Source organism: Dromaius novaehollandiae, chromosome 2 (assembly GCF_036370855.1).
Source record: "Dromaius novaehollandiae isolate bDroNov1 chromosome 2, bDroNov1.hap1, whole genome shotgun sequence".
Taxonomy (NCBI): domain Eukaryota; kingdom Metazoa; phylum Chordata; class Aves; order Casuariiformes; family Dromaiidae; genus Dromaius; species Dromaius novaehollandiae.
In genome coordinates, this window is record NC_088099.1 from 155347565 (window position 1) to 155491743 (window position 144179).

Genomic DNA, 144179 nt, shown 5'->3' on the forward strand with positions numbered 1-144179 from the left:
AACAGGCATAATCCCTGCCACAATAAAGGATATCAAAGCACTGAAAACAAATCTTGTTAATGGCATTAATGGCAGTGTCGCAATGAAGCACAATGAGAAAGGGTGATGCAAGAGGCAAGTTTAGGATCGCTGTTTTCCAAAGGGTTTTGTAAGCTGGAGCTTGCTGGGAAGAGGCTGGTACTCGTTCTGCTCTGAATACCTGAAACTGAGGGACCTCACATCTTCCTGGGGAGGAGACTCTGTCCTCTGTTGCCCAGGTAGATCCTTGGTAGATGTCATGTACCCAGCGTACCCAACATTTCCAACATTTGCAGAGTCCTGGGCAGCTAGAGAACTAACCATGAGATCAGAGCTGCTGTTGGCCTTCCATGCCCTCCATCTGCACTTTCTACCCGATTGATAATTTGACCTTTATTGTCTCCACACGCAGTGGAAATTTCACAATGCAAAACACAACATCAAAGGAGAAGACCCCATGTGGTGATCTCCCTGGTAAAGGATTCCTGCAGCCTATTCAAAGAAGCCCTCTATTTTTTGGTAAGAACTGGGTATAATACAGTATAACCTCAGACCATGAGCTCAGTCATGTCCCACACACTGCAAAGTCCTTCATGTGCAAAACCATGAAAGAAACCACATCAAGATGTGTAGACCATTGAAATCTTCAAGTAAACGCTACCCACATTTATCTATCACTTCCTTACTAGGAATAACCAAATTCTGTCTTGACTAACTGCTAAACTATGTTGAATTGGAGGAAAAAAAATGTATAAAATAGCTAGTTATATTTAAACGATTCATAGGCCAGAATAGAACATTAGATCACAAAGCCTTGTCTCCTGCATAACACAGTAGAGAGAATTTCACTTAATTACTGCTAACAAATTATGTTTGACTATAACATAATCCCCCAGGAAAGTATTGGTGTGAAAATTTCGTTTGATATTTTGTTTGTGAAGGTTAAATCTCCTTCTCTTAAGTGTTTAAGTGTTCTTCCCTCATTTCTGACTGGAATGTATCTATCTTTGTCTTTCAGTCATCATTTTTATGGCCTCATTCTCAAAATATTTCTCTTAATTTAACAAATATATGATCTTCCCAACAGGTGTTATTCAGAAGATTTTTCTTTTTAATGGAGGATTTCTAAAATATCATGACTTTGTCTCCACACAGTGGCATTTCTTAGTAGTTATGGGTCTAGCCATGTCAGCATACTGTAAAATAAGCATCTGTTCTGATGTGGGGTGGCAAACTCATGAAATAATTGCACTGAAAGAGGAACTTCACCCTCAACACATTGTTACTGGTATGACTAACTCATGTTCTCAAAATAGGTCTGAGAAGTTTTGTTCTGGCTAGACTTGTATTGGATAGGAGGCTAAAAAATGTCTTGGATACCAAATATGAACATTTGACAAATTTCCAAGTACCTTACTTTAGGGCAGGTCGTAACCCTGTAAGGAGGTGAAACACAGCAAAGTAATTCTGGTTTCCAGTTTGTCTCAGGGAGGAAAACCTTTTGTCAGTCTTCTCAGTCAACAAGATACTTCCCTCTGAGCACAGACTGGATTTTACTATTCTTGAGTGTCCGATAGAAACTCAGAGTCCAGGCTCTCATAGGAACTTGACTCTGTCTCTCTCCCTGGCACCAATGTTGTACATTTTGCTGAACAATTTTAATATGTCAAAATAAAGGCTGAACAAAAATATATTATAAATAACTTTTCCATTTATCTGTGACAGTTTTCTGGGCTTCAAGAGTCAACCCACAGATAACAATATATTCAAAAGAGCACTGGAAAAAATCCCAGTGTCCCTTCCCAAAGTTATGGCATCAAAAAAAAAAAAAAAGAAAAAAGAAAACAGAATAAGAAAAGCTTATGACTCTTAATATTGCTGTATAGACCAAAACAATGTGTATATTTACTTGGCGCGTGTCTACCCAAGAAGAAAGTTCAGGCTAGTTCAGCACGCTTACCTCTTTAATCCCTCTCAAAACAATGAAGTGGAATAGGTAGGTGTCTGGCAAAGCTCTCAAACCCCACTTTGGGGAGAGATCAGAGACCTCTCCCATGTTCCCTTCCAGGAAGAGATCTGATGTTGGCAAACAGAAAAAGAGATGAGCCTGTAGATATTGCACAAAGCCAAAGGAAAATCTTCACAGTTGTGCACCTTCTCTGATCCATATACTGGTATAACAGGGTTGTGACTCATTCAGACCCACAGTAACATCACTATCTTGTTACACATGTACTCTGGGTAGAAATTATAAATGTTTCCCTAATAGAGGGTTTCACTGAAATATGACCAGTTTCCATTTCTCCTACTACATTGAAAATGCATATTAGCAATGGTGCTGGTTAAATAATGCTTGTCAAAAACTACCCTAACATTTTGATTCACCCAATCTGCTGGTAAATGTTCTTTCATTCTCTCCACAGATTTGCTAAATACAGCATGGTACATTTTATAAATTTAGGCTTGGAAAGCACCTAATTCTTTACATCATGCATATTCAGTCTTAACCAGGAATATACCTTTCCAACTATCTATATTTATGCCCGTGGCTAAATCTAATGCTACAGGGAACAACTTCAGAAGACCTGGCTATACCAGCAAATGGTATGCAAGCTCTGTAGCCAGAGCTTTAGAGGAGTGGCTTACAGGTAATATTACAGACTCACCAACTTCCAGGGGATGCTGCTGCCACTAAAATCCAAGTTGACAGGGAAAATAAATGATGTTGCTCCAGAACATCCGTTTGGTCAGTTTTGTCATGGGTCGATAAAGTTTGGGACCTATTGCTCTAGAGGACACAGAACTACTCCTGGAGGAGCTGAAAGAGGAATGGCCATAGAGCTATCCACCACCATGCATGGATATAAGCCCTAGAGTAAAAGGGATGAACAATGAGAAATGTGGCCTACTCTTGGTTATCTTTGGGTGCGAGTCCCACTTTTCCCTCATTCCTGACTTTAGCACAGTGCCAGAGAGTACATGATGGAGATTATGTGCCAGTTGCACTAGACTCAGGTAGTCCCACCATATTTTAGAGCTGCTGCTCCTCTCTGCTTACTAGACTTTCAGAGATGAAAATAGCTGCACGGCTAAAACAGCTTTAGAGCTGTAAGTCTCTACAAAATAGAGACTTAAAACCTCCTTTACATATGTTTTGTATTATCTGTGTCTTGGGTTGTTTTTTACCCATACCTCATTCTCCCGTTTAAGTGTGGATAAAGGAGATGATGATCACATAGATTATACGATTTTTATTCAGAATCTCTCAAGGGCTTTTTGAGAATTTTTGTAGCTATTTGTCAACTAAAACCAGCAACTGAACGGACAAATGACAGGGAGAGGGATGAAGCATTATGCAAAGAAAGGACTGAAAGAACTGGGATTCCTTCAGTCTGGAGAAGAGATGAAGTGGATAAATCTTCAAAAATGTAAAAAGTAACATCAAAATTAGCTGTTTGCTATTCATACTGAGCATAGAGGAAGAAGAAATGAAGTTAAATGGCAACAAGAGAGAGGTAGGCTGAACATCTGCCTGAAGGATACTTAAATACTGGAAGAGACTGTGCGGAGAAGCTATGGCTTCTGCATCATTTGGTCTGTATAAGAAGAAGTTGGATAAAATTTTGTCAGATATACTGATTTATCTGGAGACAGCAGGAAGTATTGATTGCCCTTCGAGGATCCTTTCTAGCTCTGGAGTCCTCCACTCCTGTTCTCACCCCTGGATCCCCCATGGGAATCCAAGAGATGTCCTGGCCTTCACCCAGGAGGCAGCAGAGAGAGGCTCCGCCAGGGCTGCCAGTGTAAAGGGGCTTTGCTGGAGCCACGGGGAACAGCCCCAGTCCTGAACAAACTCTGGTAACTTCTCCCCCTCGTCAAACAAAGCTGAAATCACAAGAGCTGCGGTAGGTATAAAAGCCTTAGGAAAGAACCAGGCAAGCTTTCCAAGAGGTTTAGGGCGAGGCTCCCCAAGTACACCTGAAGACTTTAAGCCTATTATACCCACTGACACCACACTGTGAGAGAGGGTTAGCAGACACGGAAGGATGAAGTCATGTGGTTAAAGGACATTTGCTATTGGATGTTTACACCAGGAGACAGGAAACCAAATTAACAAATTCCTGGCGAAGTTACCAGGGGAGAACACTTTATTTATCGTTCATATAGATGTATTGCTGTTTTCTCCCACTGAGGCTGTGTTCCTTCTCCTCCTAACACAGTTCCATCAGTTTCCTATAAATTCTTGTACTTGGAGGCAATGATGTTTTGTGTATTAGGGGCACATCAGGAGGGCACAAGGTCTCAAGGCGAACTTGAGCTGGGGACATCGGTTTCAAAAGAAGATCCACCCAGGAGCTATTTAAACCTGTCCCTTGTTTTTGCCAGTAACACCAGGAAGAAGGCTTACACACAGAAAATCACTTTCTCCTAATAGTGGCCAGAGGCCATTTTTCAGGAAACAGAGAAGAAAAATCTCTCCCTGCAGAGATGCTTTTACTATTTCCCCTAATAGTGCTCACCTAGCAGATCTAAGAAGCAGTAAGTAGTCACAAAACACAGGTTTGAAATTCTTGATTAGATATGGAGGAAGTAGCAAAGCTCAGATTTTCAAGTAGCTCAAAGTGCAGGGTCATGCAGACCGAGTTTAGAGTCTGTCTTCTCCAAAAAAAGAGGGAGAGGGCAACATTCATGTCAGCCAGTTCAGGAAGCTTAGGCAAATGCACATGTGGAGTCCTATGTCTATATATGAGTTTATATTAACTCACATCCTATGAGTAGTTTGGCAATGGCAGGGGAGCATCTTCCTATAGACCCCTTATTCTGCAGATTCCTTTGAGTCAGCTGAAAGAAACCCAGATGCACATCTAGAACAATAATTTTTCTCCTGGCTACACCAATCCTTTTTTGTGGAATCAAGAAGCAAGTTCACAGATGGCTGTGGCTCTTAAATATACACACAGTGCTTTTATCTAAGCAAAGCAAATCCTCTGCTTGTCCCAGGGACAGTACCAGGTACTAAATTTCCCAGCAGTAATATAGCATCTATCATTCTCAGCATCCAGTCAATTTTTCCAGTGGGCCTTTTCATCTTTTCTGAGTACTTTAAAGCAAGACTCAACCATTTGCTGCAGTCAGAGGTCCTTTCCAACCATTTCTAGGATTTATCACATGTGCACTGCAAATACACACTGCAAACCGTAGGCTCTGCTCCAAATCATGTTTCAAGGACCGTTTGTTTCTGTCATTTCTGGGTTAATCTGGACCTCCCAGCATGGCCTAGGCCAGGCACTTGCTCTCTGAACACAAAAGAAAGTCACTGTGCCAAGACATTGTCTTCTCCACCCCTTCTCTCCTGGGTGAACTCATTGTCCCCAAATCATTTAAATTTCCCACTTGGCTGAAGGATAGCAGCTGCCTCTTCCAATGAAACTAAAGTCACTGGCAACCAAAGCTTCATTCCTGGGACTAACACCAAGAACAGTCCATCTGTCTGTGTCTTGATCATTTGGGGCTGCTACCAAACAGTTGGAAACGGGAGATGGAAGGAGATGTGTTCTTCAGGCACAGGAAATTTAGAGGGCAGGCTTGAGGGGAAGGGAAGTAACTTGGGGGAAAAGTGATGAAAAAAAAAAGAAAGAAAATAAAAATCAAATCAAATCAAATCAAATGAAGTTAAGTAAATAAAATAAAATAAAATAAAATAAAATAAAATAAAATAAAATAAAAGATGATGTTTGATGCCAGAATCTGAGTGGCATTTATGAGTGTATAGGAAAATACTAGTGTGTGTGGTCTCCATGCTCTGTGAGTATAACAAAGTTAATATGGATTCAGTCCCATCTCTAACATCATGCCACAGCATGTTATTGCTAATTCTTGAAGATTACACCAGCCTCTGGCTCTCCTTCAGTGGCCCAGTATATTTTCCAGGCTGCCAGAAAATAAGCAAACAGGATTAATTGCCCTCTGTGGTGCTGTTTTCTCCAAGAATGGCTGGCAGTCAATCAAAAATGGCAATCACTTTAGCCATTGCAAGTTCTCAGCCAAGGGCCACAACTAATTGTGGCCCCGTTTTTCTGGTTTCCTACAGTCACTCCTGGTGTATCACTCCATAATGAATTTGGTATTAAAGATACTAAAATTGGACCAGATCTAATGAATATCTTCAAGCAATGGCCTTCAAGCAAGGCAAGAGCCTCATCTACAGGAAAAGTATTGATCAAGATATCCCAAGGTTAAACTTCACCAGCAACTGGCAGGGATTTAAATCCACTAAGCAGTGGAATTCACACTGGAATTCACAACAGCCTTCTTCCTGTCCTGGGCAAGTTGTTGACTGGTGACAGCATTTTCTGGTTAAAGAAACTCAATGGACCTTCAGTCTTTTCTTGTTGAATACTCTTTTAATTGTTTGTAAACTTATAGCTACATTCCATGGAACTGGAGAGCCAAATAAACAAAAATGTTGCATTAACAGCTGGGATTTTTTTTTTCCTTTTTGTTTGTTTTCTAAAACCAACTCAGATACAAGTTCCCCACTTTCCCAGTTTTCTCCATAATATATTCCTTACAGGAAAATCCTAAGTGTGGTCTTGGATTCAGACTTATTTTTGTTTGTGCTCTTTCCAGTGCGTGAGGGAAACTCATTTCCAAAATTCCTTCAACATTTGTATCCTAGAGGTAATAACTTGTGTGTGAGATCATTGCACACACCCAGCCTTTTCACTCCGAGGCTATTCATGTAAGTTATAATAAAGACAACATGTTTTGCAAACTGCACTGTTTCCAGGCCCCAAAGGTTGTAATTGTTCACGCTTTGGTTAGTATTTGACATCTGTTTTCTATGAACTTTAGATGGAGCGGTAAGAGGATGCATCAGGTTGTGTGGAATATTGACATGATTCTTTGATGACAGAAGAAGGGAAGTTTCCAAATGAAATCTGACAGCTGTGAGAACTAATGCGGGTAGAAGTGAGAATATGGATCAGAGTATTGAATTTCCATTGTGTTTTCTTAAAAATAAAAGGAAGAAAAAAGAAAGTGCTGAGATGCATAAGCTGTTAATTATTGTGGCCTAAGGCACGTGGAAAAATACATCAATCCTGCTTTGCATTACTTTAAAAAAAGGTGCAACATTTCACTAATGTAACCAATAAAGTTGAGTAAACAATTCATATTGTGTAATTTACTCAACAAATGAGCACTGAGTAGGTTCTATGAGAATGAAAAGCATAATGTTACATTCCATTTATGAGATACCTGTATATTCTGGAAAAAGGTTAATCAGGACCTCTCCTTGGGAATTTAAGCTCAATGATATTTAGTAGCTGCCTGAGAGAGATAGCAGGGGACAACAAATAATGCAGATCTTATCATTTAGTTTCCTGGCGCTTAGGCTTTTTTTTTTTTTTTTTTTCCTCTTTGGTCTCAGTGCTATGGCAGTGTCTTGTCACTACCGCTGGAGCTAGGATCTACACCAAGGGAATTCATGACTAAATGTTCAAGAATTAAGTACAAGCCCACTTTGGTTTTCAGTAGTGACCTTTTCTTGATTCATGGCTTGAGACCAGTGGTCTCCGTAGAGAGAGGAAGAAAGTGAAGAGTGTCAATCCAACCACGTGAATGCGGCAAGGTAGTGGCTTCCAGAACCTTGGGTGCTCTCCATGCAGCAGAGCATGCCTTGGATTCGGTGAAGGCGGATGGGAGCGATCCACCCACAGGCAGGCACTACAGCGAGCAGGTTTCTTCCCCTTTCTTTCCTGGTGATTCAGTGGTTATATTATGGGACCAGGACTTGAAGGTTTCCTTCTATCACACCTTCTCTATTTGACCTTCGGCAAGGCCGGGAGTCATCGAGTCACAAAATAACCCTTTTCTTGCTACTGGCAAAAAAGCCCCCAAATCCAAACCTCCCTCTCCTCAGATTTAATAAACTAGGCAGAGGAGAAACTTATCCAGGTTCTTATCAGACTTGTGGTTGGTCTGAATGGAATGGAATTTAAGTAGTACACTATTGTGGTAAATTTTAAAAGGTTAATATTGTAACCCATTAATTTAAAAAATCATATAGGTATACACAGGCTCACACAAAGGGCCTAGCAAGAAATTATTACTGTTTAAAAAATAAAGCCTTTGAAATAAACCCAAATCTTTTGCAGCAAAAGTGAGAGGAATTTTTGTGTTCAGCAAAGGAAATACTTTGCGCATTTTTTCTTAATGGAAGCAGCACAAAGAACAATTCGTACTGAACTGAAGTTTTGTGGTGTCTCAGCTTCGCTTAAAACACTTTGGAGAGTCCAACTTTACACTGTCTGGTAGATAATCTGTTTTTTCAACCATTTTGCTGACACACAGTGTGGTCTCATTTTAAGCACACAGAGCAGTCAGAGCAGTCAAAGGGCCACTGCCTTTAAAACTAGAACAGACATAATACTCTCCTGAAAATGCCTTGTCTCTTGTTTATCAAAATACAGAAAATTTCTTACTCACTTAGATAAACTCTGGGCCTCAGAAGCCATCTAAATAACTGTATTCTTTTTTAATATCTAAACAAGAAGAGTGAGTACAGCTGTTCACACATGGGGTGACAGAACTCTTTTGCAATGAAGGAGAGCTCTTTTGACTCCTAAAATGCAACTAAAAGTACGGTGTTTGACCCCTGCATTCCATGCAGTGATCCAGAAAAGCTGCACTTAATCCATATGTGCACCTGCAGCTGGTTGGCCACCTCTAGTTATTACTTATGCTCACAAGAACCACTGCCTTGGCTGAGACCAGCATTTGGAAGTCCATCTCCTGCCTAAGGTGGTTTGGGATTCACACATAAGGAAACCGCAGCCATAAATTGCTTGATTTATTAGGTGTGCTTAGAGTGCACTCAATGCAAGGAGAGCGCATGGAGATTAGCCGTCATAGCTACCTTCACTGAAAGATAGCAGGAGGAAGGAAACTGCACCGTAATCCAGAGTTTACATTGGTTGCCCAAGCAGGACAGTTGGCTTGTGGACCTTATGTGGTCTAAGAGTGCCTCTCAACCCACAGCTCTTGCTTCACACGAGAGAGTCTGACTATTCAGCCATAGGACACTGAGTGAGAAACACACTTTACCTACAGGAACACTCTGCAACCCAAATTTGAGCTCCATGAGGCCAGAGAGACAGCAACGAGGGGAGCTAGAGTCAGTAACACAGCAGCTAGGGCACTCTGCCAAACGGAGATTCAAGTCCTTTTCCTAAAAGATTATGTCTGGCAGTTTTTTTCTTCACACAATGACTGGACTACAAGAAAAGTGAGAACCCCAAGGCTCCTACATGAATGCCCTCACCACCATGCTGCAGTTGCACAGCCACTGCTCTCCTGGACTGAAGAGTCTTTTCAGGTCTGAATCTCTCTTCCATTTTCTGCATGCTACTGTGGACATGCCATAGAGCCACATGCCGGGCTCTGCGGATCCCTTCCTAGCTACCAAGCTGCTGATGACCCAAAGCATCTGATCCAACATTACTGCTTCTCCTTTTGAAGCAGGCCTGCCTTCCACATGTTCAGTATCGAAACACTCAAATCTTTTCTGTCTTGTGACCCTTCTGCCTCATGAAAGAGTAAATCTTCCAGCAGTGCCACTGCTTTGTAATATAGGCCAAAGTCTGCTTAGGGTGGAGCTGGATTGCAGTGAAGAGCCATTGCAAAGCTTTAAATGAAACACAATTATGCTAATAAAATTATCCATAACCTGAAAAAGTTTTCTTCCCACCTCATCCATAAAAAAAGATTTACATTTCCTTTTACTGTTGTTGGGGGTTCTTACTAAAGGCTTAGTGGGAGGCTGCAGACCACCTATGTGATTTTCCTGCACAGGGTAATTTAAAACTAACTGCAGAACTAAATCATCATGAAACGTCTAAGAACATAAACATATAAAATTCATGGATGTGTCGTTCATTTACCAAACAACACAGCCAAGCATTCTTCCTTGTTATTGCTGTCTTATTAGTGGGAAAATGCCCAATTCCACTCATTCTTACAACTCAGCAGGTTCTTTTAAGCCAGAACAGTATTTTAATGAGAGATGAGCTGGCAAATTTTCCTTTAAATTTTCGTTAACTTATTTCATGTGACCTTGGCAACAAAATACCTGTTAAATAATTTCATGTGACTATGACGATCAATGCAGAACCAAGATTTGCAGACAGTGAGTTGGTAGAAATTGCTGGACTTAATGTTGAAACAAAGAAGCTCATTCTTCTAGAGGAAAAAGGGATACTAATTTGCCATCTCTCTGGTTTTGCAATAAACTTTTCCATTTATGCTGTGCTGTTTGCTTCTGCACTGGTGATGAGTTAAATTCAACAGACAACAACAACAACATCCTGAATATTTCAAACAATGTTTTATTTTGCTTTAAGTCTATTGAAGTAGGTAGTATTAAAGGTGAACGAATGGGAACTGGTGTAGCATGCTGAAGAATAAAATCCTTTGAAAGCAAAGACAGCGAAGAAATAGAATTTGCCATTAGAAACACTTTAGCAGCAGGCTGAAAGGAGCATTACAGAGACACATGGAACTAATAGAGTATTTTTTGGAGTCTGACTGCAGTGAGTCAAATCAGATAGGCTTGGTGGGTATTTCCATCTCCATCTTCTATACTTTAGTCACTCAGGGTACTGGAAGAGTGACTTTTCTGACATTGCATCTATTTTGCTAGAGGATCAGCAGGCTGAGTCAGATCAGCAGATCTTAGGAGGCAGAAAGCTAGCAAGCACATTCCTATTATATCCTTTCAGCCAACGAACCATTTATACAAATTGCCTTCATAAAGGAGTAAAACCATTTCTACCATAGAACTTCAATAACAACCATGATAACTATATGACTACTTAATTTGATTTTGCATTATTAGTTTCTCATTGTGCCTATGTTTGTAGCTACCCACACATTGCTACTTTTGACATGAGAATAACAATAGAGAAATTCTTCCTAGTCTTGCGACTGTTTCAAAGCTTGGAGCGCACTGCCTAGACACAGTCTGGCTTGGGATTTGGCAATAAGAAATACTATAAACCCACAGTATAGTTTTGGTGATCTATAAGTAAAAATTTTGCAGTTTGGCATCTAGATTATTCGCTTGACTGCTCATTCAGGAATGAGTAAAGACTAGAATAACTCATTGCACAGTTAGCTCCGCCTAACATAAACTGTTGTTCCTCAGCTTATGTATAAAGTAAGCTTTCAGGGTATAACTGATATGCCTTGTTTCACTTCCACCCTGTTACATTTTGCAAAGCTAAGCTAGGGACTGTAGAGAGCCCAGCAATAGCTCTCCTTCAGCAGTCAAAGTAAGAGAAGACTTGGCAGTGAAGCATCCATCAAAACAATTCAGTGATGACAAACAGAAAGGGATCCTTCATCTGCACTCCTGTATATATTACAGACCTTGGACCTCTCTGGTTTTGAAGATCAGAGAGACTAAAATGTGTGGCAGGATGTGAGGCCATATGTACTACTCAAATCCTCCATGTAGGACTGAAGCAGGATTGAGGTAGTACTGAGTTTTATGCCAGCTTCCTGGGCAGGTGTGCTCTTCACCCTGGTTAAAGGACATAATATTTGCTTAACTCCTGACAATTGTGGAATGCATTGCTAACCTCACCACAGCCTGCCACAAATGTGAATGGCAAACTACTACAGCATGACAAACCCCCCCTCCGTGTCTAGCTTAGAGCCTTCCTTCTCCTTCCAGCCACATGCAGTTTGGCAATCATTCAGTCCCTTACTGTCCCTCACCTGCTTTTTGTGAAAACAATATAATTTCCATTACTGGCATCCAAAAACCAAGGTTATAAATATAAAAATCGGACGGCTATTCCCTCTTTCTTTATGGGATTTTCCAAGATTGTCTTGGATATATTTAGTACTCATATGTAATGAGTCAGAGTGTCCACCTGTGGTCTCCATAAACCGATTTTGTAAATAGCATTGACTGATGTGACTCAAAAAAAAAAAAAAAAGGCCAGTTTCTGTTTTCCTGTTTTAGTCTGAATTCAAACACTGTTTGCAGTTCCAAGAACTCTGTGGGTTTCATGCTCTGGGTCAGTGGGTGGGGAATACTGGAAAAGGCACACTCCATCCTGTCCCCTCGTTCCGCTGGGGTGGAGGGCTGCAAAAAGATTACTTTATTTTATAGCACAGTAAACCACCTTTTCATTTAGAAACTGTTTAATATGCAACTTGTAGATGAGGTCCTGGCATACATAATTTCCTGTGTTCATTCCTCACTTGGGGATTGCTATTGAAAAAAAACCTGGATTTTCCTTCAGCACAAATGAATGTGCAAAAAAGAGCTGCAGTCTGGTTTTCACAGGTGCCAAAAAGCACTGAAGGACCTAAGTCTCGCTGACTTTTCAGTAACATTTTGAAGAATATGGGAGAACAACTTTAATTCAGTGTTACTTTAGGTTACCTCAGCTCAAGTTAGTCGCATGTGAATGGAGGTGGCCACACTGTGAAGTGACACCTGAACAGCGTTTTCTGAACTGGAGCTGTGCGTGTGGTGCTAAACCCTTTGGGGTCATTCTTCATGCAGCTGGACTGTGGGTCCGGGATGCTTCTGAGCAAATTGAAAGGGAACTTCTGGGCCTTTCTGGTGCAAGGCAAAGGTTTTGGGAAGGTAGCAATCAGCTCTGCGGCAAAAGTAACCCCGAACTCCAGAAAAAAATGCCTGAAATGGGACCCTAGGTACCATCTTAAAATTTGGCATTTATTAAGACATTAGCTCTTACGTTAAGATATGGTTTCACCTCCATCCCTTGCAATCTTGGCACAAAATCAGCAAATAGGCAGCTGTCACATAGTTGTCAATGGACAGTATAAACCCAACTCAGATAAAGGTGTTAAAACAACACATATAAGTGCACAGGTACATGTTAGAAGACTGTAAATATCCTATTTTAGCCAAAAATAACCGAGGAATTCAAGTAAGAAGCTATGCTTGCTGAGTGCTTAAATGTTCTGTTGACTTTAGCGGAAGTTTTGGCAAAAGCTGAAGGCAGGTTGTCCCCTTACTAAACAGAACTGAGTGAAATAATTTCTGATTATGGCAATATCGACTGTGTTTTAGGGTTTATATGAAGTGTGCTTTGTTTGGAGCTTAAAAAGAGACTCCTACTCACATCACATGTATCAAAAGGCCCGCTAAAACTCACAGAGCTTTTGAACCTGTTCTGAGTTGCAAAGTCAGTAACATCACTTAATTTTCTTTCATCGAAATTTTGTGAAATTTAGTTTGCATGTTTTCATTATGAATGTCAAAGGAAATGTGATACCTTGAAGGATTTTTACATTAATGCTTCAGAAACACTTGAATCTGGAACTCAAAGCTAATGTCAAGGCTTGCAAAACCACCTAGATTGGAATTCAAAAAAGAAAAAAAAGAAAGAAAGGCAATAGTTTGCAGGAGTCTTTGCCAACTGAAACCACTCAGCACCACATAGATCGATTAGGACATGATTCAGCCAGGTGCCAACGTGTTTTGTGAGTCACTCTGTACTCTCAACTCTGAAATCAAGAGAACCAAGTGAAAAGGCACTTAGTACTTACCAAGATCAGGTTCCTAATAAATCCATAAATGGGTGTTTTCTGCTATATGCTTAGAACAGAAGAAGAAACTGAATACACCCACTCTCAGGCATCAAAATTAATAAAATTACCAAGGAGCCAGCATTTCTCTATATTATAATGAATGCCAAGCAAGCAGCTGAGTTAGCAGATAACATAAGGTGTGTTAATTTGGAATTAGAGCAGCATTTGATAGCAAAGCAATAGCTGAAATTCTATCAGCTTTTCCATTATATGCCACCATAAAAATCTACAGAAAGCAGATATTTTGTACACAGTTTCTGAACCTTGGAGACATTCTAAAATTTGCATTTGATTAAGTAGGTTTCACTGGAAATAAATCTTTATAGTATTCGAGATAATAATTCAACTTAAGTTTAGGAGAATGAAGGGCTTTTTTTCCTTTTTTTTCTGTTTTTTTGATCTAGTGAACTTTGGTCCTTAGCATTAATTGCAATGCTTATTATTCCATAATTGTAACATAGAGATTCCTTATTTTAAAAATAGCCTGCAAAGGAGTGGAGCAACTGCTCATTCATTGCAGGAGTCCATGCTGAGTGCTCCTGATGTAGATACATGTGGCTGACTTTGCTGGTAGTGTTAAATAATGCATAAGAAATAAAATACAATAATTGGCCCAAGCTAAGTATGTCTTCTAAGTGGGAGTGGAAGCTTCTATCTATTGCACTTTTTGCTTTTCAGTGGCTGCGATGCTATGTAAAGATTATTTTTAGTTATTGGCATAGCACAAATCTCCAGTGCTCCTCAGGCCAGTAGTATTCTTATTTTGATACGAACCCCAGGAAGCTGGGCATTTTCCAAACACAAAAGCCAGTTCAGTTTTTGTTTCAAAAATGTTACAGGCTAAAAAAGTATGACCGCTAAGCAGCAACTCATCAGTCACTGAAATCTAGCCAAGTCCCTTTGGGCATCAAGAAAAGCCAGTCACCCCTAGAAACACAGCAGGTATTATAAGAGTGCCAGCAACATGACACAAACCAAGGGGAAGAAAGTACAGAAGAAAGTACCGTCATCAGTTAAAGCAACCAGAACATTAATGTAAGCACCCAGTTTGTAACAGAGCCAAGAACCAGGACAGATGCTGCTGTTCTTCTGACAAGCATTATCCAGTATTTTATGTCATGGAAACGTTAGAACTGGGAACCTCAGTGCTGGGATATACCTTCAAGAGAGCGCCCCGGCAGGGAAGTAGGGTGTTGCTTCATGACTGACTCAGTGCGAAGAATGTCATCTTCTGAATCACAGGTACCACTTCCTGTGGCATTTTGTTTTTCCCTCCAGGATTCCCATGACTGTCTAATACTAGTTGGATTGCAAGATCTTTGGAAAGCCGAATATATCTAACAGTTTGGATCAAGCTCATGCCTGGTGCAATACAGTCAGCATTGCTGGTTTTGCTTCAGGGATGAAGATGAACCATTTCATTTCCTCTAGTCCATATAAAGGTAGGAATGGTAGATCTAATTTTAAAATATGCCCTTGTTTTTGCTAAAGTGTTGCCTAGCCTTCTGGTTCCCTAGTCATTTAAGGAGTAGTCAGTATTTCCATTACAAACTCATCTTTCAGGGTTTTATCATTGTAATAAAAAAAATATTCTTAGGACAGAAATACTCTCTGCATGAAATCTTCTGGTGAAGGATGGAGAGTTTAATGATCCAAAATTGTTATGCCAGAGCAGGACACAAGAAAAAGGACAAGGACTGGATTCTGAAAAGAATGCCAAATGCTGGGTTTTTAAGCATGTGAGCACTTCCATTGAGTTCCAGAGGTTTGCTTACACTTAAATAAACAAGCCCTGGGACCACAGTAATTAACAGCAGCTAAAAACCATTCAAAAACAAACGGAATAAAGTTATTAACACAGACATCATACATATGCCTAGCATTCAGGCAAATCCAGCCACATCTGCCCATAGGAGAAACAATGAAGACCCTAATCCTAATACAGTGGTACTATGTCTGTTGCGTCATGAATTTCAGGTGTGCTTTGTACCTTCAGGTCCTGTTCAGTTTAATTACAAGAGCTGTATGGAAAGTCAAGCTGCTAAGAAAGAGGATTGTCTTCTACTCTGAAGGAAATAGGCTTGATAATGCAATAGAGCTTATGCTTTTTCTCTCTAACTGCTCATAATGTCTATCTTATATGCATATAATACAATACAACAATATTATATTACAGATACTGGAAAAAGAATAATCTGTGACAGAAAGAAACGGAATGACTTTTTTTGCAGGTAGCCATTTCTTCTGCTGAGGCTAGAACTCTAACCCAGCACCTCGCTAGTAGAAATTGCTCCTTCTCTCATTAACGTGCTCACTGGAATAATGCTTATTTTGTCACAAGCATTTCCCCACACAAATCTGCAGGTAGAGCGATGCAGGTAGAAGCAGACAGAATAAAGCCTGAAACGATCGTCTCTGGACAAATAAGCCAGTTACTAACACAAATTTTACTGTGTGCATAGTTTGTTAAAGGAAGGATAGAAACTCTTAGTTATCAGGATGATAGTTGTAATCCTAATTATATATCGAATGGGTTTATTCTAATATTGATTGTCTAGAGTAGCTAGAAAAATAATGTAAGATATCCTACAAAAATTTAGGCAGAAAAGTCAGACTGATCTTTATAATATGCTCAACATTATGTACCATCTTTGTATCAGAGACTGTAGGGATTTTGATATCTACATGCTTAGACACTGCTGCTTTTTATTTCATTCTTCAGGACAAAATTAAGAGATGAAGTACAAAACAGTCAGTGACTGTGTTTATTGTAGAAAAACAAAATCTTACCTGTTTTTTAACACTGTAACTGTAAACCTTGCAAGAAGTAGAGAGAAAGATAAATTGATGCAAAAGCAAAGGGAAGCCAGTGAAGAAAGATCTGTAGACATCTTGAACCTATTTGTCAGTGTTTGTGCCTCCTAATTAAATTCTCTACTGCAGTTACCACAAACCCACATCAAATATTCGAAGAAACTGCCATACCCAACAGATTTAGTGAGCTGCAGGCCAGCAGTATATGCCAGTGGAAATCAAAGAAAGCAGTTTTTGACAAGTAAGTGTACCAACATTTTATTATCATCTCTCCTATTGAACTGAGTTGTAAGTACTGATAAACAATAGCAGTCATACTTAAAAGAAAAAAGTCTTGCAAAAGCATCCATTAAATCACATTATGGCAATTTTTTTTGTGTGTGTAGTCCATTGTCTCTACAAAAATATCGAGGATAAGAACACCCCTAGCACATTATAATACTACAGCACACTTTCATTACCCATGAAGGTGGTTTTAATATTCCTGAGCGGAATGAAGAGAACCAACTCCAGAAAGGCCTGCTCCTCTCAGCCCTTCTTAGAAGACACCATGTACCAGCCCAAGTATTTTGATCTCATTCCATAAATTATTCTTAGAGATGCCCATTTTTAGTGTAAACTCCTTATATAATGTGGCAAACTGATACATATGGCATGCTGAAACATCTGTTTTTCTGCAAACAAGGGAAGTTCAAGTTCTTCAAATACAGCAATCTACAAGCTCAATTTTAGCAGGCTTTGATGAAGCTTATGGAGATCTTACACAATCTTTTTCATAGCTAGAATTACCATAAAAGACAGCCAGAGAAGCTACTGGCAAATAATTCTGAATAAACTTACAAAAAAACCATGGTATTTTCACACATATGGACAGAAAAAACAAACAAAAATAGAATAAGTTGCTGTGAATTACTGTGGTAGCTCCACAGGTAAAATTGTTGGGGCCATAGTATGCAAAATTAGGCTAGGTGCTGTATTATCTTAGAGCAAGGTGCCGTACCTAGCAATTGAATCTGAGTTGACTCGTATTTTTTTTTAACATATATGCTTGAGAGGCTGGAAGAGTGTCAAACTGAAAAGATAAACCGAAGCCCTTATTGAAAATAATCTAAACAAAATATACCAGAGTCTTTAAAGGAAGATTGCTTTAGAAATTTACCTCTGAGTCAAATTCCCCTTTCTGTATCACAAGCCTCTCTCTGTATTGCCAGTGGAAGAATACGTATGTCTGAAGAAAAGACATCAGAAATACTTTTTCATTTGGTTAACTTAGACCTTCTTGACATTTAATTTATCTAAACCTGCTCTTTTCTCCCATCTGATCCTTAATACACTGGACAGTCTAAAGGAAAGTGTTCAAGGGAGTGAGAGTCACCTGAGAAGTTTTTATAGGAAAACAGGTAAGACTCTCCAAGACAGAAAGAGGCATCTTAATACCTAATCTTTTTTTTTTCAGCTAATCTTCTTATTAGCTCAGGAATGAGCTAAACTGAAATGAGCTAAATGAAAGTGGCCGCAAAACAGGTAATAAAGCTGACCACAAAGGGTCATGGGTTCCAGTCTGCTGCTGAACATATCAACTCATCCTGGAGAGCCTGTGAAGTCAGTCAGCTGTGATACCAGACTGACCATTAAAAGGTTTTATTTCCCTAGATTAAGTAAGATGAAGGTGTCTCAGGCTTTCCACCTGCATTCCTGAGCAGATTTCTCTTCAGAGCTAACTTCGCTTTAAATGCTAACTTAGTAGAGGTCATGCAGAGGCTTATGCATGTGGTACCTACCATAATGCACTGGCAGCAGTGCTACCTTTCTTGCAGCGGCGTATGTCTTTCCAAGTATGGAAGATGTCTACTTTCATTTTGCCCCACACATTCCTGCTGAAGGGACTAAATAGTCGCTTTTTAAGAGTTGCTTTCAAACATATGGAGAGAGTCTGGGCTATGCCTCTACCCCCTTTACACAGGAGAAGCACACCAGTGTGTTCAGTGCTTTCGTGTGCTCTGCAGCCCATCACAGGACTGGGCATATCCCCAGAACAACACAGGGGTGCACTCATTTTGCTGAATCAAATCCAAAACAACAAATCAACTAACTGGGGATACTCTGGTGAACAAAACTCCATTCTTCTGTATGCAGGTATTGGGCTAAGTTTCTTTTATAGTCAAATACAGTAAAATGGTGCTTAGCCACATTTAATCTGAAAATGCTGTCAAGTGCCATGCTGCTTCAGACAAAGAAATATTTTACAAAGAAATAGAAATAGTAACAGAAGTAATATCTTCTCAAAACTCAAGTCACTTTTAAACAGTTTAGAGTTACAAATAACAGGAACTTACACGCCTTTGGGCATTTGCGTCAAAAAGCTTCTACTGAGAATGGGTCAGTACACTTAGATCCAGCAAAGCACTGCTGATGCAGAAAAATTTGTCATATTTAGTCAGTGCGTTACAATGATCAAGAGCCATTTGGGAAGGGCTCTGTCTTAACAATTCAGCTGCACCTCTTCACCTCCACTGGTGCTGCAATACACAGAAGAAGATTCCTTGCAGAAAAGGAAAATAAATTAGGGCTAAAACCTTGTAATGTAATGTAACCATTAGATTTAATATGAGTAGGCACTCACATAAGGACAAATCGATAGTAAAGGGACAATCTGCCTTAAAAGCCTACTCGTTAAATAGGTAAAACTCGGAAGGGCTGGGTCTGCTTGTGTTATGTAGCGGATCAGTGACAAAACCAAGAACAAGGTGTAATTTGCTATGTTTCAGCTCAGCACCCAAGTGTGCAAGACCCAAAATAAAAAGCATCTACAATATTTGGTCTATATTTTGGCTGAAAGTGTTTTAAACTTCTCCATAGCATGCTTTGGGGGCCAGGGAGGGAGTTTCTTCCTGTTAATTTTAAGATATCTGTCAGTTTTCTTGGTATTCTGCTTTACTGTTAAGTATAAAGGCTGAATTTCCTCTTACAGCCCACACATTATTTGCTTTTCTCATTCACAAACCTAGGAGTTTAGGCTAGCATTTGATTTTGTTGCTTGAAAAGTGACAAGTGCATATGAATGGATGAACTGATCCACCAAGTGCAATAATGCAGTACTGGGAGCCCACAACCCGTTCACATTGCTGATCCATTTGGACTGTTGGATCACGTGAGCATTTTTCTACACTGTAGAAAAGACCAAAGAAAGAGCATTATGAGATTGTAACAGTTGCAAAATCAAACTTTTAGAAGTTAGGAAATAGCACATTTGCAATCACCCAGATAGCATCAATTTTGACACTTTTTATGTTCAGGCTAGGCGTGAAATGGAGAAGGGCTGGCATGCAAAGCTGCAGAACTAAGGATACTTGGGAAACCCCAGGTTTGGTATTTCCTAATTTTTAAATTTTCATTTTGCAACCAGACCATGCCTCAAGTGAAGCAGAGCCCTTGGGAAGAAAGGGTCCTTTACAAAGGCAATTGAGGACCATAACAGAACACACAAACATCATAGCAGAACACACAAACACGAGGCTGAATTTGAGTTGGCCAGATGGACAAATATCTGGCACTTTCCAGCTTCAGAGGACTTGATTCCCCACCTAAAAAAAGAAATAAAAGTTTCAAGTCTGCATTCCTAATTTGTTTTCTAAGAGAAAGCCTACTCTGTTCACATGCGATCACCTCATCTATATCAACGGGATTTCAATGCTCACTGTGATTGCTGCACAGAAGCCAATCGCTTGAGAAACTCGATTAAGAAATCTCAGCCACTGGCCCCAGAAGCCCTTTATTGCCAGTGAGAGAACTGGTGGAAGAGGACTCCTAGAGTGGGTCAGAAGAGGGACTCTGCCACGGCCCTCCTTCCTCAGGGAGCTGCTCCTGCAGCCCCTTAACCTTGGGCTTGGTTCGACATTGGCCCCTGCTGTTGTGGTGACAGTGGAGCTACAGGCATGATGGTGTCCAGTTGTGGTGCTGGCAAGCAGCCAGAACTTCCCTGAGCATTGCTAGTGAGAAATGGGAAACATCTCTGGAAAAACTCAATTTTGCAGGACAAAAGAATGCATTTTTCTGCCTTAAGAGCTCCCTCCTCCTTCTCCTGCCGCTTACCTATGTGCACGCCCCACACATAACCATATTTCAAAGCCCTCTTGGAAGCAACAAAGGTGTTAGGACTTCTCAGGATGAAGCAACAAGAACCTTTTATGCTGAAAAGTGTCAGGGCCTATTACAGTGCATCGCATTCAAGAAAAAGCTCTTCACTCATGCCCATGTTTGGAGTTTTTGCCCAATATTCATCCAGATTATCCCCCAAAAGTGCTATTACTGACTTCAGCATGACAGGAACCCTAGGCAGATTTATTATGTGATCTCCCTGAATGAATCAGAATTTTAAATATGCAAAGTGAATGCTGAATCTCTGCCACAACTATTACAGGAAGAAAAAAAACAATAATATCATTGTAATAGCACATTCTCTCTCAAGAAGCTTTGATGTCAGGAAACAAAACACCTAACTACAACTATTTTTCTAACTTGGTTCATCTTTAGGCGTTGCCAGCGGAAGGTCTTTTTTGCCTCACAGGCTACCGCAAAGTTCAGACATGGAGAACAAGTGATCTTCCATATGAATCCTCTGTCAAAATTCTGGATTTTCCAAAAGGCAGTTTACAGTTACATATTTATTCATTTTTCCAGTCAGTGAGTATTACAAAAATAAAGGAGAGAAAGCAGAGGTTACGCTAATAGTTCCCAACTGACTATCAAGAACACGCAGTTCCAGTGTCTGATGTAGATGCTAGTAGATTTCCTTAGAAAGCTAAGGGTGGACACAGTCCTGGTTTATGGAATTACTTCAAAGACAATCATTTGTAAAATGTATATTTATAAGACCATACCAACAATTGAGTTTTCTTTTTTTTTTTTTTTTTGCTAATTCTTTGAATTATTGGTAACGTTCATTACATTCTCTGACAGACACCATCTGTAAGAGCTATTAAGGAATTTTCATCAGAGCTGAAAAGCGCTTAAGTGAGCAAATACATCTATGACTGACTTTTAAGATTTTCTTTAAAAGTAAGAAACAGTACCAAATTTCAGATCTTCTGATATTCAAACATATTCTATAGCTGAGGACTGACACTTACATTATTTTCCTTTTTTATTAGGTTTTCTGCCTGAAGATCATAATCAAATTAATGACATTCTGTGTAACTGATTAAATACTTAGAATGATGGCCTATTTTTACTGCTCTCCAGTGTGATTCACAGAATAATCCAATATGTAGTTTTGCACTAGCAGTGGTGGAATAAATTGTACCTTGGTTCCTTGTTGGGATGTTGATAATAGATAAACTATTCATCAACATTAAATGTAACAACCCTTCTTCGTGATTTCTCTTTTTTCCAGATCTCAGTAATTTCTTAACCAAACTTCGTAAAGATTGATGAGCCATGCAAAAATGAAGGCATTCAGGGACACAAAATTGTATTGCTGGGCAAAAGCAGAGAGTTGTCTTCCATACACACCATTCTGTGTAAGTCTCACAATCTTTATGATATTATTTGTCACTTGAATTCAGCCTGTGTTTTCTCTGCGTTACAAAGTAGGTGAAAAACAATCATTTGGGCTGGAAGGATTTTTGGTATGTCCACTCTGACGTTCTTCTACATGTTGCTGTTTCCAACTGTCTGGATAGTGAGTTTATGTCATTTTGTTGAAGTGACCACGGCGAAGTGGTGGATTGGGCTTTACATATTTATGCACTTGACTTTCCATGCTATAAAATTTACACAGGATTTGGTCGAAAACTCAGAGAAGTTAATGTGAGACTTTCCTATTTCTCCATCACAGATCACTAATTTTTCATTGTCTTTCTGAATGTTCACCTGCAAAACTGCTTCCTTGGAGTCATGGTTTTTCATCCAGAGATCCAACAGAGAAGCTCATTCTAGTTCTGTAGCTGTCTCATATTTTTCCCTCTGCCTGGTTCTCTCCTTTCCACAGAGAGGGAACTTGGGATATTCTCTTTTGCTCCCATCTCTTTCCCAATTGCACCATGCTTCCTTCCCAAAACTCTTGTCACATGTTGCTCAGGTATAACAAAGCGGACTAAGAGAGCAACTGGGCTTTCTTATTTTCATCTATGGTGGAATTTACGTTTCCTCCACAAATAGGCACAGAGTCAAATGCTTTACAGAAAACCTTTAGAATCAACTCTTCATCTTCCAGAGTTATGAGAGAGCATGGGCAAAGGACAAACACAGATAAAATTCTTCCTGGACCTGAACTCTTCTTGCATAAGCTTGGCTACCTTTCTTCTAGACACAAATTAACTTGAGAAGCACCATTGTGGCTCTGTGCCAAAACTGCTTAGCTTTGCTGGATACAAACTGACTCACAGGGAGTTGTCTCACCTCTCTGTACCCGCAGCACCGGCTGATCTGCAAACCAAATCATCTTCCCATGCATAAGGGAGAGATGACTCTCGGCTTTACCAAGCAAACTGGCAGTCTTATCTAAAAGGATATTCAGGCAAAAACATCGAGGTTTCATTACGAATGTATGGTTTTTTGCAACGAAGAAGTAAAGGTGCATCACACAAGAACAATCAAGGTCACTAAGGACAGCCAGACAACATCTCAGACACCTCCCGACACGAGAGACAGTGGTAATACTAAGGCCACCAACATAAATAGCTGTGGAGTTTGTCAAGAACACTACATGCTGCAACAGGTTAAGAGCACTGGACCTCAGGACTGCTATCTAATGGGAAGAAAGAAACAGAACCATCACAGCGAGGCCAGGGCTACTCATTCCCTGTCTCAGCATAATCTGCTTTACTTAGAGAATAAAGATACTGGGGCTTTCCAAGGAAACACTGCTGTGAAAAAATATGAAACTGCTTCAGATTTAAAAGTAAAAATGTTTTACTGATTTGATGCCTGCCTGGCTATTTATGCTATAAGAATCTGCTGTAACCAGCAATCTGTGCACCATGTCCGCACCATTCCTCCATTAACTCTTCATGCTATTAAGTACTGATTAAGTAAAGCAAACCAACAGTGGACTAGCTATTTTGTAATCAAGCAGGAAAAAAAATGTATGTGCCTAAAAGATCCCAAATCAATGACCCAGCCTGAAAAAGACTCTGAAATTTGCATTTGTTCAGGTATGATAATAATCACAGTAACTTTCTACTCTGAATGATTGTATATTACTGTGTGCTGAAAAAAAAAGTTCACTGGTGGGAAGTGTAATACTTCAGGATGAAAGGAGCTCTCTAGCTGTGACACGCTGTGTCATAAGCAGGCTTTTAGGACATAGGACGCAGAACTATTTTGCATGTGGGCCTAAAATTGTTTAAAACTCATAAATAGGTATTTCAAATACTCACTTGAATAAATAATCTTAAATAATACTTAACACTTAGGCACACATGTAAAATATACTCAAATAAGTATGTATTACAAAAGATCTAACAGGCTATAGAAGGAGGGTAACTAGCCACTGCAACAGGTTACCTGGTGCATTTTCACTCCCTTGAAGTAGCTAAATAGAAATTCTACATCTTTATACATGAAACTTCCCTTCAGCACCATAAGCTGTGAGCAGGAATCGCTCAGTGAAATTCCAAGGTTTATATTACGTAGGAGGCTGTCCTGGTTCATCATAATGACCCCTTCTTGTTTTAAAAGCTCTGAATATTTTATGTAATCCCTGTAATTAATCTAGCTCCATAGGTTTCTATTTACAAGTCAGTTATTTTGGCTGTCTGTATCAGGAGAAATAACTGGTTGCAGCCAGTCAGGGTTTATTGAAAATAGGGAATTACTATTTGGAGCTAAGTCTGTTTCTAAAAAGCCTGCTGTACAAGCCTGGGCTCTTTGGAAACACCGGAGCTGATCTCTATGACACATCCTATTTGCCGAAAGTTTACGGTAGATTGACTCATGCAGTTTTATGTTGTGCTCTGTTTAAAATACTTTTTTTTTTTTTTGGTTGAGTGGTAGCTGTTTCAGTGGTTACCTTTTGGTTTGATGGTTTGTTTTTATAGGGCAGAGAAATTTACCCAAATTACGAGCAGTTGCCAGTATTGCCTGAAGAAAAATGTCATCCTGACATTGATTTCTTTGGGCAATGAATCATGCAGCCATATAACTTTTAGTAGTGCTGTCTGTCTAGATTTGTGATCTTTTTTCTTTCTTTTAGTACAAAGTTTGTCACTTGAAACAATGCGTGATGTCTCGTCTTAAGCATATTTATAGTTTACCCTATGTTTACTAACAGCTCTGTTCTGTGTGTCACTCACGTCTGGCATATGCATCATCAGTAGTTCCATTTCAGTATAGAAACCCATAATTTCATTTTATATTTTATCCATATGCATCATTTTTGTGGCTATGTTTTATTCATGATAGGGCATTACAAGGAGGCCTTCTTAATGATAGAAACCATAATGTGTCCCAAATATAGCACAGTATGGATAATTGTAGACAGGAGTTTAGGGGTATTTTTGGTTTTGATAATTAATGACTGCTTGCATGAAAGTTTTAACGCATTGCATCACATAAAAAACCAAAAACAAAAAACCAACAGCACATTCCTTTAGAGAGTTCCCTTGAGCTCAGCTGATCCAAAAAAAATCAAAACAGCCAAATCTTTAAGTCAGCATAAACAGAAACTGTAAGTAGTGAATACGATTTAACAGATTTCTTCAGGCCACACTCCGCTCTCTTGACGTCTTCCACTTAGGAGGAAGGGGCTGCAGAATCCCAGGAGCAGTAAAATCAAACTAACAGATGTTTCTAGTCTGCTTCTAATCCCTTGTAATTAGAATAACAGACTAATCATACCTTCTCATTTTCCCATCCCTGTTTTCTTTTTAAGAACATTTGATTCCTTTGTTTTTGTGCTCTATTACTGTGCGTCCTGGCTAGTTATTATTTACTAAATGCTGGTTGATGCAAAAGTACAGCGGTATAAAGACACCGTGCCCATGCTATGATGTTTAGGGGCTCTAGTCAGTAAATCTCAGCTCTTGCCCTTTGTGACCCTGAAAAAGGGCAGCTCAGAAATGAGTTTGTCCCTCCACTGGCCACCACCGTATGGAGAGACACTCCCTGAACCGGTGCCTGTACGTAGGGCATGGCATGATAGTGGGTATGGTAATGACATCTGAGGGAGTCAGCACGGAGTGGCACTGAGGACACGCTGGCATCCACCCAGATGGAAAGACTCACAGTCACTGTCTCAATCCCCTGCCACAGATCCTCCTTAAAGAAAAACACGTGCTGTCTGTGAATTGCTTCCTCATGCTAACAGACAGCAATTCATTTCCAGATTGGTTAAAAAAAAAAAAAGTCATCACAGAAAAGAGGCCAATTCCAGCTGAGGAGCCGACACAGGCAGCACCAAGCAGGACGCCAGTCTAAATCCATTTCCAGTGCTCATCTGAATCCCTTTCCAGTGCTCGTCTGTACCCAAGTGCACTCGGCTTCCCACCCCTGCGAGCAGGCGCTGCGCACCCGCCGGCGCGGCTGTGAGAGCGGGCAGCCAAGCGAGCGTGCCCAGGCGTCGGCTGTGGGCGAGAAGGGCACGACTCCAAGCCCAGGAATGTGGATGCAACAGCCCGGCCGGAGCCTCTGCACAGGCCGTGTTAACAGCACGGAGCTGGAACCACTTCGGGGATCAGCCAAATAGCCTCCACCACTGCGCGCAGTCATTTTTGTCGCCAGGGATGAGGATGCATGTCGCACAAGGACGGAGGAGGAGGAAGAGGAGAGGAAGAGCAGCTGGAGATTTTCTAATGACAGATTGCTCACTCAGGCTCTGTCTCCCCTTTGGATAGTCCTTATTCTTTTGATTAGGTTGTTGGTCTTTGGGAGGAAACATATCTGATAGGTGATGCAGCAGTATGGATGCTTTGCATGGCAAACCTCCTCTGTACTGTAAAGCAGGGGACCAATTAATATTCGAGGTAGCCTGTTACTGTTAAACCAGCTCCTCACAAGTGCACGTTTGTTCTGACCTGTTTCAGGCTGGTTATGGCCCAAGGGGAAAGACCCCTCTATCACAGCGTAGGCCAAAACCCTTCCGGGATGAACTGTTTCCCCACAGGCACGTGGAGCGCTCTGCTCTGACCAAGGCGCAGAGCACCTAGCACAGAGTGCGGCCATTTCCTGGCCCTTAGACTGAGAGTGACTGTGAATCCCATGATAATACGGCATTGAAAGTGAAATCTCCAGGATACTTGGAGAAATGGCAACATTACACGACACTTTACCGATAGTGTCAGACACAGTCAGATGCTGTCCTTGGAGCTGATTTAATGTTGCTTCTAAACCCATAAATTCCTTTGAACACTGTCATAAAAGCTCACATATTAAACAAAGCCATGTGCCAAATTGTGGTGATGGGAAATACTGTTCTGATTCCTGAGCCTTTCCTGAGCCTTTCTTCTTCATCTGCATCTACATTCATTTAAAAAAAAGCACTCAAGCATGTGTCACTATTAATGTAGGAAGAGACAAACAAAAGCTTGAAGTTTAGGGGAATCCTGCCTCAGGGAAAAAAGCTGAAAACTCCAAGGTTCACAACACTTTCCTTCAATGGTAAAACGATTCATATGCAGAGGTCTGTCTATAAGCTCTGCAGCTCAAATTGATCCTCACAGGGATGGCTGAGCAGTATCTCCAAATAATATGTGAATTATACCAAATGATAGAGATCACTGCAGTCCTTTTATCTAGTCCATATCAGTGCTGTACTGTATACGTTAACTGCTGTTAAATTAAAAACCCAGCCATAATGAAACCACACTTGTACACCTTTAACAAGTACCTATAATTCAGAGACATGCACACAAAGCGGGGACTGGAATCGCGTCTTTCAGTTCCCAAATCACAAGGTAGAAGCTCCAGAGATACTACCTATAATCAGAATTAAGTAGAAAAATGTCTTCCTTCTTTATCTTTCTCCATTACATGAAACTCGGAGTTGTAAAAAATATTCAAATTCATTAGCAGGTTAAGAACACAGACCTTTCAGAGTACGGACTGGGAGAAGGGTTTTTTCCCCTTTGTTTTGTTAGGCTGACAAGTAGAAAAAAAGCCACCAACATCACCTGCCCTCCCCTTCACTAATGAACAGTCTGGCAGTCAAGACAATAACTAGGAAGGCAGGAGAATGAGGTTCAAAACTTTCTTCTTCTTGCCAGAAATACGCCCACGCAGACATGAAACCGGCATTTCTATACATGTTACACAACACCATGTGTCCCCAATGCCCAAGGAAGCAATATAGGAGGTAAGACAGAGTTCACTGAGCAGGGCAGCCCCGTGCCTACCTTCAAGCGTTCTTGGCTCAGGCCGTGTCCAGGGCCAGGGGCTCTCAGAGAGCAGCAAGTCGGCCACTTTCAGAGCGGTAAGCAGCCACAGCGGCCTCAGAGCTGCCACCACTAACGCTGCTCGGCAGCACAGCAAGAAAAGAGTTTGAAACACCTGTCTTAGGCTGCCCACACATACCTCTGGGCTAAGAGGAAGGTCTTCGAGCTTTCTCTAGTTTCCTGTGGAGCCTTTTCCTTTTCCCTGTTTCCCTCTACCAAGCTTCCTTGCCACCATTTTACCAGGATGAGCTCATAAATCCCCCAAGACAGGTAGCTGCCTCCCAAGTCTTTTTGGCAAACTGCTGGAGAAAGTGCTAAGAGTTGTTTGGCTCAGGCTCTGTTTGGAAAGTATGTGGCAGAGTTTGAATTGAAGGAGAAAAAAAAAAAAAAAAAGATATTGCATAGCTATAATCTATAAATATGCGTGTGTTCAATCAGAAGGTCATATGGGTAACGCAAGACACAGCAGCCGAATGCTGGGAGATGGAGACTGAGATCCTGTAGGGCTGATGGTGCTTTGAAGCTTTTTCATTATGTTTCAAGACAAACAGGTTGCATGTAAAATCCACAGGTCAGCATATAGCCTAGGTATCACTTACTCATTTGCATGTTTTATCCTGGGCACAAGCTTAGCATCTGCCCACTCTCGTGAATCCGTCTCCAACCCATCACACAGCTTTCTCTGGAGCACCCCACACAGCTCACCACTTCACACAAGGCCTGAGAATGTGTTGACAGGCAAGGCTCAGTTCTGTGCAAATATGAGGTTTAGTGCGAGGCTCTGGCACTGTGCTTCCATATCTGTCACTCTTCTTTTCTCTTAACACATTAAAGAGAGCAGGATCAACCTTTTTCATTCTGTAGTGGTGGGGAATATGCTTGTTCTCTTGGGGCAACTTGTGCACAAGTTTGCCACTAACCTCCACCATAAACTTAGAAAGCAAACTCAAAAGATTGCACATCAGTCCTATTTCAGTTCAGTCCTGTTTCAGCAGTGTGTTTAAGTCTGTTTCTAAATATAAACATTTTTCATTAGCCATGCAATCCTTTTTTCAATTGCTTACATTACTTTTTTTAGAGAGGAGCCTCAAGCCAGAATGGGAAGAGCATAGGTGGACAAGGCAGAAATGTGATTCCAAGCAGAACATTACATCTGATCCCTATCTCCGCAGCCCAAAATACCAGTGCTCCAAACAGCCTCGAGTATTTTCAAATTCCAGAGCCAGAACTAAGCTCTGTGACTCAAGACATGATGGGATCTCTATGAGGAGAATAAAAGAGAAATTTAAAAGAGAGAAGTGCCTGAGATAAGAATGTAAAAATCCAAGGCAGCGGCTGGGTACATGCCCTAAATCTCTCAGATGTAAACAAACAGTTACATTTTTGTCAGGGAGCAGCATGTTCAGTTTTCTGAAGAAGATATGTTTCCCAGAAGGAATTATATAAATATTTATGAAAATGAAGCAGGAAATATTTTCCCAGGGTAGGACACTGTTCAGCACTACATCAGGTCACCAGAAGCCAGGGTTTATTTTGTCAGTCTTCCCCTGGAACTGAATCATTGCCCTCTTGTTTGCAAAAATCTGTTCTGACACAGGAAGAGGCTGCACTTAGATAAACACAATTACAAACCACACTGAGTATTTCACTTTCTATCGCATCTCTAAATGAATACGTGAATGCCTTACCCATTTGGACAGCCTCTGAGTGTTTGCATGGAAAACAATAGCAATAGGTATCTGTCTCAGCCTCTTCAGGAAGTCTAATGCCATATGAGTAAAGTCAAAGCGATTTTCAGTCTGAGTAAAGGCCTGCAGACCAACTGTCAGAGAGGGCTTACTATGTGGAGTATAATTCCCAGCATATACAGGTAAAGGCCTGGTACTGTGTTCTTTATATACACTGTTGGAAAAGTATTAGGTAGAGTCCATGTGTCACCTTTAGTTTTGTAATGGAGGAGTTAATAATACATTGACTATGAGCTAATAAATCTTGTGAAGTGCAAGAGTTAGAAACATGAAGCTGTAATGCAGTGTTACATGAGTGAGCATAGGTTACAGATTCACAGAATCACAGAATGGTTGAGGTTGGAAGGGACCTCTGGAGATCATCCAGTCCAAGCCCCCTGCTCAAGCAGGGTCACCTAAAGCACATTGCCCAGGACCCTATCCAGACAGCTTTTGAGTATCTCCAAGGATGGAGACTCCACAACCTCTCTGGGCAACCTGTTCCAGTGCTCTGTCACCCTCACAGTAAAGAAGTTTTTCCTCATGTTCAGATGGAACTGCCTGTTTCAGTTTGTGCCTGTTGCCTCCATCCTGTTGCTGGGCAACACTGAGAAGATTCTGGCCCCATCCTCTTTACACCCTCCCTTCCGATACACATTGATAAAATCCCCCCTCAGTCTTTTCTTCTTCAGGCTGAACAGTCCCAGCTCTCTCAGCCTTTCCTCATATGAGAGATGCTCCAACCCCTTAATCATCTTCATAGCCCTCTGCTGGACTCACTCCAGTAGCTCCATGTCTCTCTTGTACTGGGGAGCCCAGAACTGGACTCCAGATGTGTGGACTCCAGACAGCACTCCAGATGTGGCCTCACCACACACAACCAAAGTTTGTTTAGAAAACAGGGCACAGTGTCTGCTCTGCATTGCACCTCAGAAAGTGTCCAGCAGTTCCCTCAATCTATGGTATGCAACCCAAGCTCCTTCTGAGATTTTGGTACTGACCAGCCATACTGTTGCCTGGGCACCAGCTGCCTCCAAAAGCCGCCTGCCTCAGAGCAGGCACTTCCAGGGGGAATCTGGGTCAGCTCTTCTATTTAGAGGCTAAAAGCTGAAGGGAGGAGTGGTAAGAGGGGATAAGGAAGTGGGGTAGGAGTATCTCAAGAAGGGTTGTAAAGCAGACCTAAGGGGTTGTAAAACAGACCTTAGTATCTCCCAGAGCACCATCCCTGATCCAGACCAGAGAACACTAACTAGTACAGACAGACAGCAGGGATAGACTCATGCCACCCCTCAAGGTATCCTACCCAACATAGTTAAATGGACTAGCAGGAGCCAGGGAGATTGTACGTGATAGGAGGCCACATATTTCTACACTGCAGGGACTGACGAATCCCTTTGAATATCCAACAAGAGTTATGAAACATCATTAGACTCCAACAAGCTCTGTTTACTGAACAGAGAAGCAATGAGACTTTGGAGGATTTTGTCCTTAGTTGTGACTCAGTTCTTTTTTTGCAGTTATTTGCAGGCATATTAAAGTCTGGTCATTGCTGGTATCTTAATGATAAGAATAACATTGGTAGAGCCTTTGTTTACAGGCTCAAGCAGACATTGCGCAGTGTCAAAACCAAAAATGACATTTTACAAAACAACCTTAGAATTAGTTTCCTCCCTGCAATTGGCAAAGCACATTGTAATGCTTTTTCTCTTCCCTTCTCTGTAAGCTTTGCTATCATGATTGAGGTATTTAGTGTAACAGACTGTAACACTTCAAATAGTCATGATCTCCAACACCAAGAGAACAGAAACCATGTAGGAACTAAAAGCAGAGAAAAATTGTACTTTTTTCTTTGACTTCAGATGCCCCCAGGTAGTGAATATACTCGGGCACAAAGAAGGAAAGTTATCCTTAATACTAAATTTGTGACAGAAAGGATGCCAGTGGACTCTCAGCACTTCTGGTTAAATCAACCCATGGTAACAGGCAGAATATATTAACCACAGCATCTGGGACTCTATGAATTATTAAAATTGGCTGTAAATCTGGCCACCTTTTGACAAACACTGCTTCAGGATGTGGTCTGTACTCTTTATAGTCTATTGACATTTAAGTACTAACATCCGAAGGATAATCAGGTGAAGGTAATACAAATTACTGAGGAAGTTACTTGGATTCTAAGGAGGCAATGTACTACACAAAGGTGACTTGACTACTGCTCAGATTGAAGCAACAGAACCTTTCAGGATTTTCTTTTGTGCCTTCTTGGGGGTTTCCTGTAAAACATTCATGCTTTAGGAAATGTTTGTTTTATGTCTTTTATGTCTGGACAACTGCTAGTTTGTTTTTCTATCTTGCCTACAGACATTTCCCTAAGCCTGTTTAAATGAGAATTAAGATGCACAATAGGCAATGTGCCTCATTAAATCCCCATCAGCAACAGAACTGCTTGAGGATTTTTCAGTGAAACTGGTTTGATAAATACTGGTTGCCAAAACCCATGTTGTTTGTGCCAGTATACCAGTTTTGATGGATTTCCTGTTGAGGCAGGTTTCCTAGCTCCAGGACAGGATTTTTAGTCCAACATACAGGAAGAGATAATTGATTAGCAAACAGCCCTGTAATAAGGTGATACAACCTTAAGACTCTAGTGCAAACACTGATCTGAATTAAGCAGATAAAGAATTTGAATCTGGATCTCCTAAATTTTAAGTAAGTGCCTTAATTACCAAGCCCTTGGATATATTAAGCTTCATATCTCACTCTGCGTTTAGGGGTTTTGTGCCTTTCATGAAGGAAAAAATGTATAGGGTCTTGATTTCTTTTCTAATATAGAATGAGAAAATTTGAAAATCACCATAGCAATGGCAGTATCAGAAAAATGTTCCCCTCTTAGTCATAGTCAGTAACTGAACTGGTTAGACAAATGGTTTCCTGTCTCACTTACATTTACTCCTCTTTATCATTGATGAATAACAAAGAATGCAGTGTCTCTCAGTACTGTGGAACAGATAGCATCATTCACATCACTTTGGCACCATTTCCCAAAATGCCTCCTCCAAAACTAAGTACACTAGCTTCCCACTCCTACACTATCTATTCTTGCTCTTACATTGACCTTATGCTCACGAAATGGAAAGTGGAGAGAAGGAAAAGATAAATAAAACATTTAAAGCTTACAAGTCACAGCTGACTCAAATCACAGAGGAACAAGTTTATTTCTGGTACAACTCTGTCCATCCGTAATCCCAGCTTTCACTTTTCTCCCCCTCTAGCTATAGCGTATCTGTTATCAAGGCCACATCTGAGGGTGTTAGATGACTTTTGTTAGGACAGAGACCATTGTTTCTGAAAAACACCATATACAGTTGAATAAAAAAGAAAAAAGTGTAAAGAAGTGTTTTGAAAAGTGGGACAGTCTGACTAGGCTAGAGAGAGGGAGAGGAGTCTCTTGACCCCTCTTGGGAGTTTGGCCAACATTTCATCCCACATGAAAGCTTGAGATCAAAGCCCTTCTTCAGCCTATAAAGAAAAGGTATCCACTTTTACATCAGTGCTGCAATTTTTTCTGTCTGTCAAAAGGCTTAAAAGTTGTAGGGACTAAAGAATTAAAGCTCTCTTAAATAATGAAGAAACCATCTGAAAAGCTATCATTATAAGAAATATGTTTTTTGCCTACGATGGAAAGGAAACATGCCTTCACACACTAGGCAGTTAAACAGAGTAGTTCATCTTGGAAAGCAGTTGTGTCCTCCCTTGTGTAACAAAGCAAAAGTTAATGAAGTTACAGAAAAGATTATGAATGCTCATCTCCTTTCCTTTGCTGCCAGACTGCCTAGAATAATCTGCTGTCCCTGGTTACTGTGTTCTCCCTCATCAAAAGCTAGACTCTTTTCTAGGAAGGGATTGCATAGGGATGGATATCCGTCACAGTTCCTTCCAAGAGGATATACAGCAGTGTTGCATGCTACCTGTTCCTTCATCCAGGAGGGCTCCTACACCAGGTTGTAAAGTCCCAGCATCCACCTGAAAAATTGATAGCCTACCTCATGCAGATATGAACCAGGAACAACCTCCTGGACAACCCAGGAAAAAGAGCAGAAACAATGTGGCCTTGGGAGCTCTGCTACACTACTATTCTGATATATGGTCTCTCCCAGTTAGAAATAGCAGGCAGAGGCACAAGGTGGTAATCGAAGAAAGAACTCAAGCTCATCTTGTTCTGTTGCTTCAAACTTGATGTCTGTCCTTCTGTATTGTGTCTACCAACGTAATCTGGGCTTGCAGCAACCATTGTGGAGAAAGCTATACGCATAAAACCCTCATTCCTGGGTTTCTGGCTCAGAGACCCACTTGTAACTTCAGCTTTTCAGCCCCCCCTCTCAGGCCCTGCTACACAGTACACGGCAGCCAGAAGGTGTGAAATAGTCCCTGTGATTTCCACCCACGGCAGATCCACACGTATTCCAGTGTCACTAAAGGTCTCCTTGGAGGAAAGTTTTCATAGAAATGTCTCTTCATACTCTAAAAGGAATCTATGTTACTCCTCTAGCACAGAACCAGCCACAAGTATCCTATAACTAATTAGTACTCACATGGTTACAATATGGAAGTCTTTTGTCTCTTGAGTAAGTGTAAAGCTGTGTATGAAGAGTCTATGCTGAAGGGAAAAAAAATGACAAAAGAGATATCCCCATATATTGAAGAAATTTTCCATGGCAAAAGCAGCTAAACATCTCACAGATAAAAGATAAACTGGAATAAACAGCTGTCACTGTTAAATAAATATCCTGGATAATGTGCAAGACAGAAATAACTAGGGCATTGTCAAACTCTCTTCTTCACTTTATTTAGCTGTTCTAGCATGTAACTCCCAATTCTTTTCACTGCTTCAGTTAGTGGAGCATTTATTTTTGTATCGGCTGCATTTGTTAAGACTGTAACAACGAAAGGCATTTCCTGAGAAGCTGCAAGGATGAGCAGCAAGAAAGAACAACAGCTAAGGAAATACGGGACCCTCGTAGTGCTTTTTATTTTCCAAGTTCAGATTTTTGGTTTTGATGTTGACAATCGACCTACAACAGACGTCTGCTCGACACACACTATATTACCTGGACCAAAAGGTGAGGAATATCAGGTTGTTAATGCTGAGACCAGTACTGATGAAGGCTGATTTTTTAAAATAGAGACATGGAGGGTTTGTGGCATTGGCTGGGGATGAAAAATCTAAATTACCGCAGACTGTACAAACATCTAGAAAAGTGAAAGTGTGATGGGGGAAAAGTGATGCAGCAAGGAGACTTGAATTTGTTTTCTTTAGTTTCAGGAACAGTCTCATATATTCTCACATAAGTTAGAGGTATCCTTCTGCATCTTTCTCCAGCCACATAACTCTTCTCCTACTTCTTGTATTAATCACACAATGAGTACAGTTAGCAGCCATAAATTGAGCGGATTTCTCTAAAAGCAAGCACCTATTGTGAAATGTTAATGGTTCACTTTGGATCTATAGGTAGGGAGATGTATGCAATATTTAAAATGACTGTACTGTCATTATTTCCAAATGCTTTCTTGTAAACGGAGCTCTGCTGCATTAATCAGACCTGATCCAGCAGCTCCCAATGAATTAAACGGGACCTTCGCTACAGACTTCAATAAGAATTAGATCGGCTGCTGCATGTGCAGTTCTTTTATCTTCAAAACACTTTCCAAATATCTGAAACCAAATTTTATGCATTAACTTACTTTTTGTGTGACACAACTAACGTCAGTGGAATTGCCTGGAGGGCACATCAGCCAAGAACTAGGTCCATGACATACAAATCTATCTTGCAGTGACAGATATAAAGTATATATTCCAGACCATGACTACTGCACTTCAAAATATGGCTTTCTTTTTAGTAAGTCATTGTATTTTTCTATAGGCTAAAAATGAGTGAAAAAATGCAACTGATTTAAATTTTAAACAGAAAAGAGATTATCAAGTCAAAGATTGCTACAGACTCATTTGTTTTTATGATGGATTATTCAAATGCACGTTGCTTAAAGGACCATTTTTAATCAGAAAGTTAATTTTTATGATTACAATCCAAGCTTAAACTTTTGCTGCTGCAGCACAAATGCAGAGAGATGTAATGATCCCCAAGGGAGCCAGTGGGAGTTTGCTTAGTTAATATCTGAATAATGGAAGGCTGGAGATGAAAGTTTGACAGAATTGTGTTTAACAAGTCACAGGGCTAATGAGGCGGTCTCATGACAACACAAGACTAGTTAGGACTCCAGTTGCTTTCTGTGGTCTAGCTGGGATAGGGAGCATTTAAAGGTTAGACATTGTTGCTCTTTGCAAGTGTTCCACTGAGAAAGTCTGAATTTAGCCATTATCAGTCCTATTGTCTCCTGGCTGACACCGAAAGATGAGCAAAACCAAACAGTGTATTGGCAGGGTCCTCACTACTACTTTAAAATTAGATTACCATGCCCAAGATCCATGATTGGTAAAAGAGGTATCGAGCAAAATATCTCCAAATTACTGGCTCCAATCCATCTCAGGTCATCAAGTACATTTCGCAATCTAAGTGATATGAATCCATAGCACCATTTCAGTTCCTACCTGATCTGAGCTCATCCAGGAGACTTGTAAGTGGCTGTCAATAGCACTGATCGTTTTGACTGCCAGTCAACTGAGCAACTAAAGACTGAGCAAGCTTGATGTGTGAACTACTCTGTTACTCCTCCGGCACCCCCTGTAGTCAAGGATGTTGACTGATGTGGCGGAAGAAAGTCTCCTGCTGCCAGTCTTCCTCTATCCATCTTGTGTCTAAGTACTCAGGTACTTTAAGTACTCAAGTACACACGATACCCAGCCTAGGACCACACCACAGCCACAGGCAAACTTTGCTGCTCAGACTTTAACCCTGACAAGGAACGATTCTGTGACTTCTACTGCTGTTTTATTTTCCGTGCTTCATCTGTGTTACTCTTTCACCCACCATTCTTCAGAAAACAGTTTTTTACCCACCCTGCACAAGTTTCATCACTCCCATGCACTCAGCATCTTCAGCTATGGCAGGACACAATGGTGATCTCATGAGATGGGAGAGCCAGGCTCTCACAGTAGGTTGGTCAGCTTTTTCTATCAGTGCAGGCCAGATTCCTGTCATGGCAACTTCCTCCTTCCACACAGATGTGGGAGCATCTAATGGGACTAAGCACCTAGGAGTGCAAGGGATTAAAAGGTATTCAGTAGCTGTAAAACTTCCTACATTGTCTATAACTCCTTTCCCCACTCACCTATTATCCCAAGGCTGTGGTGGGAAAAATTGTCCCCTGGGCTAGATGCAGCTTGTGAGCTACAAGTGGGACTGACCTCAGTACAATGCAGCAGCTATACTGCTGTTCCCATCACACAGTGCAATGGAGAAGGGAAAGCTGAGGGAGAAGTGAGGGTGTTCAGAGACTCAGATCTCATAAGCCTCTACTTCTTGCACTATTGGAAGTTACATTACTCCATCATCTAGGCATTCCTGGTTGCTATAAGAAAAAGAACTTGACCTTTCTGGATGCTCCCCGTGAAAATCACCTGTTCAAAAAGGGTCATTAGTGTCCTGAAAACTGGTCATGTCTTACACCAGCCATGTGTAACTTGTCTAAGTTAATTAGCCTAAGTGAAATCTTTCCCCTTCAAAAATATATTCTTTTTTCATACTCATACCTGAGGCTTCACAAGAGAAGTATAATATGAGTGATGGGATGAAAAGAAAGGCTGATTCTAGGACAAATATCAGGAAAGCCTCCATATCTGTCATTACAGACGTAGCAGCTTTCAAATCATGTGAGGCAAAACCAGAGGCCTTTATGTCTAACAAAGAGCATGAAAATACTCCGGGAGGATACATTTTGCAAGGACAGGAGGAATGGAGCAAACATCCTCTAAATCTTTTGCACTTCCAGTGTCTATGATAATAGCCAGTCTGAATTAAAGCTGTTCAGTATTACAAATTAATAGGAGTTAAAGTCTGACCTCTGGTGGTTATGAGTGATACAAACCAAGCACTTTGCAGTTCCCTCCATCTGCTGCTTTCCAGCCACTAGTGCAAATAAATGCAAGTTGAAGTCTATTTTTAAAGAATTATGCAGTGAAATTTTGTAAACATGTGCTCCAGAAAAAGAAAAAATAAAGATTTAGAAAAAAGCAAAAGCTGGCACTCCTCTCCCAGTTTTCTTTTCTAAGTCATGCTCAGCTTGCTTTTCAAAATGAGAGCAATCTTTTTAACGAACATAGGCCTAGCGCAACGGCTGCCTTGTCCGGTCTTCTTGACAAAGCTTTTGAGCTACATAGCAAACATGATTATATAGAAGTTAGACATAGAAATTTGTGAGGCATCTTCTAGAACCCTTACAGAAATTCTCTAGGAAACATGCCTCCACTACAGCCTAAAAGATATTCATAGCTCTATAAAAAGTCTGTTCTTTGGACCAAAACAGCTTTTCAGTATTTGTAACTAGTGATTTTTGGTGTCTGACCTGAGACATTTATGAACAGGTTGAATTTGGCACAGGATGTCTGAAAAGTCATGTTAAGTAATGCTTATCCACCGCTGAGTAACCAGGACAATAAAGGCCAAATTCTGTACTTGGCTGACTCCTTCAGTACAAACAGAACCAGATCAAGCATAAACAAAACAATGAATTTCCTAGGGCAGCCAAGAGCTCGGGCTAGCAAAATCAGTCATGGCCCCACTGCTTACTTTCCACCCGCCCCAGCCTGGAGACAGGCTGGCTGCTGCTGAGCGAGGAATTGGGGAGGCAGCTGAAGCTGCGAGACCAAAAGCACCAGTTGTGGGTCCGTCCTCCGGCAGCAGCGGAAATAGCTGGCCTTGCTCTCCAGGGCTTTCCCTTTGGCTCAGTCCCAGCTCTGCCCTTTGCTTCACTTCCTCCTCCACTGCGGTGGGGAATGGCCTGGCCCCAGCCTTGAGGCAACAAGCTCAGCTTTGCCTAACCTGCTGTGAAGCTGACGTAAATGAGACTGGGATCTGACCTGACCGGAGTAAATCAATACGCCTCAATGTGAGGGCAGAAATAAGCAGAGTGCCCAAAACTTTGACTTCTCAACTCCTATTAGAAGCAGGAGAGAGGCAATAATGGGAAGCGGCGGTGGCTGAGCTTGTGGACGTGCAGAACAAGGCTATGGTTGGTTCCTCGTGGATTTGTGGGAGTTCAGGGTTTCAGAAGACTGGCTCTAGATCTTGTTAGCTGTCCGAGGTCCCAATTAATTTCCTTTGAAATCCAGACACAGGAACTTGAAAGACCTTGAATCAGATCCAGGATGAGAAACTGGAATGAAATAAAATCTGAAGAATACTGGGAGTTTCCCTGTAGCAATTCAGTTGTAAAGCATTTCCTTATTATTATTTCTGACAAATGATGCTTATAAACTCTATAACATTGGCTGGCGCCTCAAAATAGCATTTACTGCGGTCTCCAGTATAGCTGTCCATCTCTCAGCTTTAATTGTGCTTACGCAATTCCACTCCTGGAAAATCTCAAACTCTCTCAGAAACCAGATATGCCGCTATCCGCATTTCCTTCCGAAAATATAAAATGCCTTACCACATCCTATAGGCTGTTCAAACCTATAACTAAGCTACCCTCTTAGCGCCTCATGTTTGATCTGAAGAGCCCTTTAATTTCAACACATAATTCTGTTTTTCATGTATTTTAGATTTTGTATATTTTAGCATATATTTAGTTTTCAAAGTTTACCAGCCTGAGCTATAAAGCATGTATGTGGGCACTTAAAAACATAAATTCAAAATATAAGGGGCCTGTATTTCATATCATTGTTGCTTTGATTCCCTGCTCAAGCCACAATAACCCATGGATCTTTGAGACCCTGTCATAATGGCAGAAAATTAAACTGCGGCAGTTCAAGTGAAAGGAGAATCAGGGGAAATATTTAAATTATTTCTGTGTTATTAAGGAAATAATTTATGTCCCATTCAACCACAAAGGCCCACATTCTCAAATGACACAACTCAACAGAGCTTCCCTGAAAGCACTGCATACTAGGGTCTGGCTAATGGAATGCAACCAAAGACGGGGTATTTCTACCAAAGTCAAAGGACATTTATAAGTGGAAAGTGGAAAAGTGAGCAGAGAGTCCAATTTATTCTTGATGATTCTTTCCCTTTCACCATGGGAGCTGACAGTACGCATTGTCCAACTTGGAGCTGGCTGAAGAAAGACAACGTGTCCCAGAACTTGAAAAGAAAATGCTTCTATTCCTCATGGTGCAATTTGCAGAGCACTGCATGTCCCCTGCAGGGTATCTGGGAAGAGTAGCTATGGGTGAACTACAGCTGAACTGGTTGGTCAGCTTTTTGCCAAAAGTAGAGCTCCAACTTCTCCTTTGTTTTGTCCCTCACTGACCATAAGGTCCTATCTCCACACTTTATGTTACTAGACCTTTCACTGAGCCAATTCGGCTCACCTAAAAATGTATACCTGCCTTATTAGTATTTTTGTTTAGTGAGTTACATTTATTCAACACAGGGTCAGAAGAGTGTTCAAAACTGTGTACAGTGTGAGGGAAGTGTGCAGATCGGTGCTGGGAGCCGGTGGGAGGAAGAAGGATGGGGAAGAGGACATTGTGTCAGGACAGCTCTAGGCAGAAGATGTCATTTAACTCCAAGACAGGACAGGAAATCTGGTCCTCGCTAGCCATACATAGCTTGAAAACAACAATCCCCACTGGAAATTCTGAAAAACACTGAAAGTGAAATTAGATGAACTCTTGAGGCTTTCTTGACGTAGTTGTGACATACTTCTACATTGGAAAGACAAACTAGGCTATATTTGTTTATTTCTTGGAATCAGCAGCTCCCTCTAGTGACTAAATCTCTCAATAGAGATTGTACATGCCTAAGTGCGGCAAAGTTTCACTGTGTGCTCAGGGTTACTTAGTGCCTGCACGTTGCATACTGAAGATGCAAGATATGTATAAAGCCTCTTAGCTGCGAGCTAATCCTGTGGCTATCTGCAAAGCTTCTCCAGGAGCACAAGGCGTTCAGTTGCTCCTGGAGGAGTCTTAAAGCTTCAGAATTATGCACGCACCCTTCTCCCTTTATTTTAACACTCAGGAAAGGCTGCATCACCTGAACTCTTCACATTCTCTCTGTGGAGATGGGGAAGGTCTGTATGCCGCCTAACCAGTACTACAAGCATGAAACACAGCCCTTGCCAATACATTCACTGTGTAGGCAGCTGCCATGGAACAGCTAAAAGCTCAGATTAGAAATTCTGTTTTGAAGGAGCTGTGGCGGTTACCATTTAATCGCAGCTCTCTGAGTCCCAAATAGTAACGCTATCTCAGTTTGAGAAACAGCAGGAAAATACAACGTAGATCAGCTACTTGAGACACACAAAGGCTTTCTAGTAACCTGCATTTGTGTGTCACTTATCTCTCTGTTCTGATTCACATAGCCAAGCACACGGATGTTTTGGCAATGCCTGAGGTATTTTACCAACCTCTGTTACGCACATCTTTCCATGGAGGGCACCTGTGCTTCTGGTCAGTCCTTTTATGCATTATCTTCTGGGTAGGGTAGCTTCATCCAAGAAACTTAGCACTACCTCAACTCTCTGGCTGCTTCACCAGAGAATATTCCTGCAATAGGGACACCACTGCCTTCTAGAAAGCCATGAAACCTGAACACCCACTTTAAACTAAGGCAATGACGGGCCTCCACGTAGCAAGTGGTCAGAATGGGGCACTTCATCAAGTGAATTGCCCTCCTTGGAAGATGTCTTGAGGTGACAGCCACACTGAGAGAAAAACATGAGAGAGAAAGAAGGAAATATCATGATGCAAAACTGAGGAATTTTCCCCTGAAGATCCCAAACCCTACTTGTTTAGAATGCTGTTACCTCCTCTGGGGAAGAAAGAGAAAGCTGCACAAAGCTGAACAGAACAGCCCAATACATGATCATAGGGTAACACTGCATAACACTCAGTACGACTTTGTGGTAGGAGGTGGGCTACATCTGGAATGCTAAATGCATCTACTCCAGGTGTGATCCTTGGCCTCCAAGGCATTTAGTGCAAAATGGCATGTCCATGCTGATCAAGGTTAGTCTCCTCTCCCCCCTTAAAGCATATTGGTCATGCCCACAATGCACTTGGCCTCAGGTCTTCTCAAGGCATTTTTATCATTACCTGGTGGTGGGCTTTTTCATTTCAAGTATCTGATGTAGGAGGAAGACTGTGCTGCAGCCAACAAAAAGTCACATTTTTATCATTAGAAAGAGTGAGGATGCCTTGGAGTGTGAAGGAAGGTGTACAGGGCTATGGTGTGTGCAGAGCCTGCTGGGATAGAGGGGAACACAGACTGCAGGGAGCTAAACTTGAGATAGTCCAACCATGCTGTATGTTGGGAGGGGTCTCTACAGTGAACAGTCTTTGTCTGTCTTTTGTTTCACAGGAAACAATTTAACTGATTTACTGTGAAAGACAGCCTTAGAGAGCAGAATCTTTATATAGTATTTTTGATCAGGAGACAGGATTGGGAGCTAACCTGAGCATATGACTTTGTCAGCTCACCTGGAGAACTGTATCAGTAAAACCATGGGTGGAACCAGGGAGTCTCTCAGCAGAGCTCTGAATGAAAAGACTGGGCATTTTTCATGCTTCCAGAGGAAACTGAATGCATAAATCCAGTTAGGAGTCTCCTCCTGGCTTTAGTCTTTACACAATTTGCAGACTTGCTCTCATCCAGATGCAAGCCTGCTTCTATAGATAAGTGTGGACTCTGTAAACCCCAGGGATTACATGCTGATTCTCCAAGAACTGGGGTTAGCCCTTAATCACAAGACTTGGAGGGTCACTAAACATATGTGAACAATTTAACCTGATAACTTCCTCCATTCATTAATACAAGCCAGATAAATTGCCAACAAAAGATTCACCAGGGAAATACGAGCCACTTGAAGGTTAGTAAATTATTAGTAATTAAATTCTTACTAAATGTAACTTCTCAACATTATGTAGTTTAATGAAACTCCTAAAGCAGCAGAGACCCTCTCAATGGCCTAAAAATCCTATTGATTATTATATCTTCACTATTTTCCTATGCTTTTTCACAGGAGGAAGAAAGACTCAGTTTGTTCCCTCTCACTTACAATTAAAATGTTCAAATGACAGTGCAAGTCATTTACTACTCATGGCTTTTGCTTTCCTTCTGTCTTGCACAGTCCTAAGCTCAAAGAGTCTAGTAATTTATTGTTCTATGTTTTCATTTTAATAGTCTGATATTTTAAATCTGTGACACAGAAGAAGTGAATCAACTTGAGGGAATACTAACAAGAGGGGACATGGCTGTTTTTCAGCTACCAGCTCCAAATGCTTCGTCCATGCTTCAAGTGCCAGTGCAGTGCCTTATCTGACTCCCTTGCAATCACAGTTTTAAAGTGACAATGGGCTAATTAGGATAAAACTGAACCTGTCACTTCCTCAAATGGTCAGCAGCACACAGGAGAGTTTAAACTCTGGGTATAGACTCCAAGCTCATTATGTCAGGGATCTGAGGGTTTTTATTCTGTAAAACAAATCCTGTTGTACAAAGCACAGTGGCACAAAATTCCCAAACCCAATCCAAAGTACTACCAGGATTTAGACTCAGTTTTTTGGCAGATTACAAAGAAGTGGCTAATACAGTGGGATGGCCTGTCCACATGAAGTCCCAAGAGGAAGGAAGAGGTGCTTATTATAAATTAGAAAAAAAGGCAGCTCACCCCCTGCCCAAAAAAACAGTAAACCTCCTATAATCCTTCCTACCTCGTTGCAAATTAATGCGCAACCACAAGGGGGGAGCACAACCCAACAGTTCACATTTTTTGCCAAAATTTGAGATTACTACATACAACAGCTAACGGGGGACACAACAGACATATAATTATAACACCATATTATCAAACACTGGAGTTAATCCAGTCTTAAATTAACAATGGAATGGTACCACTAAATAATGCTGTTTGCCATTATCCTTGCTTTGTAATGGTCTACCCATTCTCAGATGCAAAATGGGAAAAACAGGATCTTCTTTCTCCCTTTACAGATAGGCATATTATTTCCCCCCCCCCCCCTTCCCCAGGTAAGGGAACGAAGGCATCGGGTGGTAGGCTGCTTTACGCCAAGATGGAGTGGGTGATAGAACTTCCTTCTCCTGCAGGCTTTTAGAGGGACTATAAAAATTGGGACTATACATCAGTATAAAATCATATTTTGTCATCAATAAAAGCTGAGACACTCTCTAATCTCTCAAAGGCCTTTCCCACATCTTTTAGCCCATTTATCAGCTCTCAGTCTAATGGCCCATACATAGGAATCTAGCTAAATCTCTGGCAGCCCAGTGTGTGAAAAACTTGCTCTAAAGACTCACAGAAAAAAAAGTATTGCAGCTTTTAATGACTCTACATGTTGTATCTGAGATTGCAAAAAAAAAAACCCACCTCTAGTAACTAATCACAGCTGCATCTAGTGGTATATTGATATTCTTTCCAGGGCACTGTTTCTAAGACTAATTGTCTACGCAATGTCTCTTATAAACAAGGGATCTTTCTTGCCCTCCTTCTGCAGAAAACAACAGTCTCTCTAGAGCTCTTAACCCTACAGAGCAGTCTGAAAGCCACGGAGATGTGTCTAGTCGGCCTGACAGAGGTAATGTGGATTTTGCCAGAGTGACAGGCCCCTCCATGGTTTGGAAGTTTGCAGGAATCTGGTTTTCCCTCCTACATGACACAGGCCAAAGAAACTCCCTCAGCAGTTCCTACACCAAACCCAGAATTATAGCATGTCTTATACACAGGAATTCATCTCACTGGTAAAGGTTGGAAGTGAAGAAGAGCCTCCTACATCTCCCTCTCCTACCAGAGAGCATGTTCTAGTCGTTAAATATCCCAGTACTACTTTTCTAGTCAGAACTCATCCAGCTTCATTTTCTAGCCTTTGAATCACATCATGCTTTCTTTCTATTATCACACATTTCTTCCCCCTGCATGGGCTTGCGGACCATGATCACATCAGCCCTTAACCTTCCTTTAGAGTTCAGTTTTACGAGCTCTTTGTCAGCCTCTGGGAATCTTTTCTGAATTTCCACACTACTGATGAATGATTCTTGCAGTTTTCTCAAAGGTCTCAAAGATGGGGCTGGAAAGGACAATTGCTTCGTTTCTCAGTCGTAAATGTTAGCACTGAGGTCAACAGCAAAATTAACCTGTAAATTCTCTGGCTCCCTGCTATTTGATGACCTCTAGACAATAACCCCAGTACAAGTATGCATCTCTTCATGAGCTTGAAGTTCAGACCCACAGCTCCATCTGGATTTTTAAGGAGCTTGGCTTTTGGAAATATATACTGACTTTATCAAGCATCTTTAAAGAATCAGTGAAAATAAAAAGATGTTTAAATGTTCTATTGCTGGCTGCTTATAGCCTTTTCTCTTCCTACGGTGTCCCGTGGCAGCTGGTGTTAAAAATAAACAAAGTGCCTGAGTGAACGAGCACACACAGCAGATGTCATGTTTCCTCAGAGGTCGTCCTGTTATTCCCTCTAGCAAATGCTTCCTCCCTCTAACTCAGACTGAAGTGCAGTCCGTTATCTTCCTCAGCGAGGACTACTCACCACCACCCCCTGAAAGTATCCTGAGCAATGGGGTGAGCCTGCCCTCCACAGGGGAGTCCTAAGGCTAGCGTCTGTTTTAACGTACAGGGACAGACTCAATCCAGTCTCCATGAGTCCATGAGTACAGAGGAGTGAAAGAGCTACTACTACATTTTATATATTGCAATTAACGTGCACCACTTCTCACCTCTCATCACCCCATAAAACAGCGCACGATACGCTACCTGTTGGCTAAGAAAGTAAATCAGGAATGAGTGGGCAGTATGTTTCACAAAACAAGAGTGAGAGTACACTCAATGAAACCATCAGTCTGAAAGCAACCAAGGAAAGTGATTTTCTCCCCCAGCACACAGTTAAATCACTGAACTCTGCCATAGGATATTATAGGGGGCAAACATATAAATGGGCTTGAAAGGCACAAGACTAATCCATGAAGGGCAGAATCGCTAGTGGCTCTTCCTGAGTGGTCCATGATGCTGCCCTTGGCTCCGGTAACCCTTACACCACTGCTCTTGCGTGGCTGTAAGCGGCTGCTTGGGCAGCAGTCACCCTCAGCACAGTCAGCTCCCTGAACACCCTCAGCCAGGGCTGGAGACCCTCTACCAGGCACTCAGTGAGACAGGTATTGGTCTTGTCACATAATGCTTGTCATGTAGACATTCAGACAGACTTCCCTCCCTTGGGTCCCCATGCCCTGAACTGCAGCCCTTCTCCCTTCTGCACTGCAGGCATTAGATACAACCGGCTGCTACTCACACGTGAGATCCTGGACTGGGAGAGGGATTGTGGCACTGCTTGCCCTCAAGTTGCAAGTCTTTTTGCAGAGAATGGTAGGGAATACAGGGAGTGGCTTTTGACAGCTGCCTGTATTCACAGATGGTTGTTTGGTGCAGCATTCCCCCTCGCCCCCGCGTTTGTCAAGAAAAGAGGAAAGATGTTCCTGAGATTTGCCTTGAGATTAAGAATCAGAAAATAAGAAAATCAGCTCCAGTTGTGCCTCAGATTTCCTGCATAACCTCAAGCTAAATTGCATGCTATCTAAGAAAGGAGATAACATTCCTCTCCAATTACCATTTGCTGTCCTGATCCTTTAGACTGTAAGCTGTTCAGTAAGAGGCTCTCTCTTACTACAGTATATACAATAACCTGTGTAATAGGACCTTGATCTCATTTGTGGGAATCTCTGCACCACTGTAATAAATGCAATGAACCTACCTCTTGCAGATATTCTGTGCATGCAGATTTCAAAATAAAGCACTGGCATAATTTAAAAACATATTTGTTATATTAACACATAATGTCACCTGTCAAAAACTGAAGGCAAGAATTCTGTCATACTAAATGCTAACGTCTATGTTAAGACCTATTACCACATATTTATATGCCTCCCACTGCTGTAGCTTCTGCGTATCTTGAACATAGAGTCACTAGCAGCAATTAATAAATTCCTAGTGCATTCCTTGGTATTTCTCCTTTATGGGTTCAGGTTTCCAACTAGAGAAAGATTTCCTTATTTATCTGCTATACAGCTAATAGGGCTTAAAGGGTAGGAAAAGAACTTGGTGTTGTAATATCCTTATGTTGGAACAGCCTCTCCAAAAGGGAAGGTTTGCAGCTTTTCCTAATGATGGTCAGATTCACCAGCTCTTCTCTGAAATATATGCTATGGTTACTGTGCCTTCAATGCACAATAAAAACAAATCAATGAAAAAAAAATGTGAACTTTCCGAGAATGTATAGTTGCATTTACTGCACTGAGTGAAATGTACCATGATGCTTTTTTTTTTTTTTTTTTTTTTTTTGGAAGGGGATGAAGGTGAAAAAGGAGATAGAGGAGAAGTAGGAAGACAAGGAAAAGTTGGACCGAAAGGACCAAAAGGTATTTATGATGGTTTGTTGACTATTAGTGGTATGTGAATAACACTGTGCACAACAACTGTACCAGTGCATAAAAACAGTGATATTTAATGCTCTTCATTCCTGTTGCACCAATGAATTTCACAATGCTTGTCAAACAATGATCAGAGGACCTGACAATGCTACTGAGAATTTAGTGCAATTCCTTCCGGTATGGAAGACAGCTACAGGTGGCAATAAATTTAAACAGTCATGCAATAAACCAGTACATTTACTGCTGCTCTCCCAAGTGGCTAACACAACTGAGATCCAGAAGACTGATCAGCTTCCCAGATCACATGTATAGCCAGAAAGATTACTGTTCCATATATGAAATGATGCTTTAGGTGAAACTGAATTTTGAGAGTTACTTCTCAGCAATCCATCAAGATGCTCAACAAAATCCAATCTCACCTGTCCCTGTTTTGCAGATAAGCAAGCTGAGGCATACACTGAGAAAGGAAGTTCCTCTGCTCAAACAGCATCTGCGCTGGGGAACAAAGGGCCTAAGATTTCTCAGGACTTGATGCTATTAAACATATCCCGCATCTACATAATGAGCTGAGCAGAGCATTCTGACACACCAGACATTATCATGTCAACCTTGTTTGCACACCATAAGTCAAGAGTTTCATTTATCATTAGAGCTTAATGTTAATGCATATCTGTGTTCTTTCTTCCTCAACAGTGGTCTAACATTTTAAGACTAATCAGGAAAGTTTTTACTTGAATACAATCCTTAAAACCATCCTCTTACTATTGTTATAATGAAAACATTTTTCATTTCTATATACATTCATGTGACTTTGCCTCCTATCTTAAAGAGAGGGTCAGATAAGATAAAACGAGATCAGATAACAAACCATTTACAAAGCATCTTAGTAATGTTCAACGTTGGTGTGCAAACTGAAACCCCCTAAATTGGGATGTCATAATTAGCCAGCTACTTTAGAATATAAACCACTGATCAATCAAAAAGGTATCCATTTTCTTGGTGCTCTGAGGACTGGGAAGGCACATAGAGCAAAGCTAGTACCTCCTTATTTGCAGTCCTGCTTTGAGAAGGACTCTCAGCAAAGCCAGAAGGACTCAAGAAAGCCAGAAGGACTCAAGAAAGGACCAAGGACTTTTGCCCATGGTACAGAGAAAGAGGGGAAAAAAAAGAACAGGGAAAGACTAGCTTGGCTGTGAAGTAGAATCAGTATCTGAATACCCACCAGTAGTTTTATTTTGTATTTCCTGTAAGAAATATGGTGTTTCTGGGCTCTTGAACAGTGCCTTGCAATGTCCTACCATTTTATTCTACCGTAGCACAGATCTGAACTATCCTCCCCCAATCATCCTTAAAACTCCAGTTATTTAGACTTTGCAGCACTAGGCAAGCAACCAGTTATATATCAGAGCAAAGGAGAGTGTTTGGGGGAGAGACAGGGAGAACTAGAAAACTGCCTGTGCAAGGTCACTGCAAATCTCATTTGTTTTCTAGCATTATAGTCACATTCCTATTCCCTGCTAAAAGAGTGGGGCTACCTATAGCACAGTGGCTGACAGCAACACCTTAGTAGGTCTGGTCGGTGCAGGGGAGCTCCACTTAGCAAACCTGCCTAAAGTCAAAGCGGTTACAGTTTGAGCCCTAGGCACCACACCTGGGACACAACAAATTCATACCTGGTGTGGGTTCAGCACTGAAAGAAACTCAGCAAATTGCGAAGGGGAAAGCAGCCACCAAAACGGATGCAATTGCTGACCATGAATTCCTGCTCTTTCCTTGTGCCAGCAGGGGTTTTCATGGAGACCTCACAGCAATCCGGCCCAGGCTGCTACCCCAAGAGATGGCTAACTTCACCAAAAGAGTAGTTTATTCTTTGTGGATTTACTCATGAACTGGCTCCCCCTCAGGTCCAACAAGCATCAGTACAAAGGAGAGGGAATAAATAAGAAAACTACAGGAATAGGGAAGAAATGGGAGCATCATTTTTGGTAGCAGCTACCCATGGGACTGGCTTATTCCTAATACCAAACTATTCCTCATACCATGTACACTCACATGAGCATACATGTGTCAATGACTTATATTTGGACTGACAACGCTAAGGAAAAATATCGACAGTAGAGAGCTAAATAGCGTCTTGGGAAAGAAATTATGGAAACCATTCACACCCTTTTCCCTGTATTTCTCCTCTCAGGAAACAAAGGAACTGTGGGGGATATTGGTGATCAGGGAATGATTGGGAAAATTGGCCCAATTGGCGGAAAGGGTAAGTTCTGGGTTTGGAATTTTCCTTCCCCCACGCCCCGTCCCCCAAATTAAGTGTATGTTTTGTGAGAGTTCCCAGTATGAAATAATACCAAATAATGGCTGCAATCAATGCTCTCCAAATAAACTTATGCATAAAAATTGGTGACTAGAGTTTACTGAAATGTTTACGATTTACTTCCCACATGGCATAATATCAGACTTACTTGGCTAAAATAATTTGCTACATGACCTAATAAACCAATCCTCTTAGATGATAAAAGAGAAAGGGAGAAATCTGGCCCTTGTGAAGTAAGTAGCACAAATCCTCTGAAAGCTCTAAATGAGAAAGGCAAATTTGTGTCTCTGCTTCAGACACTGAAGGCCCTAAATCAATATTCTGTTGCTGCTCGGGATGCCGCACTTTGTCAGCTGCACTTGTGTGCAAGATGTGAGCAAGCGACACACAGGACACCTACGCAGAGAAATGATTTTAAGATTTTTAAGAGAACACTTACTTAATCAGGGCAACTATTCCTTGCAAATCAAGGTAGGTTCTGGCCCTACCTGGATAGTAATGCCATAAAATTATTGCGCTAGTAGCCTGAGAAGAGGCATGGACATTCCCCTTAGGTATTCCAAAAGAGCAACATAAGAAGAAACATTCCTCCTGCCAGGAGACCTGCCTTGAAAGCTCAGCTGGGATTCCACGAACCTAAGGGGAACTCTGTGGTCTCTAACCAGTGCATCAACCCAGAAATACAGTGAGTGGGTGGAACCACCTCTCCTGAGAGCTTCTCAAGACAATGTATTCTAGTAAGTGAACCTTTGATGGCCTCTAGCAGCCTCGGGATCAAAGAAGAACAAAAGAATTTGGCCTGAGGGACTAATTTTCAAAAGCACCTAGACAGCTGAAGACACAGATAGTTATCTCCAAAGATTTCTTCAGTCACCAAAGGAGACTAGAATTTAAGAACCCCACAAGTTGCTTATCTTTAAGTAAACCAAAGCTCTGAGTCTTTGAACTAATCCGTCAAGCTGACTGTTCACTTTATCACCCCCTTCCAGTTGGAATATTTTCCCTATTTCTCTTTACTTTTTATTTGGAGAAGAAAAGGCCACTCAGTCACTGTTTAGATTTACCACTATTAAACATTCAAGTTCTTAATGAAGCAACCCTGAAATTTCAGCTTCTAAGTGTGCAAGGCATCAAGCAATGCTAATTAAAATGCCAGCCAACTCCTGGTTTCTTTGAAAAAACAAAACCATTTAAAGGACAAAGCATGTCAAAATATGGCCATTAACAAGGACAGCAAGTATAAACATTATTTGGCCTCTGAAGGTTTTAATTCATAAAAGTAGAGTCGACATTAATTTCAGATAAAGTAAGGGAATTTCCTGATCCAAAGAAGCTGAAATTTTTAGAAAGCTCGTTGCCTGCCTTTATATATTAGCAGAGGATCTGAAGAAGTACTTTTATCATTTTGATGATTTACAGAACAAGGGGAAAACAGCTGGATGAAAATAAACCATATTTCCATGAACTGCATCTGAAATGAAATGCTAACCCTTACTGACCCCATTTCATGCAGGTGCTAACTGCTGCCATGTTGCACACATGAATTCAGTGGCTTAGTGCACAGCTGCCTCATCTTGTGCCTAATTCTGACATGCAGCTATTGAATCCACGAATAGATCTGTCCTGCAAGGCAACAAGAGAACCCAGATCTCCCCTCCCACAGGTTTCTTGAGTGCTTTCAGCCTTCCAGGATCATTGCGTAGCTTATATTTAAAGCCAGTGGTACCAGGAACCAGCAGCACACAAGATGCTTGTGTTATCGGTGGGTTAGCTATTAAAGGGTTCTCCTTATTTCCATTCACCAGAATTAATCATGGGTTGTTTGACTTGGCACATGTGCTAGTACAGTACATCAGGGTTTTCTACCAGAAGCAGAGCATTAGTATATTATTAAACAGGTGTTTCAAATAAGTTCTCCTGACATGTGCACTGTCTGAGATCTGAGAATATATTTTCCTTTTTATCCAGGCGACAAAGGAGCCAAGGGCTTGTCAGGGGTGCCTGGAAAAAAGGGAAAAGCAGGTATGTTATGCATCTTTCTCTTCAGAGTGGTTGAGTCTGCTGGTTCTTTGATTTCAGGGTTGGCTGTTTGAATTTGATTCTCACAAAATTTTGAGGCCTACGAAGTGGATAAACTTCAGAATAGATGAAACGAACAGGAGGAGACTGGAAAAGCTTTCTTTAGCAAAATGGAGGCTGGGTAGGGCCATGACTGATGGCTATGAATACACCAACATACACAACAAGATGCACAACAGTTACAGAAATTAATGGACAGTGACTGATAACGTAAAAACTAACATGTATAAATAGACCAGGACTACATTTATACTGGAAACTAGAGGAAAGTTTCTGAACATCGAAGGAATCAAGTCCTTTAATAAACTTCTAATAAGAGAGTGGGGACAAAAGAGTATGTCCTTTTAGATAGAGTATAATCTGTAGTCTACTAATAACCTTCAATGTTTTCCCACCTTGAATGTACAGCTGTAATCATTTTTAACACATTTCGTAGGCAATGCCAGCCTGGTTCTGAATGGGAAACCATCAGCAACTTCCTCTCTCCCTGAGAATAGGAACAAACAAAATCTATACCAAGTCGAATTTCAGTTTACCAACAAAAATGTAACTCAGCCTTCAGCACTTGAAAGCTATTGATTATTTGAGCTGGTGTAAATTATTTCTGCTCTACCACAGCTGCATGCAGCACTTCACTAACATGGTCCCTCTCCCAAAGGTTTTCCAGTCCTACCTCTGTGCACTCACAAATCTCCTTTCACTGAGCAAACAGCAGTTCCTCATTTCACGAATGCTGCTGTTTCTTTCAGAAGGCTGAGGAATCAGCGGTGTTTATGGCTATGCAGGTAGACCTTTGGCATTCAGATCACGATGAAAAACCACACCTCTAAACTCGATGGGATTAACGATGAGAAGGGCAGAGGATGTGTAAATCCTACACTGGTATGGGTGGACGGAAGATGGCAAATTATGACTCTTCCATATGCATTCTCAAACTTAGGGATGTTTAAGCAAGTTAACAAGAGAGTGTACAGAGGCAAAATATTGAGTGTTTCGGTCTACAGGAGTACGGCCAATAAGGTAGGGTGAGACAAGTTGAGGCCAAGTCTTCAGAAAGTTTGAAAGTGGATTACAGCTGACCCTCCACACACACATATGCTTTAAACAGATGAATTCTCTGTCCTTTGCCTTGCTTCAGGCACAGTCTGTGACTGTGGAAGATACCGGAGAGTTGTTGGACAACTGAATATCAACGTCGCTCGGCTTAACACGTCCATCAAGTTTGTGAAGAATGGTAAGCATCATCACGTCCTTGACATGTTTGATTTGCTCCTACCCCATTTATCACTGCTATTCTTCTATCATTGCTGTTTTACAGCAGTACCAGGAAAAGGATCCAATCATATAAGGCATTCTCAAAACATACAACAAACACACAGTCTTGCCTCTGCAAGGACACATGCATCAGATGAATAAAAGCAAAAACAATGCAGAAATGATCAATAGTACGATAGAAAGAATCACGAATAGCACACGGCACAGATTCCTAAATGCCTCAGCATGGCTCATCTTCAGGCTTAGTGGCCTCTCAGGCAACAAAAGGAAAAAGATTGTGCCAGACTGCTCAAAGCACCAGAATAAGAATCTCTTGACCTTTCTATTGCACAGGAGGGCTGCATGTATGGTAGTCCTAGAGTTCTCCTCAGTGCAAGCATTATTTTTTCCTGTAATAAGGAAGATACTGACACCCCAAAGACATGGGGTATAAGGAGTCATGTTTGTAGACAGTGCTATCAGCTGGACAGTGTAAACTGCCCCTGCTGAAAGGAAGGAAGGAAATGTCCTGGCACAGCAAAGCTTTTTGAAAAGGCTCCTCATCACACTGCTCTTTGAAAGGGCACATCTAGGACTAGGTCTGTATCAGTAAATTAACATGTCTGGGACCATTCTCTGGCACTGTGGACAACTGGCATAAAGCAGCCTTCATCTATATTATTAAATCCTACAAAACTGAACAGCCACATCATCAGGAATGGTCCCTGGCCTCTGCTAGCTCCTAACTGTGGCAGGGGTAGGTCCTGAATTATTTTGGAAAGCATTAGTTGCCCCAGGCCAGATCTGCGCCTGGGACCATTCCAGCAATCTAGCAGCAGAGACAATCAACTTCAAGTACCCAGGAATGCTCCTTGGCACTGTAATTCATTAGGATAGACGTTGCTTAAGAAGTTTGGCTTTTAAAGCTGCTGAGCCTCCACAGCTCCCTTTGTAGTCAATGCACGCTTAGAGGCTACAGCAGCTCTGAGAATATGGCTCTCATCTCTCATTTTAGCGATCACATTTAAAATCATTGACTTCCCTCTATGTGGAAAGGGCCTGAAAGCTATTCATAATCTTGTATTTCCATCCCAGAGCATTCTTTTAAATCTGAATTCAATAAAAAGTAAAGCAGCTGAGGTGGTTGAGAATTAGACCCTGCTAATTGTCCATTTAGTGTGCCCTGATCTGATCACTTTTACTTCAGTGATATCTAGTACTGAAGTGTCTCAGGGGATGCATGCCAATCAGGACTGAAGAGCTATTGTCCTAACTTGTGTAAGATGCTCATCACTCCCATTAGCAGCATCAGTCTCTGATTCAGTCATCATTGTTCATAGCAAGTTCAGCTGCAGGAACACATTTTCCTCTCTCCCTTTGATTAATTCCAGTGTAAAAATCACCTCATTGTGATATTGGAACAGAAGCATCTTCAATATATGTTGAAATGCCATTGAGCAATTTTTTTTTCTCTAAAGTTATAGCAGGCATCAGAGAGACAGATGAGAAATTCTATTACATTGTCAAAGAAGAGAAGAATTACAGAGAAGCCTTGATCCACTGCAGGGATAGAGGAGGAACACTAGCAATGCCTAAAGATGAAGCAACTAATGCCCTGATCGCTGACTACATCTCCAAGAGCGGCCTCTTCCGAGCATTCATTGGGATGAATGACATGGAAAAAGAAGGACAGTTTGTGTATGCAGACAACACCTCACTGCAGAACTACAGTAACTGGAAGGAAGGGGAACCGAACGACCCGACTGGGCGTGAGGACTGCGTGGAAATGCTGAGTACAGGAGAGTGGAATGATTCAGAGTGCCAAGTTACCATCTACTTTGTCTGTGAATTCCTCAAGAAGAGAAAATAAAAGTGCCACAGAATGTGCCTGGCACTTTCTGTACATACAATAACCCCTCATGATTCATCCCTTGTAGGGAAAGCAGACTAAAAAGGATAGGGCTCAGTTCAGCTTGCACTTCAATGGATTAAGGAAGAGTAACTACTGCTGAGCTAGCTGACAGTGACCCTAAAGTCAGTTCAGGTTTGCAGGTGGTATCCAGCCAACAGTGAATTTATATTTCATTTTTATGTACAATTTAGGATGGTTGGGCAAATTTAGAGTACGCAGAGGTGAATATGACTTCACTAATGCCAGAAACAGTAAACTCATTGGTAGATTAATTACTGATGTGCTTCACAAAGTTCACTTATCTTTGACCTGCATGGGAAGTCCCAATACTTTCTCTGGTGACTTCAGACCTGGAGGGACACATTTCCAGTTTCTCTTGAAAAAAATCTTTCCTTTGTTAGAATCATAGAATAATTTAGGTTGGAAGGGATCTCTGGAGGTCATCTGGTCCCATCTTCCATGCAAAGCAGGGCCAACTTCAAAGTTAGATGAAAAGCTGTTACCCTCCTTGCTTGTGACTGTGCAATTATATTGCCTGATATGCAGAAGAGGACTCACTTATCTCTACTTCCCACTCCATCAATCCATCAGGCTGGTCTAAGGTGTGGGGAATTAACTTAGCACTGGCACTGATGTTCCTCTGCTGGCAAGTCCGAGCAGCTTTTACACAACTTGAGAATAAATGGAGCACTTCTAGCTTCTGATGTCCCCCAAAAGCTGCTAAAGTCTAGCACAAAGAGAACTGCATAAAGGAAGCATCATTGTTGTACGCTGTAAACAGGCACATGCACATTCATTGATACCAATGCGCATTGCTGGTTTAACAAGTGAATCTAGGGACATGCAAACTCCCTAAACCAGTAGCCAGCGATGTTTGATGTCTAATGCTAAAATCACCTGCGCCTTTGTAACATAATAAGCAGCTTAACACCAACAGCTACAGAATATGCTTTACCCTCCAAGAGCCTGGAACTGCATGTGGTCAAGCAAATTAATCACACACTTCAGTGGGACTCTTCACAAATGATCAGCAGTAAGAGGCTTTGCTGTCAGGGCCTGGCTACTGAGTTTTCCATGGCAGTATGCCCATAATGGATCGGATGTTGATATATTTTTAATATGGAAGGAGCACTTTCTTTCATTTGGTGGTGTGGTGAGCCCACACTCACATGGCACCTTCTACAGCATTTCCAGGACCATTCTGAAGTCCAGGGTGCCGCTAAGATACAACAACCATTTTGCTTTCAGAACTAGCCTTTTCTTAGACTTACCTCAGGCTGCTTAAAAATCTTACCTTTCCTCACAGCAGGAGATGTCAGGAGAAACTCCAGGATCTCTGCAAGAGGCCTCCAGCTTTTCTTTCCAACTTGACACAGAAAAGGAAGGAGAGATATCTGGAGGCTGAGGAGAATGTGAAGCATTAGTCACCTGCAGCAAATGTACCCTGCAGGTCACTCTAAACACCAGCTGTGCATAGTGTTCCTCTGGGAACATGAGGAGGACTCTTCAGAGCTGGACACGAAGGCAGTCCCGTCAGCTAGCGATGCAAAGGTCTCCCTTCTACTGCTATATACAATGCAAAAGCAACCAGACAACAGTCACACTTACTCAACCTGGCCCTCAAAAGGAAAATCCTCCAAACCATTTAGCTAGTTGGTAGTTTGACTCCAAACTCGTCTCTGAGCAATGACCAACGCAGAAGCCTCCCAGGAGCCACTATGACTCAGAACCACTCTTCTAAGCCAGTTTCTCTGCTACTTGTATATCTGGAAAACAGTATGCTGCTATCAGCAGTAAATTTCCCTTGTTGCTGCACACCATCCAGGCAACTTTTCAGACCTATGAGTGCAGGGGTGGGACTACATTTCTTTTCATGTTTCCCCTACTATGCTAGGAGAGTGTTTGGGCAAACAAGTTCACTTAACACAATGTACCTCATTCTGTGTTACTCCCTTTCTGGGAAGTTGATATTCCCAAACATCAAGCAGAAATCCGCTTTTAAGGATCTACTGTAATAAACTCAATAAGCTAAACTCATTCAGTTTTAGAATCATTAATGGATAATGATAAGGAATTAATGATTCATTCAAGGCTAAGTTTCTTGAGGAAAGGTAATACCTTTTCTAAGATCAAGCCCAGAGTAAGCTGCCGAAATATGCTTGCTTTTCTGGAACTGTTTGGCCATCCTGGGACCTCTGGCTGCGAGAAGCTAGAGGTGCCCTTAATGCTGACAGTCATCAACAGGCCACTGTCCTGTTCTTTAGGAGGAAGCTTAGAGCTGGGAGGAGGTGAAAGAGAAGAAATGCTTTGCTGCAGGATCAAGCCCTGCCTGGGATTTGACCAAGCACTTTCCTTCACTCACAAAATCAGGCAATACGTGTTTAAATTGAAACTGGTCAAAATACTGAAGAAAGGTGAACTCCATCTGCTCTTTTAGCAGATAGAGAGTTAAAGGAGCAAGCTCCATGTACAAGAAGGATTCACTGTTTTAGCCTTTGGCTGCACAGCTGAGGGGAGTGAGTGAAGAACTTGTGCTGGGTTTCTGTGATAGAGAGGCTGGAACTGTCTGCTTCCTCCATCCTTCTCCTCCCTCAGGACCACCAAGACACCAGCGGGGGGGGGGGGGGGGGGGGGGAGGGGGAGGGAGGGAAGCAACCCTTTCACTCACTATGCATTCATGTAACATTGGGCAAGGCTATACCAGCTGGAACAAGTAGACTTGCCATGGCTGTTCCTGTGCTAACTACAGAACAGGGACAGTAGATGAGAGCAGCACAGCTATTCAAGCTACCGAGGCATAAGTCAGATCAGGTGCTCATGAAACTGAGTCCTGCAGCACTGATTCCCAGTTAATAAATTCTGCCAATAAGCCTAGCCCATACGCCAAGCCAAATAAAAGAGGCTATACCGCACAGGAAGCCTGGCAGGTAAGTCCATACAGCTCTGCACCATATTATGCAGACAGAAGCTTGGGTCAGCACTTGCTTAAAGATTCTAGCTGTGTTTTGCAGAAGAAATATGCTTGTTATGATTAAGAATTTGAGATCTAACACAGGTTTCACTGATAGCCAATGGAAATTCACTGCGGTGAGTAAAGTACCTCAGGTCTCCACATAAAGCGGATGGAGCCAGGAGCACAGGAAATGGTGTCTGACTATTCAGGATTCATGGTCTGCTGGAGCTGGGCACCAAAACCATTTTACCTAATCCCAGTATTACCCAAATCAACCAAAAAAACCCCAAGACAATCTTCTACTTTACTTAGTAGTTTGGGGGGAAGGAGAAGATATGATTTCAGATCCCCATTGGGCCTGTTCTGTGGCTGGTCCCTGGTTCTCCTACATGTCAGCGAATGCCAAAACCACTAAACTTTGAGAGAAAATGGAAGCAGAGAGACCCATGTACAGTGCCATCTTTGTTTTCCAAGTTCAAGCTCTCTAACTGGCAGGGGCACGTAAATGTCTGTCATAGGCTCTCACTTATTTCTGAAGAGAAAAATGATAACTTGACAGTTTTGCATACATACTGAAAGAGTTTAAGAAATACCAGAGATCATAGGATCATAGGAAAATTATGAGGTCTCAGGTCCAAAATCCCACTCAAAGCAGGATCAGCTATGATGTCAGGCCAGGTTGCTCAGGGCTTTATCCAATCAGGGCTAGAAAACCTCCACAGATGGAAACTGCATAACCTCTCTGGGTGACCTGCTGCAATGCTTAATTGTCCTCATGGGGAAAAAGTTTTGGCTCATACCCAGTCTGAACCTCTCCTGTTTCAATTTATGTCCATTGTTTCTTGTTCTCCCACAAGGCACCGCTGCCAAGAGCCTGGCTTCATCCTCTTGATCACCTCATAGGTCCTGGCAGGCTGCTATCAGGTCCACCGAAAGCTGTCTCTTCTCTGTGCTGAACTAATCTGGTTCACTCAGCCCCTTCTCGCAGAGCAAGTGCTCCAGACCTTGACCATTTTGGGGACCTCAGCTGAACTTGCTCCAGTTTTTCAGTCTTTCCTGTATCGGGGGGGGGGGGGGGGGTTAAACTGGATACAGCATCTGATACGGTCAAACATGCAGCCCATCTGGTACCATAAGGCTGCCTGGTCAAGCTCTCCCGAGTAATTCCTGACTCAGCCTTCAGTGGTTCCCTTTGAACCCTTGTCCTAAGCATAGAGGAACGGGATAGCTTGTTGGTAAAGACTAAGGCAAAGAAGGTATTGAGTACCTGGACCTCATCTGTGTCTGCTGTCACTAAAGCATCTGCTCCATTCAGCAATGGTCCTACGTTTTACTTGTTCAGCCTTTTTCAACTAATGTAGCAGTAGATGCTTTTATTTTTGCCCTTAATATCCTTTGCAAGTCTCAACTCCTGTTAAGCTCTGGCTTTCCTAACACTACCCCTGCATATTTGGGCAATGTTTATAAATTCCTCCACCATAACATGTCCCTATTCCCACCTCCTGTATACTGACTTTTTGCATTGGAGCTCCATCATGAGCTCCCTGTTTAGCCAAGCCAGTCTTCTGATACGCCTGCTTGTATGTGTACCGTGGACACAGGCAGCTGGCAAAGACCTGGCTACATCACAGCAGGAATACTTAAATGTTCTTCTTGGTCTTACAGAATCAGGATTTTATCATCTCCTATACTCTGAAGATTGTCATCTTAGTGCAAGCATTAGCTTCCTACTTCTCCTAGGTCTGGAATGCATATAAGGCACAGACACCAAGGGTAAATGTAATGTTTTCAACAACTGATTCTAAATAAAAGATCACAGAATAAATATTAGGAACATATTTTTCTGAACCATTTCAAGCAATCTTACATGGGCAATTAGGAGATCCACATCCTTCAGTGCCTTTCTTATTAATGTTTAGAAAATGTTTCAGTACCCAGAGCAATGTGGTGCCACATTCTTGACCACAGCCACAAGAATCTAAACAGGCATCTCTCCCTATTTAATTTTAGTCTTAAGTGGTACATCGTAGTTGTAGTCCAACCATATGAACCAGGTATTAAGGGGAGCAATCTGACACTGTATATAATGAAAAAAACAAGATGTGTCACAGTGAGAGGAATTAGCTTATGGTTGCTTTGGAAGGCATTGTTCTAGCTTGTCTTCCTTTAATTCATAGCAATTCATGGCTTTTGTGCATATGCAATTTTTTTTAAACTAAAGTCATGCTTGACTTTAGTCATACATATCTTCTACATTCTTGCAGAAGAAAAAATGAGCACGATCAAAGGGGTATATTAATCTGGATTGTTTTTACGTTTGTGTGGGAAGCGAGAACAGCAAACTGTAAAAGAATGCTGTGCACTCTGCCTGCTTGCCGTGCAGAGTGTGCCTGACTGCAGCCTCAGGCCCCACCCTCCCCAGGCCTGTGAAGGTTTCTCCATGCTGATGTTTCAACACAGGCAGGAAAAGTTTCACTTGCTTTTCATTAGATGGGTGGGACCAGGAACTTGCACGGTCCTGTTTTGCAGAAAGCAGCAGCAGCCTATCAAAGCATAGTAGTTAACTGCATAAAAATCTCAGTGTCTGGCAGCTGCGCGATCACATGCATTTTTGAGTCCTGAATCCATATGACCCTTACCGTGCCCAGTGCTACGCCTATACTTAAATCCCATAGAAGTCCTGTGCCTAAACAGATACAGATTTACTGATGGTGGGGCAGTAAAGGGGCTGTAGCTCTGCATTAGTACGAGGCAGTGCGGCATAGACATAACTGCAGAGCCATGACCTTCTCATATGCAACTTCTTTACCTCTCTTCCCTCCCCCTCCCTCTCCATCCAGATAAAGGCTGCATTTGTCTTTGCTTATGTGTTTTACCAAGCAGGTAGGCATAATGCCAATTATTGCTTTGCTCTTCTTGTTTCAGACATACCTTAATCCTTAGGGGTTCAGAAAATATAAGCAATGTCCTTCTGGAAACAAATTTCAGTCAAGAATGCTCTGGTCATTTTTCCCCTTTATTACATGTTTTAAGCCAGTGCTATCTTATTTACCTCTCAGCGGTGAATTGTCTAGCAAGACATGCTAATTTCCCCAACTTCACACAATATAAGTCTTTATATCAATTGTGCCACAACATTTCCTGAGCACGTGGGACACTATGCCATGTGGAGGGTGGAAGCAGCAACAATGATCAGTCAGTCAGTAAAGTATTAAGTAAAATACTGTGGAAAAAAATTTGAATACAGAGTTGGCGGATGCTTAGCATTTGAACTGAGGAATTTGCTCCCACTGTGAGCCAGTTTCTAAGTCCTGAAAATGCTCAAAACCTTGTCTGAGGAAATCTAAGAGGCTGCCAGAAGATCCAAGAAGAAACCTGAATGCAGTAACTCAGGAACCCCAGAGCTTTCTGTAAGATCACTTACGCAAGATACAGAGTTTCTCAGAGCCTGAAGAAGTAAAAATACATTTTTCTGCAGAAACATCGTACAATTACAAGCCTTTCCTTGTAAAAAGCACACTTTCATCCTTACTTCCTCAAATCTGAACTGTTTCCAGTGTAGACACATATTAGCGCGCACACTAAAAACACAAGCGTACCCAAGCAATGTATATGACCACAGTGCACATGGCTTTCCCCCTGGACAGGAGAGTAGTTTGTTACAGATGGTAGAGACCGTACATGTCATGCCATTCCCCTAAAAGAGAAAATACAAGCAGTACAAAAAGTTACAGAGAATAAAATAAAATATGGGAGAAAAAAAATAAGGATAAGAACAGAGTAGAGAATTAAATCAGAGACAGAGCTTTGGAAAAGAGCAGAGCTATAGAAAAAGGTGGAGCAATGAAGAGCTGCAATGGTGAAGTCTTTAAATTTGGTCCAGATAAAGAAGCCAATGGAGTCATTTGCAAACTGAGGCTGTTGCAATCAAAGTCAGAGCAGAAAAGTTATTTTAACTGAGATATACTGGCAGAGCTGAAAATGGATCTTATTTCATATATTAGAACACCTGTTCATTAAATAATACCCCAGAAAGTTGAGCTGAAGAACTATGTCACAGAATACCAGGACCTCTAGCTTCGAGTGAGATGAAATAATCTAATTTTACCTGAACACTAGAAACAATGACTTTCACATTACACTCCCCTTTCTGCTTTTGCTGTTTCAGTGTTTATGTTCAGGACATCAACCTTATACACTCACTTCTCAACAAACTGGGAGCAGTAAATACCCTGGCAAAAGCCCTGTGTAACTCCACACCTTATGTTGTCACATCTTCTACTGGTATTTTCAAAAATAAGTCTATGACACATATTTATACACACACACACACACACACACATATATGTATAAGAAAATGCTCTGGCAGACATGATGCTAATAAAGGATGCCAGACTCACATAAAATGGGCAGACCTTCAAATCCGCTGCGGAAACCTCCTCCTTGACCCCATCTCTGGTGCTTCAGTGTTGGAAGGGTGTGCTTTAGCACTCCACCAGTGTTCAGCCTGGTATCTGACTGACCAATGTATTTGACCATGGCCTCTCACTGGACTCAAGCAGAAACTCATTTTCTTTCCAGTAGCCCCTTTTTCTGCCTGTCCTTTCTGCACTGTGTCAGCAGTACTGCTTGGGACTTACCTGGCTAGAGGACATGGATGGAATAACTGACAGAGCACCTCTACATCTAAACTGTACGAGTAGCCACTGGAGTTTGGAAAGCAGAGGAACCACATGGAGGAAAGGTTATAGGATGACACACCTTTGCTTTTCCTTCCCATATATATATGTTCTAGTTACATGTAATTCATTAACCACTGAGAATTCAGAACTTGATTCCTCCTGATATATAGAGATCTGATTCTTGACTTAGAGATGTCATACTCCACATTCCATAATGGGTACCTACATTCATTCCCTTTTGGTCATTACAAACAAGTAATTTTCTCCATGCATGGACAAGAGGATCAGTCAGATCCTATTCCAATAGAGGTGCAGCTTACCAGCAAAGCTGGAAGTGAGGGCCAGCTGCTTGTACTGCTCAGCAAATAACAGAAAGCAGAGTTTAGTCAGGAGATATCTGGAAAAAGTTGAAGAGAACCTCTCAGGAGCACAGCCCTGCATTCACACACGTGAAAGAACAATGTGGGGGGAAGGAGCTGGTGAGAATCCTATGCTGAGAGAGAAGTTTTGTATTAATTGGGTTAGCAAAAACCTGAGAGAAAGCGTTTCCTAGATGACAGCCAGACTGCGCCACAGCGGTGGTGGAAAGAAGAATCCAGGCAGAAGACAATCAGTTGAGTGCATGGGAGGAAAGGCTGGAGACAGTTTTGTGTTCAGCATAGATCCAAGCAGGAGGGTCTTGTATTTGCTTTGTATTTACCACTGAATCCAGGAGACTGGGATTCAGCTTCAGAGCTACCACCTCCATCACTGACCTGTACAAGGGTCTGAGGAGCACAGAAATCTCTGGAAGGAAACTGCAGCAGGATGATACAGCATCAAGTAAGAAGGGGTTTGCTCTAGGAATGTACCCTGCTAGGCTTTGACAGAAAGAAAAATGCAGACATTGAGAGCAAAGAAAAAGAGCATAACAACATTTTTGATCTACCACGTCAAATGTACTTGGAACCTAGTATATACGTATATGATATATACAGACCCGTCAAGTTACGTTGCATGAGTCCTTTCAGCCAACCAACCCAGACTGCTATTTGACTCATTTTAAGCAGCCTTTCTATTTACTTCCACATCACTGCAGAAAACACTGAATTACTCTGGTCCAGAGATCTGTCTCACCTAACTCTAGTTATCTGCAAGGTAAATGCCCACATCAGGCCAAGTCCCCTCAAATTTTCCATTATAGTCAGAGGAGAGAAGCAGGCAGATATGATTCATATGATATGTTTCAGACATCTACTTTAGGATGAAAGAAATCATTCCCCAAATATGAGTATTTCTGTCCTCCGTTTGCAGTGGGGGTCTAGCCAGGCAGCTCAAAGATACATATAAGCACTTGCTTAGATGAATTCCCACCCTGGTTCTTCCACTACACACCAGAAACCCCCAAACGACTTCATGCTAGGTTAATAATTTCTTTCCAGGTAAAGAGTATACCTAAAATGTAAAAGTGTATGAACATTACATTAGTCCTGTTCAATAAATTACACCTTCAAAGTACCACATAAACATTAACTTCACTGCAATTAGACTACCCTACTAGCAAAATAATGCATAGAATACTGACCTACTTATTCTTTTGCTATTATGTAAAATTAATGAGCTGTGTTTTTTGACCACTGATTCTTCCTTCCTCCAAATACCTGTGGATTAAAATGTAAGCTACTTAAGTAGCTCCACAAAATTAACTGCGGGCATAAATGGAAAGGCAAGTATTTCAAATGCACTGCTATACACTGTAAACACTCAGAAAGATAAGTAGACATAACGTCCCATCCCAAATCTTTCCTCAGCATGGACTTCAGAGCAGAAGAATTTTTCTTAGGATCAGAGATGTGCAGGGAAGCTGCTAGGGTTTTGTTTCATTTTGTTTAATTAGTCTTATGAATAATCTACAGAATTTTCCAGGTAGCTAATTCACCTTCCCTTCCCCTCCCCTCCTTCAGAGTCTCTGAGAACAACGTGCAAGCTATTTATTATAGAGGATGAAAACGCTCACTAAATAGGAGGGACACGTACAAGAAGTGGAAAGATGACAGGAAAAAAAGCACAAGGTCAGAGACCAAAGAACACAAGAGATTACATAAACAGCTCTGAATGAATTAAAATATTCATTAACATTATCTGTGCAAGTAACTGCTGTGGCTGTCTCATTAAAAATCATAAAGGGAAAGTGAGATAGTCTGTCCTTATTTTTCATAGTCTGAACCACATCCTAGCAGAGTGCATCTCAGTGTGAGGACAGCACAAACTACTTCACCTCCCTTTATGATTAGTAAATTAAAGGATACTAGTAGAGCCACAGATTGTTTTCTATCCAAAAATTGCATACATACTCTGTGTAACGCTTATTTCTTCATGAAGGACGCCAGGCTAACAAGAATGCAGTCTAACTGGTTTAGGTTTAAGAAAGAAAGGAAAAAAGTCAAGCCTGTTTGTTTTCCTGTGAATCAAAATGTACTTGATCAAATGTTTAAACTTAGCAAAACATTGTGTAAGAACCTGAGGCTGGGTTCAGTAGGAACTGAATAGTTGAGATAGCCCTGAAGAAGTATTTTCGCAGTAATTCCCTGTTTATAAATACCTGTCAGTTCATTGCATTCGCTGCTGAGATTCCTCAAGCTTCTTCCCCAGAATGGAATCCCTCACACACCTGGGAGTAACCACAGATTCTCCCAAACTCGTGGCCTGTTTTGATGGGCTTTTAAAATATTGTTCTCACGTGCTATATTAACTTCAGCACTTGGGTGAATCAGAAACAGTAACTATCTGGAACTTGTCAGGAATGTGAGGGCCAGTTTTCAGAGGATGCAAGCACATTAGTGGGCAGCAGTTCTCAATCTGATACCTGAAAATTGTGCATTAGAAACAGTGCTTGTGCTCTGTACGGGGCACCCAGCTCCTGCGGACACCTGAGTACCCTGTGGGAGCTTAGCGTTTCAGCGGTCAGGCAAGCTCGCAAGCTGAAGTTCAAGGTTACAGAACACGTATTTGTGCTTACCCTGAGCCTCAAGCAATGAGACAAATGCTGATGTATTATGTATGATCTCTACTGAGATCATTAGGGTTTGCCAGGATGTAAAATACTGTAAAAGCTGGCTCAATAAAAAAATTCATTATTAATTTCACTAAAATGACATATATATAAGAATATTCAGACATCTCTATGAACAATATGAGTTTCACACTGAAAACAATCTTTCAGGATAAACAGATCACTGTGATGATCTGATTTTTTCTCTTTAACACGGGTGTAGCAACACACGAAGTCTAGAGGGGCAGAAGAACGGCTGAAATCATGTGAAGGGTTCCAGAGGCTCTGGGCATCAGTGCTTCTCCTGTGCGGGTTTTCAGAGCCTCTACAAAAATAATCATAGTACTGGCTTTCCATTTATCATCGTAAAAGAGAAATAATGTCCATGTACTGTATTTTTCATAAAGAGGGCTAAGCATAGCAGTATACCTGGCTCATAATCTTTGTGTTTATTTTTAAACTAATCTGTTAGCACTGACAATTTTTTTCAGCACAGGCCTAGCCTATCAGAGAGAAAAAAGACCAGTTCTTCCTTGGTCTGTCCCGCTCTGTACTCTCATTTTCACTAGTTTTGATGCAAAGGAGGCAAAGGGAACCCGTGGCTGGGGGAAGAGGCTCACTTCATTTGGCATCAGCCCAGTTACACTGGATTAGGTGCAGCTTGAAGCTTATGAGAAAGTTCCTAAACACCAGAGAAGTGAGATTCTGGGGGTAAAGACGGCTTTGAGATGAACATAGTCAGTAAAAGGATTATAGGTCTGTCTGTGACCCAGTGGTCAAAGAGCGCTCTCTCAGCCTTTAACTCCAGTAGTTACTCCAGTAGCAACTGATGCCAATAGAATTGGACCTTACTAATTTAAGCAGACTGAAACTAACTGCGAACACAGAGAGGTGACTTACGATTCACTTAATGAGGCCTGTAATTACATTCAAATAGTTATGTTTACCATTCTACTTGCAGTCGTCAGATAAGGCATAATTATGTATACACATTCTTACACTAAACTTAATCCTTTTAACCTACAACTGAATAAACTCACAGAAGAAAGCTATAGGCTTTCTTCTTTTGCAACCACTTTCTATGCTATTTCAGTAAATAAAACAGTAAAAAGCATTTGTATACAAGCATATTTTAATTTGTATCCCTGCTTCTCCTTCCTGAATTCATTCATCATGAAATGAAGCCACCTTTGTTTGTTGCCTAATTATCCTTCACCTGGTATTGGATTTTTAGCCAGGAATTTGCTCAATAAAACAAACAGTCCAAAAAAAGCAAACAAAATGCAATGAGGGAAAAAAGGGGACTCCTTGTCAGCACTGAGAGGTCATCAAAACACTACATACATGCTCCTGCCCAGCAAGATCAGAGGCCAACACCTCATGATTAAAGATTAGTGCCTCAAGTTCTGCCCGATGACAACGGAGAAGAGCCCCGTGCTGCCAGCAGCCCTGATGGCATGGCGTGGTGCTGCATCTCGCGTTCTCAGCGCTTCGACAGCATGTCCTTGGGGCTGTGCCGCCAAACGCTGGCTCTTCTGCAACCCGCTCCAGCTGCTCTCCTTTCGCACCATGGAGCAGCAAGCGGAGAGCGGAGAGAAAACAGCAAAGGTTGCTGCTCTGCAGCCCACCTGCCGGGTTCCCTGGGCAGCTCTCTGTCTTAAACACCTGGTGTCACTTACTTATCCTTCAGCTACAAGAACCTTATGCTCCAGTTTGCAGCTCCGGGACTTGCATGTGCCCTGTGGGGGGCAATCCATATTCTCGGCTAGCACACCTATGCCAAGGGCAGAAAACATTGACCTCTTGCAACATTTTCTCACTTGGTAACTTTTCGCTGCTCAGCCATCTCGCTCCCTACCCACCTGCACCACGTGGATTCAGGATCCTCCCCTCTACGAGTGCTGGGGTTTTGCTTTTTTACATTTGCTGCACCCTCATGCATCCAAGAGGAATTCCTCAGTATAAATGAAAAGAGAACTGGCCCTTTGAGTGCATGTTTTACAGATTGCTATACTAGCAGAGAACTGCAATGCCACCAGGCCAAATAAATTTAAGTGGTGGTATCCTTTGGGACATGAAAATGATGTTAGTGGAACAGGTCAGAAACCTGAATCTGCTCTCCGAAACACCAGCGTGCTCCACCGAGGAGGGTCTCTGGCTCCATGCCAGCCTCTTGGCAGCCTTCTGGCTGTGGGAAAGGACCCTCAAACGCCAGCTAAGGATTCCCTACTTTAAGAGGAACCATGGGATGGGGATGGTGGAGAGCCAGAGCAGCCAGGTCAATGCCTTCCCTCTCACAGCTCTGGGCACGGAGACACTTCAGCAGGAAGAGGCCATAGCCAGAGTACCACCACAGTCTCACAAGCCAGCCAGAAAACACTCCTCAGAGCAGCTCTGAGACCGCTTTAACCTACTCTGGGGAATGATTTGGTAGGCAGCCATCCCTGGGACTGGTGTACAAACAGGTGGCACATTTATCTTCATCTCCTCTTCCCAGCAGGCATCCTAAACACAGTTTAACTGAATCAGGCCAATGACTTCAATAGAGCTATTTTTGGTTTAGTCAGCCAATGCAAAAGGGGCAACGGGTAACCAAAATCCTGCCTGTTAAACTAAAAATTGTCACAAAGCCTCCCAAGGATTTGCACACTAATTCATAACACGTGCTGGTCCTAACATGATACTTAAGTTCTGCTACCACTGAGTAAATAGAAAGCTTGGACCATACAGAAGGTGCTAAGGGGTTTTCTCCCATCTTACATAAACCAGCTGTATGCCAATTTAATTTCACTGGCTGAAGTACTATGACGGCTGAGCTTGTATCAGTTGGAGATCAGAATCCTGCACACAATAACCAGGAGCATGTTAAAGGAATTCAGACTTAAACAAAACAGCTTGCATTTTATACAGTCAACTGCTGGCTTTCTATGTTTGTTATATAACTAACCAGTGGATTAAGAGAGTCACTATTCCTCCTTAAGAAAGCACAGCTTTGCAAATCTGAAAGAAACTCAAAGGACTTTGTGGGGCAACTTCTGACAGATTAGGAAAGTAAACAGAAGAAAGAAACAGATCCTGACACTATCAGAAAAAGTGTGCTTTGGCTTAAGGAGATTTGTTTGTGAAGATCTGGCTGTTAGTAAAAAGGGCCATGTGTGTACAGGATAGGGTTACTGTCATGTATTGTTTTTAAATTTTCCACCACACTGAGCATTTTGGCAGACCACCCTCGTGCACGCTGCAACCTGAGACGTGAGTTTAGCAGAGCTGCATCTACTTCCAGAGGTGCTTGTGATAACACATTCAGATAAGGTGTTGAAGACCACGGTTTCCTATATTGACATTACTTTCACCTATTACTCTAGTATCCTTAAAAATACTCAACTCCCCCAGAAATGGAATTTCACACATCACCAAAGGTTGTCTGAATCTTGCTACTTAGGACTCCTGTACAAGCAATTTTCATATCCAGCAAGATAATAATATTCATGTTTTTCAAAACATTAATTTATCGCTTCTAAATCTCTAAAGCTTGTATGTGATGGGCAATGGCTGACTACAGATTTCCATAATTTAATATACTTTTCTAAAGGCTGGTCACTTAGGGGAGAGGGGACAATTACAGCAGGCAGAACCACAGGTATTTGCATTTCAATATATATGATGGAAGACATGCACATATTACCTCGCTCACAAGTCCTATTCTACTAGTGTTTTCACTGTAGTAGCTACTGACATGCAATATATATGTGCATATATTTTGAGTTTTTAACTGCTGGAATTTTAATTTATTTCACTTGTATCTCTTCGCCTTGTGGATAATTTTTATCATCTAAAAACAACATCAACTGATTTTGCAGTTTTGTGACAATCTCAACTTTAGGTTAGGCTGCAATATGCACTTGAAGAAAACCAGGGGAAGAGTTTAGAATTTATTTACAAAATATTTTAATTAAAAGAAGTTTTTAGTCCTTTGGTTGTGTAGACAGACCTTCTTGTGTACTGTGAATCAATATACTTCTGTCTACTTGTTGACTCTACAGTCAGGAAGACTTGAAGCAGCATCATTAGTTTTTTCTGTAAGATGCCAAGATGCAATTATTTACATAAAAATGCTATTAAGCAAGCTGTCCAACACAAACATGTGCTCATGCCATGGAAACTTTAAAATGCAGTCCTGATTCTAACATCTTAAAGAATTCAGATTTTTAAAGATTGAAACTGTATCAGAATCTGTAGATAAACAATCACATAAGGTACTGTAACACATCCTGCCCAAACACAGTAAAAATAACTTAGCTACTGTCATTTAAATGGTTAAGATTTAGAAAAAAGTACTGCCATAAATCTGCTTTATGGCCATTTGTGTAGAGGTATATCTAAACAGTAAAATTCAGACTTTGCAGTGAAAACCTAAAATTCCAGAAAATCAGTGTTAAAAGGAATGCACAGGTTAAAATGAATGGCAGTCACAAGCAAAAAAAAAAAAAAGAAAGAAAGAAAGAAAGGACTGCACATGTAAGTAAAATCCATTGCTGCTGGAGTTCATGCAGATTAAGTGTGGCTGGATAATAAAACTGGAAATGTTTATGACCAAGTGTTATTTGAACTTCCCCTGTACAAGATAAGGATAATCACGTTCTATGTTCCAAACCATAAACTGATCCACCCAGTTTTCCACCCACTCAGATTGCTCCCAGTGCAGGGCATTCGCTACAGATTCAGGGCCAGACCCTAAAGTTAACTGGACATCAGGTACTCCAGAACACAACCCCAAGAAAGAACAACCTACGCCTAATCGATTGGACACAAGTCTGAATGTTATTCCCCTCCAAAGCATTCCTAAGTCAGGAGCTGTAGGTGCCTCCGGAGCCTGGACTCCTTCCCTGAAGAGAAATGAAGGGAACTCAGTGCTCACTCCTAAAACGTGTCTAGAGGAGGAATAAGAGGTATCCACTTCTTATCTGATAACCAACCAGTTAAAGCACTGAGGAGTGAGGGGAAGCCAAGCTCAGTGTCTTCCCTAGCCTCACGGGATTCAGTCTCACATCTCCCACTTCTTGGGGGTGCAGGAGGCATCCAGCCGCAAAGGACATGGGGATGGGGAGAGGGGAGGTAGTCCCTTCTCCCATTCCTGCGGTTGCACGACATGAAGAAAGGAATGGGCCTAGAGAAGGCAAAAGAAAGAGTATGACCTGTTGCTTCTTCCTCCCCTAGCAGTCACGATTTAAAAGCTGAGTTGCTATTACCACATTTTAGAAGTGCTTGATGATGGTTATATCTTTCATCTCTAAGCTACTTACACTAAGAAGTATGAGAGAATGTGCTGGAAGTGGTCCGATGACCATACACCTTTCTTTACCTGTATGTACCCAAAATTTTTATGTCAAATAAACATTTTCCACTACTGGAATTTAAGCAGCTGTGCAGTGTCAAATGACAATTAAAAAAAAGTGGATACACATGAAATATTTTGAGTATTTTGAATGTGGAACCTATGGTAAGGCATAAAGAAATCAAAGGAAATTGCTATCTTTTCCCCAAAAAAATCCAAAATTGGCAACTTCCACAGGTTTATGTTTTTTGCTTTTTCTTTTTTCCTAAAAACCTCATCTCCTCTCATCTCCTCCACAGGTACGCGCTAGGTTTTGCTTGTTAGAAGTAGGCTTCTAGGAAAAAAAAAAAACCACTCATAACTTCGAGGCCTCAAATATCTGTAACCAGAAGGTAAATAACAACCTTTTGCAAATCAATGTTAGGAAATAACTCCGTCAATCAGGCTGGATCTGACTCAGGACTTCTGAATGAGCAGTTTCACAACCCAGTTCAAACATCAGACCATCCCCCTAAAACTAAAACCCACTGGCTGGTAGCGGACCCCCTCTCTGGGGAGCGGGGCCGACCTGACCTCCACCTGCGCTGCCTTCCCGGCGGTGGAGCGACAACTCCGGGGCACCGCTGGCAGCTGCCCCGCAACGCAACGCAACGCAACGCCCCACGCACCGGTGTTGTGGAGCGGTGAACGGAAGCTCCCGCGTGTGCCCCAACGCATGGAGCGGGGCGCTGCACCCGGCCTCCTGCCCGAGGCGCGCAGGGAGACGCCTTGCCAGGAACCAACCCGCAGCAGCAGGTGGTCTCGGTCAGTCCCCTGGTCAGTCAGTCCGTCAGCCAGGGAGACCCCCAGCCAGTCAGCTCCGTCAGTCAGTGAGCGTGTCGGTGAGCCCCCAGTCTGTCAGTCAGCCCGCCTGTCAGTTGGTCAGCACCCCAGTCAGTCAGCCAGGGAGCCCCCCCAGTCTATCAGTCAGCGTGTCTGTCAGTCAGCGAGCTTGCCATCAGTCAGTGAGCCCGTCAGTCTGTCAGTCCCCTAGTCAGTCACTCAGCCCCCCAGTCAGTCAGCCTGTCAGTCAGTCAGTCCCCCAGTGAGTGAGTCAGTGAGCCCCCCAGTCTATCAGTCCATGTGTCAGTCAGCCTGCCAGCAAGCGTGCCATCAGTGAGCCTGTCAGTCTGCTAGTCAGTCAGTGAGTCAGTCAGCCCCCCAGTCTGTCAGTCAGCCTGTCAGTCAGTCCGTCCGTCGGTGAGCCCGTCAGTCCCCCAGTCAGTCAGTCTGTGAGCCCCCGCGTCAGTCCGTCAGTCCATCCGTCTGTCAGTGAGCCCCCAGTCAGCCCGTCCGCCCGCCCGCCCGCGACCCCCCGCCGGCCGGGCAGCGCCCCAGGCCGCCCCCGTTTCACGGCCCCGCGCTCGCCCTGGGCCGGCGGCGGCCGCACTGCCCGGGCGGCGGCGGCAGGTCCCGCTGCGGCGCCGGGGCCGCCCGGGGCCGCGGGCCGGGCGCGGCAGGTCGCCGGCACCCAGGGAACGGCGGGGCGGGCCCGGCGCTGGGAGGGCAGGGGGAGGCGGCCGGGGCGGAGCGCGCGCTCGCTCGCTCGCTCCCCCGCACCTGCTCCCTCCTCCTCCTCCTCCTCCTCCTCCTCCTCCTCCGCGTCCACCTGGCCGCGGCCGCGCTCGGCAGCAGCAGCAACATGTTGCCCAGAGTGGGCTCGTCCATGCCGCCGCCCCCCAACCCCGCCGCCTACTTCCCGCCGCCGCGGGTCACGCTGCCCTCCGGCCTGGACATCCTGCGCACCTACTCGGGCGCCTTCGTCTTCCTGGAGATCGTGAGTGAGCGGCGGCGCCGCGCCCGCGCCCCTCCCGCGCTGCCCCCGGCCTCACCTGCCATCTTGGGAGCGGCGGCGGCGGCGGCGGCTCTCGCCCCGCGGCGGCGTTGGGGATCCCCGGCCCCAGCCGCCCCGCGTCTCCCCGGCCCGCCACCGCCCGTCTGCCCGCCTCGGGGCCAGGCGGCCGCGGCGCGGGGCGGGGGGAGGTTTCTGAAAGGGATTTTATATGGGTTGCTTGAGCTGGCGAGGACTTTGATCCCCCAAAGTAGCCCTGAAATCCCCGAGCCAACGGTCCCCGGGGGAAACTGTGCTGGTGTTTGCCCGTGTGCGTGCTCTGTAGGTCCTGTGCGAGCTCCTACATGTGGCTTTAATTTCACATGTAAGACCCTGCTGACTTAAATTAGGCCCCCTGAGCTAGGGCTGAGCATGAGTCTGTGTGGAATTGTAGCCCTAATTAGCAAGAGAAAAAAATCCTGGCAGAACTCATCTGATTTTATTCAGATTTTTTTTTCTTTTCCTTGGGTCAGGGCTGAATACTCGACCGGGTACCCCTGGGCAAGCGGCAACAAACTGCGCCGGAGAAAGAGCCCAGCGTACACGTCCGGGCGCTAAATCGGGCCCCGAGTGGGTAGGGGCAAAAGGCTAATTAGGCTGGCAAATCTGTCATGCATCTGACAACCGAGCTGTAGCGGACGGGGGTGACGGTGGGGAAGCAGCACTGCAGCAGGTGCTGAGACTAGGCAGTGTCCGCAGCGGGATGCGCACGCCGTCTGCTCTGCCCTCCGCTTCCTCGTGCCCCTTGCCGTCTGGTCTGTGACAGACTCGCACCTGCAGACCTGCGAAACGAGAGAAACTTTGCTTCTTCACAGCAGCCAAAAAAGAAACCCTAGAGGATACGCTGAGGGCAAATACGTAACCCCATGGGAATTTTGAACCGAGACTAGCAGCGCATCTTTACATACATGCTGCTGCGGTGTAACGCTAGAGAGGACCCACTTCATCTCATAGCAGGCACCTTCTGAAAGACCCAACCTGGGTCCCAAAGAAAGTTCTTTGAGTCTGAAAATGTAGATCTAGAGATCTGGAAAATAGTAACTTGCTTTGATGTTAATTGTAGCTGTCATATCACAGCAACTGGGATTATGAAATTAAACCTTTCTATAATAAATGAACACATTTCAGATGGCAATTAGGATTTTTTTCAGGCACCGTTTTTTACAAAGAGGCAGGATTTGCAGGGAGAGATAATATCCTTTGTGAGACCAGCGACTGATTAAAACAGACAAGCTAAGAGTGTGTAAATCATCCGTCAGCCCATTGAGATCAATACGCTACAAACAAAATTTGCGGGGCTGAATTCTTCTCCTGGTTACAATAACTCTGAAAAGGTGTATACTTTTCTAGTCATTGCCGCATAATTTAAAACTCACCTTATTCTGTATTTTAGTCTTCTGTTTCACTTTATTACTTAATTTGTTCTCTTTCAGCACTTTATTACAAATGCATTGAAAAATAGGATGCAATTTCTTTTAATTTATTTTGTGTATCTCATTTGGTTAGAACTAGCAAAACTAAACAGCGTAGGACTGAATCCAAATCTCACGTGCATCCTTGTCATGCTAATTTTAGTATATACGTTGATAGTATAGATTGATATTATATATGTTGTGTGTGTCAACAGTGTTTTCACATTCTTGTATTCCCTTCAGGTTGAGCCTGCGGGTAAAATTTTCAGCAGCATAACATGAGTAACCTGGGTTTGTAAATCCCACTTTCAAGGCTGCTTTGAGAGCTTTTAAGAGTTCAGTGAGGTTTCATCTTAACTTTCACTTAGTGCCTATCAGTTCTGAGAATGGTACTTAGGCTCCTCGAGTACTTTTGAAGTGTTTCCTCTTAGTTCCTAAAAGTAACCTGAGGACTTGTTGATGTGTGATATTAAGGGCTGGTTCTTAGGCGGAAAGGGATGAATAAAAGTTATGTCTCAGCTCATCACCTGTGTTCCTCTCCTTGCAGCTGTTTGGAACAGTAGTCTGGATTTTGGTAGCTGCCACCGGAGTGCCGCTGCCGCTGCTGCAGGGATGGGTGATGTTTGTGGCAGTGACTGCGTGGTTCCTGTCCATTGTGTTCCTCTGTGTGTTCCTCTTCAGTTACGCAAACAGGATTGCCATCAACTGGAACCAGACAGTAAGATTCTGTTTTAAGGATTCTGTTTCCTTTATAAATTGGAAATCACTTAATGAGAAGTACTTGTCCTAAGTCGTAATGCTTGGCCTACTGTTTTGACAGAAAATTGCTCAAAATGCAGGAATTCCAACTGGAAGAGGACAGAGTAGAGCAGCAAGGATGATGGGGAAATATAGAGCTTGTTTTATTATGGAGACTGAAAGAGCCTAACTTTTGAACTTGAATGAAGGTGCAAGCTTGTCCTCTATAAACACATAGAAGGCATGAGCAGCAAGGAGAGCACTAGTTTAACAAGGCATGGCAACAAATTGGTTTAAACTGGCCAGAAATAATTGCAGACTGGAAATTATAAAATATTTTCTAACTATTAGAGGAGTGGTGGTGACGCCCTGTGAATAATGGAAGTAGAAAGATCCATCTGATACTGTAAATGAAGTGATACATTTGTGAACACATTGTGCTATGTGGTTGTCTGAGATTAGTACTAGATTCAAGGACCCAGGAAGTCTCTTCCAGTCCTGTGTTCCTATGAAAGCCTTCAGTTGTCTTTTAGGCTAATTCCTTAGGTAGCACAACGTTGATGACTGGCTGATAGACTTTAGAGTCAAAGACAGCATGCCTGCAGTAAAATATCTTAATATGCAGCTTAATATCTTTTTAGGAGATTAAAGTTCTTCTTTCTTAGAGGACGCCTGGGGTGACTACAGATCTCACTATGCTCTGCTCAGCATTTCTTCAGTAAGAAGACAAGATTTTGTGCATTATGGTTGTGCCGGTAGTTCTCACAGACTGTACCTTCCTATTAAAAAAGGGCAAGCATTGGCTACGTTTTTTACAAACCTCATGGATATCTCAGGTTATTGCCTAGTAGCTTATATTCTCCTTTGCTATCATTAACTATTTCTTGCTTTGAGTTTCTAGCTGTAAGTAGCTGAGCATAGTATGGTATTACTCTGTTTTACAATACTATGAGTGAATAACAAGGGTGGCAAAAATGTCAGAAGAATTGGAGCTTCCAAAAACTGTTCCAAAAAGATCAGAACTTCTAAAATATTAAAGTGTGTCAGTGTGTAGCTGCTGATCATCTTCACCTTCCTCTTGTGTGCCTTATTTTTTTCTATGGACAGTTTTCTTGATCATAGCTAGGTTTGTGTGCTTCAGTATCACCATCTGTGGTTATCTATCTGTTAGTGTTCAAGTTATTTACAGACAGTCCCTTGAAATCTCTGTAAAGTGAAGTAATAGAGCTTCATCCATTTGGGTCTCTGACAGATAACCTTGAAGCCCATCGGGCTTCTAGACTAGATTCTATTCAAAACAAACTTCCGCACTTTGATAGCAAATGCATACATACAACATCAGCTTTCCAGCATGATACAAGCAGTAATTAAGCTAATAATGAGTTAGGGTAATTACAAAGAGCTTTACAGGAATTTATGCTGTGACATCCTCACAAGTTATGATGCAGCAGAGCCCTTGAGCACGTGCATAACTTAAGTAAATTAATAGTGTCCTGGTTTTCATTGAAACTATTTGCCAATTTACAATCATGCATCTATTTAAAAGAGTTGCTAGATGAGGGCACAGTCTTTTGTATGTTGAAAATGCTATACAAATGTTCATGTTTTAACACTTGTGTGTCTTACACATTGGCTGTTAGGTGCTGGCAATGATTTGTTGTAGCATTAATTTTGGCCCATTTTTTGTGATTAAATTACTGAGAAACTTTCCATGTCAGGGAACCGCTACGCAGCTTGTGTAAAAGCTGTATCTGTGAGACTCCTCTGTAACTTAATCTAAAAAGCTGTCTTAACTAACTTAACATCCTAAATAAATGCAGTGTCAATCCTTTTATCTTTATCATGGTAGCTGAAATCCAGTCCCTTCCAAGGGTCAACAGAAATAACCCTAGAAAAATAATCTGACTGCTATTTGCAGGTACCTGAATGTTCTGTAGCTTGTTGGAACCAGACTCTTTAGCAGCACTTCAGAAAGATTTCTGCATTCTGTTGCAAATGAACAGTTACTAGAAATACTGAACCTATTTTTTTTTGTTATCGTAAAATAAAAAGGTGTACCTGCTTGTTTTAAGCTGGCATGTATTCAGATAAATGTTTTTGCTACTTCAGAAATTGAATTTAAAATAGAACTCAGAAGTTATAAGTTGTCTTTTTAGGTCAAAAATGGGAAGAGTCATGGCTTGGTTATGTTAGAGTACTATCACTTCATTTAAAGATTCCTGAACAAATGTGATTTAAGATTCCAGCAGCTTAAATTTAAATGTGAAAACAGCATGGAATTCTCATAGGCCTGTGTTTAGTAATAGCTTGTGTCATGGATAACTCCACTGATATTGATACAGATACTTAAGAAATAAGATGCTACACAGTGGAAAAGTCAGGAAAAAATATGGACCTTATGGAGGTACATTCCTCTCTAGTCAACCAGATGGTATGACAGATACCGTTCTTTACAGCCTGACTCACAACACGCTCGTTTACAGAATTAGATGTGAACTAATGTGTTATACTGATTTGGCAGTTTTGCATACTCTTTGTATGAGGTTTCAATGATTTTACAAGTTTTAAGGCAAGGGAGAATTAGGCACTATGCTAACAAATTATTAATAAACGAAAAACCCTCCCTAGTAACATCTTGGGTTGTATGGTCACAGAAACCGTAACTGTACAAATGTGAAACCTTACTGGTGCTACATAGCTTTAGTGTAACTGCTGCCAGGAGAAGAAAATCAGAGGGTTTGGGAGGTGAATGGAGGAAATGAAAGAGTTTGTCTTCTGAAAATACCTCTCTTGTGTGCAGCCAACCCTGTTTTCCTCATGGAGCTGTTTGTGCTCCTTTGTGAGCTGTGGTGCCAGAAGAGTACAGCCAATAACACTGAAAAGGTTTTGTGCTAAGTGTTTAGCAGCACAGAAGAAGAATCGTGGATCTCCTTGACTAGCTGTGGATTTACATAGACCTTTCAAGCTGCTGGAATCCTGTGCTGTAAAACTGATAATGTCAGGCTACAAGATGGACGGTGTCTGTCCTGCAGTGAACACACCTGCGTGCAGGCTCACTTGGTGCACGCAGGTGGTCACATAACAGATCTGTGTCTGTCTGTGTCAGGTTGAGCAAGGGGGAGAGCCCACAACAGTAGGCTGCTGGTGGGAAAAGTGCCAGCTAGTCGTCGCTTCCCTGGCTGCAGCACAGCACAGCACTGGACGTTCTCCAGTGCATCAGCTCTCTTGTGCGCCAGTGGCTGCTGGAGAGTCTGGTGCTGGTCTGTACTATTTTTCTATGAGGTACAGACATTGCAACAGGGCTAGAGACTGAACGAATGTGCCTTATGCTCAAAGCTTGAGGGCTGGCATGTAAAAATCTTGAAACTAGGTGATGAAGCCACCTCCTTCCCCATGTCCTCTTAGTTCTGTTGATGTGAGCAGGCCTTCCGGGTGATACTCCAGGAGGAAGTAATTGTAAAGAATAGCTAGCATATAAAACCAGAAGCCAGGGATATTGCAGGTGTTGTTCCAAAACTTGGGTTCCCAATACTTTTCAGTCATGAAGAAAAGCAGTACCCTCTATGATCTGACCTTAAATGATCCTTAGTTAAGAGAGAGTCATTTCCTGGTCTAAGTGGAATGGAAAACTGTGGTAGCAGCTTATATCAAAACTTATCAAAACTGACTGTGGTGTGATTTAAGTATTTCAGTTGCTGTCAAATACAGAACAGTTACTTTGCAACGAAAAGAAAACTTGACATCTGTGAAGAAACAATTCTCTAAATTGAGAAATGCATCACATTCTTACCTTGATATCAGACAGTCAATAGTTAAGGGTATTGCACAGTTATTTTTAGTGCACATAAATCCTGTATGCTGTTGGGATCAAGTCACATATAGCATATCCTATGCTTTCACTTTGGGGATACTGATAGTCCCTTGTGCTTAAGTGAATTATAAGTGCAGAATGAATTCATTAGTGTTGTGGATTGACTATATAATGTGGGTATCATCAAAAAGCATAATATACTCCCATACAGTATTCAAAATTGTGTCTGCGTAAGTATGTGCACAAAGTGTATTGTGGGTGGACTCAAACTGTGTGGACTGCAAATGACTGCTTTGCAGACTCATCAGCAGAGGAAGATCTGAGAAGAATATTTTAGATATTTTAAAACTGTGCTGAAGCAGGTCATGGATCTTGCTGCCTGGAATGCTGGGCTCTGAAGCCTAATCCACAAAGATTTAGGCACCCACTGCTGTTTTTAAGTGCCGCAGTAATACAATTCAGAAATGCGAGTTAGGTGTTTAAACCTTGTGTTCTCCCAATATTCACCGCAGAGCAGGGACTTGCCTAGAGAAAGTCAGGAGAGAAGTATGGTTAAGGTAAATCCTAACTGCTATCCTCTCAAGTGTCAGGCATTTTATTCAGCAATATCAGGAAGTACCCCCAAGTTGCTGTGTTTTGTGTAGAGCCAAATATGAGAGTTGTGGAAATGCCTTAGTTCTTGGATGCTGATTGTACCTGGGAGTAAACTTCAGGTGTGTCAAGACTGAGGTGTTTCTGGGCATTTGCAGAAACAAAATTTAAGCATAGGAGGGGGAACTTTTGGAGTTTAGGTTATAGCTGAGAAGGGATTTGGGGGACTGTAAGCTTGAATTGTATTGCTTAAATTGTGGTGAAGTCAGCCTATATGTCTTTTTTTATTATTATTTAGGCCTTATAAAGGGAGAGAGTTCTCAGCTCTAAATAGCCTTAAAGTGATCTTAAAGGTCAATGTATTTGCACATAGCTGAGCAGGTGCCTCTTAATTTGAAAGATTTTGGCGGGAGGGAGGGTTGCCATTTATCACTGGATTCCATTATTGTGTTGCTATTGTAGTTATAATTGCAAGCAGCTGTGAAAACATCCTGGTTAAGCTCTCAGATGGATTTTACACTGTTTATCTAAAATTATTGTTATCAGTGTTCATACATTTCATGTTTCAGTGTTGGGTTTCATTTTACTGAGGCTGGAAAATTAGATATCTCTTGCAGCACAGACTGATTCTGTTATTTGCTTTTCAGGATTTTCTTTTCCATGGGACTACTTTTGTCTTTTATTTTGGAGCCTTTCTACTGCAAGCAGCAACTACATCTCTGCATCATTTACCCCGTAAATTTAATTCCACTGTACAAGAGACACTTCTATCTGATCATGAATATAACATAAGCATAGCAGCCTCGGTATGTATTTCATAAATGTGTATTAAGAGATAGAAGTCTGTCCTAGACTTTTTAGTAGCTAATCATTCCACTTAGAACTTAACAGCAAGATAGGATGGAAAGGGAAATTGAGAGAGAAAGGGTTCTCTTTGAGAGCAGCAAATATTCCCACAGTGCCATATAAAAATATTGCAATAAGCTTTTACTCCATGCTAGTGTGCTAGGGACATACTTAGTTGCTACTTTCCACTGTAGTATTTTAAATACATGAACACTACAGCTTATTATTTTTAGCCAGAGGCACTTTGTAAAAGCAGTGCTGGATATTGGAATGGAAGAAAAAGATGATAACTTTCATGAGCTTTCATCAAAGCATCAGGTCTGAAATTCAAGCCTGTGCTCAAACCTCCAGTTGTTTTGTTTTTTATACTGTTTAGATAGTCCTGAACATGCAATGGGGAAAAATCTTGGACTAGCTCCTTGCAAAGCTCCACATACGCACTCACTGACATCAGACATAAAAGTTAGCTGCAGGAGGGCCTGCTGTTCCTTATGGCAAGGGTTTGAGTGGTTTTATAGGTAGCCTGAACTTGGACTGTGTTTTTAACACTATGATTGCATCATCACTGAATCTCTGTATCTGGTGAAGTGGGTGTGCAGAGCTGAGTCAGAGAATGTACTAGGCTTTAGCTTTCTCCCTGGCTGGGCTCCCGAAGGGCAGTTAGAGGTGTGCCAGTAGGCTTAACCCAAAGGACTGGAACTACTACTCTTGGTTTTTTTGCGCATCCCAGAGGGTCTTGCATACCTCAGGGAACCATATATATTATTAAGCTTCTAAAACCTTCTGTGGGTATCTGCTGTCCTCAAAAATAAATACACCATGTATCTTTGCAAGGTAAACAGCTTCCACATACCTGTTTCTTCCCTTCAACTCATTTCAGCATAAAAACAGATGAACCAAAGGTGCAAGGTTTACATTCTCTCTGCAAAAGTAGAATAAGAAGGAAAGGTCGCTTTGGCAGGCTGGGATCTGAAGGAGTGAGGTGGGCATGTTGGTCTTCAAGTCTAGGATGCGTCACTGAGACCCTGTTGCCAGCAGCACTCTGTACCACATCTGATTCCTGCCTGGCCATATGGCACAAGGACAGAAGTGGTATTTCATAGTTGTGTCCAAACCAACTGAGAACTTTATACTAAGCAAGCAAATTCAAGCCCTGTTTCAGTGTGTTCAGATCTCACTGCACATGCAGTAAAATCTTTTTCTGCAGTCCTTTCAGACATTCTGTCTGGTAACAGAACACTGGGGTCTCCAAGAAGCCCTTTACGCCTTCCATACTATTTTTACTAGGGAGAACTCAAGTCTTTGAGCCCTTCAAATTCCTATCAAAACAGGGGAGGAGGAGGCTCTCTTGTGACTAATCCCAGTTATTTGTAATTTAAGAGATGCTGGGAAATGGCAAATCAGATACTGTAATCTTTAGTGTCTTCATATTTTTTCCTAAAGTACCTAATTAAAATGTCAGAACCTACAAAAAAAACTGTGATCACTTGAGACATGTAGTTCTGCTGTCATTAACACAGTCCTCTGCTCTATGTGGAGAAAATACAATGTAAAGCCCTGCTAAATTTTGTCTTTTAAAATGTGCATAATGGAATTGGAAATGTATATATTCTTTTTATACTAGTAATACTTCTGGGACATAACATCTACTCAAAACTTTAATTGTCAAAGTTTGTATGCATAACAAGGGATAAGATATTATCACCTGATTGAATCCATGTGTTCTAAGAGAAAGTATCCATCATCAGTGATGGACAATATGAAAAAACATCTTTTTCAACAGTTCAGTTTCTGAATTCTTTCTTCTGAATTACATTATGTATTCAAGCGTGCTGTGGCATGACCTTCAGTTCAAATCTATTAATTCTGCAGGCAGTAGAAACTTTCTGGCATTTTTCAGGAAACTGTTACAATGGCTGGTTATCAGGTCAGGGAGGCCAGATTTGTATCTATTTCCGTATTTCTGCAAGTGAATAGTTGTACAGCTTAAAGGATGTCTCCTTGGTTGTTTGCTGCAGGTAAAGGCATTCACTTGGAGACATATCTGAGATTAGTATTTGATCAAAGCGAAGGTAGAATGAGTTTGCTCTGTCTGGGTAAGAGGAAACTGAAAGACAGATGTGAATACATACATGACTAGTTTGTGCCATGACCTATGTGGACGGTCTGGTTCATATGCTACTCCAAAATGTCATCTGAAGTTAGCAACCAAATTAAAAGCAGTAATGTGGGGTTATAACAGAGAGGTTCATGAGAAAGCTTTGGAGGATCCTCACCTTATCTTTACCTTAAGAGCATTTTGGCTGGGAGAGGTAGCTTTTGAATAATCTGTATTGCAGTATTCGTTTAGAATAGAACTGTACAGCAATATAATGTATGATTCACACTATTTTTTTCCTGCTTCTCCTTTAGATTTTTGCCTTTGCAACAGCTATTTGTTATGGTTGCAGCACAGCACTGGCATTGAGAAGATGGAAGCTATAGCAATTGAAGAGAGGTTAATGCTCGAGTGTTCCACTTCAGATCAAATTGAATGCCACTTGTCTATTTTACTGTAATGTAATTGCAAAAAGACTTTTTTTGCTTAAAATCTGTTTTAAAGTGCTGAAATGCAAATAACCCCTTATCAGGATTTCCTCAACTGAAAACAGGTTTCCATCTCTTCCTCTTCTAGTTTTTAATTTTACTATATACTAATTAGAAGCATTACTCTATTCATTGTATGGTATTACACAGTTCAGTGATAAACAGATGTGGCAGTAGGAGATAACTGAATTTTGGTGCTAAACCAGAAGAGGAAGAAAATGGAAATGAAACAAACGTTACCTGTGTAGGCAGCTAAAACGCTCCCCTTTGTTAAGTCCTGTGATTGGGTCTTAGGTGTTTAGCAGCCTTATAAAGAGTTCCACACAGCTATAGCCTTGAGGCTCCCCATAGAGTTGTGGGACTTCTCTATCTGCTCCTTGCATGATCAGAGCCCAAGCTGACTTTATGGTATCACCGTAGTATATATTATTTTTAAGTTTGATGTAATGAGGAAAAATTTTTAAATATCCATCCAGTACAGTCTTTTGATATTCTTTTACAACCACATTCAGCTATGGTGATCTGATCCTTCAAGCTTACTGTATTTGTTAGTAGATGGAAACTGTCTGGGACTGTCAGTCAGTAGTTCATTAGTTTCATGGATTTAGCTTTATCAAATCTATTTATACTGCAGAACAAAACAGTGCATTTTTGTTGTGTGTGTGTGTATATACGTGGTATATTTTTGTTTAACAGGAATATTTGCACTGTTTTCCTTTGTTGGAGTACGGTTTTGTTTTTGTTACTGCAAGTGCTGCATTTGTTACTTATTATGTGAGTCAATATCATTTGAATGGAATATTACCAAATGGTGAATAATGTCTGACCTCCATTCTTGCAGTGTGTTATTTGTTGCATCCTAAATCTGCAGTGTTGCAAAGGTGTTTTTATTTGGGCATGTCCTTATGCCTATGCAACATCTTGCTGAAAGCAATGGAATGCAAAGTGGTCCGCCCTCTGTGGAGTTGCTTTTGACAGCAAGGAAGTTTAATTGAGCCTGCTTTGAATATCCCAGATATATAATGACATACAATATTATAAATGCAAAGTTAGCTTAACAAAACTAAGACATAGTATTGCACTGTGCTCCCTAACACGCATCCTTTTTGGCAGGCAATGAAACTCTTTTTATAAAAAGCTAGTAAATAATTCTAGCTCTCGTGAAAAGTGCCAAATTGATAATCTTGGAGAGGAAAAAAAAGACTCCCTGTCATTTGTAGAACAACTTCCTTACCACATCCTGCCAGCACACTTGAAAACCCTTCAGACACCAGTGGTTGGCTGCATGAGGAAAGACAGGACTTTCCTCATTCCCTGGCCTACTCATTCACAGTGAACCAAAAAGGGTGTCTGCTAGGAAGGTTGTTTTGTCAAATTTGTCATGTAGAAGGATATTTGAGAGCCAACCACCCTCAGTAGTGCCCTTCAGTCCTGGCTGACCCAGGACAGGTTCCTGTCAATGGCACAACAGCGAGTGTCAGCCCTTCTGACTACTGGAACCACTCAGTCCTCCTGAATTATTGCAATGAGATGTTTTCCTATGTCTTGTTTTCTGAAATTTTTTATCTTCCAAGGATTTTGTACTCTGCCTGAATTTTTTTCTAATCCTCCACTTGCATTGAAACCTTGTGTTGTGAATGTTTTATCTTGAGCTGTATACTTCAAAAATACTTCATATTGTATAAAATACATCTACACTGGAGTATATGGATGAAAGTGTATAATGAGGACCTATGCTGTACAGCATTAAAGTTACATAATATTATGTGTATGTATGGCAGCTGTCTGGTTATTAATTCTTTGATTGAAAAATAAGATGAAGGAACAAATTAAAGAAACACCTTGCAGCTTTGACTGAACTGATGCTGGATGTGTTAAGGCTAAAACTTCTTGAGAAGGCACAATTACAGTAATGTTAATTCCGTACAGTGGGTTTGCTGCATGACATGGCATGGATGGTAGTGAGGAAAACAGTGGAGATAGGGGCCAGCTACCACTGCATTGCAGTTGGGGGCTACTCTTTGGCGCAGAAGCTCGGTGAAAACCTTATTTGTATAGCAAGGAAAAGCTAAACTTTCCTTCTTAAAGTATCAAAGATAAACAAAAGCCAGAGAAGAGAGAAAGGCAGAAACTACAATAATGAAAATGTGGCTTTCATAGCTAAAAAGCAGTGAAAGAAAGGAAGTTATTTCTGTTAGCTTGCAAGGTGTTTTGCTGGACTTTGAGGAAGATCTAACGAAGGACACAGCAGAACAAGGAAGCAGTCACATTCTTAAGGGAAAAAAAAAGAGTTAATTTTGTATTACATTATACAGGAAGCTAAAAAAGTAGATGTGACTCAGAAATGGTGCATGCATCCTAGGATGTCTGTATGCAGATACTGATAGGGGTATAACAGTTAGTCTTTGTGATACTCCTTATAGGTGATAACACAAAAGCCAGTTTTAATAAATCTCACTCTTCCCTCTCAAGTTGTATGTACAAAAATTCCTCCAAATCTGTGACTCTGATCATCTTGGGAAATACAAGCTTAGACCTCTCCAAAGAATAGAAGGAACAGGGGAGGAGATGGGGAGATAGAGTTGGCTGAATGAATTTAAGGTGCAAGGAATGAAACCACAGATGCCAAAAGAGTGTTTTCATCAAACATCTCTATTTGATGCAAAGCTACTGTGCTGGAATATCTATGATGCTATGCAGGTACCTGCTCTTTTAGAATCAGAAAATACTCCATGTTGTTTTGGATACCAGTGTTTAGTGACTGCTGGTAAGTATTTACTCTGAGGAGATACTTTTTTAAAGGGCACAGAAAGAAGAAAAAGGTGATTGGTTATTGCTAAAGAGAAATGAAAGGACACATTTTAGAAAGCTAAAACTTTGTTAGAACGTGCTCAGAAAAGGCACAAAAAGTGCTTCACAAAAGCCTGGAAATAGCCCAAGGTGACACAGCTGCTTTTCTAACTCCTATGTATGTTGATTATAACTCTCCTAAAGTCAGTAAAGTTATGCTGCTGTAAAATGCTTCTTTAAAATGCAGCTGCAAAAGGTGAGAGAGGAAGAACCATTGATCATAAAAAGCTGTGTCCTTCATAGAAAGTTAAAGAAAAAGCACTGGAAAATCACTGGACGAGCATCTTTCTCTTTTGCTTTCAAAATCGCATGACAGTGCTGACTCCCATTCCACTTCCTCTAATTGTGATATTTTTCTCATTTGCTTTTTAAATTTTAAAAAATGTCAACGTTCATAGTTTTCCTGTCTGGATTTGAAAAATTAGTATTTACATGAGCATAAAACTTGGTTATAACTGATTTGCTCCAATTTTATCTATATGCTGTGAAACTGGTCTCTGAACACTAGTATGCTGATGCATTTCACGCTGCCCTGCCAAGCTGTCAAAGTTGTACAGAAAGACATCCTGGGTCTTGTCTGAAGATAACGGTGAATCAAGAGTTCTAAATAAACTGAGATGCAAATAGGGTATTTCTCTTTTTTAATATTACAAAAAGGGGAACTTCCAAGTGAGTTTGTGGTATTCGTTTCTGATCTGTATTTTGTGCAACTGGACATGACACGTTGGTCTTTGATGAGACACAGAGGAAGAAAACTAGCAGAAGAAAAAAAATCTTGGGTATTAAAATCAGTAAGTTGCAATGGAAAGTATTTGATTTTTTTAAAAAGTTGAGTTCAGCATGGCTGTTCCTACCCCTCTCCCCCACTGGCTTAAGTTTCTTTCTGTCCATTATGGTGCTTCTGTAAACCTCTTTCTAGCCTGAGTAGCTGAGAATTGACTGTATTTATTCTCACAGTACTCCTGGGAAGGAGGGAAGTGCTATTCTCATTTCACAAATGGGAAACTCAGGTACAGAGATGCTAAGCAACTTGCTCACCAAAGAGCTCACACAGGCTGCGGCGGAGCAGGAAAATGAACCTGGTTTCTCGAGCCCGAGGGAAATGTTCTGCCTGGTAGCCCATGCTGCTGGCTGCTGTGGGGCAGGAGGAGGAAGTACAGTGCAAGGAGTGTGACGGTTCCCATTTCTGTCTCTGTCATGGTGATGTTACTCTGGCAATTAGCTACACGGGGTTAAAAGGTAGAACACCTGTTTATGCAGGATTATGAGTCAGAGAGAGACTTAACGTGCCAAGCTAACGTTCCTAGATCAAACGCTGCAGTTTCTGGGTGTTCTGACCTTAAGTTTTGATTAGCCCATTGTAAATAGGCTACGTACAGTTCCTGTCTGAGGCGCTGATCTGCCTTCCACTTTTAAGAGAGGAAACAGGTCTTCAAAAACCTGGAGGTTTTCATTGCTTCCTCCTATACAAGATGTCTGAGTCCTACATGCTTGGTATTGGCTAAGCACTATACCTGCATCAACTCTGCCAGGACACAGCACCTTTCAGCTCAGAAATTCGAGCTAAGTTCTGGCAACTAACTCATCAAGCTAGCTTCCAAGGAAGTACAATGATAAATCAAATTACAGCGAGATATGTTTTTAACACTTTCCTTGCTATGGGATTGCAACTGTCCGTACAGATTCTGGAGACTGCGGACAGACTATTCATACACATACATCCAGCATAGCCAGTGTCAGACCTGTTGTGTCTGGCTCCAGAGAGGCTCTTGTGCAAGGATGGTGCCCTGTGAATCCATATGTCATTTCAGCACTACTAATAATCTTAAAAGAATCATTGGGGATTTTAATCTCATCCAAACACCTTTTACTGGTCACCTCACGAAAGCGTGGCCCTTATTCACTAAAACAATAGCAACGAACAATAAATCAGCAGATCAAAACAAGCCCAGTTGGGTTGCATGCAGAGAAAAGGTTTCTTCTGCACTCCTCTTACTGCAGAACCAGGACCTCACACTGCCCTGTTTTCCTGCATAAAGGTGCTGTGACTTTATAGCAATAGATTACATGCTTGGGGAGTTCTGCTCACAGTACCCACAAATGATTAGGTTTTAATATTACTTTGTTACAGGCATTGTTTTAGGTTCAATAAGCTTTATGAGTCAAACTAATGAGGCAAAAAGTGTTTTGTTTTTATAAACAATTTGCTACTTTTTTTTTTTTGTCAGTACAAGGGCCATAGCCTCTGCAATTACTTTTCAAGTGGAAAACATAATGTAGCATAATGTAATTAATAATGTAATTAATGGAACCATAGGTCTTACTGACTGTTTCTAAACTGCAGGACCTGGAAGTATTTCCCATCTCCTGGTCCAGGTGAACACCCCAACTAGGTCACAGCTCTATGCCATGGTGAAACCTGAACAGCCATCTCTTCTTCTCCCTTCCTGCTCCCTGCCACTTCCCAGTTTTTGTAAAGAAAGCCAGGAATGCAGAAAAGCAGGGAGCTGCACCATGATCTGGACAGGCTGGACAGCCCAGAAAACAATGTGGTGTATTTGGGTGTGATTCACAGATGTGCTTAAGCTGGTTCAACCAAGACAAAATATGAAATTATGGCACACAGGGGAATAGTGTGAGAGGCTACTGGTTGGAAAAGGAGGGTTGAGGCCTTAGCACTTGGCTACATTTGTCTCCTATATTAAATCTGGCATTGAACCCAGACCCTGACTCCTTAACATACCTGTTTTTCAAACTGTAAATATCTTGGCCTGAGGTCTGAAGCCCTGGGGAGCCTGTAGGACCAGCTTAGAGCCATGGGCTGTTTGAATAAGAGGAGTGAATCACCACCAGATGCTTTAACCCAAAATCCAGAAGCAAAAGGGAAGAGGAAATGTTCCCAGCTCCACTTCCCAACTCCTCCTATCAGCATGGGCCCAGGAGGAGCTGGAGGACAGAAGGGAGGAAGACTCCGACTTGGCCAGAGGTGTCATGTGGGTGCCAAGACAGATGCCTGACCTGAGCCATAGCAGTGACAGCTGTTCCTGGGCTAAAGCCCAAATTCGGTCCCTGACCTAATACAAAATGTAAACATACCCAGTTATGAGTTTGTCAAACAAAAAGCTGGAGCTGCTTAACTGGAGCAAAAGTTTCTCAGAAAAACACAGAGCTACCTCAGAGAAAAATTTCATTATGAACATAAGGCCAAATTTTGCTTTTAGTTATATAAATGCAGCTCCTGTTGAGGTCCAGTAGCCAGTGAGGAATTTCACTAATGGAAGCAAGAACAGAATTTTCCCTCAGCACCAAATAGAGCTGACCTTTGGAACAAATGGTATTGCAAATTCCTTGGCCTTGTGTCATTTGCTTCTTCTCTTAAGGATCTTGCTTCTGGGGTAGGTTATTGCTGGACTAGCTGCTTCCATTAAAGGAAAAATAGGCTTTCTGGCCATGACAGATTTAGAAAGTTGAAGTCTCCAAGGTAAGAAGGCAAATCCAGCACTTGTAGACTCTCATTATTCTGGGTGACGTGACTTATGAGTTCTGATTATTTTAGGGTTGGCAATGCTGGACAAGGTGTATGAGGTGCAAAGTCACGTCCACCTCCTGAGATGAAGAACTGCTGCGATATCTCCATTTCATGAAGTCTTTCAGAGAACTGAGCACTTTTGCCACCGGGCACATACCCAAATGCTAAGAGCTGACACTCACCTTTGTCACCTTCGGTTCTGGAACTTTCTGAGTCCATACAGGCAGCATGAAAACATCATGCATGTGGATAACCTCCACAGAGTCTTTTACTAGGAAGAGAAATGGAGGGGGAAAGAAAAACTGTACAGAGAAAGAATATAAGCACAGTTCTGGCCCCAAGAACATGTCTTGAATCATATGGATATCAGATTGTACTTATAGGGAAAGGATATTGGGGAAAGGATTATTGGTGAATTAACTTCCTTCCTGAATCTTGTAAATTTTCATTTAAAAAGACCTCCAAAAAGAACAAGTTACCACTTCTGTACCCGGTGACCCAAAGGTGGCGAACGGGCAAGTTAGTACCAGTAGATGGAGCTACAACCACAGAAAGCACTTCACCACTGGCAAAGAGTAGCTTTAGGGACATCCTTGGCCAGTTACACTTCAAGGCTTTCACATACCATGACTTCTAAATAAGCAAAGCTCCCAGGAATGCGGTTAGGAACACTTATTATAACCTATGTGATTCCTTTGAAAGGATGGGGACCATGTCTTCATCTTTTTACTATGAACAGACATAGCAACAACTTAGTCTCATACACTGTTTCATACTTGTGTCAGGATGTTTATGCTAAACATTTCATATTTATCAGGTACGATCCCAGTACACTGATAGTTCCTGACAGCAAAGTTCCTGTCCTAAGGAGCTAAGAGGCAGCTGGAGACAATATTTCTCTCTTCTCCTTACAGGACTCAATTGGCTTCATTCTCCTCTCAGTAAATCATACACCATTGAAATCCATGGAGCTACACTAAGTTAGGCAAATGGCAACTAGGCTTCATACACTAAGGGGTTTTTGGAGGGCTTTCTTTTCCCTGGGTAGTTATGAATGTTGGCCAAGTCAACTCCATTGCAATGGCAGCCAAACCAGCTTATACCACAGAGACACAGACATTCCCGAGTTTGCAGGTGACAATAAGCTCTTTCAGATAGTCAAATTCTGTGGAAGTGGTGAGGATTTCACAAAAATGAGTTGGCACAGAGGTGGCAGATGAACTTAAGTGTAGATAAATATAGGTCAATGTATCTAGGAAAAATTATCTATACCATTCTTGCTGCCGTCAAAATTGGAATTGACAGTTAAAGCTCAGGAAAGAGATCATGGAGCCATTGCCGATGGGTCTCTGATCATCAGCTGAATGCGCAATGGCAAGCAAAAAGTGAAGACATCATGCTAAAGTTATTAAAACCAAGACAGAGGCTGTAATGCTGTTGCTACTTATAAAACTGGTGCATTTGCATCTTCTAGGAGAGCTAAAGGGCAGCAAAAATGGTCAAAGGTTTGAAGCTGCTGTCTTACATGGAGAGACTGAAAATTCTGGGGCTCCACTTTGGAGAAAAGGTGGCTAAGGAGGTATCCCTTTTTAAAATTAAAAAAAAAAAGATTTTAAAATGATGAATGTGCTAGTTAAACTGAACATGTAACTGTTGTTCGCCAGATTTAACAGGTACTTAATGCAACTAGGGAAAGATCAGTTTAAAATAGATAAAAGAAAGTACTTGCGTACACAGCACGCAGTGAATTTCTGGATCTTGCTGCCACAGGAGGCTGTGGATGCAGATTGTATTAGCCTGGTCAAAAGGGTGTTAGACAAATTAATGGGTCCTTATGCTAAAAAGATGAGGTGGGAATGTATCTCCTGTTGCCACATGTCAGCTGGATGACCCATCGGTGGGGCCACTGGGCATTTCTTGTGTCCAGCAAAGCACCTTGTGACTTCTTCCAGATGGGAAGGTTCCTAGCGCCTTCCCCTGCAGGATACATCCTCACCTGCAGCGCTGACCTACCATACAGCTTGACCTACCTGCTCCATCACTACTTCACCGAGATGCTGCGTGCACTCCGCGAACTAAGGCCTGAGGCCAACCGATAGTTTAAGATCCAGCCAGCCAAATTAGTATATTTAGGGAAAGCTACAACTTGTGTGCCTCAGTGTAAACACAGCTTCTTGATTTGGTACATATGAATAACAGTGTTGGCTCCTGGTCCTTCACATGGCAATGGAAGAACAAAAGGTAAAATCAGGTCATGTTCTTATTCACAATTTTGGGAACACTAAATGAATACAATACAAGCTGCCCAAGTCAGCTGAGAAAGTTCTATCTCATCCTTTAACTACTTCTCTTCAGACTTTCCCAAATCAAATTTTTCAGTAGTGACAAACTCTAAGCTAAGTACAAATGCAAGGCTATTGAAAAAGAAAATTCACAGATAGGAAATTTTTTACTGTTTGTGAATTTTCTTGTCCTTGCCAAAATATTTCTTGTCCTGTCTTTTCTCTTCCCATTTATTACCTTTTCTTTTACAATTATTTAAGGGCTCAGCTGTCTGTATACACATGCTCATACATGCAAATACACACACGTCCATGTCTGCTCATAATTTTCACCATCGAAGTCCTCATCTCCCCTAGGATTCTGGTTCAAGCTATCCAACCATTCCCTCACAGGAATCACAAGATGGTTGCGGTTGGAAGGGACCTCTAGACATCATCTACCCCCCTGCTCAGAGCAGGGTCACCTATAGCACGTTGCATAGGATCGTGTCCAGACATCTTTTGAATATCTCCAGAGAAGGAGACTCCACAGCCTCTCTGGGCAACCTGTCCCAGTGCTCAGTCACCCTCACAGTAAAGAAGTTTTTCCTCATGTTCAGACGAAACTGCCTGTGTTTCAGTTTGTGCCCGTTGCCTCTTGTCCTGTTGCTGGGCACCACTGCAAATAGTCTGGCACCATCCTCTTTACACCATTCCTTAAGATATTTGTATACATTGATAAGATCTCCTCTAGTCTTCTCTTCTCCAGGCTGAGCAGGCCCAGCTCTCTCAACCTTTCCTCATAGGGGAGATGCTCCAGTCCCCTAATCATCTTTGTAGCCCTACACTGGACTCTCTCCAGTAGTTCCATGTCTCTCTTTTACTGGGGAGCCCAGAACTGGACACAGTGCTCCAGATGTGGCCTCACCAGGGCTGAGTAGAGGGGGAGGATCACTGCCCTCAACCTGCTGGCAATGCTCTGCCTAATGCAGCCCAGGATACCATTGGCCTTCTTGGCCACAAGGGCACATTGCTGGCTCATGGTCAACTTATTGCCCACCAGGACTCCCAGGTCCTTCTCTGCAGAGCTGCTTTCCAGCAGGTCAGCCCCCAGCCTGGACTGGTGCCTGGGGTTATTCCTCCCTAGGTGAAGGATGCTGCACTTGCCTTTGTTGAACTCCATGAGGCTCCCCTCTGCCCATCTCTCCAGCCTGTCCAGGTCTCTCTGAATGGCAGCACAGTCCTCTGGTGTATCAGCCACTCCTCCCAGTTTTGTATCACCAGCAAACTTGCTGAGGGTGCACTCTGTCCCTTCATCCAGGTCACTGATGAATAAGTTGAACAAGACTGGACCCAGTACTGACCCCTGGGGGACACCGCTAACTACAGGCCTCCAACTAGACTCTGTGCTGCTGTTCACAACTCTCTGAGCTCTGCCATTCAGCCATTTCTCAATCTACCTCACTGTCCACTCATCTAACCCACACTTCCTGAGCTTGCCTATGACGATGTTATGGGAGACAGTGACGAAAGCCTCACTGAAGTCAAGGTAGACAACATCCACTGCTCTCTCCTCATCTACCCAGCCAGCCATCCCATCATAGAAGGCTATCGGATTGGTTAAGCATGATTTCCCCTTGGTGAATCCATGCTGACTACTCCTGATCACCTTCTTTTCCTCCACATGCTTAGAGATGACATCCAGGATGAGCTGCTCCATCACCTTTCTAGGGATGGAGGTGAGGCTGACTGGCCTGTAGTTTCCTGGGTCCTCCTCATTGCCCTTTTTGAAGACTGGAGTGACACTGGCTTTCTTCTAGTCCCCAGGCACCTCTCCTGTCCTCCATGACCTTTCAAAGATGATGGAGAGTGGCCTAGCAATAACATCCACCAGCTCCCTCAGCACTTGTGGATGCATCCCATCAGGGCCCATAAACTTGTGGATGTCAAGTTTGCTTAAATGATCTCTAACCTGATCCTCCTCGACCAAGGGAAAGTCTTCCTTTCTCCAGACTTTCTCCCTGATCTCCAGGGGCTAGGATTCCTGAGGGCTGGCCTTAGCAGTAAAGACTGAAGCAAAGAAGGCATTCAGTAACTCTGCCTTCTCCATATACTTCATCACCTGGGCACCCACCCCATTCAGCAGTGAGCCCACATTTTCCCTAGTCTTCCTTTTGCTACTGATGTATTTGAAGAAGCCCTTCTTGTTGTCCTTGACATTCCTTGCCAGATTTAATTCTAAATGGGCCTTGACCTTCCTCGTTGCATCCCTGCATACTCTGACAATGCTCCTATATTCCTCCAAGGTGGCCTGTCCCTTTTTCCACATTATGTATACTTCCTTCTTCTGTCTGAGTTTTGTCAGGAGCTCCTTGCTCATCCATGCAGGTCTCCTGTCCCCTTTGCTTGACTTCTTACTCATAGGGATGCACTGATCTTGAGCTTGGAGGAAGTGATGCTTGGATATTAACAGCTATCTTGGATTCCTCCTTCCTTCTAGGGTCCTAACCCATGGGATTCCTCCAAGTAGGTCCCTGAAGAGGCCAAAGTTTGCTCTCTTGAAGTCCAGGGTTGCGATCGTAGTTATTACCCTGCTTCCTCCTCACAGGATCCTGAACTCCACCATCCCATGGTCACTGCAGCCAAGGCTGCCCCCAACATTCACACCTCCAACCAGTCCTTCTTTGTTTGTCAGTACAAGATCCAGCAGCACGCCTCTCCTCATCGGCTCCTCCACCACCTGTGTCAAAAACTTATCATCAATGCTCTGCAGGAACCTCCTGGGTTGTCTTTCCAGCAGATATCGAGGTGGTTGAAGTCCCCTATGAGAACCAGGGCCTCTGCTGCACCTTTGTTTTTTGTACAGTCCCAGGCTCCTCTGTGTAGAACTTTCAGTCCCAATATGCCTCACTGATGTTTCATCCCTGCTTCTCCTCCTATTCCTCATCTCATTTCTGTTCTTCCTTCTTGTCAGCCCTGACCAGCTCATCACTTTTGTTACATACAAGATAGAGAGCTTATATTTTCTGGTATGCTAGCTGTCCCATTTGCATTGAATAATTAATATTGCTTGGGTAATGTGTGTGGGTGGTGGTGGGACTTCACAACCCAGAGGTGAGGGTAATTGCGCTCTGATTTCACAAGATCTCACACCAGTTAAGTCCGACCTGCCACTGCCTCAACCCTTCTTCAGTTGCCCTTGCCCTTCTTGCCCTTGCACTTGGGCATCTATGCAGTAAGCCAGCTTGGAAAGTTGAGGATCTTGTCGTGGGGTAAGACATGCTCCAGACTTGCTGAGATAAGCACCAAACCTGCTCTGGGACTCTGCTCAGAGCTACAGGAGTTCAGCACCTAGCTGGGCGCTGAGGCCAGCACTTCGTGCATGTGCCCAGATGCAGACACGTTGTCATCTGAGTGACTTGACCATTGGCTATTGAAGGGCTGAATTCAGGCAAGCAAAGAGTCACCCTGCTTCTGTGAATGCCAGTAGTGTTAGCGTTGAATTAGGAGCCTAGGATGCAGATAGGTCCCTTTCTTTCCCCTACACACCACGGAGTTGCTCAGTAACAGAGTTGTAGCATTATTTTTTCACCTTTGGCAAAGAATTGCAGTTTTTTATAACTGCTCTTTTAGAAATGATTGAACCACTTTTGATTAAGCATTTCCCAAATAGTTCAGTCAAAAATAAGCACCCAGCATGGGGAATTTCAACCTGAATGAGAGTGTGGTTTGCTGTCAAACTGTCCAAGTGACAGAAGTATTTGCCACTGTTTTAAAACCTGCCCCGTCTCCAGAGACTGTGTGCCGCTTGCTTTGAGATCTGAAGCTGAGGACGTCCCTCCTGCTGACACGAGACAGCCCTCGACTTCGGTAGTGCTATGCCAGTCTACATCAGATTGGATCTTTCAATAAAGGCCTTTTTAAAGTCTAGGCTTTCTTTTTCTTTATGCAGCAGCCAGAATGAGGGTGACATCTCTGATGCCGCCTGCTGCCTGGCAGCACTCGTTCTCCACATGAGACATGAGCGCCAGCCCAGCGAAGGTGGGGGGACAACCACTGCAGCGGCACGGGGAGTGGCTCGGAGGCTGCTGGGGGCTCAGAGCCCTGCTCTGCCCAAAATCGTGTCACAGAATCACAGGATCACAAAGTGGTTGAGGTTGGAAGGGACCTCTGAGATCATCTAGTCCAACCCCCCTGCTCAAGCATGGTCACCTAGAGCACACTGCCCAGGACCCTGTCCAGTTGTTGGAGGAAGGGCACCTCCAGCGAGGTTTCAGAGAGGTCCATAACAACACAGCTCCTCTGAGAGCATCTTTTATTCAGATATGCATTAAAGGGTAGCAAGTTGCCTTCGGATACAGTATAATGACCCAGTAAAGAGGCTGGATTGCCTCTAATAGGAGACACGGCTGGCCTGGAAAGCTTGCCGTTTTCCAGCCCACTGGCTTTAGCAGTAATGTCATGTAAATCCAAAGGGAGATGAGTGACCTTCTAGCTCAAGCTATTGTGCTGGTAACACACATAAACAAAGGCTGTAGCTAGAGGGTGAGGAATTTAACCAAAAAACAGGGTCTGTGGAGAAGTCCTTTCCTTTTCACCTTTTCGTAAGTCTTGTGATAAAAGCTCTCACCCAAGTGAATGACTTGTATTTTAGTCCTCCTTTCACCTAAGGGGATTAAACTCACCTCTCCCACTGTCAAAAGAGATGGTTAAACACCACCCTTTCACCAGGGCTGCAAAGACTCACACTTGCACACCCACACAGACACACACACACACTCCACGCCGGCTGCTCCCCCATGGCAAGGACATCGCCGCATGCCCCATCCCAGGCTGCCGGCCCAGCAGAGGATGCGCTGGCAGCTCTCTCAGCGGACACGGGCAGGCTGTGCTCAGCAGCACGTCCAGCAAAAAGGGCAAAAAACGTATTTCAAATATTTCCTATCTTTAGCATTTGAAAAATATTGACTGTTCCACTGCAGTAGTGTGCCCCTTGTGGCTCACACTGCAGTTCGGTCCAGCTGCCCTCCGTGATGCTCTGCCCACAGTGCAATAAACTTCACCAAAGAAAAGAAAAACAGCTTATCTCCTTGAGAGCAAGGAACAGATGAACTGGAAACATGAACTGAAACAGTACTGAGGTGTTTTTGGGTTTTTTTTTTTTTTTTTTTTTTTTTTTTTTTTTTTTTTGCAGTAGATTCTTTTATATTAAGTGGCCTAAAACAGTAGTGTAAGATTCAGTGGAATAGAAAAATGGTCAGCTTTGCTGGAATTTGCCTTGATCTGCCCAGGTAGAAAAGTTGTATCTACCAGCAGTATTGGTAATTAGTAAATCTTGGTAAGTGCAGAATAGGGAAAAAGACTTTCCCAAAGCTACGTATCTTAGGGTTTTTTTTTGTTTAGACTCGAGGTTTCACCTAATTCAGTATCAAAGAAACCAAACTGAAATACGAAAAATGCAGTTTCTGGGAAACAAGCAGTTGTGGAAAGAGCAGAACTCGGGTCTGAGGACTGTAATTGGAAAATAGTAATTTCCCTAAGGCTCACTGAGATGTACAGCCAAATCCCCAGGCTCACTGAGATGTATGGCCAAATACCCAATGTCCTTAAAGTTAAAAGAGAAATGTTCTGTCTAATCTATCTTGAACACTTCTCCTGGGACATTTTTCCCTCTCACGGTGTTCATTTCTTTTTGTGTCATTCCTGGAAAGAGAATTCTTTTTTAGATGATTTCTAATTTTGTGGAGGGGATTGTGGATTTTGGCAAAGTGCCAAAGTTTAAAGAATTTCAACACTGAAAGTTTCTAAGAAGGAAATTATGTCAGACAGACTCTCTTGCCTTATATGACACTTGATCCGAGATTTACTGTCATTTTTTCTAGGGTGCTGTAGGAAAGCCATATTACTACTAATAGCCCAGACTGTAGTTCATCCTGCAATTAGTCCTTCACGATTTTATCCACAGAGGAACAGGAAACACTGCACATCTAAGAAAATCTCATGCATCAGCAGTAACCATTTCAGTTACCATGTCAGTGAATTTGGGGACATATTTTTAAAAGCATTTATGTGATGTAAAAGTAGTTTACCCCATTCCTTTTTAAGTCATGAAGGGTGAGCTCCTCAGAGGACAGATAAAACATTATTAGGGACAGAAAGCAGGCATGCAAATCCGTTCAGTCATTAATATGCTTTGACTTCTCCAAAGCATCTTCCAATCTAGATTAATCAGAAGCCGCAAGAGGGAAAGAGGTTTAGAAAAGTGCATTTCCATAAATGCATACAAGTCAGAACAAAACAGAGTTCCAGTTCCAACAGTTTTCTATTCCTGCATGGCAATTGCTGAAATCACCTTGCATTTCTTGGTCTCTTACTATTGAGCACAGTGGTTACAGCTGACAAGACTTAAGATTTACAAAGGCCATAAGCTAACACACTAGAAGAGTTTATTTGCTCTGAGCCATTCTCACAGAGAAGTGGCACCTTTCTCCATCACATTACTAAAGCAGGTTCCTCCACGTGGTTCCTCCTTTGCTACGCTTTGGGCCGTGTGGATCTGAGACCAGGGCTGGAAGAGCTAAGGCTCTCCCAGCTCCTGTGAAGTGCAGGTCGGGATTTGCTATTCTGTCAGCAGCACTGTTCCAGAGGGGCTGGGAGAAAGGTGTCGGGGAAATGGTTCCCACCTGGATGGGGTGGTAGAGGACTTCCAAGCCACAGGACAGCAGGACACGCTAGCCCAGTAATTACCGCTGAAGTCCCTGGAATTTGCTAGTGTCTTTAGAGGATACTGTGAAGAAAGTCATCTGGTGAATTACATTTATGGCAAGAGGCTATTGCAAACAGTTAAATTTTTGGTAAAGTTTCTTCCTCCATCTTATTCATTTTCCTAAGCAGTTTAAACCATTTTTTCTCCTTTTGGCCTGAGTGCTTAGCCGATAGTTTGAGCTGTGAAGGATCATTTCCCTTAGAATGAGAAACTATTAATGCAAGTCAAGGATACTCTCAGAAAAAGAAATATCTGCATTTAAAAAAATTAATAGGCAACATTTTTTTGCACCAAACTCACAACTGAAATAAACAGCAGGAGCTGGCTGCCTCCCACCAAAATCTACCCTCTGGCAAGCTCCGGGCTCAAAAGCTTGTGCCCCTGTTCCTCTGCCTCCCTTTATTTTCAGTGTCCCAGTGACTGGATTTCTGTCTTTGACACACAGGCTACATTTCTACTGGCTTGAAGTGCAACATCTTCAGCAGTCCCTCTGACAACCCCCCGGGGCCTGCTCTCAATCCCGTCCCCTGCTGGTTGACCATCACGGGGACCCTGGGGTCCAGCTTGGGCTTGCTCTGCCCTGCCATTCGGACGGTTACTGAGGGCAGTCCTGGCATCCTGGACGTATTTCTTTGAGGGGGATGCTGCTCCCTCCATCGACCCTGAGTGTACTGGGGGGAGCTAAAGGCTACTGGTCCCCTTGCAAGAGCCTCTGGAAACTTCTGTCAGTATTGTAGGACCCTGTGACGTGTTATTTGATCTGTAGAGACACAGTTAACAGATGCAGGTCCAAAGTGTCTTGCCTCCAGGATGGTAATTTTTGAAAACGGTCACAGCTTGGTAGGATTTTTAACAGCTTCATTAACAACATGGATGATGGGACCGACTGCTCCCTCAGCAAGTTTGTAGGTGATACAAAAACTCAAAAGAGTGCTTGACACACCAGAGGGGTGTGCCGCCATTCAGAGGCACCTCGATAGGCTGGAGAGATGGGCCCACAGGAACCACACGAAGCTCCACAAAGGGAACGTCCTGCCCCCGGGAGCGAAGAACAGCATGCACCAGTACAGGCTGGGGGCTGACTGGCTGGAAAGCGGCTCTGCGGAAAAGGCCCTGAGGATCTGGCAGACAAGCTGACCATGAGCCAGCAATGTGCCTTTGTGGCAAAGAAGACCAACAACCTCCTGGGCTGCATTAGGCAGAGCGTGCCAGCAGGTCAAGGGAGGTGATCCTTCCCCTCTGCTCTGCACTGGAGAGACACATATGTAGTGTTGTGTCCAGTGCTGGGCTCTCCAGTACAAGAGAGACATGGAGCTACTACAGCAAGTCCAGAAAAGGGCTACAAAGATGATTTAGAGAGTGGAGCATCTCTCATATGAAGAAAGGCTGAGAGAGCTGGTACTGTTCAGCCTGGAGAAGAAAGGGTGCAGGAGGACCTTATCAGTGTGTATAGATATCTGAAGAGAGTCTGTAAAGACAGGGCCAGACTCTTCTCAGTGATGACCAGTGACAGAACAAGAAGCAACAGGCACAAACTGAGACACAGGAAGGTCCATCTGAATCTGAGGAAAAACTTCTTTACTGTGAGGGTGACTGAGCACTGGAACAGGTTGCCCAGAGAGGCTGTGGAGTCTCCATCCTTGTAGATATTCAAAACCCAACAGGACACCACCCTGAGCAATCTGCTGTAGCTGACCCTGCTCTGAGCAGGGTGGATGGACCAGGGACCTGCAGAGGTGCCTCACCACCTCAGTGATTCTGAGACTTTGGCAACACAGGCAAAGCAAACCTCATGAGTGGAAAAGATTGAATGAAATTTGACCTACACCTAGAAAGATTGCATTCACACAGCTAAGCAGCAGGAGCACGATACAAGATTGGTCACAGAGCACAGCATTTGTCAATGCAGGTGGTCTTCAGTAGATAATCTTAACAGTAGGACCATGTAGCACCGTCTCAACGGAGGCCCAGCTGGAGGGAGAAGCCCTCAGCACTGCAGTCCAGCAGTTTCAGACCTACTGAATAAGCCTTAAACCCCTTCCCTCTGCATGCATGAAGCCAGTCTGACATATATGATGTACTGTATATGCACTGCTGGGGCAGTGAGACTTGTCTCACTCGTTGCAGGAAGATCCTTCTGTGCAAGGCCCAGGAGCTGTTTGAGACACCTTCAGGTCTGCAAGCTGAATTCCCCAGTAAGATCTCCCATCTTTATTTCCTACTGTTGCACTCAGACTGCTTTTCATTTCAACTGATTTGTCCTTGAGTATTTCTTTGGGTTATTTCTCTTCTTGTTTTTCCAGTCTCTACCGTAGATGGTTTTTCCTCCTTTTTTTGTTGGGTTTGGACCACTAATAATATTATTTGCATCCCCTTATATTTGATCAGATGACTTTTCTTCAGGTGTAAGCATTTAATCTCTTGCAGTAACTGCAGAGTACTCAGAGGCTTTGCATCAGGTGTCCAGTAAAGAGATGACATTTAAACAGTGCAAACCACTGGGCTACATTTTATATATTCCTGATATCCAATGAGTTACAGCAACAGCAATTTTTAACCTACTTCTTTATTCATGTGAAGCCTGATCCAATCCCCCCTGAGGAACAGCATAGTCTTTCCACTGACTTTCATATATCTAGATCACATATACAGGGTAGGTAGTGTATCTCCAGCATATAAATAACTCATGGAATGTTCTCCTAACCTTTAAAGAGTATATGGCATATTTTACATATATATATACACACACATATATAAAAGGAGCATAGTTTTACTGCCATGGCTAGGAATAAAAGTAATCTTAGGAAGTCTTACCTTGTACCTTGTGTCTACTCCAATACTGAAGTGTACATCAAAATCCAAAATCTGGAGGCATGAAGGGAGGTCATTATTATTTTTTCTAAGAAAATACCATTTTTATTAAAAGCAGAAGGTGAGCTAAAGGCACCAATCATCTTTAAAATAACCTGGGTTTAGCATCAATAATGGAAATTTATATACTGTGGCTGGGTTATGTCTAGCACCTCTCCCATCTTTTCTGACTGTCCATAAATAAGAAGTTTAAGGCCAATGAATATAATCAATGAATGATCTTAATGTTCTGCTCTCAGATTGTTTCCATTTCACAGGAAGTTCAGGTTTCCTTCAATAAATGCTTTATATTTTCCCATGCATTCTCGCATTCTGGTAAAATATATTTTATATGGATTAAGCCTTAGTGTATTTATTGGGGAAGAATGGAAACTCCACAGAATAATGATGGATGTGATATTTTTAAGGTTAAATTTCTTAAAAATAGCTAGCAACTCCTTTTCTTTCCCTGCCATTTTGAATAGGACTGCTTTCAGTTTCTTGGGTAGGTTGGTGCTGGTCTCATGAACAGCCTTGAGCAGTTTTAGACTGCCTGAAATACTAGTCTGAGATCCAGATCAGAGCTGACAACAAACCTTGCAACTGCAGAGGGCCCCACTGCTTTCCAGGGAGCTCTGGATGGGTCTGGGAGTCTCTTTGCAAGGATCAGACCCGGTGATTGGGTCCTTGGCTGCTCCAGGCCAGAAGTTTGGCACAAAGAATGATCAGTCAGTATCTCAAACACTATAAGTCTGCCATATTTTTTCTGCTCTTTAATAGAATCAAAACCTGGATACCCAACAACTGAAAAACATGGTGGGAAAAGAGGCATGTCAGCGGCTCCTAATGAGTCTGATTTACTACGTGTAAAGAAAAACATCACCATTTTTTTAAAAGTCCACATAGTTATTTTGCTGAGAACAAATTTTCTCAGCAAATTAAACACTTTCTACTTTACAAGGAACACAGACCACTGTTGACTGTAAATACAATATAACCTGCTGAAATACCAAGGGAGATAAAAACCTAAGCATTCCTGCAGCAGTGAACTCTAAAAATTAAAGAGCTGGAATTTTCCAAGTTAATTTTCTTAAAACTGCTCCAGTATCTATAATGAGCCCTTTATCACTAATTTCTTCAAACATTTGATGGCTTTTTGGTACTGGCTGTAGGAAAATCCTCCACTCATTCTTGCCATTTTCTTTCCAGTGGTCCAGAGGAAGGTTTCTTAACAGTCTTTCCTCACCTACTCTTTATTCATTCTCTGTGTATCACAAATATTTCAAGCTTTGTCCTGGTTTCTGCTGAGGTGCTCAGTACATATATTCCAAGCGACAAGCCAGGTGCTTGACAGGGCTGGAAGAGGAACCAAACTGCTCCTGCCCACAAGTGCAGGGACATCTCTCCTTCAGCAAGGATTTTGATCTGAGGTAGGATTGATTTTGATCTGTGGTGTGGAGCCATTACCAAGCATCCCTGGGATGACAGCTGTGATCGACGAGCAGAACTGGCAAGGACCACTGGGAGAGGCAACTATGGAGAAGCACTTAAATTCATTTCTCACACAGGTTGTCTGGCCACGGGCTTGCTGTGGAGGAGATGGAACTAGTTACAGGAAAGTCTTTAAAAAATGTAGCAGGTGGAAAGCTTATGTATATATTAAAAAAACACTGCAGAAGCCTACTGCCAACATCTTAAACAAGGGAATTCCCAATAACAAGCCACCTGGTTTTACCCTGGGTGTCTGTTCATCTTTCCGCATCATCCAAACACTGTCTCACTTCTGCCTGCAAGCAGGGAGGTGGCCTTACCTGCTAAGCACTTACCTACACGCAGCACATCACTGCATGTTTTGTTCCTGAAAAGGAAACTAAGGATACAAGTGGGGCAAAACAATGCTTGGTTTGTTTACCCTGAACCTGGGGAAAAAGAGGCTTTGGGGCAAGAAGTGGAGTATTCTTGGCATCCGCTTATGGGAATTTTCTTTAAAATTCCTCCCATTTTTTGCAACCTGGTCTAGGCCAAGAATAAGAAAGAAAAAAAATGTGGTGTTTGGGAGTATTACAGTAATACCTAGAGATAAGTTGTCTCTGGCAGAGATTATTTTAGCAGGATCCAGAGAGGATTTAAAACCCAAATAGAGGCAGGAAATCAGCCCCACACTATTTCCACTGGTGGCAGAGGTAAGTCAAGCGTCTCAGCAGCACCCAAGAGCTCTCTCCAAAGAGACATCTCTCTAATCTCAAGTATCTCTAAGATGGCATTTTAACTGGGGACTATATTGTGGCTCCTCCTTTTGAGAGCCTGCATGGACATAAAGGGACCTAAGGCATATACATATTTTCTTGTACTGCACCTCCAAACCTCAGGAGCATGCAATGAAGGAGGAGAGAGCCAGGGAGGCATAACCAGCACTTTCCTTCCTCTCAGCTCCTTGTTTGCTGATCAAAGATCTGTGGCAATAGATGCAGCCTCAGCTCTGCTTCTAGGGCTTTTCCTATAGAGATAAGTCAGCTTTCCAGCAGAAAAAGCTTGCTACCTACTGATAAGAGCTTGAGAAAATGGCTCCTACTGTGGGATCCTCTGGGAATGTGAAGTTACAGACCATCCCCTAGCCTGATCTACGCCCAGAGACAGATTCTGGCTTTGCAGAGTTTTATATCTTCATCTTTTCAGCATTAGTCTCCTATTTTCACGTCAGGCCTGAGAGCACTCTGGGTAATGCATTTTGCAATGCCATCACCTGTGCTGTGAAAGAAAGATTTAGGTGTGGTTGTACTGGTGCATTTCTGCAGGTACAATTTAGGTCATGCTGTCACTTCCGATGTCCTGCTGCCAGCACTGGCAGAACTCCTCCCAGCTGTACCTCATGCAACTGGAGACATGAAAAGCCCAGTGTCTAATTAAAAAGGCACTGAAAACACAGGTCTCTTGATCATGTGCTTGTCATGCATATGCCAGACTCCTTTTACCAGCAGAATCATGTTGCTAATCTATTTGCAGGACTTGATTTATGAAGATTAATAAGAGAGCCAAATTATGTCAATTTATGGCAAAACCCATGTATTTTTCTTTCAGTTCAGTTTCCAAAAGGTTATTTTCTTTTTCATAAGGCTATTTTTAATGGCAGAACATATGTGTACCCTACCCAGTCCTGCCTGGAATGCCAGGACAGCTCAAAGCACCGCTATTATGTGAGCTTCTAAAAGTTCAAACAAGAAATGTTTGCACTCACCAATAGTTAATATTTATTAGCCATTTCTATTCCTGGACACAGGAAGGTATCACAATGATTTCCCCCCAGTCTTAGTGCTTTGTGTAGAAATCCCTGATTTCTATTCCATTTGCGTCTTCATATCCTTCTCAGTGTCAGCTGGAAGATCCTGATGTCATCTGCTAGGAAGCCCAATTCTGTTAAACCTATACAAATAAATATGGAAATAAATGGAAATCTGTGTATTAACAGATTGACAGTCTACATTCTCATTGTTTCTTCTACCATTTCCTTAAGCACAAAGCACCTAAGGATGTGTGTAGCCATAACCCTATAAGCAATGTTGTTGGCTGCACTCATACTATTGGGCAGGAGCAGTCATAAGGCTGGACTTTAGGCCAAACTCAAAACCCATCCACATTATACACCCTCAGGAGTATTTTGGAGTTATTTCTGAGATAATTCATTGGATTCTTCTAAGTGGTACAGTCCCTGGCTCTTTGCTGTGCTTTCAAGTATATTCAAGGTAGTGGGCATCAGCCTTTGGTGCACCCTTCGTTGATGCCTTTCCCCTGTGGTGATATCACATGACCAGCAGCAGACAGAAAAGTCACCCCCTGAACTGTGTAAGTGGGGAAGTCCTTGGGAAATCCCCCTGCCATCCAACACTAAGATACCTACATCACTGCAACCTGTATTTAGGTTTCCTATGTTCCATAAATCCAGATTAAATCAAAGACAATATATGTATCAATTTTTTGGTCTTGGAAGCACACTGGCCTTTAGGCTTGTCTCAAGACTGGCCAGCTTAGGTGTAATGTCAATGTAGGGATGAGAGGAACTCTTCTAAAATATCCTTCATCTGACATTTTGGACCAAATGTTACAGAATCCATTCATAAGAGGAGAGGGTAAGAGGAGGGATTCTAACCTCCTTCACATACATTAACGCAAAATCCCAGACAGCTCTCTGGAAGAAAGAAAGGAAACTAGACCTGTGATGGCATCTGTGCGTTTATTATTTTATCTGTATATGTACATTTCTTCTGCTCATCAAACTAGTCATTTTTCTTCCCAAATCCAGGAGCTAACTAGTAAATTACTAATAACTAGTAAATTTGATTTTCAGAGTCTAAGAATCACAGAGTCCCCCAAACCAATGACATTGTCTTAAGATGTCTTCTTATTTGGAAAGTTGGACTTTATAGACCAAGATTTGAAAATTTTGGCTGCTCATATTAATCTTACTATCGTGTAAACCTGTCTCTGAAAAGATTGAATAAATTCTTACAATAGTTCTCCATATTATAGTAGTTTTCCATATTCCTGCTTCCCCTCCTGCCAGCAGTATTGGCTAATAAACTACATATACTGCAGTCTTCAGAAAAATACAGTAGCCAGCTATAAACCCTCAGAAGTTAAACAATTTTAACATTCCAGCTGTATTATTCCAATTTCAAAGTGATTTTCATTCCAATTTCTTCCTTACTTGGGACTTTCAATATCTGATCTCACTGAAGGGACTCTGAAAGACATCATGTTGACATTTTTGACACATTGGCATGACAGAGCAAAGAGGAACGAAAGCCTATTGTTTTATGGAGGAAGAAGTAAAAGTAGTGATCTAAATTAATCTCTTTTTTTTTTTTTTTTTGCACTAAATAGCTAGGGGGAGAGAGACACAATTCATCAGCACTTTATTTAAATTGATGTATCTTTGCTTTTTATGTGAACCATTACATGCTTATTCCTGTAGGTGTGCAGACTACATACTTATCACCAAAAGCTTCAGAAGTATGTGGGCGTAGTCAACATCTGCGTCTGCTTTGGCTGAATGTTCTGGACTGTTGCAATCTTCTGATAATAGAGGCAAAGGGAAACACCTTTCACTATATATGTAAGGCAAGAAATGCTCAGTAATAATAAATGAACTTGGTGTTTGTCTCATCTTTGCCGTTTTCAAAAACCTAAATAAATATTAATTATTTAGTTCTAACAGTGCTTCTTTGAAGAAAGCAAGCAGATAACTTTATGTCCATTTCACAGATGGGAAGATTGAGGCAGAAGTAAAACACATCACACAACATACATTTAATTCAGAAGTCAGAAATCTGTATCACTTAATCCTGAATATTCAGCAGAGTGATCAAAATGGACCAGTGTATGTTGGGAATGTCATAATGACTCTTCATGGAGATATAGCAGCATTTTTCATGCACCATAAATATAGTGCAATAGAAGTATATTAGGCTCATTGCCACATACCGAATATTATATACTACTTCTGAAGTCCATAGCAACTCTGGCCTTGGCATGATTCAAGCATATTAAAATCTGATGTTCTGATTAAATTGTACTGCAATCCATTTTTATTTATGACTTGAAATGGAAATATTCTTTGCTCAGGACCCCATTTGTTAGCTAACTGTGGAGTACCACCTTCAGCCAAATTGATCTAGATGACACCTTATCCAAAACAGAACAAAACACCTGCAAATGGTGGATCACAGTAAGATGTCATACTATGACATGGGAGGGAGAATGTTTGACAGCACAAGTTAGGCTCAGTCTGGGGTTACTGTACTTCACAACATCTCACTTTCAGAACATTATTGACATTTATTTAGAATCAAGAGGTTGATTATTTGGCCCTTCTACACTTTTGCCCTGATTTTGCTCAATATTCTTTGAGACCTGAACTTCTAAGGAAACAGGACCGGGCTGCCCAAGCCAGGGGAGTCCATTGTGTGCCTATCCTTTGTGTTCCCAAGCTCTTCTGCAGTTTGTACATCTCTGCCGGTGCCCCTGATCAAGGCACCACTCTCAACTGGATACACTGAATAATTTGCCAGTGAGGAGAGTGTTGTCTGTTTCAACTGCTGTACAATTAATTACAAGCAGATGGCACAAACAGCTGCTTAGCTACTAGCAATAAAGGTCTTCTAAGTACATGGAGGGATTTGTGGACTCATAAATTCATAAAGGCCAGAAGGGAGGGTTACCACCTATGTCTAGCCCAGCCTCATACGTATTGCAAGGACAGAGTTCCTCTAAACATTATTTACATCGAGCCATAACTGTTGGTAGAGCAAGCGAAGGTGAAGCTAACCCTTTTGTCCCCTGATCTTCACTTGGCTGAGCCCCACCATGCTCAGACAACTCAGGGAATAAACAATGGCAAGGGACATCCCCTGTTCCCAAGGAACCCCTCTGCTCCACACGGGAGCGGGCTCGAGCTGGGAGTCACTCAGATGCCAGAGCAGGCTGAACATGTCAGCCCCCACAGCCTGCCTCTCGCCACGGCCACGTTCAGACGGCCACAGCCCCACCGCTCTGAGCCACCAGTGGCCAGACTGTCACAGGCTGACAGTCCCTCACTAACGGCACATCTTTAGAGGAGATAATGAATGGTTAGCTCAAAACTCCCATAGACTCCCTTTGCCCTTCCCAAGCCGACTCCACCTTGCTCTAATGCTCATCCTTTTCCTTAGCTGCTTCAGTTCAAAGAGAGAAACACTGAACTGTGACAAGCAACTGGATTCATTGATCATTTGTCTCTCTTCACATATTTTTCCTTAGAAATGAAACTAATATGCAGTGTGGGAGGTTCATCTCCTGCTTAAATTCCTGGGTGAAATTGGCTTAGCTTGAGTCAGATATGCTGAGACCCATCACATTTCCCCTTGAAAACAGAAAAAAAGATCCAAAAGTTTGAGGTCTGGTGCTACCAATATGACCAGAGTAAGATTTTGAAACTCTGTCAGCTTAAATTCAAGGAAGTAAGATCTAGTGTTATTGTGGTTTGAAGGTAAACTTCATAATGAACATCCTTAAATTAATTTGGATATGTATTTAGACTTACAGTTACACACACCTATTTTTAAGGACAGGGATATTGATCTTGGCAAGGCAATAAATTCCAGTAATATCTCTCCACAGAATAAAGCCAAGACAATTCAAACCCGTTTATTTTTTGTCTTCACAATGCTTTGCCAAAACCATCATTTTGTTGGCCACATAATTCTGATTTATATTCAACAAGAGTAGTAAAAAGCTTTTACAGAGGAGACAGCCAGAGTGACATTTTCTTATAAATCACCATGATTTTTACTGCCACAGGATCCTGCGGCTCCGCTTCAAATACAACTGTGCTGTGAAGTGTGTGGATGAAGCTGCATTCTTTCTGAATGAGAACCATGTTTCCCTCTCTCCATGAGTGGCTCCACATTCCTATCAGTCTCTAGCAGATAATAACAATATCCAAACAGAAGACTTTTGGAGCTGGTAAAGCAGCCATGGGAAAACATGTTCAAAGTGGGTGCCACTCTACATCGTATTGTCTTTTACCTAAGTCAGTCAGGAGGCAAGGTGCACACTGGCCAGGAAGCTTTTTCTCTTGTGCTTCCACCGGACACAGTTCTGGGGGAGATGTCCTGCTGGAAAAGTATGAAAGAACATAACTATAACCAGAATATTTAACTACTGCTCTGGAATCTAGTACTCCTGAGCTTTCTATATCATCCTCTTGGCTCTTTCAACAAGTAAAGGGAACTGGGAAATGCCTATATTCACTTCTTAGCACTAAAAAGGAAAATCCATCAATGATTGCTGAAATTAAAATAATACTAACATCTTATAAACTGTTAGGCACTTATTTCCCAAGAAGGGCTGACATTTCTGCTGCCTAGTCCTTTCATTTTACTGTTTGGGAACCTTCACCACTGAAGCCAGGTGTATGGAGCAGGCTCAAGGAGGCAGTGTTTTGACCCAACTCTAGACTATATTTAGGCAAAGATCCAGCCACTAGGCTCAGGATATGCTCCCACTGTGCCTAAGTCTCATAAAGGGCTGTGATGAGACTGCAGCCATTTATGAAACAGAATCTCAAAATCATTTTGTTGCAGCCTGTCTTCTATTTCTTAGTTCTATAGATGTGACCTGAACTCAGGTAACATGGGTTTGTACTCCTAGACTGTGTCTACCTCAGGACTCACTCGCTGAGACCGTATGTTCAGCCTGGCCACAACTTCACTCTGTGTCAGGATGAGACCTGGGCATGCACATCCATTCCCTCACACCTCGCTTCCAGGCTGGAAAACCAGAGTGCACAGGCTGGAAGAGAGCCAGCAGATCCGCCTCCCTCTCCCAGGAGTTCAGGGCCACAGCACAAGTGGTTTTTCATGAATGGATCGTGATTATATTTAACTTAACTCTGGAGGACGGCAATCCTGAATCGTCTCCTCAATATACCACATACTTCTTTGAAGCCTCTTTCTGACATATGATATCAAATCGAAATGGAAATCTTGGTAGCTGTATGGGAATCCAAGTTTGGATCCAAGCTCCAAAAAACTCTATAAATGTAAGAAAGTTCAGATTTAAATCCCTAGTTATAGCCAATTTCCAGGGGATTTTTTTACACTTGTACCACTGTGCTAATAAAAGCATAATGGATGAAAGTTGCTGGCATATTTAGAAAGCTGTGAGAGTTTACCACATTCAAAGCCTGTGGTACTCAGCTTTCAACCAATCTGAACTGCGTTATGAAAGGTTCAGAAGATGACCCCACGAGCTGCTCTTCTGCAGTCAGGAAGATGAAGATGGAAATAATTTTCTGAGATGGAAGAATATTATTGAAATATATTATTGAGATCCAGTTTTGGAGTAAAAAAACACCTCGATAAACTGGAGCACAGAGAACACATTCGCAGTACAAGAACACCTTGATAAACTGGAGTGAGTTCAGCTAAGGACCACCGAGATGGTCCAGGCTGGAGCACTTGCCCTGTGAGAAGGGGATGGGTGAACTGGGCTGGTTCAGCTTGGAGAAGAGGCAGCTTCAGTGGGGACCTAAGAGCTGCCCCTGGGTATGTATGAGGAGGTTACCAAGAAGATGGAGCCAGTGGTGGTGCCTAGCTGGAGGACAAGAAACAATGGGCATAAATTGAAAGAAGAGAGGTTCAGACAGGTTATAAGGAGAAACTTTTTCCCTATGAGGACAGTCAGGCAGTGGAGCAGGTTGCCCAGGGAGGTTGTGCAGTCTCCATGCTGGGAGGGTTTCAAGCCCCACTGGATAAAGCCCTGAGCAACCTGCTCTGATCTCCTGTTGACCCTGCTTTGAGCAGGAGACTGAGCTAGAGACCTCCAGAGGCCCTTTCCAACCTAAATTTTCCTATGATCCTGTGATTTATTAGATTTTCCCCTGAACTGTGTGTTTGAAAGAAGAGATAATACTTTTGCCTAGTCTTTTTAAACTCTATTTCCAAAAACAAATTTCACCTACTATGTCCAGCAAATTCTTTCTTCTGACTGCTGAAAATTGCTGAGAAGTGTGTCATTTATTATGGTGATTTTTATGATTTGGCAACACTTTCACAAAAATTGTTCAGGAACCATTTCATATCAAAGTGGGTAATCATACACAGTCATTCCAAATGGAAACCACAGGTCATGATGAGCTGGACTATTTTGTGATTTTTTGTGAATGAGAAACCAAAATTTAACCATTCACCACTATGCAGTCTCCACATCCAGGTGAACTGCCCTTTTGCTTTATTGACTATAACTTGTTTGCCTATATTAAAGAGTTTTTAAACTAACTTTTTTTAAAAAAGAATGGACAATTCATCGCTACAGACATGAGCAAGCATACTGATGCCAAGGAATGCTCCCAGAATATTGAGCTGTTCTGAATAAAATTTCAATACAATGGAAGCTGCTGTTTTCATACCCCTGAAACAACAAAAACAGAAATATTTGCAAGCTGTTTTGACATTCTTGAATACCCCATTAAGCAACAATAAAAGAGGTTGTCATAGCTGCTGTGTCATAATAGAATGAGTCTGTCCCTCTTCAAACTGGTAGTGTCATTTTGCTAGTCAGTTATTGGTTATGTGCGATATATAATGTATGCATGCTCAGAGTTGTACAAACAGAAGAAATTGTCCCTGTCTCTCTCCTTCCAGCTTACGGCATGGAATGTAAGAAGCGGTGAGCAAAAACATCCTTTGAATTCAGTTAGCTTGTTGATGTGATCAGAATTCTCATAAACATGCCTTAAAGCAAGCATTGGCTCTGTCCCCTATCACAATACACAGCACAGACAAGTCTAGCATGAAATTCTTCAAATTCTCTTTATTTCCATCTAACACTGAGTAAAATTTATGGCATTCAGGATGAAGTTATTCAACAGATAGCATTTTGGCCAAAACTGGGGAGAGAAGCAGAGACTGCAAGAGCTGAGAGCAGGGATCAGTACTCTGAGCTGAAGAGACAGACTTAGGGACTGCAGGTGGGATAACTGGAGATAGAGTACTTGCAGGTGGTGTCACATCCCCTTGAGAAGATGTCACTAAGTACATAACTTGATAACTGGAGCTTATGTTTCTAGGCATCTCTGCCACAGAGCACAACTGTGGACCCCATATTTTTACAAGAGAATAGATCTCTCTCTCAATTCCCTTTCTTCTTCTGGACTCTCACTGCAGTGATGTTACACATATTCTCTGCTTACGTCTTTCATGCTCTGGGCATTAAAGGTATTAGAAAAATACCTTTAACAATCTAATAGTTATCCTCATCTGTTTTTTCCTGTATTTCTCTACTACTTAGAAACTTTCTATTACTATTACTATTACTTTGCATTTTATTCCAGCACTTAATCTACCCCACCCATTTAAGAATATATTGCAATGAATAAGAAATTCTTTCTTTGGTTATGATTTCAAAAATATGATCAGCTTGTAAGGAAGGCAGTGTCTGAGCACAAGGAGGAAAGCGCTGAGGCAACAAATACCTGTTTTGATTTGTTCTTAAAGACCACCACTGATGGCAATTTCACAGCTTTTTCAGGCAATCTGTTTCAGGATTTCACAGTCTTTCCTGTTAAAGAGTTCATGCTGGTGTCTATCCAGAATCCTTCTTGCTGTGAATTAGGCTGCTCACTCCTTATCCTATTCACCAGAGACATCAGAAATAGATTACCTTAGACTTGGGAACTAACTTTTATCTGCTTGAAGACTGTTAGCCTACCTCCACTGCCAGCCTGGTCTTTCTTAGGTTAAGGACTCCCAAATGTCAGCCTATCCTCATAGGTCATTCTTTCTAGCCCTTTGATAATTTTTTTTGCTCTGTATTTCCTCCAGTTATCTATATATTTCTTCAAAGGCAGTGCCCAATGCTAGGCACAGTATCCCACTTGCTGAACAGAGTAGTAGGATTATTATATTTTGGGTGCTATATCCTTGCTTATACATCTCAGACTGATGTTTGTAGTGAACTTCAAATCCCTAGTTCTTCACTTTACAAAGTAACCAGTTTATTTGCTTTTTCCCATCTTCCAGTACTAAGCCTGATCTCCACAGATTCTCAAAGATAACTGCTAATTGTTCTGAGATTACTTCAGCAAGTTCTTTAGGCATCCTTGGATGAATTTTATCAAGGTGAGCTGATTTCAAAACTCCTAACTCACCTAAGGATTCTCTGACTTGTTTTTAGTTTGTTCTAGATTGAGGCCTTACTCTTTTTTAAAGGTATTGGCTTAGTTACCAGATTCTGTCTTTAGCTATGATAGATTCAGAAAACTTATTAAACACTTCAGTCTTCTTGGTGTCACCTTCTGATAGCTCTCCTTCTTTCTAATGAACAGCAGACTGAAAAATCCCATTGCTTTTCCTGTTAGTGCTGATGTACTTACAGAATGTCCTGCTGCTCTGCTGCCCCAAGACAAGTATAGCAGGTTTTGGACTTTGGCTGGCGCTATGAATTTATATCCAATCCTAGTTCCCATGTTCTATGTTTTTCCTTCTGGATTTAGAGGTTGGTGAAGATCTAATCACATAACCAGAACTTCTTTCTATCCTTTCTCCATTTTAGAGTTGGTGCTTCTGCCTTTAGAATGGTTTCTCTGAGGAACTGCTGTATCTCCTTAACTCTCCTTCCATTGGATTGTGTCTTCATGAGATCTTCTCTACAAATCCTTAGTTTACTAAGCCCTACTTTCAGGAAGCCTATCCTTCTTTTCCTAATAACAGTGAGCTCACCAGCGCCTTGCCGTGCTTGCAAGTTCACAACCAGCTTCTTCCTTTTCTGATTAGGATCAAAACTTGAAGAGCCTCTTCTATGGGTGAGTTGTTGCCTTCTGTGATGACAACCTGCTTTTTTTTTAAAATAGTTGATAATGTAATACTAAAGTTTGATTCTTTTCTATAAATTTATTAATGAGAATGTGTAATCTAGTTAACTATCTATTCTGTGTATATGTATAATAATGTCAGACAACAGACATAATAGCAAAATGTGACATTCTCATATAGCTGTAATTATATAGTTATTGTGTTAGTACTGTAATATTTAGGGTTGATTCCTTGTTCTTGAATTTTTTAAAAAAACAGCTTTAAAACAGTAATGTCCGACTTATGACATGTCTTACCTAGCTATCGTGATTTACCTAATCAAAGCGTTGGTATCTCCTTTGAAATTCTTTTAAGGGATCAGTTTTAACAAAGTAGAATCACCTTTCACTTCTTTTAATCTTTTGCCAAAGGCGTGCCTTCCAGTGTTTTTACACCAAGTTAATCCACACAGACAAAATCTAGCACGAAGAAAAAGATTTGGTAGGAATATTTCTAACTTATATATAAAAAAAGAACCTCTAAATAGGCCAGCATAAGTAAATTGCTTAAGCATATGCTGGACTTATACAGCAACATCCCAGAAGTGAAGGCTTCATCTTCAGCCTTACCTAACTGCAATCATCCTCATATTCAGTGACTTCCAGTCTCTTATTTCAGTCAGATTCACTATCCTCTTCATCCCCCTTCATTATTATGTGTTTGTCAGTGATGGAGTCAGAAAGAGATTAGAGAGGTAGAAGAGGGTAGAATAAAAGTAAAGTCAACATTAACCTCATAGTCTACATGTCAGCTGCAGGTCAGGTGAGTTCTGTGGGATAGACCTGGCCTCCTGGCCATTTGAGACACTGAATGGTCATTGAGAGGAGAAAGGTCTCATTCCAACATGTAGCCAAGGCATGTCTAAGATGTGCACACAAGCCAAAGGACAGTCACTTTCTGGTCCCACAGCTTAGGATGGCAATAAGGGGAGCAATAAAGTCAGCCTTTCCCTCTTCCGATCAGTATCAGTGTTTATGCTCTTACCCTCCTTATCCACTAGGCCTCTGTAGAGGTGTTCCAACTAAAGCCAGCCTTAAATGGAGACCAGCGTTATCCTGCCTTAACTCTCTTCTGTCTCCATAATACAAACAGACCAGATGATCCTTGAATTAGATCGAGTAAGAACAGGGTAGGAGGAAGGGTCTTCTGAAACTTAGGCTTTTGCATTAACACAGAAGTAAATGAAACCAGTACAGTTTGATCCATCAGAAAGTCTTTTCAACTGACAGAAGCAACATAAAGAAAAATTAGACATGTGCTATAGGCAGGTGCCAAAACAGCATTCAATACAACTTGCAGTGGACTTCCTGAAAGGGATTCTTTAGTAGAAAAAGAGGCAGGATTTCATCCCTGCTTTTTTTATAGTCCTATTCTAAAGGTTTCCATAAAAATACTATAATCTATTTCTTCAGCCCTGAGAAAGGGTTTTATATCTGCACTGTCTGACTTTTAGAAGCCTTTTAAATATTTTTGGCCATTGGAGCCATCATTACAGAGTGGAAGTCTGTTGAAAAGATACCTTAGAGAGTTTTGGCTTTACTTTGCATTCTTACAGAAAGAAACTATTCTGAAGAAAAAAGGAGAAAGAAAATAAAAAGAACTTTACTGTCCTGCTGAGAGTCACTTTACCTACTTTTTCCCTGACCAGACATGCTATTGGAAAAGCATTGCAGTGGATACCTGGATTCCTCCAATGACATCTTTTGAGCAGCAAATGGATTTTGGCATTTTCTCCTGAAATTCTTACTTGCTTTGTTTCCTTTGCCACTTTCTGATAATATCATTACAAAATAGCCCCTTACTCTGGACAACCAGCCACCCAAAGGTCCATGAGGGGCCTTCTCATTGTACTGAGTTCATCTGCCTGCTGAGGAAAACACTGTGGTGGTGCTAGGATGACATGGAAGGTCCCAGCAGATTGAAACTGAATTGATCCAGGGATCATATCCTTCCAGCTCCAGAGGTAGCTCGGGGATCTCTGCTCGGTTCTGAAACCTAAGGTGTGATACACCTCTATACCACCATCACCTCCACAGAGAAAACAGTACCTCCTTGATTTCTTACACAATGTTGCTGCATACCTTGCCTCTAAACCACTAACAACCCTTTTTTGTCTTCAGGTTCTGCCTAATTTGCCGTCTGGTATTATCCTGAGACGTCTGTCACCATTACTCCTCATTCCCTTCTCCTCACTGATTTCAGGCCGCTTTTGCCTAAAGAAAAGACTCTTAAAGTTTTGGAAGGCCGCTAAGGCGTTCGTTGCAGGACTTCAGCTAAGTGCTGTATAACGATGCTAACCTGAAATGCAATACAGGGCAACAATATATAAAAAGCTTTCTATGGTCCACATAAAAGTTGAGAAACTTAAAGTTTCCTGTTCTAGTCCATACTCGAGGACTACCCTGGGAAGGAATAATATTGCCCACAAGTTATATAACTCTTTTTATTTGTAAGACCCTAATTGCTTTATATTGGTGAGTACCATCATTAGTATGAGAGATGGAGAAGATTGAGGTGCGAAGAATTTAGGTTATTTTCAGAGCAAGTCTGGAAAAGGCAAGATTGTACCCTTGGTTTAATAGTTCTGCTCTTCACAGGTGCTTCCCAACTGCTGTTATTTACCCTAGAAAGCATGTCTGCCCATAGACCGCTGAGTTTGATGGAATTTCTTTTTTCTATTAGCACCAATAGCCACTGGATAAAGTACAGTTGTGGAAGTGGAGGCAGGACAGTTACAAAGCAGAAAAAGCAGAAAGTCAAAGAGTTCAGAAAAGCAGTATGTTTGAATAAAATCTCATGAAATGACTGAAATATCAGTTAGGAGAGAGATAAAAAATGTGAAGTGAGATCATAAAGTTAATCAGAGAATTAGAAAATGGATGAATCCTGAGAAGGAAAAAAATAACAAAAAGATTAATAAACTTAATTGATAAATTAATTAACAAAGATGTGCTTGCAGAGCATGAGCTGTACTCTCCACTGCTGGTGGGGACAGAGGCTGATTTCCCCCAGATCAGCAAATGGCCCTGAGTTGCCATGTCTCAGGAAAGAAACAGCCTTGAAGCCCAATCCAGTCAGTATTTGTAAATGTTTGGGGATATTTTTGTTTTAATTCTATGACCTTTGTTTGGAAACTGGATTGAATTTAAGAAAATATGTAAATCTCTATTTTGCTGACTTTTATATGGAAAACTCAGACAGCTGCATCCCAATATTTGGCATCTCCATCTCTTTCCCTCATCTACGCTTCAGTGGTTTGGCTCACTCTGAAGCAAGTCAGCCAGCCCAGGCACATGCTGGAGCCCTGCGCTGGAGTTAGTTTTCCAGCTGAGTCCAGGAAAGGACTTCCCAGCTGCATGCAATATTTGCACATAAGCAAAACAATTAATGAACTAGGCTAATTCTGCTCACTGATGTTATTTTTGACCTCCCCTATTTTTACCTCCGTTTTCCGTATTTTCCTCCTCCATCTTGCTCTAGGCTCAAGTATCTCAGCCTTTTGTTTTCCGAAGAGTCTCTCTCTCCCTTTCCTACGGGTTGTAAGGGTGGGTGACCAAGGTGTTACGATCCACAGGCTGGGCTATCTCTGGATGTGCTGGCTGAAGCCCTCACACTGAAACTGGTAGCAGAACCAGGACTGACTTCATCAGAAGGAGTGTTACATCCACAGTACAGCTAGAGAGGATTTTCGTTTCTAAAATTTTCGAGCAGTTTTCTAACTTAGAGTGAGATTTGGATAATCAAAACATTCACAGTAAGATGTGCTAGTACTTTAACCATTCTTACTGCGTGATGGTGCTTGAATGAAAGCACTCTGGGACAAATAATCTGTTGGGATAAAGTTAAAATCTGAAAAGTAGAAATCAAAAAATAAGTTGTGAAAAATTATGGCTAATTTTCCCTATTTTGTGAAGGCCTTAAAACCAATGGTCTTTAAACCAGACAATTCTGGGTTTTGGAAATCACATGGGAAAAACTAGAAATTAATATCATTAAAGAAAAAAAAAATTTCCCCCAATAACTGCATACTACAGAAGCCGTCTCAAATATGGTGTGCTTATATTTTTGCTGTTGGGACTATTGAAAACAGGCAGTTGTTAGAAGCAGGATACTTTAAAATGAAGACAGTTCAATTTTATGCCAATTCAGCTTCATCAAGTTTATACTACTTGAAAAGCAAGTTCTTTAATTTCACAAGAAGGTTTTCTGTTGTGAAGAAATCAAGCACTGCCATTTTAAAAAGCTGTCAAAATGTTCAAGTTATCACATTCTTTGTGGGGGAAACAGCATGTTTTTACTAGGAGCAAACAGCGTATTTTTACAAGGAGCAAAAGACTAATGTTTGTTGGGCTCTACTCAATGCAGAATTGGAAACTGGGCTTACAGAATGGAACTGAGACACTGGTTCTCTAATTATTCAATATTATCATACAAAAACTGAATGAAAAATAATACGAATAAAACAAATCTTTGTGGAGAATCCTGTCTCATATTCCTGTAATTCTTAGACAGCCCAGGCACTACCAAGTCTGGGACTTTTAGAGTAAAATCCTCAGGAGAGTCTATTTTTTGATCATTGTCTGTGTTTAAACAAAGCCACACTGATGTGAGTGTCCTAACCCGCCGTGCTAGGCACAGGGAGATGGAGACAGGTTACCAGGGTTTCTGCCCTAACACCTAGCCCTAATTTACCACACCAGACCTTGTCCTTCACCATATTATAGCAAAAGCAAGCAGAGAGAGATGTCTTTTCTTGTTGATGGCATTAAAAGCAGCAGAAAAATCACCTAAATTACAGAAGATAGGAGAGCACACTTTGAAGCAGATTTGTGATACCTACCGCCATCTCAAGAGAGCCTTCACTCAACAAATAATACAAATTTTACAGACAAACCTTGCCTCGCTTTGGAGTGTAAACATTAGGACTAGAATGCTGCATAATCCAATATCTTCTCTTTGTCTCCAAGTTTAAGTTCATCTTGTACTGGTGATGAAACAAGATGCCTTTACTAAACAAAAGACAACTTGCCAGTATTATGACCAGCTGAAATCTAGACTGGTGTCTTCAGGTTTTGCTTGCACTGTTTTCTTCCTTGTCTGATTCTTCTCCTCTAATTTTTCTTTAACATACCCAAAACTTGCTTTCTAGGTATTGAAGACCAAAGAAACCACTGAAGACTATATTCAGCAAAATCTAATAGTCTCTCTAAGGAGACCTGGTGGTGTTATAGAGGTTAATACTTCAGTTGGTGGGTTGTTCACCTTAAGCTATGCACCACACTTTCAATATCTTTGAGGCCTAATGGACATTATGAACTTTCCACTCATATCACAATTACAGAAACATCTGGGTGAAATAGTATTAAGCTTACTCACTAGGAAAGCACACAGATGAACACCCAAACACCTCCTTTCTCATGTCCATGGCTCAAAGTTGAGCTGAAGTGTAAAAACAATTAAGAAAGCCACTGCCTTCAATCGCTCTGGGAAGCTATTTTTTACTCCTTCTGCAAGGCAAACTCCTTATCGCTTGATGATAAGGTGCTTCTCCATCCATACTTACCTTGTTCTAAAAAGAGGAAAATACCTGATATTAGGAAAAAAAAAAAAAAAAAAAAACAAGAATACAAAGGGGATGCATCAGAGAAGCTTTTCCCCTTCCTTTTTTGTAAGTGAAAGTCACTGTTTGAATATTCCTGAATAAGCACTATGTAAGGGAGAGTACAGAGTTTTCGATGTGACTCAGCCAACATACTTGAGGTCCTTCAGAGCTCTGCTGCCTTCTGCTCCTGTGACCCTTGGTCTCTGTCCTGCTGCTGCTGGTCACAGTAGCATTTATAATAATTGCTTCTGTGACGTGGTTACTTGTCTCATCAGTACTGAATTTGGGCAAAGAAAAATACAAAACTACAAAAATACTGCAAACCTACAGGCTACAAAAGTACACAGAACTACGCAATATTATATTGCTTCATAATAATTATAATCAGCTAAGCAGGACAAATCACTCATCAGACGTGACCAAAAGTTTGTGTTCTGAATTGTAACAGGTAAGCATAATTAAAATAGTCTATGCACATTTTTCTCTGTTAAACATTAGCCACATAAAAATAATTACACATTTTTCTTCTAAATTGCTGCACCATTAAGCTTTTCTACAAGGAATCTGTTTTATTGCCAGTAGAATTCTGTCTTACTAAAGAAGACATTCTGGTTATTATTTAGACTGATAATATAAAAGAAAATGTAAAATTCAAATAAGCTAGGCTAGTCATTTTTATACATCCTGGGAATACCTTTTCATTTATTTGCTGGAACTAGAGCTATCTCTTCAGCAAATGTTTTAGAACTTCATTTAACTGTTTCTGACAAACATGGTTTCCAAAAAAAGTATAGTCTTCCTAAAATGCTGCCAGCTTCTTTTTTGTTCACAGAAAATTTCTGAGTTTTCATTTAGACTTTATATTAAAAACTATCACTTTTACATGTATTTTAAAGGCCCCAAATTGCATTAACATGAGACATAATCAAATTACTCAAATGAAAATATTTTAAGTCACAAAAATTGAATCAGAGTGCGAACGAGAGAAATTATGTTGCAAGAGGAAGAGGGCACGTATTTTTTCAAAAATAGGAAAGCAAGTAGATTGTCTACATGGCAAAGAGAACTCGCACTTGTTTAACACACTGGCTGACATGGATGAGAGGCAATATTCTAACAAACTTTCAGGGTGCAGTACACATTTTTTTTTAATGTTATGAAAGCTGGGCTGACAAATGTAATAGTTTATGAAGGTATTGCAGAAAATACTGATCATGCTCATAGACAATATAACTTCTGCTTTCAGCTTCCATTAATGTCCACATCTCCCTGTGAGGCAATAAGCTTGTTAATTCTGCTTAGGTTCAAAGCTGTTAGGATCACGGACTGTCTTTTCTTCTGTATCTGTATAGTGCCTACCACACAGGATTATGGGAAGCTACAATAATATCTATAAAAATGATTGATTTTTCTAAATGATTATTAATTAATAATTACCATAAATATCATATCAGTGAACTGCTTGTTACTACTTATCTTTTTATTCAATATATGTCTATTTTTCTGCCTGTATTTCTTTATCTCCTCTTTTCCTTCCTCCTGATTTGTCCCTGACCTCCTTTTATTTCTGTTTCCAGTTTATACAAATTTTCCTCTCTTGGCAAGAGGCAGACTTGTGGCCTAGAAACTTTAAAACATACTTCTGTAGCCATGGATTTCACATACCTAGCCTGCTGTCTGTGCTGTATTTAAACTGAAAGGCTATACTGAAGCAAATGTTTCTGGAAATTTTTATGGACTAGAAGACCTTTACAGCCCTTTGTAATTGCCTGGCATTGGTACTGAAGGACAAGGGGGTGTCAGCGGGCATGACACACCGACTGCAGTTGCCAGTCTTGTTAACACCTACATGAGCTGCTGCCGACATTAAAGAGCAGAGCGATCAAACGAAAGGAAGCGGATCAGAGCCCAGTCGTGTTTTCCTTTGCTGTTCCTCCTCCCTCTCTCCCCCTTTTCTTTTCTTCCACTGACTTACAGGAAAATCAAGTTGAGCTCAGCTGGGAAGCAGGCTGAAGGAAGGTGGCTTTTCCTTTCCTTAAATAAAAAAGTGACTAGCTATGTGTTTACCAAACATTTCAATCTTCTTTACTAAGTAGAAGTTACTTAACCCCTATGTTTACAGCATGTCCATGCTATAATACAGTTACGGTGCACCTACACTCACTCCATACACAGACTTCATGTATCGAAGCCCTGAGCGTATCGTGTGCTCTGCTGCACCCACCTACAAGTGCCTCCCATCACCATCTCCCACTTCTCGCTGTTGCAGCTGTTGCAATATTTTGACTTTCATTTAGATTTCTGTTTGTTCAAGAACCACCATTCACCAACACCAACAGATATTAGGGATAAACAGTACCATCCATCTGTGGGTCTTAAGTTTCACACTTTTCCAAGGACAAAGAAAACTACATTCAAGTCACTGTAATGATGGCTACATCGTGACCCATGTAGTTCTGAATTTCTGTTTCCTTGAAATTACTGCTGCAGTGGGAGGGCACAGCAAGCAGTCACTAGCAATCAGGTCAGAAATACAGGAGGTGATTTTCCATTCCTGGATCTTATGACACCCTTTATACTTTACAGTCCCTAATCTCTTCCACCAAGACCGCCACAGGATGCCCAGTACGGCCCTTGTCATGTTTACTGCACTAGTTGCGGGACCTTTAACCCCAGTCTCACCTCTTACAGTTATGTAAAGTGGTAAATTACTGTTTAGCTAATGTTTAGCTAATTCAAATAAATCTTTTTTTTTCTTTCACTTGTAAGTTAGCCAAAGTCTGGTTACAATGCTACATCTCATGTTATTTGTAATTATTCCAACAGAGCAAATGCTAGCATCCGATTTTATTCATAAGCTGGGCATTAAACAGCCAATCAGTGAAACACACAATGGGACTCCTTTTCTGCAGTTTTATATCTAAGTGATGTTTGCACATCACCACAAAAGTTCTAGCTGTTTTGTATATTGTACGACTAATCAAGAAATTTTCAATGTGGCAGAAAGATATGTTTATAGTAAAAATGCTCATAAATACAAACACATATGAATACTAATGCAGAGTGCTCAAGCTTTCTATAAATTTCCTTGTCATTCACATGAATGTTCAAAAATCATGAAAGAGAAGGCAACGCAAACATCACCAATGGAAACCAATCCACTTCATTTACTACAATATCAGGACTGCTTTTCAATCTTTTTCTCCAGCTGCATGGAGTAGATAATGGCTGATGACACTTTTAGGACATTACCGAATTTTCCTCTGCATGCAGTAGTAATCTAGAAAACCTTACACTCATATTTGCTTAACATTAGCTTGTATTTATAGCTATCAAGTAACAAATTCATTAAGTCAATGGGACCACGTTCAATTTCTAACAGGATTTGGGCAAAGTGGCTTAGAGGAATTCATGTACGACAAGGCAGAGTTGAATCTTGCTCCAGATGCCTCTGCAAAAATTTTGAAGTCATGGTGTTCCAAAAACAGATGTTTCTGCACAGCTACCATTTAGCCTGTTGGGATACCTGTTTTCTTCAAGGCTAGATGAAGTTGCTAAATTCTCGTAAGATGCAGAGTATGTGCCGGACCAAGTGCCTACCACCCGTACAATCCTTTCTCCTTGGTAAATTCACTCCAGCACTCTCAGCAGCTTTGGCAGAAGCAGAAATCTGAAGCTAGAAACTCTGCCCTAGAGCTTCTTGTCACACCAGCTCTAGAGCTGGACTTATAAAATAACCACTTGTGTTGGAATTTTCCCTAACTGCACTAGACTCTTTACAACTGCTGCCCAACAGCACAGGCCTTAATGCTGTATGCTATAACTCCATGTGCTAAAAGCAGCTGTTATGAAAAGCAATCAAGATAGAACCTGTCGCAACTTATTTCATTTATTTCCTTATGAAAAGCTATATAAAATCTTTGGTTTTCTTGTATTACCAGCCAACTGATTTGTACAAGGAGTTACAAACATCGGCTGAAATAAATAACACCTACCCTATCTCTGGAAGCAAAATTCTTGATGAACTGGAAACAAAACACAAATCACGCATCACAGGATTGCTTACAGACTTCAGGAAACTGATGACAAAATAGCAACTATAATGTGTGTAGCAAGAAACCATGCCAGCCCACAAGCATCTTGGAGACGCATTTAATTCTCAAAAGAATGGATGCTCTCTCAAGCTTTGCTGTCTCCCTAGAGAAGTCTAGTCTCCTTTGCTGTCCTAGAGAAGATGTTTAAGACACTCAGTAGAAGCTTCCTGGGGAAGTTCTGGAAGACTTAGCCCATCGGGAAGGAGATGGGATCACAGGACTAAGGTATAAGTCTAAACGTTACTCAGGAAGGGAGCTCCCTTTTTCTCTGATAAGGCAGGACTATTTCTCTTCCAGGATCTCCTGCCTTCCTCCCACATCTTTTCTTCAGACAGAAAACTAAAAATTAATCCCAAATATTATCCCCAGATTTCTGGATCTTCTGTCCACTCCTGGAATTTGGGAATGTTTACAGAAGAAGCCAATGTTCATGTGAATCTTGGTGGAAATTTGCACTGAGTGTATTTTGAATTTAGAAGCACATGCATCAGCAAGCACATGTATCCCAAGGAAAAAGAACATGGAAAAGAAGTTATTTGAATTTATATCCAGCTCCCATTTCCACAAAAGGAAAAACAGAGGCAGTCTGTCCTGGAAGCTTTTAGAGGGACCAAAGAAGAGAAAATGGGTAAAGGGAATGAACTATGTTAAAGCATTCTCTTTAAACTAGCCCAAGTTTGATTTAGAAAAAATGACATGCTGGTCTGAATAGAAGTTTCTGCCCTATGAATTTCAGTAGAGAAACCTGGAAGGAATTTAGAGGAACACAGAAAAAACTAAAGGTATCATTTACAAGGAATATTGAAAGTATTAAATTATTTGAGTTTGGCTAAACAATGACACAATAACACTTTCAGTCCACAAGTATTTTTAAACTTTATTTTTAAATGCTGTTTTTACAATGAGGCAGCTTATAAGCAAAGTGAATATGGGGACCACTCCTTTTAATACAATATCTCCCTGGCAACAAGACCAGCAAAAACAGAAAAAGAGATTAGATGACCAATAGTTTCTTCCATCTCTCAAGTCTTTGATTTCTTTGTTGGATGGCTGATAAAGCACTCGGACTCTGTGACTCCTTTGGGTGGGTGAAGCTCAACTCAGTATGTTTCCTTTGGCAAAAATCAGGACATGCAGTTAGATGGTATGCTATGCTGATATCATATGGCTGTCTAAAGGAGGAAAAAATCTCCTTGGAGTGCCAGCAGAAAAGGCTTGGCTATCCCAACAAGCCCAAAATTTCAGTATTTCCTTATGAGTATTTTTAAACCCTAGCTTACGGAAACAGCAAGGAGGTTTTGGGAAGATCAGACAGTTGGTCCAGGAAGGATGGCTGGGAATGGTTCCCTGGAAGGGCACCCAGCTTGCCAGCCCAGGCGCATTACTCACGGACAACACAGGCAACTGCGACAGACGATGGGGAAAATGCAGAAGTATTACAGAGTGAGATAAAGGATAGATGCTCAAAATCATATGTGCGAACTGAAATGTAGAGTTATTCCAGCTAGGAGAGAGGAACACCTTGTGCCAGGTACGCCCCTGATACAACCCTCTCTATCTACAACTCACTGTCGCTGCCTTTCTCCCTCGGAGATAGGCTTGTTGCAACTCACTCTGTAAGATCATTAAAAAGTGCGGTGCTACACAGTGAGTCCATCTGCTTGTTAAGAGGTATTCCTCTGTAGGTAACGTGTTTTTCTTGTACTCATCTGTCTTCACTGGCTAGTAATTTGCTCTCTAAGCAAAAGCTAGTTTTAACCTTAAAGGTCTTAGATGGTAAGACTTACTTCTGAGACTCCTTACCTGTGTCACCGAGCGGCAACAGAGATCATAGAAAGTGCTCATGCTAAGAGGGGCCAGTTTAATTGCACTTTTTTTTTTATTTATTGCCTTGCATTCTCAGTAAAAGGTGTGCAGTTCCTAATCCCAGTCTCTCCCAGCTCAAAACTTCTGAAGCTGCCCATTTCCAGGACACACAGCTACGTTTGTGTGCTCCCCCAAGCTTTTTCAGTTAAGGCCGCAAAAGCATATGACAGAAGCATACTGGAAAATAAAATAAAAACTGTAAAATATAGTTTTACTGCTCACAGCCAGATTATCCAGCACTTGACTTAGACCAGTAAGGATATAGGAAGCAGGCATAAAAGGCAGCCCTAAATTATGCCCTTTGGTAACCACTCTTACTTGGAAATGATGAGACCTATCAATGTGCTGAATACAGCATCTCCCTTGGTCATATCCCTTTCTCTCAGACATGACCCAGAGAATGGGAATTCATTAGAGAGGAAAGAAAGATGGCAAAGCCCTACTTGGCTGAACTAACTTTCTGATTTCAGATCACCAATTTTACCACCGTTAGGTTCTTCAAAATGCCAGCCTGTCCTGGCAGCCCTTACTCATGCAGGTATTCTTACTCTCAAAAACAATCTGAGACGCAACCCTGTAGTAGCTGCTTACTTCAGAAAGAGCCCAAAAAAAGGATATGTTCAACATGACTCATTCACATACCTCTTACTGGAGCTCTTGAAATAGAAATGAAGTGATATGTTCTTCAAGGATCTTATTTGTCCCCTGCACAGGAATGAATTTCACTCAGTGAATTAAAAAAAGATATTTTTTTCCCAAATCTTCTTATCCATTATCATCTCATACAGCAAAATAGTCCCAGTCTAGACTCTCAGGTAATTGGTCTGTTTATTTCAGCTACAAAGCATAATTATACTTCTAGGATTGATAAACTTTAAAGTCAACTTAAATCAGCAAATGTAGATTATCTCATTTGTTTTGGGAGCAATTTTTAATGACCCTTTTCTGGCACAAGTCTCATCCCTTTAGTTCCCGATGGAGTAGAAATCAGCACTACAGAGTGCAGGTATGCTCCACTGACTAGACAAACATATTGCCATCCTGGAGCGGGAGCAAGCAGGAAGATTACGTCTGTTCTACTGAACACAGAAGGGCAAAGGAGAGCACTAAAGCCCTGCAGCGCTGATCGTCCACCTGCTTAACGACGACTTCACTCCCTGCCTGTGTCGGACAACTCACCTTATTCTCCCCAAGACAAAGCCCGAGCACAGGGCAGGGGACAGTCCGCTCCAAGGACCCCTCTCGGCAGCGAGGACAGCTACGACCTCATGAGGTTTGGGCTCCTGCCCACCTCCACCTCCTCCAACACGATGCCAGCAGCCTTACACACGCTGACACCTCGGCAGGCCTGCACCCCGTGCCATGCAACACCTACCGTCCGGTGCCTTCCATAAAAACATCGTTTTGGTGGACTGCAGCGCAGCCCTCATGTTATTTCAGGCGCTTTGCTCACCAACACCCCCCCTCACACACACACACCCCTAAAATAATAGTTAAGTTTTATGGCTGTAAGGGTGTACAGAATCCAAGGGGACAGAGGATTAAATGCTAGTTAGGGTGGACAAAGACTCTCCATGCTAAAGAAAGATAGCCCAAGACAGTGTGAACATGAGCCATTCCTACCCTTCTGATATTTAAAAGTAAAGATACAGTGTCTGTGCTTCTTGGTTATCTTCTTCTCCAGAAATCTCAGCCCACATAAAACCACAGCAAACTCTCTACCTGCACTCTTCTCACTACAAACGGCAAATTTTCTTGCTGTTCACCACAGTTTTTCTGACACTAGAACCAGTGATAAATGAGAAAATAGTAATACAAGCTTTCTTAAAAAAAACAAATTCCCCTTATGTTCCCAAAATAACAAAGCCCTATGTAGCAACTTTGCCTGGTGACTTGTGCTATAAGTTTTCCCACTAGGTTCTATAGCTGAAATAGGTCTGGAGGAAAAAAATGGTAGGAGTCTTTTCTGTGGAACATACAGAGTGGAGTAAACTGAAACATCTTGTGAATTTGTTTTGAAAACACAGAATTGTCTGAGTCAAAAACAATAAAGCAACTCCCCGTCCCCAGATAATTCATTTTGACATTTTCTAAATGAAAGTTTCAATTTCAAATTATGTCATGCCAAAGTTTTCCTCAATTGTATGTAAAAATATGAAAAACCTAAAAATAAGTCTCTGAAGTAAAGATTTGTTTCCAACACGCTTTTTTTCCAAATTTCTAGTTTGCCAAAGCGATCCTTTTTGGACGATACAGGATACCTCAAAAAAATAAAAACCAAATCACCTTGCACAATTCTTCAGTGTTGCAAAACTGACAGTATCTTTGCATAGGCTAAATGGAATGGTAAAGCACCACCTATGGAACTCTGTACAAAATAGAAAGAACTCTTTTACACCCAGAAGTATATTCATTTTTAATTTCAACCTAAAACCACAACCATGCTTAATTCTGAGGGACTGATTCTGATATTATTGTCTTTAGAAAAATAACCACATCTTAAATCCTACCTAAAAGAATGATAAAGCAAAGAGTGTTAATCATTGAACAAACAAGGTGCCTTTCTGGAATCTCCATTTTTCAGCTGAAACAGAATGCCTTTTTAAGAGATATGACTGGGTTCAGTGCCTGAACTAGTGGGGAAAATTCATTGGCCTGTTTTACTGAATAAGAGTGTACATAATCATACTGGTCTCTGATGGCCTGCAGTATCCTCATCATCTCTATTTTGATACACCCAACAGGATTATCAGTAGCTGTTCCAGCCTCAGCTTGAACAGATCTTTTCAGAAACAGATTATCTTGCTCAGGAAGAACTACTGTTGCTCCTCAGATAAGTCCAAGCTGGCTAACCTCTAAATACTTGTTTGGTTCAGCATCATTTTTCTTATCAAAAAGAATCTTTCTAACAGAGTACTCAGCATATCTTCTGGATATTGGATGCTACCCACTAGATTCTGCTGACAAGGATATATGCATTAAAATAGCAAACCTCTTCTATGAACACAGGCAACAGCCTGATGAGAACAGGCATCCTTCTGTGAGGAGGAAACACTGAGCCTTGGTCCAAAGCAGCAGGGACTGTTTATGAGTTTGAGTAGATCTTCACAGGAAACAATCTTCTCATCCTTTCACCATAGCTCTGTGAGAAATAAAATAGTTCATTAGCACTGACATCAGAAGTAATGTCAGCAGCATCTCAGTCTTATATTTGTAGTTCAGGTTAACATTTTCAAGATCAATCACACCATTCATCAATATTAAAGGTCTAGATGTTGAGTGTGAACCCAAAAGCCCAGAAAAATGTTCAGTTCCGGATTAGCTCTTTTTATAGCATATATGGAAGTCAAAGACACATCGGGGGGGTGGGGGGGGGAAGAGGTCAAAAGCAAATCCAAAACTCCACAGTACTTATAGACTAGCCATACAAGCAGAGACAGATCTAGAAGAGTCAGCTTGATTCTTAGATATCTTCTGAAGTACAATGGCTGTTGTATGTCCTTCAAAGCACGTTGCAGTCAGAGGCGGCTGATTTGAATGGCTTGTGCTAAGCAAGAATGACCACCAGGTTGACCCTAAATATTAGTTTAGGTACCCACTAATTCAGGTGACCACCACCGTTGACACCTCACAAACCTCCCTCCAGCACCTCTCCCCGTGCAGACAGATGAGGCTGCTTCAGTCACAGCCACTTCATTTGTGGCAGAAGAACCTTGTGTGCTGCTAACAGATGCTGGGGGAAGAATTGAGGTAGTTTGTTACCGAGCCTGCTGCCTTGCTATTAATACATCGCATATAATGTGTATGGAAAGCTGATAATATGACTGATATTATAAAATCATTGGAGTGTTTATATAATTTTTGTTTGTTCCCTGTTTAGGGCATGTGCAATATCAACAGCCCCAAAGGTGTTAGGAATCTGCAGCTGGCATCTAGACCAAGAAGGGCTAGCCAGAAATCCACGATGACAGTATCTTCAAGAAAAATATTGTGTGCTTGTGAGGCAGAAGAGTAAAAGAAGGGGCATAGATTTACAGCATAATGCAGGGCAAGGAATGAATCATCCACATTATACTTGTATTTGTAAAAAATGGTAGGAGAAGAGGAAAGACAGAGAAAGATAAAGAAGTGGTATTTATGACAATTTTACTCACTAAAAGTTACATCATTTGCCATACACAGAAAATGGAAGAGAATTCTGTGGGGCCACTTGCTGTGAAGCAGTGGGCTGGGATGTCTCCTTAGACAGGTGGCTGGCTTTAAACAGTAGGATGTTGGTGTTAATCCTTGAATGTTTCTAATGCTGGATATATATCCAGACACCTCTAGATGGGAAAAGGATCAGCAACTAGACACTCTCTAAGAATTAGGCCAGTTTTAGTTGCAATCTCTGATCCCAGCCTTTTAGACAGAGCTTCCTCAGGAGCTTCAATGGCAAAACATGTATAATCCATCTGGTCTTGTGGAAGGGGATGGGTAAAAGTGACACTTTCAGGGCTATTAACTCAATGGAGATTATGGTCTGAATGAAACAACACATTCAGGCACCCCTGCCACAGATTTAGCCCAAGGCAGGTTTATGGACATGCAGAGCAAGAAGTCTTTGCCCGGGAAGGCTGCTATGGGCCAACGCGGGGGCTCGTGGCAGCTGTTGCTGAGTCTGAGGTATGTCCTCTGCCATAAGCACAAAGCTGCATCTCTCCCAGACAGAGAAGACAGCTGAAAGCACTTGGTGCCTTGACAATGCTTAAGCACAACATGAGACACAACATTACCTGGCTTCCTTAAAGCATTCACAGCAATTAGAAGCTTAATTTTAAAACTAAGATTACAGAATGCTTCAGCATGTGTTCTCCTCCATGGCCCTCAGTTAGTCTTTTACGTACCTGTACAGGTTATGTCCCAAATGTTTAGATATTACAGGTTACTGACTTGGTTCTTCTTACTGGGTACCATGCAAGACTTTCCTTGCACTTGAATTTAAATACACCGGTACACATTCTTTCCATTTCTTTGATTCTGTCTGCAGTTTTATGTGGTGAAGCCTTTTGAATAGACAAGAAGATATTTAAGAATGGTATGAAGTAATCTCATTTGAAAGGGAAGTAACTTTCCATGGCTGCGAATGACTGAAAACCTCATCAGATTGACATGCAGAGGGACAGATAAAAATGGATCTTTGTCCTCTGGCTTAGAGCTGTGCTTCTGGGAAAACTACTGGAACAGCCTTGTTTCTTTTTAGCAAATCTTAGTGCTTGGCCAACAGCATTGGTCATTCTGCTGGTGAGCAAGGAGTGCTACTGTAAAAAGTGGGTTTGCACTACCTAAATCAGAGGTATGAGGAAAAGAAGCAAGGAAAAAAGAGAAATGAGATAAGGAAGGTGAAATGCAGTGGGTGACTGAAATAACCTCCAACCTACGCCCAAGCTGTTAATAAGGTTTGAACAGTCTGTGTTCCCTTGGCTGGTCCCGTTGCTTATGAATGAGACAATTAAGGGTTAATGAATGACTGAAGGTTACTTGTTTCTGTGCTGCTGTAGGCTGCTTCGCCCCAAACCGCAGGTCTCTCCAGAAGCCCAGCTGTTGCCACATAACTTCAAGCAAGGAATGGTGACTTCTGTCCAAAACAAAACCTGTATATGACGATTACTGTTTTTGTGCTGAGCACTGCTTTGGCTTGGAGCTACAGCAGCCTTGTAAATTCATGAGTACCACTTGTGTCATGTCTTAAGCTTAAAAGGCATCCTGTTTTCACTAGTCTGTCTTCAGCTTTTGTTTACTTTTCAAATACTTTCTCTTTAACAAGCCACAACAGAATCCAGTGCACATTATCTGCTTCAGTCAACTGGGGATATGGAATCTCGGTATCCTAGAAAGACCCAAGAAGGCCGTGGGCAGAAAACAACTCCTGACAAGTAAAACACGTTAATAGATTTAGTCTCCCTTATGCTTGGCCTGGATTAGTCCTGCGAGCTCTAAAATAACTTCATGGCATAGAGCACTGGAGTTACGTCTCCAAAACATTCCTAAGGCTTGACATGTTGGGCTCCGCATACTTCACGGTCACACACACAAACCAAGCACCGGAGCGTCTGGTATCTCTTCAGCTCATCCTGGGAGGTTTGTGTTGCAGAGTGCAAAGGGCTCCCCGAGCAATCCCTGTTTCCAACACGCCGATACACCTGGACCTCTCTGCTGATGAACAGCACCTACGACCTGCCAGGTGAAGAGTTTATGAAGCGAGTATGTCACCCCTACAGCACCTTATGTTGATAGGTCCCTTTCATGTCCCCTGTAACACTGAGCGGCAGTGCAGAAAGCTCAAGGGTTGAAACACAAAGGCTGAAAGCTGCTCAGGCTCCTGAGAGGTGCTTACACGCGGGGGTGGCCAGTAGCCGCGGACCGGACTAGGATGCAGCCTAGTCCCTCGCCAGGTAGCTACCACAGAGCGGCGGCGTTTGCTGCGGCAGGGTTTGTAAATCGTGGTGTAAGGTCTAGCGCCGAATCGCTAAGGTCCAACCCCAAATCGCTTACTGCAGCCCAGGCGAGCAGCCACGCGGGGCAACAGAGGGGTCAGCAGGATGCCCCGGGGGTGGGACCACAGGATGCCCCGGGGGGGGGGACCACAGGATGCCCCGAGGGGGGGCCGCAGGATGGCCCGAGGGGGGGGCCGCAGGATGCCCCGGGGGGGGGGGGACCGCAGGATGCCCCGAGGGGGGGGCCGCAGGATGCCCCGGGGGGGGGGGGGGGACCGCAGGATGCCCCGAGGGGGGGACCGCAGGATGCCCCATGGGGGGGGCCGCAGGATGCCCCGAGGGGGGGGACCGCAGGATGCCCCGAGGGGGGGACCGCAGGATGCCCCATGGGGGGGGCCGCAGGATGCCCCGAGGGGGGACGGCGGCTGCCCCGCGGAGGGGCCGGGCCGGGCTCGGCGCTGCGCGGGCAGGTGGCGGGGGTGGCGGGGGCGGCGGGGGCGCGGGCCGGGCTCCAGCTCCCCGCCCCCGGCGCGCTGCCCTCCCCTTCGGGCTCTATATAAGCGACCGCAATGGCTCTGGCGGCAGAGGCGAGCGGCGCCGCGGCGAGGCCGGGCCGGGACCATGCTGACGGGCGGCGGGCAGCGCCGGCCCCTGCCGCCCCTCCTGCTGCTGCTGCTGCTGCTGTGCCAGGCAAGTGCGGGGCGCCCGGGGGGGCGGGCGGCTGCGGGGGAGCCGGGGCCGGGCCGCCCCGTGACCGGGCCCTGGGGGCCGCTTTGTCCCCGCAGGTGAGCGGCCGGGAGGCGGGCTGCCCGCGGCCGTGCGGCGGGCCGTGCCCCGCGGAGCCGCCGCGCTGCGCGCCGGGGGTGCCCGCCGTCCTGGACGGCTGCTCCTGCTGCCTGGTGTGCGCCCGGCAGCGCGGCGAGAGCTGCTCCGCGCTGCTGCCCTGCGACGAGAGCAGCGGCCTCTACTGCGACCGCGGCCCCGAGGACGGCGGCGCCACCGGCATCTGCATGGGTAGGTGGCGGCGGCCCGGGGCCGGGGGGAGCCCCGCCGCCGAGGGGCTGCCCGGCTTCGAGCGGAGGCGGTGACACTGTCCCGGCGCTGCCCGCCCCCGCGGGCGGTGGCTCCGGACCGCCCTCGTCTCCGCGCCCCGACGGGCGCCGCGGGCTCCGGGGCGGGCGGTCCGCCGGCAAAGCCGCCCTCGGTGTCGCGGGAGGGGGGAGAGGGCCCGGCCGCCCTCCGGGTGACGCCGGGCGCCTTCCTCGCCAGTGCTGGAAGGGGACAACTGCGTCTTCGACGGCATGATGTACCGCAGCGGGGAGAGCTTCCAGCCCAGCTGCAGGTACCAGTGCACCTGCCGCGACGGGCAGATCGGCTGCCTGCCCCGCTGCAACCTGGACCTGCTGCTCCCCGGCCCCGACTGCCCCTTCCCCAGGAAGGTCGAAGTCCCCGGAGAGTGCTGCGAGAAGTGGGTCTGCGACCCCAGAGACGACGCGATTTTGGGAGGTTTTGCTCTGGCCGGTGAGGAAACTTTAATTAACACAGTCGCTGGGAGGGGAGGGTGATAGCGTGCTGGAAATGGCCATGGGGTTATCGTAGCCTGCTTTGTGCTGCGGGGTTTTTTTTTTCTTTTTCTCATCTAGAGCGACTAGTGAGTATACCAGTGGTTATGAGTAAAAGCAGAATTTTATAAACCAAAGGAAAGACATTCAGAGGATGAATGTGCATAGTAGTTTTAAAAAGTAATTTACTTAAGTTAGAGCCCAGCTCTAGAAGTGCTGTTTATCCGGTTCCACTTTGAGTGGAATAAAGTAAGGACAAGCTCACAATCCTCCAAACATTATCTTCCTCCAGAAAGTAAAGCTGCCATCTTGCTAGTTGCTCTGCAAGAATATGTTACATCAAAAATACCATTCAAACAGCCTGGTTTACAAGACACGTTTTTTTTCCCCCAAAAAAATTCCCCAGCTATTACCAGTGGTCAACATGCTAGCTAAAATGCCAACAAATTCCTGTCTGTCTGCGCTAGAGCTCTCATCATTATTGCTGGCATTAAAAGCATTACAAAGTACTTGGAGAAGCAATGCTTGTAGGCACAGTTAGTGGATCTAAAAACAATCATCCCATTCCAAAACACAGAACTCATAAAGTACTCTTTTCCCCAGTCTCCTCTTACTGATTTATGTCTCCCTGCCCTTTAAATTAAACCGTCAGGTTAACATGAATTTTCAAAAGCTGCTTTTAATGGGAGTTCAGGCCACAGCATTCCCTCCCGGTCACTGCTCTGTGTTGTCTTCAGCAGTTATGCTGCAATGCAGCTAATCCATTTGAAAAAAACAAGTAAGAAGGATCCAGGACGATAAGCTCTAATAACTTTGCAGAATGCTATGAAATGTCAGATGTGAGGCACGTAAGACATAAGTGAACATGTTGTCACTTTATAGTGTCATTTCTCTCCTTTGTTTTTTGACAGTGACAGGCTAATCCATAACACGCCTGCAGGTGGATTACCTGCATTCTTTTTGGCAATGGTCATCCCTCTTGGATATCCTCCTTTTTGGAGCTTTACCTTGCAAGAAGGCAAAAGTGCAGCTGTGGAGAAGCTTATCAGCAAGAGCCGTAGGGGTGACACAGCTCGCTGCACTTGCCTAGCTCCATCATGTTGGCTCACTCTGTTTACTGCTACGATTGCTAAAATTAACAATATTTACATTATACAACTTAAACACTGCCGGGAGGGAAGAACAATGATCAGAATTGGTGATTGCTTTGAGTAGCTGTGATAACTGCTGCAATTACTTTACTTCCCTCTTCCCTCACACCACCCGGACTGTAATCTGGCAATAATTGATCAGGTTGGGTGACTATGACTGTGGGAACAAAGTACTTTATCTATTAGTTTATATAAATCATACAGCCATTCTCAAATCATCTCTAATACCAGTATTTTTGTGACTTGGAACAGATTTGTGATGTATTTTTGTTTAAAAAAACAAGGAATAAAGAGTTGTTAAAGTGGATTTCTAGACTTGGTTAACAGATTGACAGTAGTTCTTCCCATTTTGGAATTGACTGGACAGAAACTGACTTCTAATTCAAGTTGTGGCAGAAAGGCAGAAATTTATTCTGCTGATTACACTGACATGCACCTGTCTGTGATCTTTAGATGCAGAAAGTTGCTGTCCAGGGCTCCTAAAAAGGCAGCTTTTAAAGTGACGAAGACCTATCAAAATCATGGATTTGGGATTTTTTTTTCCTCATCTCACTTGTTTCCTCCCAAATGTAGAAGAGCTCAAATATATACCGGGTTCTCACATTAAGTCTTTCTTGTAATGGAGTTCGTGGGGTTTTGTCTCCAGCATACAGACAGGAGGCCACACTGGGGATTGATGTGTCTGATTCCAGCGCCAATTGCATTGAGCAGACAACAGAATGGAGTGCTTGTTCCAAAAGCTGTGGCATGGGCTTTTCCACCCGGGTTACCAACAGAAATCAACAGTGTGAGATGGTGAAGCAGACACGGCTTTGCATGATGAGACCTTGTGAAAATGAAGAGCCATCTGATAAGGTATGATGGCAGCAAGGATGCCTCTTCTGGCGGAGTTCCAGGTTTGCATGTTTCTGTCTAGAGTGGCCCAGATACAAGTGGATGTAAATACATCCTTTAGTGTATGTGTTTAAGCCCAGTGTTTCTGGAAAGCATTAGACTTGCCTGTATGTTCAGTAGTGTTGCACTGCATATGCATATTGTTTGCGCCATCCCAGCCAGATGTATTGCATGTGCCAACTGTCTTGGCAGCTCATGCAGTCTAACATCTGCCACAAGTGTCGTTGTCCTCCTTGCGTGTGTACTTCAGAGCTGCTCCAATCATGGGGAATGGATGTGTCATATTTCTAGTCTGTTGGGCATCCTGGAACTGCAGACAAATGTGCAAAACCTTGCAAAAAGTGTTCAGGTAAATTGAGCCTTATCTTTATCCTCATGGAGCTTTTTCCAAAAGCAAATCCAGCACTGACACTTCAGGTGCTGTAAGTGTGTATCTACGTGAGCTGCCTTTTTTGCTGCTTCTACACGTTACACATTCTCAATGTCAGTGAGAATAATATGTAGCTACGTAAGAGGGCCATCAGTGTATGCAGGGTCCTGGGTGACGGAAGGTGTGCTGAGGCCTTTGCAGAATACTCTGTGCAGTTTTGAACACTGTGTTGAAAAGGATGTGAAACATTTGTAAAGAGTTGGGGAGAATAACAAGAATGATCGGAGGTCTAGAAAACACGTTTTGCTGGGAAAAACTGATTGATTGATTGAACTGATACTAAAAGCAAGAGAATGGAGATGAATCCTCGTAACCATGTGCAGATATTGCAGCCTGTTCTGAGTTCACAGTGGATGTGACAGGATGTGACGAGCTTAGACTGCACAAAAGTTAAGACATGAGCAAAATCCTTCTGAGCAGTAAGAGTAGAGAACCATTAGGATTGTCTGGGGCAGCTGTGGAGTCTGTCACTGGAGACTTCCAAGAACAAGTTAGACAGACATATGCTAATAATGACATGGATAAGGCTGATCCTGCCTTGAGTCACAAGAATGCGCAATGACTTTTGAGGTCCCTTTTGGCCCTCTTTTCTTCCTGAACCCAGTCCTGTATCTTACTTATTTGGCTTCCTGATTCCCTGATGGAACCACATTAGCCTGAGAAGTTTTGTGATGGAGTATAGTTTGATGATGAATATTGGCTTGTCTTAGCATGTAGTCAGATGACAGCAGTGAGTTTTCATAGAGTGTAATCTATTATTTGTTGTTTATTATTGGCATATGTAATATGTGAACTAAGATGTCAAGGGCACACCTCATAGGATTGAGAACTGGTAAGTTACTATTGAAATAGCTGCAGCGTCTAATGGGTGTAGAACTAGCAAAGACAACGAATACAAGTTTTCAGAGTGGACCTACATCCTTGCATGTCATTTTTTAACTGCATTCTGTCTTATGCTATGATATATTTAATGTCTCTTCGTATTTCTCTTAGAAAGGGAAAAAATGTATCCGAACAAAGAAGTCCCTGAAAGCTGTTCGCTTTGAGTACAAGAACTGCACGAGTGTGCAGACATACAAACCTCGTTACTGTGGCCTCTGCAACGATGGGCGATGCTGCACCCCACATAACACCAAGACAATCCAGGTCGAGTTCCGCTGTTCTCATGGCAAGCTCTTAAAAAAGCCAATGATGTTGATCAACACCTGTGTTTGTCATAGTAACTGTCCTCAGAGCAACAATGCTTTCTTCCAGCCATTAGATCTAACATCTAGTGAAGTAAAAATATGAAATGCTTTAATTAGGTGGCTCAAAAGGTATAAATATTTTATGTAAAACTTGACCCACAATCAGGTGAATGTAAGTGCATATTTAAAATATGTAGGACTTTTTTCCAAACAGTCTAGACACTTTCTTTTTCTATAGTTTATTAAATACCTCATTTTACATTTCCCCCCTCCAAAGATCTTTTATTCTCTTGAAGGAAATTTTGTACCTTGGACAGAGCCTTCTTTTTTTTGTTAACAGTGGTGTAAAGCTAGTTAAATGAACAGCTGGTTTCTCTCCATGAGTTATGGGAATTATGCCGCTAACTTCAGTGGCCGTAAGACTGGGCTCTTTAGTAGCAAATGGCTTCCTTGGGGAATGCATGGCACTGTATCGCATAAGCTTCCAGATTTTTAACTTTAGTTTGCATAATATGTATAAACGCTTATGCAGCGTTCGTTTTCCATTCTAATGAAATTCTGTTTCTGATGATAGCAAAAGTCTTACTGATAAGAGTTTTGGATTCTTGTGGCTTATAAAATATTTTCTATCTGTACATCTGACTCTCTCCAAGGATTCAGTTTGCACAAAGCCCCTGACGTGACAAAGCTAAGATCTCTTATTCTGAAGTATAGGAGATTGATAGCTGATATCAATTAAATTTCTCTTTGGCAGCATCACTAGCAGCCTATCCAAAACCCACTGAAGTCAATGACTTAGGGGGACTTGGTTCTAACGAATGTGTGTCTGTAGATATAAGTGTTAGGATGCAAAAATAAGAATTATGTAAATTCCTCTAAAATACTACCTGTATCATATGGTGCTTCACATAACAGAAAGGTGTATATGTAAATAGAAACTGTATATATTGTAATATAACTTTTCTGTACTAGGTAAATAAACTTTATATGATCCAAAATATTTTTCCTGAAGTTGTTCTTTAAACTACTAACTTTTAACAGCTAGAAGCAGCGGTAAGAGAACATGGTCTGCAGATTCCAGAAGCAGCAGTTAAGATCAAAAAGCTTATTTTTGTGATATGCTTAGTGCACCTCATCCTAATCTCTGACCAGTTTAACGGAGATGCAATGTTTTAGTGCCAGGAAAAGAGGAATAATTTGTGAAGAGTAGGTTAGAAGAGAGAATTTTTAGGGTGAGATTGCCTGGGAGACTGGCTGATGTAAATAGTTAGGTTTAGATGAAGTGCGCCTTGAAAGGTAATGGTGGAGGAGGTATAGTTATGTGATCTAGAGCTTGGCTTGGGAGCATAGAGAGGGTTGTTTGGGTTTTTTTAATTGTTTTTCTCCCTTACCTGTTTCCCACAGTGATTTTTGCAGAGCTCTAATGAAGATGGTAGTTGTCTTCCTACAGTGACAGCTGAGAAAAAATTCATGTGCTAAAGTGGTTTTGTGTAGTAACAGCCAATAAGTACTTATTTGTTGCACTCTGAAGTACTAAGGAAGTATTTAATTGCGTCTTGCAGCATTTCTGGCTCACAAGCGTAGCCTATGACCCTGCGTGTGCTACCTACTGTACAGCAGTATCCCCAGGAGGACAGAGGCTGCGGACGGCCGTTTTGTGTATCTTCGCTCATCCATGTTGGAATTATGGATTGTGGAACAGGTCATAAGCACAGTTGTGCAGACACGCAGCTGCCTAGACTGTGGGACCAAGCCCAGTGTGGTCTCTGTCTCTCTGTTAGAGATACCAGAGTAGTGTCTATGTCACAACCATGGTCTTGATCACATATGCATGGTAAGAAACAGCCCCTATCTCTTGCAAAAAAAGGCAGAAAAGACCAAATGGGCATGTACTTCTTTGAAGGAGTTGATAACATCCATCTGGACGTTCCTGGGATATGCAAGGGTGGAATTCAGCTCTGTGTTAAGACTTCTATATTTGATGGCTGCGTGTAGACTTCTAAATGCTCATTTTAGTCAATGGAGCCCAAAGTAGACTGTAAGCAAGGATCTGCAGCTGAAGTTTCTTAGTAACTTCTAAGACATCCTGAGGCATTGGTGCTAAAACCTGTACTGGTTCAGTTAAATTTAGATGGATCTTTGGTCCTCACCTGGATGCTTGCAGGAGAAGCCTTAGGAATTGTCCCAGCGACAAACTCCTTTGTAATCCTTGCTGTTGTTAATTAGAAAGGAAGGTGGTCAGCTACTGACTTTCTAAGAAGCAAAAAGTTGCATTCAACCACTTTATTTTGACAACGCCTCTATTCCTTTCACACTCAGATAAAATATTTTTCATTTAGACATCTGCATCAGCTTATCCTAGTTGTGTTGCTTCTCCTTTACCCCTCTGCTTTACTTTCATGTTATCTTGATTTCCACATAATTCTTTATGTTTTCCTTGGGCTGGAGCTTACAAAAAGGGCACAGACACCAGAGAGAAGCTGTTCCGTAGGTGGCTTCCTCCTTGCAGGCAAAGTGAAGGTCTCATCTGCAGTAGGAACCCATGATCCTTTATACATTAACCAAGACCATCCACTACTCTAGGTTTGTGTTTCCTTCCCCACCAAGGAAAGGCATTTAATATCCTATATCTTAGATGAGATGTAAGCCCAACTGCCTGTTGAAGTCCTTCTTGCAGATCGTCCATCACTTCCTCTGAAAGGGGTATATGAGCTAAATTTTAACTTGAGCAATCCCATTTGCCTGTATAACTATGGTCTTCACTTCAGTACATTCAGTGCCAAAATGTCTCCTGTATCTCTCACCTTAGGGCTGCTCTATGTAATCTCTATATGTCTTCAATCCATTTTATGAGAAGAGAGCTGTACTGTTAGGAGCACTACAACCTTCACACAAGAAATTTTCAAATATTTATTGCCTATCTTTATTCACACCAGAATTACTACGATCTCAGTGTCTTCTTACAACTCTGCAGCACATCAGCAGGTAAGATGTCTTTTAGAAAGGAATACAAATGTTTCCTCTGGAAAAAAGGAGCCAATGAATGATCGGCCCTAGTTCTTCTAAATACATAACACCAATTTAGTGGCTATCTTTGCCTCACCTTAGTCAATACAGCTTTTCATCTGCTATCAGTTTTGTTGCATTAATTTAGACTTGTTTTACTTTAATATGGATAGTTACTAGCTTAGGCTTCGAGCCAATTTCAGGCTGTTCCCGCAAGAGGCTATGGCACTAATTTAATCAAAACACAACATGGTGAATTAATCCTGTGACATTTTTATATACAAACTCTAATGGTGAAATCCTCAACTTTTCTGTTTTAGGGCTATGATTTTCCCAAACGAGCAAAATTAAGCTACCCAGAATGAGCAAAATTAAATTAAGCAAATTATTCAAATGTCAGGAATTCATTTTTGTGTCTCCCAGGATTCCCATCGGAGCATCGCTGGGAACATTGCCAAACATTCAGCTCCCTGCTTCATCCATAGGGTTTCATTAAAGCAACAAGCTTCTCACATTTAAGCTGCTTCAAATTTGTTTAATGCAGCAGTCAGATTTCCAAAGATACTTTGAATAGAGACACCATTAAACTTGTTTTCACCTAGTATAAGAGTGACTGAAGACTGTGACTAAGCCACCACAACTGCTCTTTCTTCGGTAGTGGGAGTTTATCCACCTCTCTGCTCAGTCCTATTCTCAGCAGGCATTTCAAGCAAAAATCAAGCAAAATGAGCTTGAGGTGGGAGTGTATATTCTATCTGTCTGATTTGCAAAGGACACTTCAAAGCATTTATTTCCTGGCTGCTCTTGGGAAGGTCATTAACTGTTTTGTCTTAGCACCATAGTAGGAGTTTTTACTAATTACAAATTTAAAGAAGAGCAAATATACTTTTTTATTTTTAACTGCTTTTTGAGTCCTGTCAGTGGAACAGAGCCATATTACCAGCTTTTTTTCATTCTTTTCTAAATCACTTATTTCTATTTTGGGTATATTTAGCTACACTTATGAAAGCCACTATTCAGAGTTCAAGTCATTCTTTCTCTGTGCTTGTACGAACCTGAAAGAATTGGGAAAAAATAACTAAATATTGCAAATTTAAATCTTTTTTTCTTCACTGACTGTATAAGGAGGCCATTTGTCAGCCTCCTCAACTAGATGCCTGACATTAGAGTGAAAATCTTACGGGGAGTAAAATTTTACCATCAATTTCAGTAAGAACATCATTTCATCTTTTGTGTTTTCTAGTATAATTCCAGGAGTAATACAATTTAAAAAAGCAGGAAAAATAGAGTATCCCTATATTTTTTCTTTCTAGTCCAACCCATAATTTATCTTCATTCTATTTTTATTTATTTGTTTATATGTGTGTATGGGGGGGGGGGGGATGGAAGGGATAGGAATTTAGTTACTGTTTCTAGCCCTAATCTTTATGTCTTATAACAAATTTGAACTTCATGAAATAGGATCATATATCTCTCATCTCACAAGTTACTGCGTGAGAATTTGTATTTCTTCCCTATTTTTTGAAGCCATTGTGTGTGCGTGTATGTGTATATATACATATATATATATACACACGTGTGTGTGTGTGTGTGTGTGTGTGTGTGTGTGTGTGTATACACATACCTATACACACAATTTTTTTTACCAAAGCCTTCAGCATTAATTCTTGTCTCATAAAGCTGCTCTAGTTACGTCTACCATGGTAGGTTTTCTAACATGAGATCTCCAGCACAGGCACAAATTTTAGTGTGACCTGCAGGAAACTTCTGCTCTGGTTTTCCCATCGCCAATCCCAGTTTATGTATTATAGAGCTATGAACAACTGGTCTCTGACCATAAGATATTCAACTGGTATCAGTCAAAGAGACCTACCATGCAGATGTGAGAGGAACGGTTTATTTGCAAATATTTAGTAACTGATCTTTACACTGGCTTAAATGCCTGCAGTTATCAGCATTAGCCCTATAAATATGCATTTAGAGCTAAGAGCCTGTATGTTCATGATAAAGCAGATCTTTAAAATTGAGTGTACTCGCTATGGCTGTAGAGGGAGTGCAGAAGCTTGCCCGCCTGCCAGGCAGCTCGCTAAGGTGGCATGAAATAGCCTCACGCTCAGCCTCCCCCCTCAGCCACAAAGCAGGGAAGACCCATTGCCATTGATTGATTTACAGATTAGCAAACGGAAAAACAATACTTATTTACATCCCTGCAAGTGGATTTACCTATCCTGGACAGATAAGAGGTCATATTAAAATAGTGAAGAAAATGCCCCGCTGACCTAAAATGCTTCAGTGTTCATGTGGCTGCTATTAGTGTCAGCAGAAGAATGATATATTGCACAAAAATATTGCATTTCAGTTCGTACAGATGGACCTGTATTTCTGATCTCTTACATTGCCTCTCCTCCTCTCTCAGCCTTTCCGTGATGTGCCGCGTCTGCTTCTCTCCTCGCTCCATATCTGTGTCCATGCTGTCCTCCACGAAGTGCTCATTTTCTCCCAGCTCTCAAAGCCTAGTCCTTACTGTTTGCTTCTCCTGCAGTGCCCTCAAGTGGAAAATTGAACATCCCTCTCCAGCTGCCAGAGGCCTTTCCTGGGCGTCCTGCCCGTCCCGCGAGCCTTGGGGCCCTCTGGGTCTGCGGGATGTCCATCATGGCCACGAACACCTTGCTGCTCGGAGCTAAACAGCTTTCCTCAAACTAATCAAACCGTAGTCTCGCTGGAAGGGACCATTTTCAAGGGTGTTCTAGTATGGAAAAATGTGTGGAGGGTTGAGGTTTGCTCTCGGACAGCACCTGGTCGGCACGCTAGCAACGCGGGCTCAGCACCCTGTCTCGCCTGGCTCAGAGCAGTCCGAGCGTCGGGCCGGACACAGCCCTCATCCTACAGATAGCCTAGGACTGTGCTCTAACAGGCAGCAGAGAAAAGCGTGCACATGTTACATCTTGTGGGAGGATTGCTAGTTTGTGTTGGGTTTTCTCCCCCCCCGCCCCCGCTCTGTTTTTAATTACAGAATTGCACTTCAATATCATGCTGGTTTTTTGTGCAGAAAGAAACAAATCCCAGAAATCCTTGCATGGGTTGAGGCAGAATTAAAAGTCCTCTGAATTGCTTTAGTAAACAACCACAGTCACTGAAACGCTTGGAAATTTGTACTCTGGCCAGTTTGTAAAAAATGTATTTTCAGATTGCTACATTTTGGGCTGTCTGATTCTGCCACAAAAAGCAGCTCTTTTGTGGGAGAAGAGTCAGAATTGCAACTTTTTGTACACCTTTAACATCCTACAACTAACGCAGTTTGTGACTTTCTTCTTTTGTGGGACATGCATTTGCGACTGCATTAAAAGGCTGTAGCTCTCGTACAGGGAGCATGTTTAGGGGCACGCAGCTGCTGCGAGCAGGGCGGTGATTGCTGCCGTGGCCCCACGGCATCGCCACTGCCCCGCGCTGCAAAGTCCCCGTGCCCTGCGGATTTCAGGGAAATGGCCCACTTCTACGGCAAACCCTGGAGGAGGGGGACACCTGGTGGTTATAGGTCATTTCACATCACAGATGACAATATACTTTATTCGGGTCTGCTGCTAAAGAGGCAATAGGAGCATTTGGAAGGATTAGGCCAGCTGGTATTACTTGTGACAATTTAGTTATTGTCAATTATGGGGACAATAATACTGAGGTAGGGCAGAAGTTACCTTGATAGCTGTCCCACTTTTAAATGTATTCAAGTTATTTTTATTAGCATTACGGTAGGAGCATTACTCTGGAGACCTCATTTAGATCGGTGCAGATCTACAACGCAAAGAGACGTTTCCAACCCCAGAAACTTTACAGTTAAGTGAGAAAGACACAAAGGATGAAGGAAAGGAGAGGGCCTTTTCCCTCGTTAGCACACAAGGCACTAAAAGCTCAGACTGTATGAGCAACTCCTCCTCACCACACACAATTTGCGGTAAAACCAGGAAATGAGCCCTTTTCTCTTAAGTCACAAACTTCTGCCTTAACCACAGAGGCTATCCTCCTCCTCTTCAGCCCTTCAAGTTGAGCCTTTGCTTCAGAGGATCGCATTGCAGTGGAAATGTAAATAGATGTATGCATGTATGTATATGTGTATATATATTTTATATGCATATATATATATATATACACACACATATTTTTGGTGAATCAGAAAGGTCTTGCGCACGACGTAACACCTTTGCAGACTAGTAAGACAACAAGGTGTTTGCTCATGGAAATCTAGGGTCTCAGGGAATGTGGTTATTTGCTGCTTTGGGTGTACCTTGACAGTACTGAAAACCATCATATTTTGGGTAACATATTGCCTACTGGACTATTGTTTTGCATTTCTCCCCTGGCACTGGGAGCCAGGCACTGCCGTGCGGTTTGGCAGCATGTGGCACACAAGAAGGGAAGGAGGAGACGATCCCTACTCCAGCCTTCGGGCCTGGAGGAGAGAGAAGGGGCAAGAGCTGAACCTGAGAGATTTGGCAGGGCCTCAGCACAGTCACAGCTGCAGGTTGAGTTCTCCAAGATATCTTTGCTCTTTTATTTCAGCTTATTTGGGGGTTTGGTGCCTGAACAGAGATGATATTTTTCTTGTCTTACTTCACATTTGCTCAGCATTTTGAAGATCTCCCAAAGAAGACATGCAGTTGAAATGCAAGCACTGAGCTTCACCCAGAGTTTTTCAATATTTTACAGAAAAAAAGATGTTTCCTGGAT

At 42.2% G+C, this 144179-nt stretch overlaps 3 protein-coding genes and 1 long non-coding RNA gene across 4 annotated transcripts; 3 read left to right on the forward strand and 1 right to left on the reverse strand.

Annotated features, from left to right (window-relative positions):
* Positions 1-16790: 16790 nt before the first annotated feature.
* On the reverse strand, positions 16791-72613 carry LOC135327637 (uncharacterized). Its single transcript, XR_010388042.1, has 3 exons — positions 72565-72613; positions 55987-56093; positions 16791-20051 (listed from the first exon to the last, which is right to left on the reverse strand). It is a non-coding gene; the product is annotated as an uncharacterized LOC135327637 (long non-coding RNA).
* COLEC10 (collectin subfamily member 10) lies at positions 34423-55355 on the forward strand. Its single transcript, XM_026110066.2, has 6 exons — positions 34423-34683; positions 47044-47115; positions 49319-49390; positions 51416-51469; positions 52665-52760; positions 54259-55355. The coding sequence occupies exons 1-6, from the start codon at positions 34536-34538 to the stop codon at positions 54648-54650; spliced, it is 834 nt and encodes a 277-aa protein (XP_025965851.1). The 5' UTR covers positions 34423-34535; the 3' UTR covers positions 54651-55355.
* Positions 72232-84312, forward strand: MAL2 (mal, T cell differentiation protein 2). The gene is made up of 4 exons (XM_026110157.2): positions 72232-72509; positions 74523-74693; positions 79763-79921; positions 82374-84312. Exons 1-4 carry the CDS (start codon positions 72375-72377, stop codon positions 82443-82445), a joined length of 537 nt encoding a protein of 178 aa, XP_025965942.1. The 5' UTR covers positions 72232-72374; the 3' UTR covers positions 82446-84312.
* A 47489-nt stretch (positions 84313-131801) lies between these two features.
* Positions 131802-137449, forward strand: CCN3 (cellular communication network factor 3). The gene is made up of 5 exons (XM_064507828.1): positions 131802-131917; positions 132013-132241; positions 132497-132748; positions 134587-134795; positions 136258-137449. Exons 1-5 carry the CDS (start codon positions 131849-131851, stop codon positions 136552-136554), a joined length of 1056 nt encoding a protein of 351 aa, XP_064363898.1. The 5' UTR covers positions 131802-131848; the 3' UTR covers positions 136555-137449.
* Positions 137450-144179: the final 6730 nt, after the last annotated feature.

Coding starts and splice junctions, on each gene's coding strand:
- COLEC10 (XM_026110066.2), top strand. CDS start 34,536: ATGAGCAGCAAGAAAGAACAACAGCTAAGGAAATACGGGACCCTCGTA. Junction 34,684..47,043: donor TATATTACCTGGACCAAAAG/GTGAGGAATATC, acceptor TTTTTTTGGAAG/GGGATGAAGGTGAAAAAGGA. Junction 49,391..51,415: donor TGGCCCAATTGGCGGAAAGG/GTAAGTTCTGGG, acceptor CTTTTTATCCAG/GCGACAAAGGAGCCAAGGGC.
- MAL2 (XM_026110157.2), top strand. CDS start 72,375: ATGTTGCCCAGAGTGGGCTCGTCCATGCCGCCGCCCCCCAACCCCGCC. Junction 72,510..74,522: donor CCTTCGTCTTCCTGGAGATC/GTGAGTGAGCGG, acceptor CTCTCCTTGCAG/CTGTTTGGAACAGTAGTCTG. Junction 74,694..79,762: donor CCATCAACTGGAACCAGACA/GTAAGATTCTGT, acceptor TTTGCTTTTCAG/GATTTTCTTTTCCATGGGAC.
- CCN3 (XM_064507828.1), top strand. CDS start 131,849: ATGCTGACGGGCGGCGGGCAGCGCCGGCCCCTGCCGCCCCTCCTGCTG. Junction 132,242..132,496: donor CGCCACCGGCATCTGCATGG/GTAGGTGGCGGC, acceptor CTTCCTCGCCAG/TGCTGGAAGGGGACAACTGC. Junction 134,796..136,257: donor ATGAAGAGCCATCTGATAAG/GTATGATGGCAG, acceptor TATTTCTCTTAG/AAAGGGAAAAAATGTATCCG.